General features: G+C 44.8%; 1 protein-coding gene and 1 pseudogene across 1 annotated transcript; one reads left to right on the top strand and one right to left on the bottom strand.

Annotated features, from left to right (window-relative positions):
- The first annotated feature begins 26427 nt into the window (after window positions 1-26427).
- On the top strand, window positions 26428-140788 carry LOC124742164 (astakine-like). The gene is made up of 3 exons (XM_047248755.1): window positions 26428-26542; window positions 128344-128466; window positions 138877-140788. The coding sequence occupies exons 2-3, from the start codon at window positions 128352-128354 to the stop codon at window positions 139068-139070; spliced, it is 309 nt and encodes a 102-aa protein (XP_047104711.1). The 5' UTR covers window positions 26428-26542; window positions 128344-128351; the 3' UTR covers window positions 139071-140788.
- Window positions 51281-51398, bottom strand: LOC124742168 (annotated as a pseudogene).
- Window positions 140789-144179: the final 3391 nt, after the last annotated feature.

Below are 144179 nucleotides of genomic sequence, written 5' to 3'. Positions count from 1 at the left end.
CCAAAGCAATCACACGATCATCGAAATATTCATTCAGGAAATTAAAGACGTCGGCCGTGCGATGTGGCCGGGCACCATCTTGCATAAACCACGAGGTGTTCGCAGTGTCGTCTAAGGCAGTTTGTACCGCCACAAATGCACAAAGAATGTCCAGATAGCGTGATGCAGTAATCGTTTCGGATCTGAAAAATGGGCCAATGATTCCTTTGGAAGAAATGGCGGCCCAGACCAGTACTTTTTGAGGATGCAGGGACGATGGGACTGCAACATGGGGCTTTTCGGTTCCCCATTGCGCCAGTTCTGTTTATTGACGAAACAGTCCAGGTAAAAATAAGCTCCGTCAGTAAACCAAATGCTGCCCACATGCATATCGCCGTCATCAATCCTGTGCACTGTCTCTCGTGCAGCAATGGTAGCGGCGCTGAGGGGTTGCCGCATTTGAATTTTGTATGGATAGAGGTGTAAACTCTGGCGCATGAGACGATACGTGGACGTTGGCGTCATTTGGACCGCAGCTGCAACACAGCGAACGGAAACCCGAGGCCGCTGTTGGATCACCTGCTGCACTAGCTGCGCGTTGCCCTCTGTGGTTGCCGTATGCGGTCGCCCTACCTTTCCAGCACGTTCATCCGTCACGTTCCCAGTCCGTTGAAATTTTTCAAACAGATCCTTTATTGTATCGCTTTTCGGTCCTTTGGTTACATTAAACCTCCGTTGAAAACTTCGTCTTGTTGCAACAACACAAGTTCTAGGCGGTGGAATTCCAACACCAGAAAAATCCTCTGTTCTAAGGAATAAACCATGTTGTCCACAGCACACTTGCACGTTGTGAACAGCACACGCTTACAGCAGAAAGACGACGTACAGAATGGCGCACCCACAGACTGCGTTGTCTTCTATATCTGTCACATCACTTGCAGCGCCATCTGTTGTTGAAAATTGTAACTACTGTAATTTCGAAAGTTTGTCCGCCTGAAAATGTACTGTTGTCCCAAGCATATTGCAACAAACGGTGTATTTCTATCGCTGCTCGTTTAGTTTTTATTGCCGTTTCAAATATACCGGTCATTTTTGAAACACCCTGTATATTTAACATGTGGCGCATGGCTACGTAATTTCTGACGATGCTCGCGGCTGTCGAGTGAAACATGTAAACGAAAGAAAGTTACATGTGACTTATTGCTGCCTACAAGTCAAATATAGATCACGTTCAACCAATGAAAACACGCAGCTACTCATTTCCGTAGTCATGCTCTCATCAACTTAGTCCATTACTAAATCATTAACAGTAGTTTTTCGTTGCGGCGATATCTTTTAACGAAATTTCAATCTCTCAGCTACACAGGGCGAGACAGGCTCTCACGATGTCTTTCATAAACGCTACTATGATGTAGCATTGCGTTGGTAAAAGGGGACCTGTCATAGTGTATAAGACATCTACTTTCTCTTGAATTATAGCTTCTTGTTGTCAAACGTAAAATGAACGTGTTTCTTTTTTTCCGACATGTGAGCCAATGGTGTAAAAGACTGTATGAAATGTTTTTAATACCCACTTGAATTACAGTTTATTTACAAACATTGAACGTGAGAGACGCTCTCAGGTCGTGTAATTTACTCAACAAGCTGAAAGAAATTGCTTAATGTAGATTTTTTTTTCTTTAGAGTTGATATTCTTGCTTTTTCGTTAGTCCGATGACTGTTTCGAGATGACGTGGACATTCTGTGGTGATCGGTAAATGAAGATCCGTTCCTCACTTACGGTGAATCAAATAAAGCTTTAAAGCCTCTAAGACGAATACAGTCAACGGGACTAGAAGAACAAGTGTAGATCCCAGAGAGCTGAACAGCTAGAAACATGCAGATAAACATTCGTCTGGAAGACTTTGTGACTTGGAGGAATCTGTCAAACGATTACATTGTAGGCCGATGTTAGTTTTAATACTGCAGCTAGGACATCATTTCTGTGCTCACCTTGAAATTTATTGTTAGAAATGGCACCTCATGGTATAGTTACTGAGTATGAAACATTAAGTGTATAGTTTGTTCAACGAATTGAGAACTTTCCCATCAGGGACGTGCGATATTATTTTGTAGTGTCGTTCTAAACTGTGCTGGTCTGTAGCGCAAACGAGTACTTGGAAGCTGTGAATATAATTAGGATTAAAAATTTCTCGTGCCCACGGGCGCGTTGCAGTTAAACGTGGATCTGTTAGCATTCGTCTACAGCGTACAACTGCCCTTAGCAATACCGCTGGAATGTTAGCCTGTCGCAAGGTGACAGTTACATCTACTGCAGACACGAGAACGCGCGGTAAGTGCGCGAACACGGTACACTCACTTCGGGAGAATGCCTACCAAGTGCACGTGACCTTATATAGGTTCACATCAATTCTGAGTCATGTGTAGCATCGGACTGCCTTCCCGTCGAATGCAGGCAAGCTAGCATCCCATTTGAAACTACAAGCGTTATGCAGAAAGTAAGTTTTCTAGTCAGATAAGGAAATACAAAAAGTAAACGCTGTACCGCCGAATGAACAGGCATTTGGTGTAGACGTAACTGAAATTCATGTTGGAACTCTGATCATATCCTCATGTCGAAGAACTGTTTCCTGTAATGATAACGAAGTGATAACACTTCATTTGAGAGCATCCTGGAATTTAAATCTAATGTCTTATCGGCAGCCGGCCGTTGTGGCCGAGCGGTTCTAGGCGCTTCAGTCCGGAACCGCGCTGCGCTGCTACGGTCGTAGGTTCGAATCCTGCCTCGGTTGTGGACATGTGTGATGTCCTTAGGTTAGTTAGGTTTAAGTAGTTCTAAGTCTAGGGGACTGATGACCTTAGATGTTAAGTCCCATAGTGCTCAGAGCCATTTGAACCATCTTATCGGCAAGGAAAGCCTTCAGGTGCAAAACTAAAGGGGAATTTGGATTCAATGTCCCGTCAACGAGTTCAGTGGAGAAGGAGCGAAAGCTCGGATAGATAGATAAGCAGATGCACTTTTCGCTCGAAAGAAGCTAGTGAACAAATCCTCAAGTATGTAGAACGTCTACAAGTATTAGGTGGGTAGTAATTTTCTTCCCACATTTTCTAAATGAAATGGTCTTCAGAGGTACAGAATAGCTCAAAAATCTGAAACAACTAAACTTATTACAAGCATGAAAACGTATATACATTGAAGTTTATAAGAAGCTATGTGTCATCAAACAGGGGTAAGTCAGCTACACTACAGTGATCACAATACTGTACTGAAGATGTGCCGATGTCAGGTTTTACACGAGACTCTCCTTAAACTAGTTCCAGTAAAAAAAATTCGTCTATGACCACCAATAAAATATTTAAGCGCCTCTTAAACTGCCTTTTATTAGAAGCGAAACTTTTTATAGCTGCTGCCATTTTATTGTGCCCTCCTGAATAATGGACATCTTCCTGGGCCAAAGTCAGTTATTTTCTTCTAGTTTGGGTTCCATCAAATGAGCTGTTGGTTTAAAAAAGTGTTACGTGTGTATAATTTATGATAAATTTCATTAAGGAATAAATATATTCGAAAGCAGTGGTCGCTGTTCGTTCAACATGTCCCTGCAGGACGTTTCTGAATTCAAACCAGAAATAATACGTATTACACGCTTTTGGACTCAGAAAACTTCAGATTAGATTTATGGGTCACCAAAAACATTGTCCCGTATGCCACTATGGAATTGAAGCAAGCGAAGTAAACCAGCTTTCTGATTTTGATGTCACCCACTTCAGAATTATGGAAGCATGGAAAAAGGAATCGATACTGTCCTTTTCGGTCAAATCTTTGAGCGGAGCGAAAACAAGACTCCCTAGAAATTACACAGTGGATTTTTGGCCTAATTTTTATGGCGAAAAGAGTGGAAAAATGGGCAAATGTGGCATCAAATTGACCAGCATGAGGTCTAGTTCTTCAGAGAAACATTCAATTGCCTGAAAGAAGTGGAGGTAATTCATAACAAGAAGTTGAAATTAAAAAATAAAATAAAACATCTGAGAAAGACGGTCAAACGTTTTGTGAAATTATTTGCGTGAAAGTAAGAAATAAAATAGATTAGACCAGTGGTCGTCAAACTGCGGCCCGAATCAAGAGGAGGAGGAGATTAGTGTTTAACGTCCCGTGGACAACGAGGTCATTAGAGACGGAGCGCAAGCTCGGGAGAGGGAAGGATGGGGAAGGAAATCGGCCGTGCCCTTTCAAAGGAACCATCCCGGCATTTGCCTGAAGCGATTTAGGGAAATCACGGAAAACCTAAATCAGGATGGCCGGAGCCGGGATTGAACCGTCGTCCTCCCGAATGCGGCCCGAATCAAGTACTCAACTGTACCTTTTTCTTTTTTTTTGTTTGTAATATGTACCTAGACATTAACAGGAACATTTAAAATCGTAAAACTAGCGTTAAAAGATTCTTAAAGGTGTAGTTTATCTGCTCAGTAATAAACAAAAATGCTTACAGAAATAGTAATATTCTAAGATGTCCTTAGTTTCAATTGACGTTTGATTAATTCGGCCGAGCTAAATAAAGAGGCCGCTTATCACAGAGACCTAAAAGTAGTGGTTAGTCCATGTGTTTTACTGTTTGTCTTCCAAAACTGACATCTTAAGGGCGTGCGCGAGTCGTACAAATTTAAATTTTCACACAGAAATAACACGGATGCGTGAATGTGCATTGGAGAGACGGTCATCTTCAAACGTGATGTTTATGTGTAGCAATGGTCTCTAATTAAGGCTGTTATAATGGAACGCATTGTCTAGAAGAAAACTGACATTTAGATTATTTATAAAACCTTTTATGTTGCATTGAAACGTAAGTGCAAATACTATTCTTAATTAAACCCATTCTTAAACATAGCAAAACCAACAACACATCACCAAGCAACTACAGGGTAAGGCAGCCCAGATATATCCAGAATGAATAAATATATCGAGGTGCGGTTTTCGTCAAGCTATGGTGGAATATATGGTGAATTTCCTGACGTTTGCAGGTAATTTTTATCGTTTATAGTCGCCAAATTACGACAGCGATTTCGCTTTTTCTAATGGAGATTTATACTTTTTTTCTGTAACAGTTGAAAAAAGGTTCTAGGAGTACTAGCACGACATAACATGTACGGGGCTTGATCAAATAGCATCGAGATAACAGCGCCGTAAACCAGTGCCCTGCCTTCAGGGGAAGAGGTCCCACCAACGTCTGTCCTATTACACCAAACTGAGTGTCCGCTGCTTCACTCGCGTAGACTGTTTGGTCTGCACAATTTTTTTTTAATTTTTCTTTAAACAAATTTTTATGTTGTTCATAAATAGCAGCACCTTCTAAAATTTTCACGCTTATTAAGCATGGTCTTTTCTGAAGGAACTTCTAATTAAAAAAACAGTTCTGGTAGCTGGAGTTCAGAGTTTTTGTTAATCGTCCTTTTGTGTTCTTGTGGTGGTATTTCAATAGGATCTTTCATCCCCTATCACATATTTCTTTATATCTAAACGAGAAGTGTTATACCAGTTTTCATAGATACAACTTTAAACCTTTTTAATATAATGAAATATTTTCTTAATTTTCATCAACTATTATATCCCGTAGGGGTTGAATTTGCTAAAACCGAAGCACGTTTTTTGTTTATTTCTAACAGAGAAGACAAATCCAAATTTTCATAGATTTAACTTTGAAAGTACTTTCATAATTGTTTCATAAAACTTCTCATTCCCTAGTTCACTCCCGTAGGAGACTGAATTTCCAAAAACACTGAAACAGGTATTTTTTATTTGTAACCGAAAGAAAATACCAATTTTCATAGATGTAGCTTTAAAAATACTTTATTAGTTCCTTAACAATGATTTATTTACAAAAAATTCTTCACCCACTATTTCACTCCCACGGGGGTTAAATTTCTAAAAATGCTGCAACTCTTATTTCTTCATTTCTGACCGAGATACCAAATATAAGTTTTCGTAGGTCTAACTTCAAAATTGCGTTGATGGTAACATATTTTCAAAATCCTTTCGTAAGAGGATGGAATTTCGAAAACTCCCTTATTAAACGACGTCTACAGTATAAGATTAACACCCTCTGCAAATTTCAAGTTTCTGCCCTTGGTGGTTTAGCCTGGACGATGAGTCAGTCAGGACATTGAGAAGTGCTAAGTTTGGTAAGTGTGCAGACCATTTTGTGTTTGCTGTACGACTGTTCAAATACTGTAAAAATATTCTCTGAAGAGGGTCTGTAATTACTTGTGGAAAATGGGAGGAACATCCGTCATGTTGGTACCATACTGATTGCCTTATATCCAGTAGGATGCCTTGCGATAACTGTGGCAGCGGCACACCTTAGGAACTCGATATACTGCATGGGGGCTTAATTAAATTTTTGATTATGCAAATATTTTTACTGTCTGCCCGATTACGCAGCCTCGTAACCGGTTGGCCCTGACCAGTATTTGTACGCAATCTGACTGCATAGAATAACAACAAGAAATGAAAGAAAACTTCCGTTAACTCCCCAGCAACTATAAAAGCTACTAAACAACAAATCACAAGTGTAACTGTTCTGTGTGTGGAAGTGTGATTCAACGTACACATCTGGCACGGTTCTTCCTCAATAACACAAGATATTTTAAATACCATGTATACTGAAGTAATTAAATAAAACTGAAATACTATAATTGCACATAGAAACCCGAATTACAGTCTAATACAAGAACACGAGCCAGATGCTTGTTGACTGAACCTGTTACCAAGAGGCATTATTGTTTAACACATTGAAATAATAAAAAAAGGAATTTTTTACCTTCATATATATTGACGAAAAGTACACTCTAGTCCATCAAAGCAATATGACAATATCTGAACAAGCACTCTCCATGGGATATCCTCAACAACGACACGCTAGTGCAACATCTCTACAAGCACTCTCTACCACCGCTTCTCGACAAGACAGCCTACCACCGCTTCTCGACAACTACTCTCCTGTGGAGGCGGCTGAATAATACTCTTTGGCGCAATCTCTGGCGCTGTGACTCAGTGTAGCCACCTTTCAATAGTTTAGTGTATTTAGATTCCCATCAGTAAAACAGATACCATAAATGCGGGTCTTTTAAAACACGCACCAAACGTTGATAGACGAAGAGCTTGTTTTATCCACTTCTTTGAGTCAGCGTGGATTTTTAACTGACGATTAGTGCATATGACGTAGATTGACTTGGCCACGGTCTGTAAACGATGCTTCTTCCTCAAATAAAGTTTTGCATACATATGCCGCATTATTTTGCACATTTGGTGGATCACCTTCGGGGAACTGTAACTATTTTTGAAAGTTACTGCTATGAAGCTATGATGCAGCGAAATTCTACGGAATGTAGGGATGTGATGTCGTATGTGAATGTCTCAGTAGCTGTGCGAGGAATTTATCTGATTGCTAAGGGCCCGGGTTCGATTCCCGTCTGGGTCGGAGTTTCCTCCGCTCAGAGACTGGGTGTTGTGTTTTCCTAATCATCATCATTTCATCCCCATCGACCCGCAAGTCACCGAAGTGGTGTCAAATAGAAAATCTTGCACCCGGCGAACGGTTTACCCGTCGGGAGGCCCTAGTCACACGACGTTTATTTATTATCTGATTGCTACAACAGCAGAACCTAGACTGATGGGCTTTAAGCGCATGCACTAAGCACAATAAACACATTTGTGGTGCGTGTTTGCTTGTACCTGCTGTAATAGGGCTGACGTTTGAGTAACGTCTTCTCCTGACGGCGGGAAACTGGTTTGCAGCGCCGTTATCCTGATACTATTTGGTCAAGTCCAAGGGCGGCAAAGGTTTCGGCTCGCGGTCCATGCCCTGGCTCAAGTGCCATTGTGCTCAGCTTCACTTCACGTTTTTTCACTCCCCCCCACCCCCCCCTCACAACTACGCTATTCCCATGCCGCAGTGTCTGAGGTAGGGGGGGGGGGCAGGTGGCAACTACGAACACGCCGCTTTTAAATGGTGGCAGTGCAGTCTCACTGCATACGACTTGCGACTTGGTTTTATATTTCACATTTCTCAGCAACATAGACAAAAAACAAAACAAGTTTTCAGTATTATTCAGTTATTTGTGGCTCGTTGAGCACATAATTTTTATCTGAAACAAGCTGTCGGCATACGGACAGACGCAAACATTATCACAAATTTTCGCACTCAAGTTGCCAACTAATCATGGCTTATTTAGTTTCATAATCGAAAAAAGGTCTTTCACACAAATATGTCTATCGAAATATTGCAGTACTTTAGAACCTCTGCCTGAGGAAAGCAACGTAGACATCTTGGACAATTTTAGAGTGAAAGGATTTGTCATTAAATGGGGATTCCCCTGCAGGCCGATCAATTATATCTGCACATCCACAAGGGCGCTTTCAACTGAAACGGCGAACGGTCTCGAATAAAGCTCGAAAACAGATGTAAGCCGTAAGACTGGCACTATCCTCAAAACGGTTAGGAAACTATCTTCGTAATTCTTTCAAGGTCATAATGAATTCTTCAAAGCTAGCGTTTTCCTTAACGGCAGTGAGCTTAGGGAACTATACTGTGTTTCTCAAAATGCGTCCCTGCTATAAAGTGTTTGTCTTCTTTTTTTTTTCTGACCTTGCAATATCTTACTGTGGGCAGTGTGCAGTCAACTCCACTTAACATTTCTGATGTTCTAACTTTCGTTCCTGCCCTCCTTTCTCCTTCATAAATTCAACAATAGCGACTTCTAAATGGAAAAAAACATTCCAGGCTCGCCCCTTGATTTAACCAGCGTACTTTGCAGTCTCCATACTCCTCGTTCAGTTCACTCGAAAACAGTTTCGATTGGCTGGAATAATGTGTGTAACTTTAGAAATTTTAATGTTCCTACCACCAATATGTTCACGTGCTGCATGACTGCATCTACATCTACATAAACAGTGAACAGTGAATCCCATATGTCGATGGTTGATATTCTTTGTTCTTCCACTGTCAAAATCTTTAAATTCTTTCTGCACAGTATTATAATACCATTTCCTAGCAAATATGCAGTACCCATCGCTTTTGTGACTGCATGATAGGTATTGAGAATTCACATCCCTCTCTTCTGCCATTTCCATTCATTTTTAAGAGCTCGTGAAGATCGATCGCTAGACTGCCTCTTTTCGGTGCAAACATCCAGATAACGCGTGAACTTCCCTCATACTACGACCAAATAGCGAAGAGTAAACACCACTGACAACACGATTCTGCCGAACTGAAGAGAGGTGCACCGATCGGAAACTGCCACACTGCAATACTATATGAAATGTCGCGCTGCATCGGGTACTTCCGGGAATGAACGAGCAATGCCGAGACAGGCGGAGCCTTGATCCACCCGTGGTGTATTGTAGCCCGGAAATGGAAAAAGTACTAAAGAAATATTTTCTTCCTTGTGAAAAGACACGAGGTGACAAAAGCACAGAATCCATTAAACTAAGGTAATAGCCGTATCCGTGATGCAACAAAATCAAAGAACATTCAGTTTCATTGTTATATATATACTAAGATGGTATCTGTTCTTTCGGACATGTCCGAAAGAACAGATACCGTCTTAGTATATATATAGTTAAGGCTCACCGGCCACTTGACCATCTTCTTCTTCTGTGCGAATGCACAAACAGTGCCCAAACTCTTACGGGAATCGGCAACGCGCCGGGAGTAATGAGTATAATGGGCGGGGGCACTACGAATGTAGTGCGGGACAATACGTTGAGAATGTGAGTTTCGCGGGAGGCGTGCCAGAGATAAATCCCTGCAGTGGCGTTATCCTCTGTGTCCTCGGTGGCTCAGATGGATAGAGCGTCGTCTGCCTTCGGCAGGGCAACAGAGCGGACGCGTACGTGTTGACTTCGTGCGGCGCACGAGCTCGCCTTTTTTACTTTCTGACGGCCGTTGCTTAAGCGCCGGCTTACTTTGTACGATCCATGGCGAACCGTTACCGTAAATCAACACTCCGATTTACTTTCTGCAACGATTATGCCCGACCCAAAGCACTCGAGGTGGAGCGTTTTCTGCGAGAGGAAGTGAAGATCCCGGCGACCGATATTATCGGCATACATTTGTCCACGGTCTATGTGAAAATCATTAACGACGCGGCGTGCGACCGCATACTACGTGAGACCAAACAGGGGCTCCGCTTCTGTCACGCTGATGGCAATGTGGGGGAGGTACCCGTCGGCCACGCAGGCTTGGGTATGCGAACGATACGCATTTTCGAATTGCCATTCGAACTTCCAGCTGAGGAAGTCGTCGCGGCACTACGCCCATACGGCAAGGTCCACGGCCACACTGCGGAGAAGTGGACACAGTTTCGGACGTATCCTGTCCTAAACGGGGTCCGACAGGTCACCATAGATCTCCGAAGCCACGTCCCGTCCTACTTACCGATCGGCGGATTCCGTGCCATAATTATATACGATGGCCAGCCTCGGACCTGTTCCGGGTGCGGCAAAGAAGGCCACCTTAGATACGAATGCCTACAACGGCGTATTACGCAACTTCCAGCTGCCGAAAAACCACCCACGTCGCAACCTACAGTGCTACCGGTGACCTATGCCGCTGCTCTGGCTTCTCCTACCACTTTGCAACGTCGCCCGGTCACCACAAACGACGCCACCAACGAGCCCGACCAGACACCGACGGAGAGCGCCTCGGGCGACCCGCCGCCTCGGCCGGCCATTGACGCCGCTCCGAAGAAGCCGGCGCAACCAGACGCTGACCCTGACCTCGGAAACACGATGGAGATCGACTCGCTCATCGTTCCTACAGCAGCCTTTCTGCCAGAACGACGCGACTCCCTTCCGTCGTCGGACACGGAGGGTCGCACAAGGAAACAATGTTCTCCGAAACGTCGCAAGCGAAGACGTTTCCGGCCAAGAGGAGACGTTACAAGTCGAGGAGGAAGTAACCGTCGACCAACACGAGGCCTCGGAACCCGCTACTGTTGACGAAGACGTAATGAGCGCGGAGACATCTATCGGTGTGCCTGCGCCCCGTGCTGACGCTGAACTAAATCATGAACGTCTCACAGGCGACACTACACCACGCTCAATTACAACATCTTCTGCAGACAAAATGGACGATACACCAGTTTCCGCTTCCACGGCGTGGCACGAGGAGGAGGTCACGGAGCAGGAGCCGTTACGGGACCCTGCGCCGTCACGGCCGCACCACTAATCATACTCTCCCCAGACTCCCCTGCGGGCCAGCGGGATAACGTTCCGAAGCGACGCCCACACCCTTGCGCGGACGGCGGAGTGGACCAGCCTCCAGCAATCCGACACCAGGCCTACCGGATAGCAACCATCAACACCAACAACATCCGTTCCAGGGTGAAAATCCGCCTTATGCAGGAGATGTTCTGGGCTTCGGATATTGATTTCGCCCTTCTGCAGGAAGTTCACTTGGCTAGTCTACCGGATATCAATGGCTATACCGCCCACGCCTCCGCGAGTGATCCTATGGGCCGCGGGGTGGCCATCTACGTCCGCCACGGGATTTCTGTGACCGATGTCGCCTTCCTTCCATCAGCTCGGGGCATGGCACTCACTGCCATGGGGACACGCATCATTAATGTCTACGCTCCCTCAGGCACCGACCGACGGCATGAAAGAGCCCAGTTTTATTCCGAGGAAATCGCTCCCCTGTTTTTAGGGCGTTATGACCATTGCCTACTAGGAGGTGACTTTAACTGCGTTCTGCATCCTAAAGATCAGATTCCCCACTATACTACATGCCAGGAGCTACGTATAGTGGTGCGAGACCTCCTGCTTCACGATACCTGGGAAGTACAACACGGCGACCTTTCTGGCCATACCTTTCTTACAAGTCATTCCGCAAGCCGACTAGATAGGATATATGTAGTGGACTGACAAGACAGCCAGTCCACAATTACGGGTAACCGAAAGGCACGCGTACACACACGCCGACTGGCGTGAATTCTGGAACAGGAAACGTAATTAATGCTATAAGAAAAGTACGTAGCTGATGTGATACTTAACTTGTATTTCCATCATTGTGGTACATCGCTATTGACGATACAAGGGAGACTATCTCCAGGTATGGTTAATGGCGCCTTGCTAGGTCGTAGCCATGGACTTAGCTGAAGGCTATTCTAACTGTCTCTCGGCAAATGAGAGAAAGGCTTCGTCAGTGTAGTCGCTAGCAAAGTCGTCGTACAACTGGGGCGAGTGCTAGTCCGCCTCTCTAGACCTGCTATGTGGTGGCGCTAGGTCTGCAAATACTGACAGTGGCGACACGCGGGTCCGACATGTACTAATGGACTGCGGCCGATTTAAAGCTACCACCTAGCAAGTGTGGTGTCTGGCGGTGACACCACAATATATGTCTCACAAACTCTTAGATCTGCGATACGGGGTGCCGAACGCTGGCCGCTGGCCTTTTCCGACCATTGCGCTTTCATCTGTACGGTCCTCCTTCCGCCGCAATCAGTATGGCGCAGCCGTGTGCCATGGAAACTCAATACCTCACACTTGCATGACCTGGCGTGTCGCCAACAAGTCACTGAAACGTGGACAGCCTGCGAACGACGCCTTCCCCGCTACCACTCGACATTGACATGGTGGTTGGACTGCGCCAAGCCGGCGATCCGGAGGACACTGATGAGATACGGGAAGGACATGGCCGACTGGCATCGCACCACTGTTGACTTCTATTACGCGATTCTCCGAGATCTGGATGCTCAACCGCCAACCCTGGACAACCAGTTGGAACGGCAAAGAACTAAGGCGAAGATAATTGCGCTGGCACGCCGGAAACTGCAAGGGCTCGTGATACGGACGCGGCGCCACGATCGCGCGGATTTAGAAATTCCATCCATGCATGATATAGTGTCCGACAAACGAAGGCGTCGTCGGCAGATCATCAGCACTCTGACCACGCCTCATGGAACGCAGGTGACCACTCAGAATGACATCGTCCAGGCATTCGTCGAGCACTACCGTCGTACTTATAGTGATGAAGACGCTGAAACTGCAGCAGACGACTCCATTTTTGCATTACGTCACGCGCACCTTCCCCCACACGGAGGCGGATGCTTTGACAGTGGCGGTCACGCTAGACGAAGTCAACAACGCAATCGCCAAGGGTGCAGTCAACAGATCGCCCGGCATTGACGGCTTACCGATTGAGTTTTACCGTACCTTTCGGGATCTCATGGCACCGCGGTGGACGACTATGTATCAAGAACTGATGACATCTGACCAAGCAATCCCACCCGCCTTTGCTGAGGGCATCATTATACCGGTCCACAAACCAGCCCGTGGTTCGATGGTCACGAGTTACAGACCGCTCACCCTCCTCAATGCCGATTACAAGATTTTCGCGCGTTTACTGGCAATGCGGCTCCGAACTACACTCCCTCATATCCTCTCGCCAGAGCAAACGACGCCTGGCGGACAGATTAACATACACACTGCCACAGGGGAATGCCGCGACTTAATTGCAATAGCGGCGGCCTGCAGGCTCCGGGCAGCGGTCGTCGCTATAGACTTCGACAGCGCCTTCGATAAAGTGCGTCATCGTTTCCTGTTTTCGGTGGCAGCCCGAATGGGCATCCCCCCTCCGTTTCTCGACGTCATCCGGCGTCTTTACGACAGTGCCAGTTCACGTGTCCAAGTCAATGGACGTATAGCAGGGCTGGTACCTATCTGCCGTTCGATACGGCAGGGGTGCCCCCTCTCTACCCTCCTGTATGCTATTGCCCTTGAGCCCCTTATTGGGGGCTTGACGACCAAGCTCTCTGGCCTCACCCTACGCCAACACACTTTTCGCTGTCGGGCATATCCTGATGACCTCCTCCTCCTCATTCGCTCCGGCTCTGAGATGCGGGATGTCCTCGAATTGATTACCCGTTATGGGGCTGCCGCTGGCAGTGCCATGAATGTCGCCAAATCTTCTGCAATGCACATTGGACGAGGCCTCCAGGAGGGTGAAGTGGCACAACTGCCGCTTGTGTGGACTTTCCGGTACCTGGGCATTACCTTTACCCCCACGGTCACACGCACGGCGGCAACGAATTTCCGTCGCCTGTTACACGTCATCCGCAACGACGTCCGCCAGAACCTCTTGCGCCGCCAGGACACACTTCAACGGGTTGCGTTTATTAATCTTTATGTGGCGTCAAAATTGGTTCACATCGCGCAAGTTCTCCCTCTGCCAACTGCAATTGGGCGCAACCTTCAGGCGGCTTTTGGCTATTATCTCACGGCTGGTTCAATGTTTAAAGTCCGTTATGAGACACTTATCCTGCCCTCACGGTATGGTGGCGTCGGGCTCGTCAATGTCCGTATGCGGGCTGCAGCCTTGTACATGAGTACCATGAGAAAACAGTGGATGGGCCAGGGTACATCTCTAACACGCAGCTTGCTTGAGGTCCTCCTACCTGCTTCCACCTCACCATCGGTGTCTGTCGGCCATATCGTGCCTCATTTGTCCCATATTTCGACCTTTTTCGTCGACGACAGTTACATACATACCAGTCTCCCAGATACACGCCCACCTAGGACTAAGGATTTTTACAGCCTGTTGCTGCGCTGTGTTCCCCGGAATGTGATGGAGACCAAACACCCCTCCATCCAGTGGCCCATAGTGTGGACTACCGTCCACCAGCCCTTCCTCCCTACGAACGTCCGGGCACTGTGGAATCACATAGTCAACAGGAAATTTGCCACGAAGCAGCGCCTGCACAACATTGGCTTGTCAGAATCCCCTCTTTGTCTCCTTTGCCAGCAACTGGACACTGAAGAACACCGTCTGACATGCGCCTCATCGCGAGATGTATGGCGCTTCGTGCAGCAAATCATTGCCTGCTATCTCCGGGTGCCACCAGACACAGTCGAGCCTTGAATGTTTCTATACCCGGAGGACCGACATTTTCCCGCCGCCAAATGTCATGCTATTACGTGGGTCAAAGGGTGGGCGGTCGCTTATCTCTTTCATGAGGGATCTAAATCCCGCCTCGACTTCTGGACCTATTTACGAACAGCCCATGCAGCTCTCGAAAACACGCCACGTTACCGAACATTATTTGCTAACTATCTTCGAGCGGTCTTTGTTAGACCTCCACTGAGTTGGGGGGTGCCTGGCACAGAGGGCACCCACCCCTCCTCCCCCGGCGGTGTCTGAGTTTCAACCGCCAACGATCTATTCTACTTCTGACCTCCGCGGATGGGAGAGCGCGTCGCAGATTGCGCGGATTTTATTTCTTTTTGCTTTTCCTTTTTCCTTTCTTTTTCTTTACCCAGAATTTATATTTCATTTTCTCTTTCGCATATGTGTTCCTATAATTTCATGCTATTAGTGAATATTACAAAATAAAAAAGTTGGTAAAAAAAAAGGATGGATAGGGCGTCTGCCCTGTAAGCAGGAGATCCCGCGTTCGAGTCCCGGTCGGGGCACACATTTTCATCTGTGCCTATTGACGTATGTCAACGCCTGTAAGCAGCCAGGGTAGTTTCATTGTTAACATTAATTCTGTAAAGACTGTGATACTTTTAACACTTACTTATGTTAGAGTCCTTGGAAGAATAAGACGCAAACTTGTACGTTAACATTGAATTACGTGAATGGAAAGGTTTGTGAAGTGATAATTTCAGTTTGTATTAGTACAATCATTGTTCAGTAACATAAAATAACTGATTTCATTTAATGTTCATCTGTGTGTAAACCACATTTCTTCCGAGTTCTTGTCACTTTCATTGTAGGAGATGTATGTTAACTGTTTGTAGCCATTGCTGCAACATTCTTTAAATTCACCTAAAGCTGGGCGTGACGCTCACATCTTCGCTAAAAACTAGTTTCATTGATCAAGAGAAGTAAAATCTGCAAGCAATAGAAGCACATATGGTCAGAATTTTAAATTGTTTCCGGTACACCAGGACGCAGGCAGCCGCGTGTCTTAAACGAAGCAGCTCATTTTCTTTTGCTGTTTTCAGCTGTTTGTAAATGTTGTCTAGGGCATTAGCAGCTGTACATGCAGAAACCACATTTACCCTGAAAATAAGGTAGCTCATGTTTTCCTACTTAATCTGCTGTTTATGAGAATAGTCGTCGTCAAACTCTTATGAAGCTAGCCACATCTTTAAGCAAATAGTAATTGTTATGAGACGTTCGACTTTAACTACGTGTACTATTACGTGAAATGGAGGTCATTATCTTAACAATGTTGTATTAACCAGATTATATGAACATATTAAACTTAAGGAACTTTCAAAACAAAGTTATAAAGAATAACAATAACCATTCTCCTTTTATATTTTTCATCAGGTTTACGGAAATTAAAGTGAAAAATTTTTCCCTTTATTCATCGCATACATTTTTAATAAGTTGCGATTTATTACAGTGGCCCACACACATGGCCCGCGTGAAGTTTGGCAGCCGACCGCTGTGGCCGAGCGGATCTAGGCGCTTCAGTCCGGAACCGAGCTGCTGCTACGGTTGCAGGTTCCCGAATCCTGCCTCGGGCATGTATGTGTGTGATGTCCTTAGGTTAGTTAGGTTTAAGTAGTTTTAAGTCTAGGGGACTGATGACCTCAGATGTTAAGTCCCATAGTGCTTAGAGCCATTTGAACCATTATGAAGTTTGGCACGCCGTGATCAGCCCTAAACAAGTCCCATACGGTTATGTCGTACAGATTCTCTTAAAAGCTTCTTTCAAATTCCACAGAAGAATGTATACAGTTGCATTAGGAAAAGCCAAATCGGTGTCGTAATTCGACGATTGAAAACGATATAAGTTACTTGCGAACGTCAGGAAATTTACCGTATTGTCCACTATAATTTGGCCAAAACCACACCTCAATATATTTATTCATTCTGGATATACTTGGGGTGCCCTGTCTTAGCCGCGTAATCCTGTATAGTACCACAACTGTTACATACCCCAAGTTGGCAGCAGTATTTAACAGATCACAATCAACAAGAAATGTTTCAGATGGCGCCAACTTAAAGAAGAAAAAAAAAAGTCCGCGTAATCTCCTGTTGTGTGGCCGAGACATATTTCTATCTTTATTCTCAATCGGCAATTGGTTTGCTGTACATGGTTTCTAGCATCATTCAAAGGCAGGTAAAATGTTTCTCTAATCTAATTTATTTCTTATTTTTAGACTAATCATTTCACAAAATTTTTACTGAATTTGAACTTTTTTTCTAAATGAGTCATCGTAGTATTTGCCTTAAGCTACTTTGGGAAATTAATGGAACCTGAGTGTGAATGGTCTGACGAAGATCCGAATCGCTGTTCTCCGGAATACATATCGGTTTTCTTACCACTGCGGCACATCATTCGGTGGCTGCGGAAAGAGGAGGTTAGGTCGGTAATGTAAAGGAGAATCAAGAACTAGTTCCCAACCGAAATTGTGAACGAGTCGCTGTATTGTAGTCGGCTGCAAGGATGGGCTTTGTCGTGGATAAAGACAAAACTCCGTTTCGACATAACGTCGCTTGTTTTGTATTGAGCGACGCGGTTTACGTAAAGTGTCGCTACTAGTAGTATTGGTGACGGATTTCCATACGACAAAACATCTGTCATCTGTAGGTCGAATCTGTCTCTAAAAGCCGTGCACGAGTGCTTCCAACTGGCCAGAATCGCTCTCACTTTGGTCTTCGGTATCACGGATGCGTGGTTACATCCTGTCTGTGGTCTGTAGTTTTGTTTCCACTCACGGAGCGATTCGGAAAAAAAAAGCTACAAGCGGTAACGTACTCCTATGAGGAGTTTCCTACATTGTTGATTATATGTATCGCATCGACTCAAAGCTCCAACTTGCAATTAATGCCACGGGGAAAATGGCCATGACAGGAAATACGTCTTCCTCATAGTGGCGTTGTACTAATGAGAAAGAATTCCTTTCTTTCTTTGTGGAGTATAATCCTGGTTGATCGTTAAGTGAGAACACGGAACTCTAAGCCAAAGGGGGTCTGAAACAGAGGTACTTGTTTATCTCAGACAATGCCCTACCAAAATGGTTCAAATGGCTCTGAGCACTATGGGACTCAACATCTTAGGTCATAAGTCCCCTAGAACTTAGAACTACTTAAGCCTAACTAACCTAAGGACATCACACACACTCATGCCCGAGGCAGGATTCGAACCTGCGACCGTAACAGTCCCGCGGTTCCGGACTACAGCGCCAGAACCGCACGGCCACCGCGGCCGGCACAATGCCCTACCAAAATCGCTACTCCGTCAACTACTCAAAGCTACGATTTATCACAGGCAGTGCGCTATCTATCAGCGGATGGTGTTCTGTTTTGGAACACTGTTCAGAGTTTCGTCTCTAGCCAGTTCTGTAGTAGAAGTTCAATATATTTCCTTATTCCATTCTGAAATGACAGCGTTCAGTTTGTATGTGCCGCAGCGTTTTCCTGAAATCACAAAAATTACTCCGGATAAATAAGTTTTTTCCAAATGTGAAAATCTGTTCCAAGGTACAACGTGATCATGTACCTACAAACGAATGTTCTATTCAAATTCAGCAGTGTTGCAGTCTAGAAAATCTCGTTAATACTGTATCCAATGGTCTGTGTATTACATTACTACTCTACTATACACAAATAACCTGTAAGTGAAATCATGTCAGTGACAGGCATCATTAAAAACCTGTTACAAATTGAAAACATTCCGAAACATAAGGTGTCGACAACTAAGAAATTACTATTTTCAAGATAAGGGAAACTGTTAAAACATAAAATAAATTCACTTAATTTGCAAATATCATGTGTGCCATAGAAGACTTCCAAGGTCAAGACGGTTTATGACCGACGGTGTATGGCTTAAACGTCGCCATGTTGTGAAGCTAGTTCTAAAAATACACAGAATTTGGCTCACCATAAAACTCTGTAAATGAAGAACTAACAATTTGTCCAAATAACTTTAATATGCTATACACTACTTAAATATGTAGAGCTGCTAATATTTACAAACGCTGCAAAAATACAATCTCATATCACACAACAACCAAAACAGTATAAAACGCCGGAAACTGTTTGTGACAATGTGTAGCGCTCATTCCTGCGTCACCAGATTGAAACGTCGACCAGAAAACATCATGTGTTCCTGGGTACACTATTCTCCAAGTACAACAAACACTCTTCCATACATACTTTGTTGATTTTCGTTAGCGAACGTGGGATCTAAGAAGCAAATAGAATGCGAAAGTACACTCAAATCGCATTCTGCACCCCTCAGTGAAATTGTGCAAAAAAAAAAAAAAAGTTGTCACTGTGAATCGTAAGGTATTTTTAATTTTCACTGCGACCATCGAGTCTGTCACCGCTGACCACTGCAAATTGTGTTCCTTAGCATGCACATTTCTCAGCTCCTGGTATCCTCGTAAGTTCCGTACATACGAGGTGTGGCTAGAAGAAAACCGGACTAGTACTGGTGAAACAATAAAACGAATGCAATAAGGCTGACAGTCGCGTGGCCTGTCACGTGACTCTCGCTCCGCCTACTGCTCGAGTTTCATCTGCCTCCTGCACTCAGTCTGCCCGTGGCGTCTGTTTTAAGTAGTTGACGTTTTGTCTGTGCGTCGGAAAATGTTGAGTGTACAGAAAGAACAGCGTGTTAACATCAAATTTTGTTTCAAACTAGGAAAATCTGCAAGTGAAACGTTTGTAATGTTACAACAAGTGTACGGCGATGATTGTTTATCGCGAACACAAGTGTTTGAGTGGTTTAAACGATTTAAAGATGGCCGCGAAGACACCAGTGATGACACTCGCACTGGCAGACCATTGTCAGCAAAAACTGATGCAAACATTGAAAAAATCGGTAAACTTGTTCGACAAGATCGCCGTTTAACAATCAGAGCAGAGCAGCGATCTTGTCGAACAAGTTTACCGATTTTTTCAATGTTTGCATCAGTTTTTGCTGACAATGGTCTGCCAGTGCGAGTGTCATCACTGGTGTCTTCGCGGCCATCTTTAAATCGTTTAAACCACTCAAACACTTGTGTTCGCGATAAACAATCATCGCCGTACACTTGTTGTAACATTACAAACGTTTCACTTGCAGATTTTCCTAGTTTGAAACAAAATTTGATGTTAACACGCTGTTCTTTCTGTACACTCAACATTTTCCGACGCACAGACAAAACGTCAACTACTTAAAACAGACGCCACGGGCAGACTGAGTGCAGGAGGCAGATGAAAGTCGAGCAGTAGGCGGAGCGAAAGTCACGTGACAGGCCACGCGACTTTCAGCCTTACTGCATTCGTTTTATTGTTTCACCAGTACTAGTCCGGTTTTTTTCTAGCCACACCTCGTAATTTCAACAAAGTTCACGACGAAAGTCGGTGGCTGACGGATTCCATGCATCCTAAAATCATGATACTGAATCTCATATCAAAGCACACATCCTTTTTTCAAAAATGCAGTTTAATACTGAACACTTTAAACTAAAGTAAACTAAACTCCGTCCGGACAGGCCTTGGAAGGCCCAACGGTACCCACCGGACGCCGTTTCATCCTCAGCCCACAGGAATCAGTGGATGCGGATATGGAAGGGCATGTGGTCAACACACCTGTCCCGGCCGTATGTCAGTTTACGAGAGTGGAGCCGCTACTTCTCAGTCAAGTAGCTCCTCAGTTTGCCTCACAAGGGCTGAGTGCACCCCGCTTGCCAACAGCGCTCGGCAGACGGGATGGTCACCCATCCAAGTGCTAGCCCAGCCCGACAGCGCTTAACTTCGATGATCCAATGGTAAACGGTGTTACCACTGCGGCAAGTCCGTTGGCAATGAACACTTTGGAGTGATGCGCAAACTTTATAGTGATGTTCTTTCAGAAAAGATGTGTGCAATACAGAAGCATCTGTGCATTGTGAATAATAGTAATAATAATAATTTTTGAGTCATCAGTCTTGTGCTTGGTTTGATGTCTCCCACAACCAAATTCTCTCCTGTGCCAACGTTTTCATCTCAAAGCTGCCCTTGTAACGTACGTCCTCAATTATTTGCTGGATTATCCCAATCTCTATCTCCCACTTCAGTTTTTACCCTCTGCAACTGCCTGTAGCACCGTGTAATTTATTCCCTGGTGACTTAACAGATGTCCTACCATCCTGTCCCTTAGTCTTGTCAGTGTTTTGCATATTTATGTCCCATAATTATATCTCTTTCCTCGACGATTCTGTGGAAAATCTCCTCATTCCTTAAGAATCCACTTAATTTTTAAGGTTCTTCTGTAGCACAGCGTCTCAAATGCTTCCACTCTCTTCTGTTCCGGTTTTTCCACAGTCTACGTGTCACTACCATGAAATGCTGTCCTCCATACGTACATTGTCAGAAATTTCTTCATAAAATTAAGGCCTATGTTTGATACTATTAGTAGCAGTCTTCTCTTGGCCAGGAATGCCCTTCTTGCCAGTGACGGTCTGCTTCTTATGTCCCCCTTCCTCCGTCAATCATGTGTTACTTTCCTTCCTAGCTAGCAGAATCCCTTAACTTCGTCTACTGTGTTATCAGCGATTATAATGTTAAGTCTTCCCCTATTCTTAGTTCTGCTAGTTCTCATTACCTTCTTTTTCCTTCGATTTACTCTCGATTCATACTCTGTACTCATTAGACTGTCCATTCCATTCATGACATCCTCTAATTCTTCTTCACTTTAACTGACGATAGCAATGTCATCAGCGAATCTCATCGGCATCCTTCCACCTTGAATTTTAATCCCATTCTTGAACTCTTCTTTTATTTCCGTCATTGCTTCTTCGACGTGTAGACAACAACAGGGGCGAAAGACTACATCCCTTTTTGCCTCTAAAGCCATTTCTGTTGTACATCAGACCCTCTGCCCCCCCCCCCCCCCCCCACCACCACCTCCCCTCCCATTCATCTGATCTGTATCATTGTGACTCTTACTCTTTTCCAGAAATTGAAAATATCTTAAAAGAATGTCATTTTGAGACTGGAGAACATGCAAAAGAATATGGTCGACATGTTAGAGGCCCCAACAGTTGAATACCTTCAGCGCTGCTGCTAAGACTGGGAACAAAGACTTCGCCAGAGCATAGCTGCTGAACTTACGATATTGTTGTCTGAAAAAGATAAACACTTTGGTAGATAAAAGAATCAGTTTCTTTGCTTTTCTCACACCCTTTATATACAAGGATGTATCAAAAATTCATGATTATTATTCCACGTCGTTCAGTTCATTTTTAAAGATGTTTTCCCTTCATTCCTACAACTACCTTTATCAAAACTACTATACTTATTCGAAATACTGTCATTATATAAACTATAAAGTGCGGAATGTCTCCTGATTATCTCACACTCGACAAATTTTGAGAAGAAATCATCCATGCTAGATTCAAGTCCTTGTTTTAAACATTTTAGATAGCCATCAAGATTTCAATATAGAATATATTGTTGGGGTACTGTTAGCTGCACATTCATTTTCCTGACCATATCTCCCAGATTCACCTTCCCAATTAGTGCACTACATTTTTCACAGAATTGCATTCAGTGCTAAAGAATGTTATCACAGCAAAAAAGACTCTTATCTACTCTGATAACTAAGTACCCGATAAGAGTTGCAACAAATGTATCGAGCGAATGAAATGAGAGAAACAATACTGGACAAACTGCTCCGTCTTCGACAGTGAGGAAAGCATGTATCATCCCGCTGGATAGCAGGATATGTGGGAGGAAGCAGAGCAGGCAGTCAAGGAGGCCTGCAGGGAATACACGTGCCATTCCCCTGCAGACTGTCACCTCGCAGTTGAGTCAGAGAGCCATGACTGTTGCAGGAGGAGCAACTGGCAGTAAGCAGACAGCTAGCTGCGGTTGGTAAAGCCAGCCGTCCGGCTGTTGCGTACCTCATACCCACCACTCCTATGGCGTAAGGTCATCCTGACTCTCTTCTAAATAGGACAGCGTCCAATAACTCATGCCGTCGTACTCCAGTGATAGGACCCCTAGTCTGTGATGCCTGTGGCATACAGATCACTGTTCAACTGACCGCTTTCCATATTTGATGGGAGGGCAGAAGAAAATTTAAGTTGGCACTCGGCCACAACAAGTAGCTGACAACGAGACACATGTGGTAAAATTTTTAAAATTCTGTGTAGTGTCTGGGCTGTAGCCTACGCTTTTACGCCGGAGTTTCCAGTGAATTGCACACTGGCTGATTCAGCTTTTTTAGCCGAGCGATCAGACAGACATTCATTTGGTACAACCAGAGCAATGAATGTCTCTTTTTTGTTGTTATAAGTTTAAGGACTATGAACATGCTTTTAGTATTTCTGTGATTTCATTTTGTCTGTGTGTGTATGTGTGTGTGAGAGAGAGTGTGTGTGTGCGTGTGTGAGTGAGAGAAAGAGAGAGACATAGAGAGAGAGAGAGACAGAGAGAGAGAGAGAGGGGGAGCGAGCGAGCGAGCTGACGGCTTTGTTAGGTTTTCTAGATTTTCAGCACTTTTAGCGACATTCGAGTCATAAATTTAAGGGGTAGCTGTATGAAAAAGAGGCAGGCTGGAATAAAAGCAAGTAGACTGTTCGTTATTTCAAAAAAATAGTTCTTGCTATTAATATATATATCCCACTGTGAGCCAAGATTGTCAGTGCCTTGATGGAAAAATGTTTGCAGTTGTCAACGGAACCATGATTATATCCTGGAGTGCACCTCTTCATCCGAAACAAATCGACGACAACGAATGTTTTTCTTTAGGACTCGATAAACAGCAAAATCGCATGGGGAGAGGTCGGTACTCTATGGAGTGTAGTCGAAACAACCTTGGCAATATGTAGGTGGGCATTGTCTTCGAACAGAATGATGCCATTCGGCAACATTCCAGGGCGTACCGACTCGAAGGCGTGCTTCGATTTTTGCCAAGTGTCCACGTACCGCTGTGCGTTAAACCGTGGCGCCGAGTAGCAGAAACTCAATAAGCAGCGGGCCCAGGCCGTCAAAGAAAAAGTTCATCGTGACTTTCCCGAAGATGGCGTGCATGTTATACCGACTGCGCTGCGGAAGTTCCGCTAGGAAGCCCTTACACATCCTCCACACAGTCCGATCTCTCCCTGTGCGATTTCCATAGTTTTGGAATCTTCACAAACATTTCTCCATGAAGGCATTCAAATGGTTCAAATGGCTCTGAGCACTATGGGACTCAACTGCTGTGGTCATAAGTCCCCTAGAACTTAGAACTACTTAAACCTAACTAACCTAAGGACAGCACACAACACCCAGCCATCACGAGGCAGAGAAAATCCCTGACCCCGCCGGGAATCGAACCCGGGAACCCGGGCGTGGGAAGCGAGAACGCTACCGCACGACCACGAGATGCGGGCCCATGAAGGCATTAAGGGTCTTGTCTCACAATCGGTTACGTGTATTAACAGTTATGGCGATTCCGTCTGCGGTAGTAAACAGTTTACCACTTCTTTTCCACCTGTCTTGTTTTCGTTTGACTGCTCCATACAACTTCAGTATCGACGCTAAAGGCTTGACTATGGTGTAGAGACGGGCAAACTAGTTCATCCTTGGGAACTAGTTCACTGGTGATCGCTTTTTTTTGTGAACCGTTCATTTTTACTCGTTCACCGTTCATTGTGCTTATTACATGATTCTTATGAAAAACTGAAAATTAGTAGCCTAGGTGACTGAAGATGGAAGGCGCCAAGAGGGGGACTTGCCTCCCCCCTGGAGTACAGAGTTTTTATTCATAACAGAATTCTCACACATTTGCAATTTTCGTGATACTGCAAAACATCTCGTTTAGCCAACTGTGGCGTTATGTGGCTGATTGCAGTGAAATAATATAAGGTGGCGTACGAAAAACCGGTCGCGAGTACAGACTGCTCGCCAATTACTCACGATTTGTTGACCGCTACGAGCAGAATAGACAAACATGTAAGAATTACACAGTGAAGAAATAACAAATAAGCTTATGTAAACAACTTCGAAACAACAGTCCGCAGATCGTGGTCGTGCGGTAGCGTTCTCGCTTCACACGCCCGGGCTCCCGGGTTCGATTCCCGGCGGGGTCAGGGATTTTCTCTGCCTCGCGATGACTGGGTGTTGTGTGATGTCCTTAGGTTAGTTACGTTTAAGTAGTTCTAAGTTCTAGGGGACTGATAACCACAGATGTTAAGTCCCATAGTGCTCAGAGCCATTTTGAACAACAGATGACGATCGGTAAGCGACAATGACCAGTCTAGCACTCGGGGCCGGTTTTTCGTGCGCCACCCTGTGTCATTGAAATAATATTGTAGGAGTTATCGTATTCTTTTTACAAAATGTGACACCATACACTCGATTACGAAGCGCGGGCTTCATTTGGTCAGCCTTCCATAACAATGAATATGCTCTTTCACCTGGGATCAAAAAAAGACGGAAAATGGCCACTCGTGTGTGCCGTGCCGACGTCCTTTGCACGTGTAATAACAAAAAATCTTGCCTTTTTACAAGTATTTCTTCTGCTGTCTATCGAAATAGTGAAGTAAGCTGATACGCCGTTTTGTTACCTGAAAAGATGCATGTATTACATACCACGAAATTTTATGTAGTTTACGTAATTATAAAACACATTTTAGTTACCGGTCGTGGACGCTGAATGGAATACGAAAAGAACCAGAAGTTCAGGGTTCAAAAAAGATTTGAAACAGATCTAGAATGGGCGTGCGAAGCGAACGAACAACTCGATACTGAACTAACTATGAGCAGTCGGCAGTGGAACTGCGACGAATGGCTACGCGAAGAAGGACGAGTCCGGCCGAGCGAGACCGAGACAGACGGGAACGGGACCGAGGCTGGAACGAGATCGGCCGACGTGCCGTTCGTGAACGAGACCGAGCGTTTCACGTTCCCGGGAACTATAAGTAGAAATCCGCGACCGAAGTGAACTATGAAAGACCGTTCCTTAGAATTCGTTCCTCGCTCGTTCCGTTCATCCTGGGGAACCGTTCCTTTGGACCCGTTAGTTCGCGAACGACCCATCACTACTATGGTGCGGCCAAAGGATGTAATCATAATATTTATCATGACAAATGCTTAAGACAGGACCGTAGGTCTGATATCTCGCACCCTGCATACAGCTAGTCAGCCTAGCAGGTAGAATAAAAACGTGATGCACGAAAATAAACGACTACAGTCGCTGAAGAGGACCGTAACACTGGTCCACATCACATGCATTGCTCCTCTATGGTGAATTAAAAGCTCAGTCAGTTTTAAGATTGACTGATTACTACTCGACCCCAGAATTTAAAGAGAAGACAAACACGCTTACAGTTTCAAAACCGCACATTCCGCAGCCGGCTTGCTCTCGAGATAAAGACCGGAGGAAAACACGGGCAAACAAACTAATCCGCCGGAAAACAGGCGCAGTGAGCAGATAGCGCCCTCCTGCAGCCCCCATCCGCCTCGCTACCTTGGCACCGCCCGCATCCTCGCCGGTATATACCCGGAGCGCCGGCCCCACACGCAAAGCAGTACCGTCTGTTCGCGGCCGGAGACCACCGCACACCTCGCCACAGCCACTCGCTCCAACGCAGGTGAGTCGGCCGAGAGAACCTTCGGCAGGTCGCCTCACTTGTCGTTAGGGACAGTTGAGCACGAAACAAGAATAACCAATACCATTTCACGGCATTTGGGTAGGGTCACATGATACCCTTCGCTTCCTACTTTGGAGACTCCGTATCGGATTTCATTGTATTTTGTTGTTGTTGGATTAAAACATGCGCGATATGACAATAGGCCGTTTCAAGGCAATGGTGCACTGAAGATTTATCACAAACGTCACTCTTGGTATTATTTGTTACATCTAAATGTCAATTAACTACAAATCAGCGATAAAAAGCCTCCAGGAGAGCGCTACAGTCTGGAACCACATGACCGCTACGGTCGCAGGTTCGAATCCTTCTCGAGCATAGATGTGTGTGATGTCCTTAGATTAGTTAGGTTTATGTAGTTCTAATTTTTTCCAACATTTTCGTGTTTTCAATAGATTCTGGTCCTTTCTCATTCATTTAATAGAAGTGTGTTTTGCAATTATGTTATTAGGTACAGGGTGTTCGAAAATACCAGTTAAAAACTTATAGGACTTGTAGAGGGAAGCCGGCCGGGGTGGCCGAGCGGTTCTAGGCGCTACAGTCTGGAACCGCATGAATGCTACGGTCGCAGGTTCGAATCCTGTCTCGGGCATAGATGTGTGTGATGACTTAGGTTAGTTAGGTTTCTGTAGTTCTAAGTTCTAAGTTATAAGGTACTGATGACCTCAGACGTTAAGTCCCATAGTGCTCAGAGCCATTTGAACCATTCTTTTTTGTAGATGGGAGTGAGTAGATGAAGTTTTTAATTGGAACCTATGTCCGGAAACATAGCGTTTCCAAGCTATAACCATTTGAAAACATGTGGCAACGCGACCACTTCTACAATAACTGATTAGGCGTGACCCAGAACATCACTTGTTCTACAGTTCCACTCACTAATAACCAAAGAAATTGTTCGTGTACTCATCGAAGAGTTCTCTTCAACGTGATGTAGTACGAGCTCTCCATATTCGGGTGTCCAGCGTCTCCTTGGAGCATCACAGTCATGTCTGCTGATGGTGGAGGTTGCCTTTCTCAAAGCCATTGCATAATTGTGGTAAAAAACACTATGCGATGAAATCGGCTTTGTGGAGAACAATCATGATAAAGGCGACGAGCAACTTCGCCATTCAGAAGGATCATGTCGATGGATTCTGCAAACGCGTACACGACCATGTTCCTCTAATATTCAAGACACGTGAATAAGGCTCGAATCAGGTCAGAAAGGTAGGACAAACGTCAAATGACGTCAGCCCATCCGATGTAAACACCCCCCCTCCATAACTACCCTGTTGCATACCTACAGGGTGACAGTTATTGAACTATATGAAATAAAATCGCCATAATTTCTGAACGGTTTGTTAGGACGTTCAAACTGCACGGTTGGCCACGGGGCACTATGGGAATTAGTATGATTCAAATGGCTCTGAGCACTATGGGACTTAACATCTGAGGTCATCAGTCCCCTAGAACTTAGAACTACTTAAACCTAACTACCCTAAGGACATCACACACATCCATGCCCGAGGCAGGATTCGAACCTGCGACCGTCGCTGGCGCACGGTTCCAGACTGAAGCGCCTAGAACCGCTCGGCAACATCGGCCGGCTGAATTAGTATGCGAATGCATGGTTCGGTTTAGCGACGAAGCCCGCTTTCATTTGGATGGGTTCGTCAATAAGCGAAATTGGCGCATCTCGGGGACTGACGATCCTCATTCCTCGATCGAGAAGTCTCTGCGCCCTCAGCCGGTGACTGTGTGGTGTGCAATGTCCAGTCACGGAATACTCGGTGCGATATTCCTTGATGGCGCGGTGACTACCGCATGGTACGTGAAGGTTTTGGAAGATGATTTCATCCCCGTTATCCAAATTGACCCCGATTTCGACAATAAGTGGTTCATGAAAGACGGAAATAGACCCCATCGGAGCAGGACAGTGTTTGATGTCCTGGAGGAGCACTTTGGGGGCCGCATTCTGGCTCTGGCGTACCTACAGCCCACAGGCATGGGCCTTGATTGGCCTCCATATTCTCCGGATCTGAACACATGCGACTCTTTTTTGTGGGGCTTTCCCTTAAAGACAAGATGTACAGAAGTAACCCGAAAACCATTGCTGAGCTGAAAGCAGCAGTTCAGTATGTCAGCGACTGCACTGATGTTCCGACACTTCAGTGTGTCAAGCAGAATTTCGCTATTAGTCTGTGCATCATCGCCAATGACGGCAGGCATATCGAACATGTCATAACCTAAATCCGAATATCTGTAGTGACGTTTACATGTTGAATTAAGTGTGTGCACGCCGTAGTTTATAACTAATTTACGTTTATTCTCATATAGTTCAATAACTGTCACCATGTTCTAACACTCTGCGTGATGTCTGTTTGTTCTATATCGTGTCTCCCTACCACTTTCGCGCAACGACGCTCTGAGCGTGTTTTTTGGGGAATTGACTAGTTTGAACCTGGGACCTGTTGCCGGTAAGGAGACGCCAGACCACACATGACATGTAGAATTCAGAAGAGTTCAGTGAGACTAACGATGATATAACCAAATACTTAATGATTTCAGCGTCAGCTCCACTGCACTCCCTGTAAAAGAATCTTAATACTAACTAAATTTAGTGGAAGGGGTTCAAGGCTTTCCTATTTTCAGTTAGCTGGTAAAAAAACGTCGGAAAAGCAGTTAAGTTTACCATTGGAAATTTATTCTATTCACAAAACTGTTTATAAATTGCACTATTGATAAAAGGAAATCTTTTAATACAGGATGGTAAAAATCAACTGCGTTCAACAAAAATGTGAACGAATTTTCCCTGAATGGGTTTCCAAGTTCTACAATGGATCGAAGGATGACCTATGCCATATCACATCTATAATCTAGGTTTGAATTAAGTTTCACAAAAGAGAAAACTATCAAAATGGTTTACAGTGACCCTCAATTATCTTTAATTACTTATCTAACTTGTCATAATTTACAGTGACTGGTGTAGCTTCTCAATAACTATATAACAGAAAAATCATCGCGTTTCAGATTTTTACTTCAAGTGGCAAATGTGAACACCATGAGCTTTAATTGACGATCGAAACTAGTATTACGCAAAAAGGGGGTGTAACAGATGAGACTTCTGCAGTTCTGAGTGAAGCTTTATGCGCTGTTATACGGCATCGCGTGTGTTCATCATCTTGTCGGTGTTCGTCAGGGGGCACAGCTCCGCTCACCTCGCCGTCTCGGAAGCAACTCCCCCCTAACTTCTCTTTACTACAATTTACCGAAGTTGGTTTAAAAAAAATTATCTGGCTGTGTTTTAATCTGACCAATCAGGGTCTCAATGTTAACCTTAAGCTCCGCCTACAAAAATTCTGTCTATCCAATGAGAAACGTTATATTTTACATGGTGGGGCAATGTTTTTAAAGTTTGCAACGTAACAGAGACGCGAAAAAGTCTCACGCTAAAACTTGCAGCTGGTGTGGTCCTTTTAGTGTTATCGTAAGATCTCTACTGTTCTTCTGGAGGGCTCTAGCTTTTAACATCGGCTGGGTGGTGGTCCTGACGTAACAGAGATGCGAAAAAGTCTCACGCTAAATCTTGCGGCCGGGGTGGTCCTAGCGGTTAGCTGGCGACGTGGGTGTCCGTCCCTTATCGTGGGGCCTTCCAGCTTAACACGGTTCTGCTCTCGGCTTCTGTTCTCGTTTCTCCCCTCGGAACTGCGTCTGTCTCACGGTGGGAAGGTATCACATGCATTTAGGCATTCTTGTGTTAGTCTGTGGTATTCCATTTGCTCACTCATTACTCGTATTACTTTGGTCAATTTAATGTCACGATTTATTCGGAGCTATGTGTCCAGTAGGTACATTTGTGCCAGGCTATTGAGCCAAAAAGGATAATTATTATTATCGATATTCACTGAAGAGCCAAAGAAACTGGTACACTTGCCTAATATCGTGTAGGGCCTCCGCGAGCACGCAGAAGTGCCGCATCACGACGTGGCAGGGACTCGACTAATGTCTGAAGTACTGCTGGAGAGAACTGACACCATGAATCCTGCAGGGCTGTCCATAAATCCGTAAGAGTACGAGGGGGTGGAGATCTCTTCTGAACAGCACGTTGCAAGGCATCCCAGATATGCTCAACAAAGTTCATGTCTGGGGAGTTTGGTGCCCAGCGGAAGTATTTAAACTCAGAACAGTTTCCCTGTAGCCACTCTGTAGCAATTCTGGACATGTGGGGTATCGCATTGTCCTGCTACAATTTTCCAAGTCTGTGGGAATGGACAATGGATATGAATGGATGCAGGTGATCAGACAGGATGCTTACGTACGTGTCACCTGTCAGAGTCGTATCTAGACGTATGAGGGGCCCCATATCACTCCAACTGCACACACCCCACACCATTGCAGAGTCTCCACCAACTTGAAAATGCATTCATGAGATTATCTCCATACCAGTATCATCCAGTGATCAACAGTCCAATGTCGGTGTTGATGGGCCCAGGCGAGGCGTAAAGATTTGTGGCGTGCAGTCATCAAGGGCACACGAGGGGGCCTTCGGCTACGAAAGCCAATATCAATGATGTTTCGTTGAATGGTTCGCACGCTGTCACTTGCTGATGGCCCAGCATTGAAATCTGCAACAGTTTACGGACTGGTTGCACTTCTGTCACGTTGAACGATTCTCTTCAGTCGTCGTTGGTCCTGTTCTTTTTCCGGTCGCAGCGATGTCGGAGATTCGATGTTTTACCGGATTCCTGATATTCACAGTACACTCGTGAAATGGAAGTACGGGAAAATCCCCACTTCATCGCTACCTCGGAGATGCTGTGTCCCATCGCTCCAGAGCTGACTATAACACCACATTCAAACTCACTTAAATCCTGATAACCTGCCACTGAAGCAGTAGTAACCGATCTAACAACTGCGCCAGACACTTGTTGTCTTACATAGGCGTTGCGGATCGCAGCGTCATATTCTGCCTATTTACATATCTCCATTCTTGAATACGCACACCTATACCAGTTTCTTTGGTCCTTCAGTGAACATACAACAGTTTCTCAGGAACCCTCAGACCGCGAGTCCAAGACGCACTTGCCCGATTATACACTGACGGAAAAAAATCTCAAGACAAAAAATAATTAATGTAGAGTAATGAAACTTCGGGAAAGGTAACATATTTAAGGGATTAACGCTGCAAGATCACAGTTTAATTCAAGCTCAAGGTAATCCATTGTAAATTTGCACGTTAATAACCGGTGTAAGCGCCACAATGTTGAATGCAAGCACGCAAACATGAAGGCTTTGTGTTTTACAGGCGGCGGTTGTCATTTTGTGGGACGGATTCCATGCCTGCTGTACTTGGTCGGTCAATACGGGGACGGTTAATGCTGGTTGCGAATGGCGCTGGAGTTGTTGTCCGATCATGTCCCACATGTGCTCGATTGGAAACAGATCTGGTGATCGAGCAGGCCTGGGCAACGCATCGACACTCTGTAAAGCATGTTAGGTTACAACAGCAGCATGTGGACGAGCGTTATGCTGTTGGGAAACACCCCCTGGGAAAATCACACCCCAAACCGTAACTCGAGGTGTAGGTCCAATGTATCTAGCACACGGACAGGTTGGGTGCATGCTCTCAACTGGTCCTTCTAACCAATACAGGGCCATCACTGGCATCAAGGCAGAACCAGCCTTCATCAGGAAACACGACAGACCTCCATCCTGCTCTCCAATGAGCTCTCGCTTGACACCACTGAAGTCGCAAATCGTTTTGTGGGCGACGTACTGTTATCTCGCTAACTCATATTTATTGCACTGAGAATTGCGGCAACCAGTCCGATTAAAAATTGTTATTGAATGAGGCACTGGAACAAGTTTTCCGGTTAGACATTTAGGCTGCGATATCAGCTTAAGTAACGATAATGACGTACAGAATAGGAGCACTAAATTTCAGCACATATATGGAATTACAAATAATACCTGAAAGATCAAGACGAGGAAAGAAAAAAGTTTTACAAAACAATGGCTGTGCCTGTCTTCCTCTGTGGCAGTGAAACTTATACTGAAAAGATAATAAAGACAAAAGCGCCATGCAAGAAATGAGATTTTTAAGATCTATTGAAGGTTGCTCGAGGAGTTAATTTATAAGAAATGAGAATGTACGATAATACCTAGAAACACAGAACAAATGACAAAGTGGAAGAATAAAGGAGAAATAGAGGCAACATTTTAACACATGGAAGAAGAGAGAATTCCAGTCACTGTAAAGAAGTACAAAAATGGTTCAAATGGCTCTGAGCACTATGGGACTTAACATCTGAGGTCATCAGTCCCCTAGAACTTAGAACTACTTAAACCTAACTAACCTAAGGACATCAAACACATCCATGCCCGAGGCAGGAGTCGAACCTGCGACCGTAGCGGCCGCGCGGTTCCAGACTGACGCGCCTAGATCCGCTCGGCTACATCGTAAAGAACTACAAGCCCCCAGGAAAACGAGAAGAATTGTGGCTTTCTACAGTACTAATATAATAGCTCAAAATGTAAAAGTATTCTTATACCGCAACCTTTTATAAACCTAGGGAGCAACTGTATTACACATCACCTAATATCCGGAACTGTCATTTCGCACCAAATAACAGTATAATTACGTACATCCGCAATGAATTTTCGCACTACAATGGAGTGTGCGTTGAACTGAAACTTCCTGTAAAGTTCACACTGTGTGCCAGACCGACAATAGAAACCAGAACCTTCGCCTTCCAAGGACAACTGCACCACTGAACGTGTCACCAAGACTTCATGATCCACCCTCACAACTTAACTTCCAACAGTACCTCTCGCCCAGTTACTTCTAAATTTCGCATAAGTCACGCCGCATAACTTGTGGGACTGCTACTCATGGAGTTGAGTGCCCATCTGTCACAAAATTTTAGTCAGCAGGAAAATTTCAGTGTCGGCCGGAGTGGCTGAGCGTTTAAAGGCGCTACAGTCTGGAACCGCACGACCGCTACGGTCGCAGGTTCGAATCCTGCCTCGGGCATGGATGTGTGTGATGTCCTTAGGTTAGTTAGGTTTAAGTAGTTCTAAGTTCTAGGGGACTTATGACCACAGCAGTTGAGTCCCATAGTGCTCAGAGCCATTTGAACCATTTGAAAATTTCAGTATAGTTATATTTTGTAAAACAGTTTGTCACTTTGATATCCTTTGTTGATAAGGTTACGAAACTACATCGGTCATAGTTTTACCTGCCACATGTCTTTAACTGAAAAGAGACTACCGTGGCAAAAATGCAAATGGGATGAAAGAAAAAGTAGAATATTCTATATACAAAACTGAAGATGTAGTTTCTAGCATTTACATAGAAATGAATACAGTAGGACAAAGTACACAGAAAAGGAGGGAAACACACAATACATCGAAAGAACTCGTTAAAACCGGTTATCATGGGGTCTGTGTCTTCGCTCGCTGGTCTTAAAGCAGGAAGACGTGTTGTTTGTTTTCCTGCCTGCCAGTCATGAGAAAATACAGTCCCAAGAACGACGCCAGATAAATTGTTTATCACTTCTTCTCCGAACACTACGTCAGAATACGACGTAATAAATATGTGGCAATAGAAAAGCTGATGAGACGCGCCATCACAGCGTACCAATCCAAACAGTTTATAGGTACACCGCAAAGAAAGAAATCTATCAGCTTCTGAAAAAAAAAGGATAATTTCAATCGGAGTGGTGGTGGTGGTGGTGGTTGTTGGGATGTTTAAGGGGGACTAAACAGCGAAGGTCATCAGTCCCCCAAATCGGAGTTCTGCGCAAAATAGTGTTACAACAGCGCGGAGGAAGTAATAGGTAAAGATGCGGTAGAAGAAATCTCCAAACAATGTTCTCAAAACACTAATAGATTGCATTCTGGAGTTCTCCATACACCAACCCGATTTAGAATCTTTTCACGAGCTCAGATCGTTCCTTTGGACGGCTCTGATCACAGCTTGTCTTATAATAATTCAATTTTTCTAGAAAAGTGCATCAAACACGGAAGGCTAGCATCAGATCGCACGTTTCTTTGTGGGCGTGCGGTAAGTGAGAAGACGGGTAATAGGCGTCTACACTGACTGTCCACCAGGTTATCTAAATTCATTGCAGAAAAGTAGAAGCAGATTCACGTTTTCTTGTGTGAATTTAAAATCTTCACTCAAATTGAGAACCATTCTGAATATTTTCGGCAGGGGATATAGCCCCTTTCCTGTTTCATATGTAACCTAACAAAGCTGGCTGTAATGATATAAAGTGTTTATCGATTCTGTAAAGAAATTATCAGTTAACAAATATGGTCCAACAGTACAGTGGTTTTCCAACATTGGTACTACAGAATGTTGCACGCCCTTTTGTTCCACGGACATGATAAAACCGGACAAGGCGGTTAAGGCAGAGGTCTGACACCGGTCTCGGATTCAGGAGGACGTCGGTTTAAGTTTTCATCCGGCCTTCAGTATTTATGATTTTTCTTGTGATTTCTCTAAATCACTTAAGAGCAATTCCAGGCTGGTTCCTTTGAGGGAGTACGGCCTATGTCCTTCCCCAACCTGAGTTTTATGCTCAATCTATATTGACGCCGTCGTCGACGGAATGCCAAACCTTAATCTTTCTTCCCCTCTTCGACTCGAGCGGTTCTAGGCGCTTCAGTCTGGAACCGCGCGACCGCTGCGGTCGCAGGTTCGAATCGTGCCTCGGGCATGGATGTGTGTGATGTCCTTAAGTTAATTAGGTTTCAGTAGTTCTAAGTTCTAGGGTACTTATGACCTCAAATGTTAAGTCCCATAGTGCTCAGAGCCATTTGAACCATTTGAACCCTCTTCGACTGGAGAATATATACTATTTAGTTCACGTACCAAGTTATAAGGACGACCAAAAATTTTACATTGAACCAGTATTATCATTTTTACATGTCCAAAAAAAGCAGTATGATAGAAAATCGGGATTATCAGCCATCTGACTTTCGCTACTGGCTAAGGCTTGCTCTAATCTACTCATTACTGTCTGCACCTGAACACAACCAAGTCGGTCCTGCTTGTTTTCCAATGATATCCAGCCACCATCCCTCGGGTTGTCTCTCCAGACTATCCTTATCGCTTGGAACGCAGCGGAGAATTTCCTTTGCCTGTCTTAATGTGCATGTAGTATTTTCTGGTCCAGTTTCACTTTACCCTTCCTGGAAATTCAGGAATGTAACTCTTAATTGTTCTCTGAAGAGGCGCCACGGCTTTAAGTGTTTTAGCTTTAAAAGTCTACGTCTGTTTGCCATGTGACAATGTGCGCAATACCCTCTGACTGCAACTTTTAATTTTGAGACGCATCGAAAAATTGGCTTTCAAGCTCCTACTTAGGTTAGCAAAAGCAGTCCAACCACTTTAACTCTTCTGTATATTTCTTTTTCTGAGCATTGTCACTGTCGTCATCCGTCCTGAAAACATAAACACATCAGCTGGGTCTTTAACTCCACTGCTACTGTTCTCTCCCAGATATCCCGGCCATACATTACTTTAGTGCCATCGAAACTGATTTTGTGTCTGCTTTCAAACTTGCTTTACCAAGCCGCCCTTTTCATTGTTCCAATCTATCTGCACTAGAGATAAACGGTACTTCCTTTAGGACTGCTGAGAACAGATTTGGTGATATGGAATTACCTTGCCTGATCTCATTCAATTTTGAATTTTCCATACCACGATGAGGTGTAGTGAAAGCCGTGGACTCACATTTACTCATTCACTACACTCAGCATATTCACACTGGATGCTATTTCAACGGAAACTATTGTAATTTCGATTATTGTATTCTTCTTAAGAATCTGAGCGAACGAACCACGTTGGTTACCATGTTCAGGTATTACAAATTTGACATTTCTTTCAAATCAAGCAGAATGGAGTCTCTCCGTATTGAGCTGATCAAGCCACTGCCACCCTTTGAAGGATGTTTCGTCACATGCGTTTTTAAATATTTTTTAGACAGAGACTATATGACACAAGACTAAGGAAACGATTTCCTAACAGGCATCATCCCCCACGATGACTGTTTCTTCCTCTCGATCGACGAATGCGGGAGACTGTTTAATTGGAAAGAAGAAACAAGGGACCTAGTAATATGAGGACCACTCGCACACCCGATTTTGAATAAGAGGTGCTGGGACGGGTTGCAGCGGATCCCACTAGAAGTACTCGTCGTATTACATGAGAAATGGGTGCTGCACATACTAGCGTGAGGCGAATGCTCGATGAACAAAACTTACACCCGTATCATCCAGAACGAGTCCATGTAATACTTGTGACTGACTTGTCACCAAGGATCACACTGTGTTAATGGTTGCTCCAACAATGAATTGATCGACCAGATTTTCTCCAAATAGGACGAGGCCTCATTTGATCGTGCTGGTATTTCGAATAGTAGGAATAGCCATGTGTGGGATGAGGAAAACCCATCACACTGTAGTAGAGTCACACCATCAAGTACGTTTCGCTGCGAATATCTGGCCACAGTAGGTGACAATCTCGCTGGGCCACATCTCCTACCTGACCGTCTGAATGGCCACCTGAACTTGAGATTCGTGCAAAGAGGTCTACCTGAGTTGTTGGAGACCGTTCCATTGGCTGTTCGTGAGACGTTATGGATACACTGCAGCGCCTCACTTCAGTGTGCATGTCCGCAACCATTTCGGTTCTGAATTGGAAGGAGAGGTGCTATTCCATGGCCTACGAGGTCACCTGACCTGAATTCCTTCGATTATTTCCTATGGGGATATTTAAAGTAATTTGTCTATGAGACCCTAATGGCTACAGAGTTGGAATTTGTTGCCAGAATTGTAGCTGCCTGTCATGTGATTCGAAACACACCAGGAATATTTGTTAGGCTGCGTCAGCATCTTGTTCGCCTATGTCACGCTTCCATTGAGGCTGACGGCGGTCAGTTTCAGCACATTTTATAAGACACAGTACAAAAGCTACGTTCAGTGACGGTATTTGCAATTAACAGTAACTAATGTAAATAAAAAAGAACGCAGTAATGCGATTTTATTCCTATTATCTCCTCAAGCCGGCTTATTCGAATCCAGTTTCCCTGCCTCAAATTGTTCAGTGGAGCATCTTCTATGTGCTGTTAAATTTTTGTACATTCTTACGGAACCACTCTGTACATCCTCATACAGCAGCAACGCCATCAAACGCAAACTCTTTGATCGACCCCCTTCGCAATCAGTGCAATTTAGCTAGTGAGAAATGGAAGGTCAGCGGCTATTCTAGGTGAAAAAATACAGCCGAGACAGTACATTATGACCACCTGCTTAAAAGCGTATTTGTCAACCTTTCCAAAGGAACATAATATAGCAGCAATTGAGTGCAGGATATATTCGAAAGGTATGTGTTATACCGGAGCCAAGGTAGCCCCTGAGGGCCGGAAACCCATATTACACCACAGAGGACGAGGTTGTCTATGCCCAAGGCGTACCAAAAGCACCATGGTAAACACCGTCTGTTTACATTCATGATAATGGAAACAGATATTCCGATCACTACTTCCTACAGGGGGAGCTCGAGCCACGGCCTGCAGGAAGTACCACTACGCCAAAACCTGATTGGCTGGAGACAGCTACTTAGGGGCTAGAACCTGCCCCGAAGTTCAGTTCACGCTGGATGCCGACCTCGTGTACTGCGACCATTGGACATTACGTCTCCATCTCTAAATTGGACTGTTACTAGTGTGTGTGTGTGTGTGTGTTTTTTACAACGAACCTTTGTGGAAAATTGGAAGTGAACTTTTGTTTGCGTCAATTATAAGACTTTTACTGGCATCGTTATTGTTACCTTTTGTTGTTCAGTTATCAACCTTGTGAAGTTACACAATAAAAACTGTGTTTGTGAAAAATTGCGAATTGCCAGTCACAACAGTATGCAACAGATGTCTGCGCATGAGTCACACTCCCGTAAATTACGGTGGTTTCTGGGCGCGGAGCTGGAAGCCATTCGAGTTCCAGACATGTTTCACTGCATTCGGATCAGGGGAATTTGGTGGCCAAGACATGCTTGTCAAACCACTGTATGATGACTAAGATCCAGTGTCCACTGCGTTAGTAATTCACGATATCGTTTGGTCAATAGGGGAAGACTGCGCCTGCCGTCCGAGAATAAATAATGGACTTCCTGAAACATTCTGTTTCATCCCACATCATTTGTCAAACTAGCGGCAGCCGGACTAGGGAATTACCGGCCCATGGAAGGGTTGTCATTAACGCCAGAACACAAACAGCTGTTGTAATAGTTGTTATTTTATTGTTATACAATCTAGATTTCGGCCTTAGACCATTTTAAAGGACAAAAACTTATTTATATGTCAAAAGACATTGAACCGGTATGAAGTACAAGACCCTGCCAGAAAAGCGTAGGATCTGTATTTAATACCAGTCTGACGCCTTTTGACATATAGACGTTGGTGCTGTCTGTAGGTTTTGGCCTCTATTGGAGGCCAGAACATAACGTTTAGTTGACATGGTTGCGTTTGTTTATCTTCTTCTTGTGTTGACTGGCGGCACTTGGTTTCGCAAGCGTTGCTTATCTGCTAGTAGCATCAGCGGCGGTTATCGATATGTAGTAACTGCGGCTCTATTTTTGTGGCGACGTCGTTGTTCGTCCGGGTCGTGTCAGTGTGCAGTTTGGTTGGGGACTGAGCAGGAGCGAGGTCCACACAGTGCAAGAACATGCCGGGAACGCTGGCGGCATGCATGGGCTGCTGGATCGAAGGCTGTGGTCACGAGGGTGCACGACCTCGTCGTAAACCGGATCCTGCAAGCTTTAAGTTCAGTGCTTTTTGATTCAAGTAGAGAAACCGCCACCATTGTGAGATCTCGCGATTCTCCAGTGACTTGGGTTCGTGTTGCTGCTCGTAGTGTTGCCGAGGCGAAGAGAAGCGAGTGGAGTGCTTGGGGAAGGCAGATCTTATTAGCTTTCCTGGACTTCTAATTACTATTTATTGCTTTCAGTTTATTACTATTTGTTAAGTTCAACCAGCAGTATTTCTCCTGCCTCGCGACAGCTAACGCCCCATTTACCTGCCCTGGGGGTTAGTGTTATGTAACGGCAGTGTACGTTTCCTCACCGTGCCGCTGCTGTCTGTTAAGGAGTGTAGTTTTGACAGCTTTCTTGATTCTAGGTTGGTTGGCGATTTTTCTACTCTGGTGGTAGTGATTCCTTTATTGTTCCGGGCCCTCTAAGCACAGTATTCTGCGTGCGGAGTTCAGACCGCTGGTTCCGGCTTTGGCGTATTTTTACATCTTTGCATTTGGTTTATTGGACGTCAGGTAGCCTCAGCAAGATTATCATTAGTCATTCGTTAACTGCCACTAGTCTGAGTTACCGTCTTGGAAGTGAATGTAACTCTTGACTGCCTATCTCATCGCTCACAAAAGTGGTTTTTTTTTTTCCGGGACCTACACAGAGGGCGATTCCTGATGCACCGTCTGTGACTGGCCCTTGTGTTTTATTATTGTATCCGCTGTTTTATTGTATGTTTCTACATTTTTATATAATTGCTATTCTTGGCGTTATAGCAGGTTTAAATGATTGTGCTACCAAGTTTATCATCATTTTGTCTCCCATGTTTCGTGATCAGTTGCTTGTCCTTTTAAATTAATCTTTGCTGTTGTATTTGCTGTTTTACTGTATGTTTTTTTAAATTTTTTATATAATTGCCATTCTTGGCGTTACAACAAGTTTAAATGGTTGTGCTACCAAGTTTACCATCGTTTGTCTCACCTGTTTGGTGATCAGTTGCCTGTCTTATTAATTAACCTCTGCTATTGCACTGCTGTTTTACAATATTTGTTAATTTTTTTTATAATTGCCGTTTTTGGCGTTAAAGGCCTTCAGCCGTGACTGTGGTTACTTGCCTTAAAATTCTAACTGAGATCACATTGGCTTGTTTTTAAAACATTATTTGCTTTGTCTGTATTTTATGCTCATTTGGTAAATTGTAACGCACTGAAAGCACTATTAATTACACAGTTGTTTATTCCTTCATTAATAACGTGTGATATGTTTATTTATTGCTGAGTCTAGAATTGCCGTTTTAAAATAAGTGTGTGTAATTGCAAAAGGGAACCAACAGTAACTGATTACGGCCCCGTCCACAAATGTAACGGAATCCTACCTTCCTTGACTACCAGGTTCCAGGCTTATAGCCGAAATCTGGATTGTATAACAATAATTACAGCTGCGGCATCATTCAAAAAAGATTACCATGATTACTGCTCCAGCCAAAATAAAAATTAACAGGCAGCTGTGTTGGGAGTGCTGCCGTGGTCGGGGAGCATGGACTGCTGACGAGCGGCCCCGCATTGTGGTCCGCGACGAGTAGCGGTTCTGCACTACCGTGAATGATCATCATCGACGAGTACCGTGGCGACCTCGGGAGAGGTTATATTTTAATATTATTAATATAACCATCAAACATCAGTAGAAAAAATTCTTAACAGCTTAAGGACTCGACCAAACTGGTCTTCGTCTCCCGGGTTCGTCACGTTACTGTGTAGATATGCCAACTCGACTACAAAACTCAACTGTATGGCTCGACGTCGTGCAGGGTTGCCCCGCATACAGTTCCAGAACCATATATTTTAAGAAGGTCAAAACACCTCTTCGACCTTGATATTTCACCATTTTGTTCTATCATCGAGCTTCATCTATATAGAGAAATCCACCGTATTCTGCATACTTTACTACACTAGCTCCACCGTGTAAAACTTAAAGAAGACTCAGGAACCCATGACAGGTCAAACGCAAACTTACTGTTGAGAGCAAGATATTTGTAAACGGTGGGGTTGTTGAGAATTGACAGCGGATATGGGGCAGGTATAATGCATTCATTTTTACACTGAGGTGAGAAAAGTCGTGGGATGTCCCCTAATAGCGTGGCGGACCTCCTTTTGCCCGACATAGCGTAGCAAATTGACGTGGCACGGACTCAACAAATTGTTCGAAGTCTACTGAGCCATGCCGTCCATAATTGTGAAAACGTTTCGGATGAAGGCTTTTGTGCACGAACTGACCTCTTGATTATGTCCCATAAATGATCGATGCGTTTCCTGTCGGGTGATCTGTACGACTCGCTCGAAATGTCCGGAGTGTTCTTCAAACCAGTCGCCAACAGTTGTAGCCCAGTGACATGACGAATAGTTGTTTGGGAACATCAAGAACATGAACGGCTGCAAATGGTCTCCACGTAGCTGAACATGATCATGCCCAGTCAATAACTGGTTCAGTTGGACCAGAGCACCCAGTCCATTCCGTATAAACACAGCCTGCACAGTGACTTGTTGACAACTTGGATCCTTGGCTTCGTGGTGTCTGCACGGCACTCCAAACCTACCATCAGCTCTTACCAACTGAAATCGGAACTCATCTGACCAGACCACGTTCTCCAGTCGTCTGAAGAGTCCAACCGGTATCGTCACGGGCCCAGAAGAAACGCTGCGGTGTCGTGCCCCTAACAAAGGCACTCGAGTCGGTCGCCTGCTGCCATAGCCCATTAACGTGAAATTTCGCGGCACTGTCCCAACGGATACGATCGTCGTTCTTCCCACATTGATTTCCCCTGTTATTTCACTCAGTGTTGCTTGTCTGTTAGCACTGACAACTGTTTCTGCTGTTATTTCACTCAGTGGAGCTTGTCCATTAGATCTGACAACACTAAGCAAACGCTTTTGCCATTGGCCACTGCGTTGTCAGTGGAAAGAGATAATGCCTGAAAATCGGTATTCTCGGCAGGCTCCTGACGCTGTAGAGCTTGGAATATTGGATTCCCTAACGATTTCCGAAATGGAATGTCCCATGCGTCTATCTCCAACTACTATTTCGTGTTCAAGGTCTGTTAATTCCCGTCGCGAGGCCATAATCACGTCAGAAACTATTTCACATAAATCACCTGAGTACAAATTACATTTCCGTCAGTGGCCTTCCCTTTTACACCTCGTGTACGCGATGCTACCACCGTCTGTAAACGTGTGTATCGGTGACCAATGGCTCTTGTAAAGTGGGTGTATATTGTGCTGGGGGTTGGAGGTGTCCATTTCTGTAGTTCATTAACGGTTGTAAGAGGGGCGTTTCAAAAGTCCGTGCAAAGTCCGAGAGATGGCACCACCGGCGCGTGTCGAGCTCATGTTAGTAGCATCTCTGGAAAGAACGCACTACAACTTTCAGCCATATTGGTCTATTTCTTTGTGTTTGGCATTCGTGTGAATCAAGGAAGTCGAGTGATTGTCAAAAAACGGACGAAAAAGAGTTTCGTGTAGTGATTAAACACTACTTTATGAAAGGCCAAACGCCTCAGGAGACTAAAGAGAAGCTTGATAAACATTATGGTGACTCTGCACCTTCCATTAGAACAGTTTATAAGGGGTTTCAAAATTTTCTGAGTGGCCATATGGACACAAGTGATGCTGAACGTTCTGGACACCCTGTGGAGATTACGACTCCAGAAATCATTGGTAAAATCCATGATATAGTGATGGATGACAGAAGAGTTAAGGTGCGTGAGATTGCTAGTGCTGTGGGCATCTCTAATGAATGAGTACATAATATTTTGCATAAACATTTGGACATGAGAAAGCTATCAGCAAGATGGGTTCCGCGATTGCTCACGCTTGACCAAAATCGGAATCGTGTGAAGTGTTGTAAGGATGGTTTGCAGCTGTTCAGGAAGAATCCGCCGGACTTTAAGCGTCGTTTCGTCACTGTAGATGAAACATGGATACATTACTGTACTCCTGAGAGCAAACAACAATCTAAACATTGGGTTACCAAGGGAGAATCTGCACCAAAAAAGGCGAAGACCATTCCTTCGGCCAGAAAGGTTATGGCGACTGTCTTTTGGGATTCGCAAGAGGTAATCCTCATCGACTATCTGGAAAAGGGTAAAAAGTATTACAGGTGCATATTATTCATCGTTATTGGACCGTTTGAAAACCGGCTGCAAAAAAAAAAAACAAAAAAAAACGCAGGTGATTGGACAGCAAAAATGTCCTTTTCCATCACGACAATGCACCAGCACACACCTCAACAGTTGTGGTCGTAAAATTATTGGAAATAGGATTCCAACTCGTTACACATCCCCCTCCCCCTACTCTCCAGACTTGGCTCCCTCGGACTAGTATTTGTTCCCCAATTTGAAGAAATGGCTAGTGGGACAAAGATTTCATTCAAATGAGGAGGTGAATGCAGCAACTAATAGCTATTTTGCAGACTTGAACAATTCCTGTTATTCGGAAGGGATCAACAAATTAGAACAGTATTGGACAAAGTGTATAAGTCTAAAAGGAGACTATGTCAAAAAATAAAAAAGGTTTACCGCAAATACGTAAGTAGTTTTTATTTTTGCACGGACTTTTCAAACGCCCCTCGTACAAGGAAGCGAAAGAGAAAAGATCGAGTACTCTTTTTCGACAGTGTTCTGTAAAGGTTCACATATCCCAATATTGCAAAACAACGCCGAAAACGCTGCTATGCAACAAATCGGTATGCTTTCCCGTGAACAAGCTGACAACCAAAGAATGTAGTATTTACTGAAGCCGCTGTATTACGCCTTTCATGTGACTGAGCAGAATCAGAGATAGTTATTTTCAAGAAGTACGTGAGCATTTTTAAATTAATAAAAAGTCTACTACGGATACCAGGGAGGGGTCAAGTGTGGGGCTGATTCCCCCCTCCCCGCATCCCTTGCAGACGGCTATGCATGTACATGTTCTACCGATGTGATTCGATTATACAAAAGTGGAAATAAAAGTAGAAATAATGTGTCTGAAGTATCCAGTAAAACAAATTATACTAGCGAAACAACGTGTGCAGTACACGTTTGCACACTCATCGTGTAGTGCCTGGCAGAGTGACGTGCCCGCAGTCAGCGCTAAAGAAGCGTGACAGACGGTGCCACACACACACACACACACACACACACACACACACACACGCACACACACACACACACACACACACACAGCATGTACTGCACTGCTTGAGAAAGCTCTGCTCTTGCGCGTCCGACTCACAGATGACGCCGTTTCCAGGAACGTTAAGACACGCTAGTTACTCGTTGCTCGTGAGGAAGTCGTCGCCTACGGGCTTTATTAGACAACAGCGTGCATAGAACTCTTCAGTCCAGCGCATCGGCCTGTAAGCTACAACACATACCACCAGCGACGTATAGGAGAAACTCCGAGTGTTGTTTTTTCTCTCACCTGCGGGAGCTGGTAAGGTTTAATGCGTTTTCTTCTAGTGGTTTCTGAAGTGCAGTTAGTTATGCACGGTAGTCAGAAACAGTCTGCGAAGCTTCTAATGGTGTTGCAGTGTACGCTGTACTGAGAAATAGACTTGGCCACTGTTTCTATGTTTCGATACAGTGTATCGATACGTGGAACTGTTTCAGTGTTTCGGAACGGCTGTGGTTCACAGTTTCGAAACAGTGGTGTTTCATTCCGCCCCTGTCTCGGATATCCGGACCAGATTCGATCTCGAGCCAGACACAGAAACTGTATCGTTGTTTCAAAATAAGGCTGTTTCAGTCCACCTGTGCTTGGAACGGACTGATTGTTTCGAAGCAATGATGTTTCATTCCGCTCTGTGTCGGACGAGATTCGGGCTCGGCACAGGTACAACATACCACTTCGTGAAACACTTTCAAGAGTGTCGAAATCGTTTTGACAAGCAATAGCATGAAGCTTAAGATATCCGAAAATAAAGCTTCGTTTCTAGATGACTGTCCTATTCCGAAATGGCGTAACATTTGCTTTATAAACATTAACCAAACAATAAAACAACGCATACTATTCACATTCAAAATAATAAATATGTGAAAATCATTCAGTTAAATTACACTTTTTTTTATAACATACGTTTCTCTTTTCAAGTACATTAATCATATTAAGAAACGTAAGTAAGCCTACAACATTTTGAATAAAAAAAGGCGTAGAGTGACAGTTATTAGACATATACATAAATTTGATGTAGATATAATTGCAAGCAATCTGTTTGATATATCACTGATAGTGTAATGGTGAACGGGAAGGACTAGGAAGCTTGGTGAATTTATAGTAACGGTTCGAAACAGCTTGAAAGACAAAATTTTTTTCTGTTATATTTTGTTATTTATTCGAATTATTTGGCGTTATTTGTGAGTCTATAATCACTGTGCCTATTATCCTCAATGTGGGAATCCCAGTAGCATATCCGTTGTTTCTGCAGTTTGCTCCCACCTACAGTTCCGTTCGTGGTGGCTCTTCTGTCTTCTGCCATGGCTGTCCTCAGCCAATTGAAAAGTATCAAAGTCACACGACACGGAAGCAGCGCATTTGCTGCAGAAATACGAAACTGCCAAGACGCCTAAGTGATAATTTCATACTTTCTGCGATATGATTAGCGCTCTCGCACCTCATTTGTGTTTATGTGGACATACTTATACAGTAGACAGTCAAGATGTTAAAATGTGTAGGTTTATTAGATTACAAAACACAAACTGTTTAACTGTTTCGAAACAGCGTATCGAAACATTACATTGTACTGTTTCATTTGTTTCGAAACGCTTACGTGTTTCAGTTTGCCCATCTCTACTGAGAAATAACTGGCAAGGAAAACAGTCAATGCGTTGCGCCGTTTTCGAATTAATTAGCATCGATGTTAGCGAATCGGGCCGTTATGAGCGCAAATTCAAGCGACCCGCCAGAGATGGTGTTGCCGAACATATTCTTCGTTTGTTTTAACAAAACCGAACAAGAGTGCCATACAGAAACTCAACATAGGTCGGTAATAAGAATCTAACCTGAACCAAAGTCTCAACGGTGTCGTGAGAATACCTGACACTAATTGCATCTGGCGGGCTGCCTGATTTTTCGAGCGCAACGGCCATATTGGCCAACTTTGAATACTAATTAACTCGGAAACGGCGCAACGTATCGACTGTTTTTCTTGAGAGTTACTTCGTAGCACAATCTACCCTGCAACACCATTACAAGATTTTCAGACTGTTTCTGACCACCTTATATTTATTTAACATACTAGGATGACGCATAGGTTCAAAGCGTTTTTTTTTTTTTTTGCATGTTGGTAGTCCGGTTGCCGTGGGTTTATTTATCGACTGTCATTTTTTACCTGTAGTTCACTGTTACTACTTTACATATTGTGGTTTGGAGATAATGAGTGGAGCTGTGGACGCTAGAAAATAGAGTGCCAACTGAAGAAATCGGAACATTTCTAACATAAATTTCGGTTAGCATTCAGTAGAGAGATGACAACGAAGGAGGAAGCCAGAAATTGTGGGCGGTATATGAGGATAATGCCATTGGACAGCCGGCCGTTGTGGCCGAGCGGTTCTAGGCGCTTCAGTCGTGAACCTCGCGACCCCTACGGTCGCAGGTTCGAATCCTGCCTCGGGCTTGGAAATGTGTGATGTCCTTAGGTTAGTTAGGTTTAAGTAGTTGTAAGTGTCGGGGACTGATGACCTCTATAGTGCTTAGAGCCATTTGAACCACTTTTGAGCCATTGGACAGAGCACGGCAAGAAAATGGTTTTCTAGTTGTAAAGAGGATCATTTGGACATTAGCGACTACCCAATAATGCCATTGGTCAGAGGACGGCAAGAAAATGGTTTTCTCGTATTAAAGATAGACATAAGTGGCTATCCATGTTCAGAAAGACCATCGGGGTGTAATGATAGTTCAGATGCATTAGTCCACAATGTTCCACTTCAGGGTACTCGAGAAGTGGCAAATGTGATGAACTGCGGTCATTCCACCATCGTGCTACATTTTCGAACAACGGGGAACGTTCAAAAATCAGGCGTATGGGTGCCGCATGCTCTAAGCCAAAATCACTAAAATCATCGGTTGGCCATATGTGCATTTCTGCTTACTCGTCATCAACTGACTCGCGCCAACACCGGCCATTCCTATCCCGTATCGCTACTGGTGACGAGAAATGCTGTCTTTGTGCTAACATAGGAAAAGAAAGAAATGGTTGAGCCGGAACAAAGCAGGAGCTCTCCATTGAAAGGCCTTCGCGTATTCACAAATGGTAATGTTATACATTTGGTGGACTTACCCGAAGTGTACCCATCACTGCTGATATTTACCGTCAACAACTGAGACATCTTGCAGGCACAGTCCAAGAATAACTAAATGGTTCAAATGGCTCTGAGCACTATGGGACTTAACATCTACGGTCATCAGTCCCCTAGAACTTAGAAGTACTTAAACCTAACTAACCCAAGGACATCACACACATCCATGCCCGAGGCAGGATTCGAACCTGCGACCGTAGCAGTCGCGCGGCTCCGGACTGAGCGCCTAGAACCGCTAGACCACCGCGGCCGGCCGAGAATAACTATCAGAAAGATTGCGTGAAGTGATGTTACTCCACGGTAACCACCGCCCGCATACTGCCAGACTGACAAAAAACACTATCTATAACACCCTACAAGGAACTTCCTTCCCGAATGGAAAAGCGCTCCGAACATGGCTTGACGAGTTCTTCGCCTCACAACCACCTCTTTCTTACTGTCGTGGAGTCGAAAAGTTACCCTTCCGCTGGCAGACTGTTGTAAATGGTGAAGGAGAATATATTATTGATGAATACAGTCTGTGTTATGTGTATCTGTTGTGTTTATTAAACGTACGGAAAAACGCTACGAACTTATGCACGAACCTTATGTAACTAATATTCCTGACACACCCAGTTCTTTAAAGAATCGAACTTTCACGTACAAAATAGCTTCTGACGTCTATTTGCTTTACAAATGAATTAATGTGTTTAATAATTGATGTTAAACACGTAACACTCCTTTTAAGAAAAGCACATTTTCCACGCATCCCAAACTAATGTCATTTCTCGTGATCTGTGTCTCGTGTAGTGATATTTCTTGCAGGCATATTCAGTGATATATGTTTATACTGGCCGGCCGGAGTGGTCAAGCGGTTAAAGGCGCTACAGTCTGGAACCGCACGACCGCTACGGTCGCAGGTTCGAATCCTGCCTCGGGCATGGATGTGTGTGATGTCCTTAGGTTAGTTAGGTTTAAGTAGCTCTAAGTTCTAGGGGACTTATGACCACAGCAGTTGAGTCCCATAGTGCTCAGAGCTATTTTTTTTTTGTTTATACTGTTTTCAAAATGTGTTGCGGATGAAGTCAGTAGCAAAGAAGTAATAAATTAAAACGTATGACTGATGTTGAAGTTTTGCGGCAGGAACACCGAAAGTGCAATAAGCGCTAAACTTTTTCCCTTTCATTACTCTGTAGAATGTACCAGCGAGAAAAAGTTTCAAAAAACGTTTGAAATTATGTGTGAAGTTTGTTGCGAGTCTTAAGAGTTCTCGTTCTCAAATTGTGGATGAATATATTCCGGGTAATTTGCGTGTCCTGAGGTACGCTGCCTCATGACGTATAGTAAGAGTCTAACTTCAGTACTAAACTTACTGTGTTCAATGTGTAACGTAAGATTACACCCCTTAAAGAGTAGATTTTGATAGCATTTTAATTTTTTTTAATCCGGTCAATAATTATGTGAATCACGAAAATCAAATTTTCGTTGCCCCTGGAAGCTATTAGATAGGCAACTGGCATCTGCAGCCAGATGACGGGTTGACCGTTTTAGCCGCTTAATAGTACAGATTATTTTTATCTATGGCGACGGCGCTATATACACGCAGACACAGGGTGTTTCAAAAATGACCGGTATATTTGAAACGGCAATAAAAACTAAACGAGCAGCGATAGAAATACACCGTTTGTTGCAATATGCTTGGGACAACAGTACATTTTCAGGCAGACAAACTTTCGAAATTACAGTAGTTACAATTTTCAACAACAGATGGCGCTGCGGTCTGGGAAACTCTATAGTACGATATTTTCCACATATCCACCAAGTGTAGCAATAATATGGCGTAGTCTCTGAATGAAATTACCCGAAACCTTTGACAACGTGTCTAGCGGAATGGCTTCACATGCAGATGAGATGTACTGCTTCAGCTGTTCAATTGTTTCTGGATTCTGGCGGTACACCTGGTCTTTCAAGTGTCCCCACAGAAAGAAGTCACAGGGGTTCATGTCTGGCGAATAGGGAGGCCAATCCACGCCGCCTCCTGTATGTTTCGGATAGCCCAAAGCAATCACACGATCATCGAAATATTCATTCAGGAAATTAAAGACGTCGGCCGTGCGAAGTGGCCGGGCACCTTCTTGCATAAACCACGAGGTGTTCGCAGTGTCGTCTAAGGCAGTTTGTACCGCCACAAATGCACGAAGAATGTCCAGATAGCGTGATGCAGTAATCGTTTCGGATCTGAAAAATGGGCCAATGATTCCTTTGGAAGAAATGGCGGCCCAGACCAGTACTTTTTGAGGATGCATGGACGATGGGACTGCAACATGGGGCTTTTCGGTTCCCCATATGCGCCAGTTCTGTTTATTGACGAAGCCGTCCAGGTAAAAATAAGCTTCCTCAGTAAACCAAATGCTGCCCACATGCATATCGCCGTCATCAATCCTGTGCACTATATCCTGTGCACTATATCGTTAGCGAATGTCTCTCGTGCAGCAATGGTAGCGGCGCTGAGAGGTTGCCGCGTTTGAATTTTGTATGGATAGAGGTGTAAACTCTGGCGCATGAGACGATACGTGGACGTTGGCGTCATTTGGACCGCAGCTGCAACATGGCGAACGGAAACCCGAGGCCGCTGTTCGATCACCTGCTGCACTAGCTGCGCGTTGCCCTCTGTGGTTGCCGTACGCGGTCGCCCTACCTTTCCAGCACGTTCATCCGTCACGTTCCCAGTCCGTTGAAATTTTTCAAACAGATCCTTTACTGTATCGCTTTTCGGTCCTTTGGTTACATTAAACCTCCGTTGAAAACTTCGTCTTGTTGCAACAACACTGTGTTCTAGGTGGTGGAATTCCAACACCAGAAAAATCCTCTGTTCTAAGGAATAAACCATGTTGTCTACAGCACACTTGCACGTTGTGAACAGCACACGCTTACAGCAGAAAGACGACGTACAGAATGGCGCACCCACAGACTGCGTTGTCTTCTATATCTTTCACATCACTTGCAGCGCCATCTGTTGTTGAAAATTGTAACTACTGTAATTTCGAAAGTTTGTCCGCCTGAAAATGTACTGTTGTCCCAAGCATATTGCAACAAACGGTGTATTTCTATCGCTGCTCGTTTAGTTTTTATTGCCGTTTCAAATATACCGGTCATTTTTGAAACACCCTGTATATTTAACATGTGGCGCATGGCTACGTAATTTCTGACGATGCTCGCGGCTGTCGAGTGAAACATGTAAACGAAAGAAAGTTACATGTGACTTATTGCTGCCTACAAGTCAAATATAGATCACGTTCAACCAATGAAAACACGCAGCTACTCATTTCCGTAGTCATGCTCTCATCAACTTAGTCCATTACTAAATCATTAACAGATGCGAAACTCAGTCCGAACAGGTCTTGAAAGGCCTAACGGTACCGACCGACCGCCGTGTCATCCTCAGCCCAAAGGTTTCACTGGATGCTGAAATGGAGGGCATGTGGTCGGCACACCGCTCTCCCTGCCGTATGTCACTTTACGAGACAGGAGCCACTACTTCTCAATCAAGTAGCTCCTCAGTTTGCCTCACAAGGGCTGAGTGCACCCCGCTTGCCAACAGCACTCGGTAGACCGGATGGTCACCCATCCAAGTGCGAGCCCAGCCCGACAGCACTTAACTTCGGTGATCTGACGGGAAGCGGTGTTACCACTGCGGCAAGGCCGTTGGCAACAGATGCGAAACAGTATTCGCTAAACCGCTTGGACAAGAAGCCTTCGTCTCGCATTGCAGTCATAAAGTAGAACGATTAGAACGAAAATTTCTCGTCTTTCATTTATGTTTGTCCTTTGCGTCCCTTCCGGTACGTTACACAACCATTCGATGTCCACAGTGCTAACCGTTATTCTGCAATGGTTCCAACCGGATCTGCTTATCCTTTCAGCAGACTCGGCGGAACAGTTTAATGTAGTGATACAGCAGTGGTACCGACTGAATGCACTGAGAAACTGACAGTCTCGCCCAATACAATGATAGCAGAACATGGGTAATAGTTTTCTATGCTAAATTTCTAGCATGTTGTCTTTACACTTACATCAAAAATGTTCTGTCAAACAAATGAGTAATCTGTTGTGATTGTCTCACTTTTGTACATTAAAAGTCTTTTCAGTTCCGTAGCCGGCCGCGGTGGTCTCGCGGTTCTAGGCGCTCAGTCCGAAACCGCGTGACTGCTGCGGTCGCAGGTTCGAATCCTGCCTCGGGCATGGATGTGTGTGATGTCCTTAGGTTAGTTAGGTTTAAGTAGTTCTAAGTTCTAGGGGACTGATGACCACAGATGTTAAGTCCCATAGTGCTCAGAGCCATTTGAACCATTCTTTTTTTTTTTTTCAGTTCCGTGCCGGTAGACAGCTATTTCGAGCCCTCCCAAGTTTCCTTCTTTTCTTACCTATGCGTAGTACCTCCGCCCCCCTTCGTTCATTTTATGAGATTGTCTCAAAAAACTGTTGGACACCACTGATTTGTCACAGTCGCTTAGCCTAAAATCCCAAGAAAAATACCTATCAAAGTAGAAAGCTAGTCGTATACTAATAAGGAGGAGGAGGATGAGAACAGTGTTAAATGTCCCATCGACAACGAGATAATGAGAAACGAAACACAAGCTCCGATTAGGGTTCACGGAAAGCCTAAATCAGGATGTGCGGACGAGGGTTTGAACCGTCGTCCTCCGGAATGATGTGCTAACCACTGCGCAATCCGCCAGGTGTGTACTATTAAACCAAGATAAATGGGTCCTTAGTAATGCGATATAGTAATCTCGCCCACTATCTGGGTAGTTTCTCGCTTCCATGTCGGAATAATTCTGCTGGATTTAAGTTGAATGAATCAAGAAATCTGAAAGCTTCTTCGGTTTCGAAGAACACCTGCGGAAGAATTTTATAAATACATGCAGCTTTTAGGAGTTCAAGATCTGGAGCAAACAAGGGATACGGTGCAGCTACTAACCAAGGTCTTCAAGAGCTGCTTTCATCACTTGAGCAGCACGCAGTGGTGTATCATAGTGTTGCAGCAACAGCAGATACAGCCTTGTGTTGTTCATTTTTATTTAAGCGCAGCAGCCAGCCGTCTGTGTTGTTATCAATAAAAGTAACCGCTTAGGGTCATGTTTGTACGAAAAGATTTTCCGTATACAACACCTTTTTTAACTCCCTGAATAGTGATTTAAATCATTTTTTATTGGCTTAACTACAGCATTTACCGTCACCAACGACGATCTTGGGTAGCAAAAATTTATGTTATGGCCGGCCGCTGTGACCGAGCGGTTCTAGGCGCTTCAGTTCGGAATCGCCCTGCTCTACGGTCGCAGGTTCGAATCCTGCCTCGGGCATGGATGTGTGTAATGTCCTTAGGTTAATTAGGTTTAAGTCGTTCTAAGTCTAAGGGACTGATGACCTCAGATATTAAATACCATAGTGCTTAGAACCATTTGAATCATTTTTTTATGTTATGAAGCTGGATGAATACAACCAAACCTAAGTATAAAAAAGATCACCTGGAGAGGTTTAGCGTTTCCACTGCATTTTCGAAACTAGTCCATAAAACACCAATCTGTTATGACTGTTGAGTGGTCGTAGCCGATAACAGGCGTTAATTTTCATGTTTAATAACGAGAATCATCATGAACTGACGTGTCAGAAGACCGGTGGTTTTTCTGGAAATGCTGAATTTTTCCCGTGATAAAGGCCTTGTTTCAGCCGAACGAACTTGCCTTGCCACACTCTCTTCGATGGTAGCCTCTCCGCAAAGTGCATAAATATTTTCAGCCGTCTACTTTCTCTCTGCTCTAATACACATATTTGTTCTTTTGTAATTCATTTTTATTTTTACCTTTTTTTAGGGTTACAACTTCAGTCGATAAAAACAGAACCCTTACAGGATCACCTTGTTGTCCATTTGTGTTTCTGCCGGTCCTGCTGTTAAGATCCTTTTTCTCAGAAAAAGGTAGACGTACCAAGCTGTTGTTTATGTCATCTGCTAAGATCTATAGCACCTCGGTGGTGAATAAATAAAAGCTTCTAATCAATGCAAACAAAAGACAGGCCATGGATGCCACATAGTTCGATACTTGAAAACCCTCTCATCAAAATCTGTATGAAGTATCTATACACAAGTCTACCCTGATGGTTTAACGGTAAAGAGCGTGCCTGGAAACCGGGAGGTCGCGGGGTCAAATGTCGCTCGGAACACGGATTTTTTAGTCCTGCTACCCTTGACCTCTCAAAAATGGGAGGAGTTGCCAGAAACAACACGTACTTCGAATTGCACGTTAAACTGTAGGTCCCCTTTCCCCGATTATGTAACTGGGGTAAGTCAGGGAGACGGAAGTCGTAGAGGATTTGCACCACGCAATTCAGTCACACGGAATTATTACGCTACTGGCCATTAAAATTGCTACACCAAGAAGAAATGCAGATGATAAACGGGTACTCATTGGACAAATATATTGTACTAGAACTGACATGTGATTGCATTTTCACGCAATTTGGGTGCACAGATCCTGAGAAATCAGTACCCAGAACAACCACGTCTGGCCGTAATAACGGCCTTGATACGCCTGGGCATTGAGCTTGTATGGCGTGTACAGGTACAGCTGCCCATGCAGCTTCAACACGATACCACAGTTCATCAACAGCAGTGACTGGCTTATTGTGACGAGCCAGTTGCTCGGCCACCATTGACCAGACGTTTTCAGTTGATGAGAGATCTGGAGAATGTGCTGGCCAGGGCAGCAGTCGAACATTTTCTGTATCCACAAAGGTCCGTATAGGACCTGCAACATGCGGTCGTGCATTATCCTGTTGAAATGTAGGGTTTCGCAGGGATTGAATGAAGGGTAGAGCCACGGGTCGTAACATATCTGAAATGTAACGTCCACTGTTCAAAGTGCCCTCAATCCGAACAAGAGGTGACCGAGACGTGTAACCAATGGCACCCGATACCATCACGCTGGGTGATTCGGCAGTATGGCGATGACGAATACATGCTTCCAATGTGCGTTCACCGCGATGTCGCCAATTACAGATGCGACCATCATGATGCTGTAAACAGAACCTGGATTCATCCGAATAAATGACGTTCTGCCATTCGTGCACCCAGGTTCGCCGTTGAGTACGCCATCGCAGGCGCTCCTGTCTGTGATGCAGCGTCAAGGGTAACCGCAGCCATGGTCTCCGAGTTATAGTCCATGCTGCTGCAAACGTCGTCGATCTGTTCGTGTAGATGGTTGTTGTCTTGTAAACGTCACCATCTGTTGACTCAGGGAACGAGACGTGGCTGCACGATCCGTTACGGCCAAGCGGATAAGATGCCTGTCATCTAGACTGCTAGTGACACGAGGCCTTTGGGATCCAGCACGGCGTTCCGTATTACCCTCCTGAACTCACCGATTGCATATTCTGCTAACAGTCATTGGATCTCGACCAACGCGAGCAGCAATGTCGCGATACGATCAACCGCAATCGCGATAGGCTACACTCCGACCTTTATCAAAGTCGGAAACGTGATGGTACGCATTTCTCCTCCTTACACGAGGCATCACAACAACGTTTCACCAGGCAACGGTGGTCAATTGCTGTTTGTGTATAGGAAATCGGTTGGAAACTTTCCTCATGTCAGCACCCTGTAGGTGTCGCCACTGGCGCCAACCTTGTGAGAATGCTGTGAAAAGCTAATCATTTACACATCACAGCATCTTCTTCCTGTCGGTTAAATTTCGCGCCTGTAGCACGTCATCTTCTTTGTGTTGCAACTTTAATGGCCAGTAGTGTATTATCATCTACGTACATAATTAAATTGGAACGGAACCCTCAGAGACCGACTGCTACTCACAATTGTCCTGTTTTTTTATTCTTTTTGTGCTTTACTTCGTACGTGAAAGAAGTTGCCTCAGATCTTGAAAATATACAGGGGTCGGAATAAAATACGGAAACTTCCCGAGAAATGGATTCTTGAACGTAAAGGCAAATGTTAGTGAAGCCTGCATTTTGTGCTGTTTGATCACGAACAGCACTGAGCAATGTCGTAAATATCTACGTCAACATCTACATCCATACTCCGCAAGCCAGCTGACGGTGTGTGACGGAGGGTACTTTGAGTACCTCTGTCAGTTCTTCCTTCTATTCCAGTCTCGTATTGTACGTGGAAAGAAAGATTGTCGGTATGCCTCTGTATGGGCTCTAATCACTCTGATTTTATCCTCATGGTCTCTTCGCGAGATATACGTAGGAGGGAGCAATATATTGCTTGACTCCTCGGTGAAGTTATGTTCTCGAAAGTTCAATAAAAGCCCGTACCCACCTACTGAGCGTCTTTCTTGCAGAGTCTTCCTCTGGGAGTTTATCTATCATCTCCGTAACGCTTTCGCGATTACTAAATGATCCTGCAACGAAGCGCGCTGCTCTCCGTTGGATCTTCTCTACCTCTTCTATCACCCCTATCTGGTACGGATCCCACACCGGTGGGCAGTATTCAAGCAGTAGGCGAACAAGTGTACTGTAACCTACTTCCTTTGTTTTCGGACTGCATTTCTTAGGATTCTTCCAATGAATCGCAGTCTGGCATCTGCTTTACTGACGATCAACTTTGTATGATCATTCCATTTTAAATCACTCCTAATGCGTACTCCCAGATAATTTACGGTATTAACTGCTTCCAGTTGCTGACCTGCTATATTGTAGCTAGGTTCCAAGTGTCAGACGCAGTCAGAGCAGCGTTCTGTGTAAGTCTGAGTGCATTTTGTCGCAGCTAAGTGAATTCGAACGTGGGCGGATTCTTGGTTTTCGTGTGGTGGTCAGAGTCGAACAACGCGCAGATGGCGGGCGGTTCCACTGCCGGCAAGAGTCACCTCGTTTCGCAAATCTCGCCGCGGCGATTCCCACGCTGCGTCTCGCATTCCTACGCGATGTCCGTCCTCCAGACCCGCAATACGAGACTGGAATTCCCTGAAGACGGCAGCACTTTCGCCAGATCGCGATTCCGGTGATGAAGCGCTGTAATAGCTGCCCGCCAAGGTCACAACTAATGTGCGACTCGTCCGTTTCCGGACGTGGACTGCGGCGGAGCAAAACACTCTTCTGCCTGCTGGCGCTGCGGCGATTCAGACTGGAGACAAACTTTGCCTTGTAAAGGGAGGGGATTGAACGCTGATTTGGACTACTATATAGAAGATTATTCTTCTTCTTCTCTTTCGTTTGTCCTTCGACGTTTAGGTTAATGAAATCCTCTTACATAAGTGTTGTGAATTGGCAGGAGCCAATTAACGGAGTTTGGAGGAAGCCGAAAGGCACGCGTTTAAGCTCACGCAGGCTGGCGTGAGGTCTGGAACAGGTCAGAGAAATAAGACTAGCAAAACAGGAGGTAACTGGTAAAATACTTAACTTTAATCCACAATTGGTGAACATCTCTCTTGACTGTACATTAATAACAATCTCAATATAAACTGGTAATGGCGCCTTGCTAGGTCGTAGCGAATGACGAAGCTGAAGGCTATGCTAACTATCGTCTCGGCAAATGAGAGCGTAATTGTCAGTGTAGCTTCGCTTGCAAAGTCGGCTGTACAACTGGGGCGAGTGCTAGGACGTCTCACTAGACCTGCCGTGTGGCGGCGCTCGGTCTGCAATCACTGACAGTGGCGACACGCTGGTCCGACGTATACTAGCGGACCGTGGCCGATTTAAAGGCTACCACCTAGCAAGTGTGGTGTCTGGCGGTGACACCACAATAAGATAAGAAAGGAAATGGACACACAGAAGGGCGGACCGACGTTAATCACATCATTTTTTTTCTTTTGGCAGTTCACATTTATTTACGGAACGTATTACAGTAATGAACGGATTACAATCTTAACCAGTCTTCGTAAAGAAAGTGAAAGTTAAGTGCCAACAGTTACGATCCAGCAAGATACTGTTTTGCATGCATGGAATGAATACAATATTGAAGTTCGAGGGTCGTCTGTGTTTTGAAAGCAATATATGAAGACTTTCCTACTGGCTTGCTAGGTCTAACGCAAGAAAGGATTTTCTGTTGGGGTTGTCTCCCTTAGCATTTGTAGTTACTCCTACACCACAAGGCATTGGTTCCCTTCTCATTTAATCCCCAGAAAGGAGGGTTGCCTTATCTGCCAGCTTCTCCGTTCCGAAGTCTTTCTTCCCCGCCATCGCTACCCTTACCCCACCCCAGCCTTACCCTACCCCAACAGAAAATCCTTTCTTGCGTTAGGCCCAGCAAGCCAGTAGCAAAGTCGTCATATATTGCTGTTGGGGTTGTCTCCCTTAGCATTTGTAGTTTCTCCTACACCACAAGGCATTGGTTCCCTTCTCATTTAATCCCCAGAAAGGAGGGTTGCCTCATCTGCCAGCTTCTCCGTTCCGAAGTCTTTCTTCTCCGCCATCGCTACCCTTACCCCACCCCACCCTTACCCTACCCCAACAGAAAATCCTTTCTTGCGTTAGGCCCAGCAAGCCAGTAGGAAAGTCTTCATATATTGCTTTCAAAACACAGAAGACACGGGTTCACAGGTAGATGCCGTGTTTCTTGACTTCCGCAAGGCGTTCGATACAGTTCCCCACAGTCGTTCAATGAACAAAGTAAGAGCATATGGACTATCAGACCAATTGTGTGATTGGATTGAGGAGTTCCTAGATAACAGGACGCAGCATGTCATTCTCAATGGAGAGAAGTCTTCCGAAGTAAGAGTGATTTCAGGTGTGCCGCAGGGGAGTGTCATAGGACCATTGCTATTCACAATATACATGACCTGGTGGATGACATCGGAAGTTCACTGAGGCTTTTTGCAGATGATGCTGCGGTGTATCGAGAGGTTGTAACAATGGAGAATTGTACTGAAATGCAAGAGGATCTGCAGCGAATTGATGCATGGCGCAGGAAATGGCAATTGAATCTCAATGTAGACAAGTGTAATGTGCTGCGAATACACAGAATGACAGATCCTTTATCATTTAGCTACAAAATAGCAGGTCAGCAACTGGAAGCAGTTAATACCATAAATTATCTGGGAGTACGCATTAGGAGTGATTTAAAATGGAATGATCATATAATGTTGATCGTCGGTAAAGCAGATGCCAGACTGAGATTCATTGGAAGAATCCTAAGGAAATGCAATCCGAAAACAAAGGAAGTAGGTTACATTACGCTTGTTCGCCCACTGCTTGAATACTGCTCAGCAGTGTGGGATCCGTACCAGATAGGGTTGACAGAAGATATAGAGAAGATCCAACGGAGAGCAGCGCGCTTCGTTACAGGATCATTTAGTAATCACGAAAGCGTTACGGAGATGATAGATAAACTCCAGTGGAAGACTCTGCAGGAGAGACGCTCAGTAGCTCGGTACGGGCTTTTGTCAAAGTTTCTAGAACATAACTTCACCGAGGAGTCAAGCAGTATATTGCTCCCTCCTACGTATATCTCGCGAAGAGACCATGAGGTTAAAATCAGAGAGATTAGAGCCCAAACAGAGGCATACCGACAATCCTTCTTTCCACAAACAATAAGAGACTGGAATAGAAGGGAGAACCGATAGAGGTACTCAAGGTACCCTCCGCCACACACCGTCAGGTGGCTTGCGGAGTATGGATGTAGATGTAGATGTAGGTCTTCCTGTAACCCCGGGCATGGGTTCCGTGTTATACTCCACGGGATAGGGTCCCTGCCTGAACTCAGCCATCCTATCACTCAGGCCTACTGCAGCGTAGGATGCCCACCCCCGCGACGTGGACGAGCCAGACAGGAATTACCCCAGTGGAGGAATAAGGACCGCGCGGGATTAGCCGAGAGGTCAGAGGCGCTGCAGTCATGGACTGTGCGGCTGGTTCCGGCGGAGGTTCGAGTCCTATCTCGGGCATGGGTGTGTGTGTTTGTCCTTAGGATAATTTAGGTTAAGTAGTGTGTAAGCTTAGGGACTGATGACATTTGCAGTTAAGTCCCATAAGATTTAACACACATTTGAACATTTTTTTGAGGAATTAGGAAGGGGACCCTGCCTCCCTGAAGCCGGGTTAATGATTGTGTATGGTGCCACAATCAGTGGTGGTAATGGTATTTGGAAGAGGCAATGGGATCAATGGGAATATTACTTTGAATGGAGAACCCCTCAAAGTGGTAGACAGTTTCACTTATTTTGGGAGTGAAATATGTAGTGATGGAAGAATAACCAACGGAATTAATAATAGGTTACAGAATGGAAGCAATTTCTACCAAACAATAAAACACCTGATTTCTAATAAGGGAGTTTCAGAAAAATCAAAACTTTTTATGTATAAAAGTTATTACTTCCCTATTTGCACCTATGGAGGAGAAACATGGACAATGGCAGAAAGGGACTGGAGCTGACTGGAAAAAGACCTAGAGGGCGCCCAAGAACACGGTGGAAAACGGGAGTGAGAGTAACTATGGAAAGGAGAGGTGTGACCTGGCAGCAAGTGGAGGAAGAAAAGTGGTGGGAGGACTGAGCCAAATGGAGAGGACTTGTCAGCACCCAGACCTGGTAGTAGCTGGAGTGGGATCCAGATATAGTATAGACATTAGTTCGACAAATTTCCTGAACTTCATTAAAAGATTAAACAATAAATCCCAGAAAATATCCCAATGCATTAAAAACAACCACTTAATAAACCAGATTTACCACAGAGCTTATGAACAGTTTAACACAGACCAGTTGTGGTTAGCAATAACTAAAATGGGCGAATTCTTTTTTTTTTTTTAATGGATAAAGCGAGAGTCACAGAGGCGGGCACAACTCAGCGCGAGCGATACCAGCCATTGTTACACCAAGAAGTCGTTATTCCATAATATCAATCAAGTGCAGAATTCCAACATCCAAAAGCGCACAGCATGGAGGTAAGGGAAGACAATTCAGCTGAAGCACATTGAAGGGTGTGGTGAGAACTTCGATGCAGCCACTAACGGTACACTCACAACCACCCGATCTCCGTACAAGCAGAGCCAACGGCCCAGCCGGCCGGGGTGATCGAGCGGTTCTAGGCGCTACAGTCTGGAACCGATCAACCGCTACGGTCGCAGGTTCGAATCCTGCCTCGGGCATGGATGTGTGTGATGTCCTTAGGTTATTTAGGTTTAAGTAGTTCTAAGTCTAGGGAACTGATGACTTCAGAAGTTAAGTCCCATAATGCTCAAAGCCATTTGAACCAATGGCACACCCAGCCAACGGGTCGACCAATGTCCGTGTTGCCTTCTCGCCACATATCCAAACACACTCCTCTGGACACGCTCTTACGTATTTTCAAGATAACGCACCGGAAGCTAAGGGTAATTCCTGGCATCTAGCGGGACGCCAGCAAGTGAAGGCGGAAGAAAAGGTGAAATGAAGCCGCCATAGATAAGTCAAGATAAACATTCTCCGGTTTCACCATCTTATACTCGTTCAGACCATGTAACTGAGTTTTATTCATTTCACTGAACGTCCAATTTGCACTTCGATGAGGAATAAGAGAATAACACACAACACGGCAACTTCTGTTTTGGGAAAATAGTATTTTGCAAGTGCTGCGTGTGTTGACAGAATCACACTATCTGATCAGATGTATCCGGGTACCCATACGTAATGTGTAACTGCCCACTAGATGTCATGAGAGGCGAATGCAATATAGGAGGTGGGAACTACCGTGTTGTCTACAGAGAAGCAATAATAAAGGAATGCGTCGATCAGGAGAGTTCAGTGACTTCGAACGAGGACTAGTCACTGGAACGAAGTAATGAAGGAAGGAAGATTAGAGTTTAACGTCTCGCCGATAGCGCGGTCATTAGAGACGGAGCAGTCTCTGACTACGATTGTATGGGGAAGGAAATCGGCAGTGCTCTTTTGATTGGATATCGCCTGAGGAACAAACCCACCAGCGACATTTCATAGCTGTCGACGTGATCGTAAAAAATGTAATCTTGTTTCCCTCTTCAGTCTCAGATGGGACTCCCCCCCACACAGGAGTGACAGACCGAAAAAGACAACACTGATGATGGACGCAATGTCTGTTGAGGGTTCACCGCTATTTGTAAATCATTTTTCACTTTCTTCGCCCTCATTTCTTGAAAATGTGAAGTATGTGCAGCAACGAAGAATGTCGCCAAGACAAGTTACTGATCGAGTCTCAGAAGAGGCGACAGTTTGCGCGCACTTGTGTGGATAATCGGGAACTGAGACAAGGCTAAAGCGTGTGCTGGACGCTCATTGTTATGTGATGAGGACTGCGAGATAACTTCACGGATATCGGCGGAAGGACGAACAAAGAGTGAATCGCTCGCTGGAGTGCGTCCTTTCACGGAAGAGTTGTGTTACAAATCGCGCTGTCCCAGCGCCAGGTGTTTAAAACAAAGGGCGTCGCTATCCGACGTTCGTGAGTGGACTTGCAGAGAAACCACAGAAGCACCTCGCAGCCTTTGTCCTTCTCGCACCGACCGTTGTGGTGGCGTAGTCGATCCGCATCTTCACTTGTAAACGACTATAAGTTGTGTGAAAGAGGCTGCATTGCACTGTGCCATATACGAAAATTTCCTTCCGTTCCAGCAACTGACGGGGTACGGGATTAGTGATTACTTTGTGCCTCCTTGCGTGCAACAATTAGTGCAATCAGTCTATATGACAGCAGTGCACTAATAGGAGAAGAGCATTTAGTAGCTTAAGCACTGGAAACAGATTACTGAATTTTCGCGAGATAACAAGCAGCCACAACTGATTTTTGCAACCTTTCTTTATATTCTCCCAAACAAGGGTTTGGGCATTCATGCCGCCCATATTTATATACGTTTATTGTCACCTGATAATCGGTGGATCTAATGTGATGTCACAGACTTGAGAAGAATTCCAGCTAGGATCATAAACTGATGAGCCGAAACATTATGACCATCTTCTTTGTAGCTTGTTTGTCCGTCTTTGGAACGAAATACGTCACTGATTCTACTTATCAGGGATCCGGCAGTTTGTTGGTAGATTTTTGGAGGTTTGTGCCATTAGATGTATACGCACAGGTCATGTAATTCGCATAAATAACGGCAGGCTAATTTGCGTACGCGGTGATGGCGCCCGGTAACAACCCAGATCGGTTCCTTAGGTTTTACATCAGGCGAATTTCGTGGTCGAGGCATCTACTTCAGTTAACTATAATGCTCCTCAAACCTACCAACTGCAGCATGGTTCTTGCTGCGACATACTGACAATTATACTGATGAAAGAAGACATCGCTGTCGGGGAAGACATCAAGGATGAAAGGATGCAGGTGGTTCACAGCTGTCAGTGTATCTTCTGTTACTGCCACGGGTCCCTTTTAAGCGCAGGAGAATGTCTCTCGTGGCGTGATACTACCCCGACCAGCCTGCATCTGTGGCACACTGCTCGTTCCGAGCCGCCGTTCACCTCGATGATGGCGTTTGCGGAGACGACCAGCAGCAAAAATGCGGTTCACCGAAGAGCCGACACGTTTCCACCGATCGACGGTCAAATCCCGATGATCCCGTGCCCACTGCAATCGCAACTGACGATATCATTGGGTCAACATGTGAACACGTGGGGGTGGTCTGCTGCGGAGCTCCATCTTCAACAATGAACGGTGTTGCTCCGAAATACTTGTGCGTGCACGAGCATTGTGCTCTATCGGCAGAGATGCCACAGGTCACCATCTGTCCTGCTTCACCGAGCAGACAAATCTCCGGAACCCACGTTCTGTGAAGAGTTGTGGACGTCCAACCATTTAGCGCCTAGTGGTTGCTTCACTGTTCTCTAACCTATTTCCGTAGAGGCTCCCGACAGTAGTACGTGAGCATTCGACCAGCTTCGCCGTTTTCGAAATACACATTCATAGGCTCTGCGTAATAATAATCTGCCCTTTCTCAAAGTCGCTTACCTCAGTGGATTTCTTCATTTGCAGCCCTATCTTCCCTAGGGTCATCCCCGTCGGTGTCTGCTCCTGTTATATACCGGGTGATCCAAAAAGTCAGTATAAATTTGAAAACTTAATAGACCACGGAATAATGTAGATAGAGAGGTAAAATTTCACACACATGCTTGGAATGACATGGGGTTTTATTAGAACAAAAAAAAGTTCACAAAATGTCCGACAGATCGCGCTGGACAGCAAAACGTCAGTGACTGCGCATGATAGTCGTGTATAAAAGGAGCTGTAATGAGAGAGAGAGAGAATCAGATGCGCCAGCAGTCGCAGCATGTTGACGTTACCTGAAAAGGCGCTTTTGTCCGCAGCTCGTGGTCGTGCGGTAGCGTTCTCGCTTCCCATGCCCGGGTTCCCGGGTTCGATTCCCGGCGGGGTCAGGGATTTTCTCTGCCTCGTGACGACTGGGTGTTGTGTGATGTCCTTAGGTTAGTTAGGTTTAAGTAGTTCTAAGTTCTATGGGACTGATGACCATAGATGTTAAGTCCCATAGTGCTCAGAGCTATTTGAACCATTTTGAAAAGGCGCTTTTAGTGAAGCTATATTATCAAAATGGGGAATGTGCTAGTTCAGCGTTACGATCCTATCGCCATAGGAAGGGGATTAGAACGGGTAAAGGTCCGTTGACAAATGCAGCTGTGGCGAGAATGATTTCGAAGTTCGAAGCCACGGGTTGTTTAGACGATAGACCGCGTAGTGGCCGACCGAGCACAAGGCGTAATGCTGCTGAGACAGTTACATGTCTGTAGCGGGTTCGTCTATACACGGTGAAGTCAGCGCTCGTGCAGTCGCACGTCGCACCGGCATTCCATACACTACTGTTTGGTTGGCACTTAGGCGTACCCTCCGATGCTATCCGTACAAAATCCATCGGCATCATGAACTGTTACCTGGCGATTTAGTGAAGCGGAGGGCATTTGCGGTGTAGGCGTTTCAGAAGATGGCGGAAGATGACGATTGGTTGAGTAACGCGTTGTGGACCGAAGAAGCTCATTTCACGCCCCGAGGGTCTGTAAACGCCCACAACTGCAGAATTTGGGCTACCGAAAATCCTAGAACTGTGATGGAAACTCCACTGCACGACGAGAAAGTCACGGTATGGGTTGGATTTACCACATCTACCGTTATCGGGCCTTTTTTATTCGAGGAAATGCGTGATTCTGGTTTTGTAACTCATGCCGTAACGGGTGTGAATTACGCCGTTATGTTACAGAATCGCATCATCCCCAACCTGGCTGATAAACACCTGCTGGAACGTACGATGTTTATGCAGGATGGCGCTCCACCCCATATTGCTAGACGCGTGAAAGATCTATCGCGAGCATCGTTTGGTGATGATCGTGTGCTCAGCCGCCACTTTCGTCATGCTTGGCCTCCCAGGTCCCCAGACCTCAGTCCGTGCAATTATTGGCGTTGGGTTTACCTGAAGTCGCAAATGTATCGTGATTGACCGACATCTCTAGGGATGCTCAAACACAACATCCAACGCCAATGCCTCACCATAACTGCGTACATGCTTTACAGTGCTGTTCACAATATTATTTCTCGACTACAGCTATTGTTGAGGAATGATGGTGAACATATTGAGCATTTCCTGGAAAGAACATCATCTTTGCTTTGTCTTACTTTGTTATGCTAATTATTGCTATTCTGATCAGATGAAGCGCCATCTCTACGACATTTTTTGAACTTCTGTATTTTTTGGTTCTAATAAAACCCCATGTCATTCCAAACATGTGTGTCAATTTGTACCTCTCTATCTACATTATTCCGTGATTTATTCAATTTTCAAATTTATACTGACTTTTTGATCACCCAGTACTTTTGTAACCGTGTCACATGTAACGTCGCGATAGGTAGTGGGCATAATGTTTTGGCTCATCATTATATAAGTGGTACGTACTGTCCATTCGTAAACAGACTGCTATTTTCCCGAATCCTGTCAATATATTGAAGCGTTTTATTTTCCATATAACATCTGTTATGAACATGTAGCTATACGCAAATTATGATTCATCCCCACAGACCTATCGTATGATACCGAGGAAATGTTAGGTATTTATAGACTTTTTTTTTAACTGTCAATGATGAGAGCGATTTAAGTGACGGAGGAACAGAAGGACGCCCATTAGTCGAACAGGTGGCGTTTGGTTGCGTGTCAGGGTAATTTTGCAAAATGCCGCGACTTCTTGGAACAGCAAATCAGAGCGAGGCAGTTGAATTCAGACTCGGTGGAGAAGACTGAGATATTGCCAGTCTCAGGCCTCGTGCGAAATCGATCTTCCCAAGAAAACTTTGACAAATTCTTCTGTCCTTCCTGTCGGAGAAAGGTACCTATGGGATTAATGGGGGTTGCAACATGGGAGGACCAATCGCTGAAGAAAGGCCAGCGGTTTCCAGGCTGCCACCAGATCCCACCTATAGACGAGACAGTGCTAGAGACACGGCGTGTCATGCCGCGGTCTCCGTGACGAACGAACCTTTGTTTCCGGCGGGGCTCCTTGCGCCATTGAGGTCACTGACGTTGTAGCAAATCGCGTTGCAGTGTGCACGTAAGCTCTCCGTGTATAACAAAACACTGGCACAATTGTGTCTCTGTTTCCTCCCCTGTCCATAGGATTTCTCTGCGTTTTTATCATTACGACTTGTGCACTGAAATTCATTAAAAATAATCGCAGTTTTTACAACGAGTCCTGTCTTTATAAGTTCTTTTACATGACCAGTCCAAGTATTGGATTGTGTGTTTCTACGCTCATTCGTTTTGCAGCTCTCGAATCAATCCAAGGTCACAGTATTGCTGTCCAGCTATGAAAAGTGGGACTGAGCCGATGTGCCCTTTGATCCAGAGCACTTCTATATCGGTTAATGCGTGCGGTTAGCCCTTCAGAAGACTCAAGTCACGTTAAACTTGTTACTGTTTCAGCTAACCTTACAGGTGCAGTCGGTGTCATGATTCGTTGACTGATCCAAAGGTGCAGACCGACAGAGTGGCTCGTAACATTAATGCTCATGGAAGAGCCACGCGCTATTACAACCAAAGCTACTAGTATTTTGTGCAACGAGCTTGTTTAATTCATTATTACCATAGTATGGTTACCTTAAAATTAGCTGACGTTACAAAGGTACCAGTAAACCCTTATTTCTTAAAGAACCGAGCTCCTACGTTATAAAACAGCTTGAAACTTCTGATTACAAATCAGTTAATGCATTAAATACACTGAAGAACCAAAGAAACTGCTACACCTGCGTAATATCGTGCAGGGCCCCCGCGATAACTCAGAAGTACCTCATGACGATGTGGCATGGACTCGACTAATGTCTGAAATAGTGCTGGAGGTAATTAACACCATGGATCCAGCAGGGCTGTCCATAAATAAGTAAGAGTACGAGGAACAGCACACTGCAAGGCATCCCAGATATGCCCAATAATGTTCATGTCCGGGCAGTTTGGTGGCCACCGGACTATTTAAACTCAGAAGAATGTTCCTGGAGCCACACTGTACCAATTCTGAAGGTGTGGGGTGTCGCATTGTCCTGCTGGAATTGCCCACGCCCGTCGGAACGCACAATGGGCATGAATGAATGCAGGTGATCAGACAGGATGCTTAGGTACGTGTCACCTGCCGCAGTTGTATCTAGTATCAGGCGTCCAATATCACTCCAACTGCACACGCCCCACACTATTACAGAGCCTCCACCAGCCTGAACAGTCCCCTGCTGACTGGCAGGGTCCCTGGATTCTTAAGGCTGTCTCCACACTCATACACGTCCATCCGCTCGATACAATTTGAAACGAGACGTCCGACCGGGCAACATGCTTCCTCTCATCAACAGTCCAATGTCGGTGGACAGCTTTGTGTCGTGCAGTCAAGACTTCGGCAGCGGAAGCCGATATCGATGATGTTTCGTTGAATGGTTCGCACGCTGACACTTGCTGATGGCCCGGCATTGAAATCTGCAGCAATTTGCGGAAGGGCTGGAAAAATTTGGAAATTTGTGGTAAGGTCTTATGGGACCAAACTGCTGAGGTCATCTGTCCTTAAGCCTACACAATACTCAAACTAACTTACGCTATGGACACCACACCACCACAGGGAGGACTCGAACCTCCGCCGGGAGGAGCCGCACGGACCATGACAGGACGCCTAATACCGCGCGGCAGGGAAGGGTTGCATTCTTGTCACGTTGAACGATTATCCTCAGTTGTCGTTGGTCTCGCTCTGGCAGGCTCTTTTTCCGCCGCAGTGACGTTGGAAATTTGGCGTTTTGCCGGATGCCTGATATTCACGGAACCTCGGAGATGCTGTGTCCCATCGGTCGTGAGACGACTATAACACCACGTTCTTGATAACCTACCACTGTAGCATCAGTAACCAGTCTAACAAGTGCTCAAGACACTTGTTGTCTTATATAGGCACCGGCCGTTATGGACGAGCGGTTCTAGGCGCTTCGGTCTGGAACCGCACGACCGCTACAGTCGCAGGTTCGAATCCAGCCTCGGGCATGGATGTGTGTGATGTCCTTAGGTTAGTTACGTTTAAGTAGTTCTAAGTTCTAGGGGACTGATGAGCTCAGATGTTAAGTCACATAGTGCTCAGAGCCATTTGAACCATTTTTGAAAACGTTTTATTTGCAACAGTTGGCCACACCTTCCATTTACTTCTCTACGTAGTCGCCGCTCCGACTTAGATATTTGCCTTAGCGTTGTAGCAACTTTCCAGTACCTCGCCTGTGCTTTTCCCAATTCTCTACGCTAGTCTGTGCCAAAATGCCTTCATATCCAGCGGTTAATGTGAGCAGAGATGAATCCCAGGGGAACCCAATTACGGGCTGTGTTGTGGGTGACCAAACGCTTCCTATCGAAAAAGCTGCAGGAGCATCTTTATTGCCCCTGCACAGTGCGGCCGAGAACTGTTATAAAAAAGGAAATGCATGACAGTTACATTACGCGAGCTACATGACATCGGGCGAAATCTGTCTCCAGGCCCTCATACTTGGCGGTAGACACAGTCAAGCTGTCTTTACGTGCTCACTGTGTGCTCCGAACTGAAAAGAGCGACATGACGTGTTCGCCGGGCATACTATTCTCTGTTCATCATAAGAATAAACCTGATGTGAACAAACACAAACCCGATAATTGGTCAGAAGCTGTAGCACATACAATGCCGTTGCCACGCTCTTGGAAGTAGATCCTACTTGAAACTTCCTGGCAGATTAAAACTGTGTGCCCGAGACTCGAACTCGGGACCTTTGCCTGTCGCGGGCAAGTGCTCTACCACTGAACTACCGAAGCACGACTCACGCCCGCTACCCACAGCTTTACTTCTGCCAGTATCTCGTCTCCTACCTTCCAAACTTTACAGAAGCTCTCCTGCGTACCTTGTCACAGTTTCCGTACTGTTATGCTCTGATTGTTGCGCTGTTAATACGACGTATGAAAATGGCTGAGGCTGCTTCCTGTTCCGTAGTGTAGCATGCGTGTGAAACAAGAGTGTGGAATACGGTTAAAAAGTGCCGAGAAATAGGTTGCTCTTAAAGTTTGTCATCAATTTAGAGAGATACTCGGCTTTGAAGGTTTTCGAGGAACGGAATTAATGCAGTTGAGAAACAAACATTGTTATGTACAGTGGTATCGGTAGCGTGGTATAATGATAATTTACTGTACTTCATGGTTCCCTGGTTCAAGTGTTGCCTCAGTCATTCTTTTTTTCTCGTTCAATTTGAAATACCTACATCTCGTAATTGTAAAATTCATCATCATTTTTATGAATACTGCACGTCTTCTTATTTCTAATTACATGTTGCTCGCGAAACTCCTGTTTTCATTTCAAATATAAATTCTTCATTACTGTTATGAAAGATTGTTGATATAGGTTGCTTAAATTAAGAAAACATAATAGTTTAATTTTTAGGGCTAAATAAAAAACCTTTTACTCTATATTTGGACTAAGTCCATTGTTTTATATCATAGGTGTAGTCTCACACGAACCAGAGTGATAAGTGTACAGAAACATGAAAAACAATCATCTTCACAGCATCGAGTACGCCATGCAAATGCTGCATTTTTACATTTCCCACTGTAACATTACAATATGAAACCGACAGAACTGATCTGGAGCCAAGTTAAGGGATTTCTCCAGAGAAATGATAAGACTGTTAAGCTGCCAGATGTATTGGAACTAAAGCACGCAGCTCTTTCACATCTCACTGCCGAACGCTGGAGGGATATAGAACGGCACGTCATAAAAGAAGAGGAGAAAATGCGGCGGCTGGTGGCTTCGTGGATTCTGTTGTTGATCGACTCGTTATCAAAAGCAGCAAATGACAGTTCCAGAACTGAAATGTGTTTCTCGGATTCGAGTAAGGAAGGAGCTAAGAGACTACCAGACGACTGACTGTAATTAATACCTTCAGTGGCTTCGGTATTAAACAACACGTTCAAATCCCTACAGTATGCTTTTGCATCACACGTAGCTCTCTCAAAAAAATTATACTGTGTTTAAATTAGGAATTTACATCAATCTTGTTTGTAATTAGAATACTATGTTAGGCGAGAACGAGAGCCTTTTATGCTTTCCGTCTGAACCCCTAAGAAGCGGGCGATATTGCTGGAGTTTTGGCGATTATTGTTTCATTATCTTTAAGAAGCAAAGGACGTTCCAAGCCATATTGATTCTTTGCTCGTCTCCTTTAACGCCTCAACTGCAACTGCTGACATTGCAGGTTACTTGGATCAAGTGGCTGGCCAGAGCTGTCCAAGTTTAATCCACCGTTGAAATTGTTCATCTACATCTACATGGATACTCAGCAAATCACATTTAAGTGCGTGGCAGAGGGTTCATCGAAACACCTTCACAATTCTCTATTGTTCCAATCACGTATACAGTTCAAAATGGTTCAAATGGCTCTGAGCACTATGCGACTTAACTTCTGAGGTCATCAGTCGCCTAGAACTTAGAACTGATTAAACCTAACTAGCCTAAGGACATCACACACATCCATGCCCGAGGCAGGATTCGAACCTGCGACCGTAGCGGTCGCTCGGCTCCAGACTGTAGCGCCTAGAACCGCACGGCCACTGCGGCCGGCACTTATAAAGTGCTGAAAGAATGAACACCTATATCTTTCCATACGAGCTCTGATTTCCCTTATTTTATCGAGGTGATCGGTCCTTCCTATGTAGGTAGGTATCAACAAAATATTTTCGCATTCGGAGGAGAAAGTTGGTGATTGGAAGTTCGTGAGAAGATTCCGTCGCAACGAAAAACTCCTTTCTTTTAACGATTTCCAGCCCAAATCCTGTATCATTTCTGTGACACTCTCTCCCATATTTCGCGATAATACAAAACGTACTGCTTTTCTTTGAACTTTTTCGATGTACTCCGTCAGTCCTATCTGGAAAGGATCCCACACCGCACAGCAGTATTCTAAAAGACGACAGACAAACGTAGTGTAGGTAGCCTCCATAGTAGGTCTGTTACATTTTCTAAGTGTCCTACTAATAAAACGCAGTCTTTGGTTAGCCTTCCCCGCAACATTTTCTATGTGTTACTTCCTGTTGTCACGCATTATCGTCCAGTCTCCGAGCGTGTAACACATCATAAGACATATTCTTACGATCGTATTTGACTGTACTGGGCGCAGCTTGGCTTCCGGTCCACGTGAAACGAAATCGAATGAGATTCAAGCAAACGGGGAGGAATGTATGGCGCAATGTTTGCACCAGGTTTAGTCGTATTATGAACAGAGTGCAGAAACACTGCACAACATATCTGCGCAAAACTTCATCGGATTTTCACTGTGAAACGCGTATGTTCTGTAGCAGCGATGGCGAGCCATGACAATCTCTGACCAGAGAGCTGTAGCGCGAGAGTTCAGTTGCATGTAGGGAGTCAGCAGTAGTAGTTGCTAGTCGCGCTCTGTCAGTGCTTGTGGCGCGCGGGAGATGGCCGGAGTTGTGTGTGAGGAGTCGGCGGGTGTCGATATGGGTCTCTGGTCGAGATTCAGGACAAGGTATATTGTTAAATAAGGTAATGAAGCAGCATTGCGCGCAGCTAATAATGTATGGTAATTGTAATTAATTTGTTCAAGAAATGCCCCAATAATAATTTTGTTATCAAAGCAATTTTTTTTTAAGAAAACAATCATTTGAATTGAAAGAAAGTTTCACATGCATTTCCCTAAAGAAAAGTTTCACTTAAATTCAAAGTTGCATTTCGGTCTATTTGCGTTTTCATTGTCACTGAGATTTCATTATCATTGAATTGTCTTGCATTTTTGTGGGCAGCTTACATTTGGCTCAGATTGCTAGTTCTTGTTTATTGTCATTTGTCTTTAAATTTAATTGCTGGGAAGTTACACTTGGTTCTATTCTCGTTAACATTTAAATATTCTCTTTCAAAATTTCTCTGGGGAGGTTACAACTGTGGTTCCCATTTCGCGCCCGATCGGACCTTACTTTTTCGAATATCCCTCCTACGAAGAGGTTGTTCGCGGTGCCGGATTCCCCACGTTACGTAGAGAAGACACGCAGCCAGCTGCTGCGCAATGGGCTGGTGACGTAACGCGCGAGGGAAGCACGCTGCGTCGTTCGCGGGCAGGCACCGGACATGACGCTGAGCCCCTGCAATGCCGCGACCCCCACGCTGCAGCCAGTAGGCCATTCCCACACAGGGAGGCTCGTTTGCGAGGCCGGTGGTTAGCTAGAGAGGAGGGGGCCAGCTGACAGCTGCTGTAGCTGCTGGCTGCCGGCGCCCGCGTGACGTAGCGAGACCTTGCCCGCGCCGCCGGGCGGCTAGTTCCGCGGGAAATCCTCGCGACCGGGTGCGCATGCGCCCTCTCGTCTCCTCGGGCCGCCAGTTCACCACTTGCCGCCGGCGGCTCTAGCGCGCGTGGCCACGGCTGATGCTCGCAGCCCAGGTACGTAAAGCGCCAGCGGATCGTCTTCTACGTGCATTCTACACCAGAGACTTTCTGGCCAAATTCGACAAATAGTCATCGGTGCACGTCACGTGACTGCGTGTAAATCAGCCGTCAACCACATCGCGAGTGGATCAGTGACGTCAGTGATCAATCTGTTCCGATATGTGGAGTTCTAAAATCTTTAATACAAGGTGACACCAAAACCGACTCAAAGGAAGGCCTCGGCGCTTGTTCGTGACGTCACGTCAGCTAGGCGCGGCGAAAGCCAGGTCTGTCGCAGGCACACTCATAATGGTGGTGTCTTCCTCTCTGACGCAGGAAAATGGGAAACTATTGGCGGTAGTTGACCAACACACATTGTTCTGAGAGATTTCTGCAATCAATTAATTGTGCAATTCATTACACTTCTTAGCAAATGGTGTACTCCTGAACTTAAATTTCCACCTGTTTTCAGGACTGACATACAAAAACAACTTCATGGTCCAGCAGCAACAGAATTCGTGCTTCTTTACCTGATTTGTAAATCTGAGGAAGTTGCGTTTGTACTGGGTTGCCTTTACAAGAAACTGTGAACATATTGGTGCTCTTCTTTAGGGTTCATGGTTGACTATGGGGTGAGGAGCACTGAATGTTAATGAAATATCTTGCGATTGTACACGTTGGGGGAGGGGGTGGGGGCAGAAGAAGAGGCAAAAGAGAGATACTTGTTTTATCAAATAAAATTTTTTTATCTTGTAAAGTTTCTCCTTTCAGTTACAAGAGGGTAATATTTATCTTTTCTAATGTGCATGTTTAAAAAAGTTTAAGCTCAGCAGTATTTTCGATGTATGAAGCTATTTTGTTTCCTCTTTAGAATTCCTTTTGTTGAAAACGACTGTAATCTAATGACTGGCAACAGTTGGACATTTACACATGTAAATTAGTTCACATTTCCAGTGACGATGTCAAACGAAAATAAATAAATAAATAAAAGAAAAGAGTTAATTGTAAGGGGGTTGGGGTAAGTTTCGATAACAAAATGGATCAAGTAAATATAGTTACTTGAATGTAAAATTTCCGAAGCTTGCAATGGGGCAAAGCATCTTCTCATATTGATCTACGTTTGTTTCGACAGGATTCAGTAATACAGAACTATGATCTTCATTTGTAGCTTTACGACAGTAAGAAAATCTTTCATCGAAATAAAACTGCAGAATCCAAAACAATACCAAACATTTTGTTCAAAAATAAGAGATTTATAGTGAGTGATAAGCACACCCAGGCGTTTCTACCTGCAACAGACCCGGCGTTCGCCGTGCCTAGCTGACGTGACGTCACCAACATGCGCCGAGGCCTTCCTTTGAGTCGGTGTTGATGACACTCGGGAGATGGACGGTTTTTAATGAAATAATACTCAGCCAACTTTAAAATTAATGCATGTTTATTTACAGAAAATCAAAGCTCATTATTTGCCATTTTAGTTAACCAAGTTATATCTGAAAAATAATGTCGTCAAGATGATGTCCATCATTTCGAATGCAGGACTCAAGTCTCTTCTCAAAATCCTCCATCACACGGACTACAATCTCTGCAGGAATGGCAGCAATTTCTTGAGTGATTGCATTCTTCAACTCGTCCAAATTTCGTGGTTTGTGGTTATACAGGGTGAAAAGTATTTAAACCGACAAACTCTGGGAGGTTGTAGGGGACATCAAAACAAATATTTTTCCCTAATGTCATTTTTTCCCATGAGGAGTATTTAAACCGGTAGAGGAAGATTTCTCTGGCGGCAAATTAATTAAACCAACAAACACTTTTCCATTTTTTTATGACCAAGAGATAACACATTAACACAACCCAATTTCAATTACAGTAGATTTTCAGAAATGCCTCCATTGACATGTAAACAAAGTTTACACCGTTGGATCACGGTCTGTCTGACACGGGCAAAAACCCCAAATTGTTCCTGCTGCTGCTACTATCTGGGCATCCAGATCCTCTTCTGATGCAACAGGAGTTTTGTAAACAAGGTTGTGCATCTATCCCCACATAAAAAAGTCCAGAGGGGACATATCTGGGGATCGAGCAGGTCATGGTACACGACCACCTCTGCCAATCCACGTTTTTGGGAACCGTCGGTCCAGGAATCGACGCACACGACGACTGAAATGTGCTGGCGCCCCATCGTGTTGGAACCACATGCGTTGTCTTGTAGGGAGCGCGACGTCTTCCAGCAAGTCTGGAAATGCTCTGGCCAGAAAATTGTAATAGCGCTCCATTTAATGGCCTAGGTAGCAGATACGGCCCAATAAAACAGTCCCCAACAACATTAACGAAGAACCGCACTTGTTGTTGATCAATCCACTGTGCGGCTCGTCCATTGCGGTGCGCTACGTAGTACGCACCAACCGCATCAGTGCACTTACTCCAGGTATATCGCTCCATTAGTAAACAGAGACAGTGCACTACTACACTGTAGAGATGGGCAAAACTGTCCTTTTCAGAGATCGGATCAGAACTGTTTACTCCCTGAAATGAATTAGCTCTTTTTCATGACTCACCACTCATTTACAATAGAAAATAAGTGGAAGGCACATTGCCCTTTAAACTTGGTTTATTCCAGTACTATACCTGTATTTGATCTTATTTGATCCTATTTTGAAGTAATACAGATAATGAATAAGAATTTGGTATTGTTTATTGAAATTTCCACGATATGACAAAGTTTTTGATTATTGATTTATTTTGCACTATCGTGGTTTTTTGGGTGATCGGAAAATGTTGTAACTTGAGATTTACATTAACAATATATTTGGCTATAATGTATTAAAATTTCATTAACCTCATACAAATACATCGCAAGCCATATATTTTTAAAGTGAACGTTTCCTTCCAAAGATGCCTAAAATCGCAAAATCCGTATCAGAATAAGAAAAAAAAATATAAATTTGACTGTAAAACGAAAGTGCTGCATATAGCCTTACGCAGAATAAAACAAGGAAAATATTGGTGTATCACATTTTGCGATACGTTTATCGGTTCGCTCGTAATTAAAGCGTAAATTCGAGTGTCCATAATAAAAATCCTATAGTAAGAGGAGTCGTCAGGAACCTAATCTGATCAGTTTAAACAAATAAAAATAAAATAAAAACAAATGATGTATACATAACATAATAATGTAATATACATAGCGGTATTACTACGAAGAACAATATCCAGTAGAGACGAACTCCGATGCAGGTCGAGCCGCGAGCTATATTACTGCGTGAGCTAAGACCGCAGAAAGCAGAGTGACACCTGAGTTGCTTTGCTCAACGCTCTGGCTAGAGTCGAGAACAGTGGGGTGAGCGTTGAGCGGGCGAGTTCCGAGGGTGGGGGGAGCGGTGAACGGCCACCACTCACCGCTCCGAGACAAATCGTCCGTTCCCTTGCGAGCAGGTTGTTGCAAGTAGTTCCTATGTTATCCGCTAGGTGGCTCTCTGTCCTGTTGCTCGCATCAACTGCCCAGAGGGCAGGACGTGCGACTGAAACGATCGCCGACAGAATGCGATGCGAAGTTAAGCTGCGCCAGACATGCATGCGGCAGACGACGTACAGAGGTGGCACAGCATATGTGAAACACAAAATCCAATGGGGCACTGCACAACGCAGGCAGCCAAGGTAGAAGCAGGGCAGAGGCCGGCGCTGGATGTGTTGTGTGGCGTGCACTGTGCTGTGACCAGCTGAGGTGCTGCTGATATGCTCCATCTCTCTCTCTCTCTCTCTCTCTCTCTCTCTCTCTCTCTCTGCCGTGGGAAACGTTTGGAGCTACCGTTCTTTTTTTCTGAATTACTGATTGTTCACTCCTTTGAAAGATTCAACTCTATGAATCAGTTCAAGAGCGCATCCCCCATCTCTACTACACTGGTGGACAGTAGTTGCCTTCAACTGAAGAGCATAATACGCCCTCTAACAACTAAAGATCGTAATACGGCCTCTAACAACTGAAGAGCGTAATACGGCCTCCACCGGTTTAAATAATCCTCATAGGAAGAAATGACATTAGGAAAAAATATTTGTTTTGATGTCCCCTACAACCTCCCAGAGTTTGTCGGTTTAAATACTTTTCACCCTGTAGACACAGTTCTTAAGGTACCCTCACAGAAAAAAGTCACATACTGACAAGTCGGGAGACCTGGGAGGCCAAGGAACATTGACAAAACGTGAGATAATCCGGCCAGGAAACATGCGTCTAAGAACTGTCATTGAAGTGTTTGCGGTGTGCGATGTTGCCCCATCCCGCTGGAACCAAAAGCGTTTTAAAGGGATTCGTCGTCTTCTTAGTTCTGGTTTCAAGAATGTTTCAACCATACGAATGTAACGAACCGAATTAACAGTAACTGTGGCCCTGTTATCTTAAAAAAAAAAAAAATAAGGTCCAAAAATGCCAACAGAGCCGAGAGCACACCAAACTGGTACTTTTTCTGAGTGTAGAGGACGCTGGTGGATAAGGTGTAGATGCTCTGGAGCACAGTAACGTAGGTTTTGCTTATTCACGGTCCCGTTTAAATGAAAATGAGCTTCATCGCTCGTCAAAAAAATTTCGTTTTCATTCGATCCCAAAACCACTTGCATTCTGTAAGCGAAGTCTTCTCGTACAGCAAAATTAGTTTCCTTAAGTTGTCGGACAGTGAGCATTTTGTAGGGATGGAATTTTAATTCTTGATGCAAAATACGTCCAACCGATTCACGATTGATTCGTAACTCACTAGCATGACGTCTAGCTGACGGTCCTGGGCTTCTGACTGCCGCTTGCCTTACCCTATCAACATTTTCTGGTGTCATTACTCTGCGTCTCCGCCAGGATGCGTCTTATCCAGTATGTTTCCAGTTCATCCAAAGTTTTTCACCCATCTGAGGATTTTGTTATGGCTCGGAACAGCTCCATGTCGACCGACATTAAACCGCGCACGAAACGATCGCTGCATAGCAATAATAGACTCACCACTTTTCACGAAACTGTCAAACACTCGACGCTGCAAGTCCCACTGCTCCATAGTGACTGAGTAAATGAAATGGCGTCTTGTGTGGATCAGAACTATCCCCACCACGACCACCTCCCACCACCGCGCCCTCAGTACTACGCAGTTCAAAACCGTCCATCTCCTGTGTGTCACCCTGTATGACACGGGCTGGGCATGTACAGGAATAGGAGCTTCGTTTGCCAACACATGGAGTTAATCTATCATCTTCGAACTCACTCCTGCCCCAGTAATGGATTTTCTGTCTTCTTAATCTCTATCTTGTTGTTCGCTTTGTTTTCCTAACACGTTGCTGAGGTTGCTCGATGCCCTTGTATTTTAACATTTTGTATTACTTCTTTATTACACAGAGTTGACCAAAGTCACGTGATACATCCTACAATCATGTCAGATCTTCTTTTGCCTGGTGTAGTGCAGTAACTCAACATGGTATGGACTCAACAAGTCGTTGGATGTCCCCTGCAGAAATACTGAACCATTCGTCTGTATAAGCATCCATAATTGCGAAAATGTTGCCGGTGCAGAATTTTCTGCGCGAACTGACCTCTCGATTATGTCCCATTAATGTTCGATGGGATCCACGCTGGGCGACCTGGAAGGCCAAATCATTCACACGAACTGTCCAGAATGCACCTCATACCAATAGCGGACAATTTTGGTCCAGTGATATGACGCATTGTGATCCATAAAAATTTCATTATTGTTTTGGAACATGAAGTAGATGAATGGCTGCAAGTGGGCTCCAAGTAGCCGAACATAACCTCTTCCAGTGATCAGTTTAGTTTGAGCAGAGGATCCAGTCCATTCCATGTAAACAGAGCCCACACCAAGCTGGAGCCACCACCCACTTGTTGACAACTTGGATCCATGGCTTCGTGGGGTCTGCGCCACACTAGAACCTTACCATCAGCTCTTACCAACTGAAATCGGGACTCGTCTGAGCAGGCCACCGTTTGTCAGTCAACTAGGGTCCAACTGACATGGTCACGAGCCCAGGAGAGGCACTGCAGGTGATGTCATGCTGTGTCGGGTGTCTGCTGCCAAAGCCCCATAGTGCCAAATTTTGTCCCACTGTCCTAACAGATACATTCGTCGTGTCTCCCACCTTGATTTCTTCGGTATTCCACGCAGTGTTGCTTGTCTGTTAGCACTGACAATTACACAGACGCCGGTACTCTACATCTACATCTACATGGATACTCTGCAAATCACATTTAAGTACCTGGTAGAGGGTTCATCGAACCAGCTTCACAATTCTCTACGTCGTTAAGTGAAGGCTGTTGGCCACTGTGTCGTCCTTGGTGAGGGGCAACACCTGAATTTGATGTTCTTGGCACACGGAATGTCTCATGCGTATAGCTCCAAATCGCTGTAAGCAGCATGGGACTTAACATCTGAGGTCATCAGTCCCCTGCACTTAGAACTGCTTAAACCTAACTAACCTAAGGACATCACACACATCCATGCCCGAGGCAGGATTCGAACCTGCGACCGTAGCAGCAGTGCGGTTCCAGACTGAAGCGCCTAGGACTCCTCGGCCACAGCGGCTGGCTGTCTAGCTCCAACTACTGTTCCACGTTCAAAGTCTGTTAATTCTCATCGTTCCATCACGTTGGAAACCTCTTCACATAAATCACCAGAGAACAAATGACAGCTCCGCCAATACACTGCCCCTCATATACCTTGTGTACGCTATACTACCGCCATCTGTACATGTACATATCGCTCTGCCATGACTTGTCACCTCACTGTAAGTCGCTTTCTTGTCTGTCTGTTCGGTACAATTATGAAATTGATTTTCAACTAATTTCCCAGCGGGGCTACAGAATTGAAATTTTAAATGGCTCAGAACTGGATGTCAATGCAATACTAGCATGCTTTCTTGTCTGATCCACCTAGCTCCCATAGAGTGAGAGTGGGGTGAAAAGGGTTGGTAACGCCTGACATCTCAGCTGCCCTGTAGGACTGGTGCGTTGTGCACATAGTATCGGAACGCGATCCAGGTAGTATGGCAGGAACTCGATGACAGCTGCTACACGGCACTGCTACATCTGTGAGCACTAGTGTCGCCTCTGCAGCAGTAGACTCGCGGCACCACACGGCCACGCCCACCTCGCCAGCCAATTAGTGCTCGCAGTCACGTTCTAAAGTTAGCCGTCAGTTTTGTTCTCGCTACACTCTAGTTTCGTTGTCATTACACATCTCAGGTTTGGTCTCTGATTTCACTATGCCTTAGGTTTCCACACTTGACTCATTTTATTCTGCAGTATTGTCCATTTTCCTCTTGTCGTCGTCCTGCTGTTCACAGTCAGCTAACTCCTGTCTACAATTCCTGGCCATTCAGCCGGTCTATGCTTGCTGTTTGAGTGATCGGGAATTTGCCTGGAGCCATTTAGGGAATTCACGTAAACGTTAATCTGCGTTGTCGGACGTGGATTTGAAGTGTCGTCCTCCCGAACGCAAGTTCTATGTGCCAACCACTGTGCCACCTCGTTCGCTGACCCTGTAAGAGTAGTATCTGTTTACTATAATTATCAATAGTCTCCTCTTTGGAAATTAAATAATGTTCTTTTCTTTCCTTTTCTACTGTAAATTAACGTCTTAATTATCTCATTTGTCATTCCACTCCATTCTCAAATTCTGTGGCACGTGTACAGCAACCGTGGTAATGTTATAGAGAGAATTCAGTCGTGGTTGCAATAAAGATGGACCTGTCCTCTACTAAAATTACATATGCTGCATGGCCTGTCACCTCAAATATTAAGGAACCTAGTAACTGTAAATTCTTTAGCTACCCTGCTTCCTAGAAAAGAATTTATATAAAATAGTCGGCTGTACTATCAGTACAGATTCCTTCTCCGCAAGAGAGTACAGGCACACCTGTAACACATCCGCTCTGGGAACCAACAGTGACTATACGTGTCTTAACAACACTGTTTTAAAAATTACAATTCCTTTTCTTTCTTCTTCACCGTTCGATGCGAGATTGTTCCCGTGGTATTATCTTGCACGTCAGCACAATCGCCCGGCAACCAGCTTAGGTCGTGACATTATCTTTGGCGGCCAGAATACATGAATACGAGAGTATTCGCGTTGCAGGCCTGCAGGAACAGGGATTAACCTTCCGAAGAATTGCGCTATACAGCAAACATAAGCTGTCATCTTTGTGCCAGTGCCTGTGCTAGTGGTATAGGGACATTGTGAAGTGTCACACACCGGATGTAGGTTTTAATACAAATTTATGGCCGAAGTGCAGGGACACGCAACTGAATTGAAGCGTAAAATTTTGTTTAGCAGCCGCGCAGGTTAGCTGCGCAGTCTAAAGGACCTTTTCACGGTCCGTATGCCTACCCCCGTCGGAGGTTCGAGTCCTCCCTCGGGCATGGGTGTGTGTGTTGTCCATAGCGTAAGTTAGTTGAAGTTAGATTACGTAGTGCGTAGGCTTAGGGACCGATGACCTCAGCAGTTTGGTCCCATAAGACCTTACCACAAATTTCCAAATTTTTGCTTTGCGAGTTATTGTTTAATTACAATGTTGATATTTTAATGACGATATTCTGTGTGTTCCCGTGAGAAGAGAGAAACGGAAACTATTTAATGTTATTCGTTAAGTGCCGAAGTATTTTAGGGATGATTTCAATTTTGATGTACTGTTACTTCACAATTTTTCACCAAGATGGCGATGACCGTTGGACACGTTCCTCTGTATGAAGGAGGACGCCGTCAGCAGAGGGATATCCATAATACAGGGTGTCCGAAAAGTCTTTCGCTGATTACATAAATTGATAACTCAGGCTAGAAGTAAGATACAAACCTGAAACTGGTGTCTAATTGTTTACAAACTATGGTTCAAATGGCTCTGAGCACTATGGGACTTAACTTCTGAGGTCATTAGTCCCCTAGAACTTAGAACTACTTAAACCTAACTAACCTAAGGACATCACACACATCCATGCCCGAGGCAGGATTCGAACCTGCGACCGTAGCGGTCGCGCGGTTCCAGACTGTAGCGCCTAGAACCGCTCGGCCACCCCGGCCGGCTTACAAACTATCAAAGATTTTTATTTTTCACACATCAGTAAACTTCCACATGAGCACCCTTGGTAGCACTAGCACATCTAGGCGATATTCAATTTCCGTCCACATATTAGCCAACATCACTGGAGGGAGCGATTCAACGACTGTGGTTATCCATTGCCGCAGGGTTTCAAGATCTGGTAAACGTGTTCGGTAGACCTCGTCCTTGACATAACCTCATAAAAAGAAGTCTAATGGGGTTATGTCAGGAGAGCTTGGAGGCCAAACACTTGGCTCATCACGACCAATTCCCCCCCCCCCCCCCCCCCCTGCGGGTTCGGGGGTTAGAATAGGCCCGCGGTATTCCTGCCTGTCGTACGAGGCGACTAAAAGGAGTCTCAAACGTTTCGGCCTTATGTGATGGTCCCCTATCGGGTTTCACCTCCATATCTCAAAATTTTTCCGAAGAGCGAGCTGATTGGGGAAGGGCGCCTTACTTGGTGCATTGTGTCCATGTTGTGTTGAGAACTTTCGCCATCTTATTCGTCGTTGCATTGCAGTCCTGCCTGCTCTCCATCGCTTGGGCATGGATACGCTCCTGCGTACACTTTCTGCCAAACACTGTGCAGGGCCCTTTTCTGCACTGACAGCGACCATGGATCACATGTCACCTAACATCCAGCACGGTAGCCAGTCCGTTGTGGTGGGGCCGCCATGTACCCTCTTGGTTGTAGCCCCTGACAACACAGGGATCGCTCTACTGATGCCTGCGCCGTTAACTCCCCACGTATGCCAAGGAGTAGATGCCCGTCTCCCTGGGGCATCGGGACTCCCGGCAATGGCCCTCCTGCCAGGTGGCTATTGCTGCGGCTGGGTGGCTCCCGTGGGAAGGGCCCTTGGTCGGAGTAGGTGGCATCAGGGCGGATGACCCGCAATGAAGCGTGGTACATCATCTATCGCTGGTGGGCCTCCACCAGCAGTCTCTAAGCGATCGAGGTCTAACCTCAACGGGAAGAAATTTGATCAGAGATCGTTTCCCTCCCTAGCTACTCCATGGGAGGAACGTCTTGCTAAAGAAGGCAGTGGAGAATATTCACCCCGGTACCTCGTGTGTACGCGGGTTGATGGAGAATCGTTCATGTCGACCAAGCCCCAGTTTTTTGTGGAGCATTTAGAGGACAAGTTCGGGGAGGTGGAGGGCTTGTCCAAGATGCGCTCTGGTTCTGTGCTCATCAAAACGGCATCCTCTGCCCAGTCACGGAGGTTGCTCAATTGTGACAAGTTGGGGGATGTTTCCGTTAGCATCACGCCGCATAAGACTCTCAACATGGTCCAGGGTATTATATTCCACAGGGATCTTCTTCTGCAGTCCGACGATGAATTACGCGCCATCCTCGAACGACGATGGCGCGTCCATCGGGGTCCGAGGGATAATCAGGTAGCCACCGGTGCCTTCATCTTGGCCTTCGAAGGTGATGTATTACCCGAAAAGGTCAAGGTGATGGTTTACCGTTGTGATGTGAAGCCATATATCCCTCCTCCGATGCGGTGTTTTAAATGCTGGAAGTTCGGGCACATGTCATCTCGCTGTACTTCCAGCATCTTTGTGTCGGGATTGTGGACGTCCTTCGCATCCCGATACTCCATGTGCCCCGCCTCCTATCTGTGTTAACTGCGGAGAACACCATTCCCCCTGCTCGCCGGACTGTAGGATATTGCAGAAAGAAAGGAAGATAATGGAATATAAGACCCTGGACCGCCTGACCTACCCCGAGGCTAGATGGAAATATGAGAGGCTCCATCCTGTGGCGATGGCGTCAACCTACGCCGCTGCTGCATCACTAGTTCTCCCGTCCTCACGAATCGGCTCTAAGATCGGTCAGCATCCACCAGCCCCCTTGCTTGTGGGGGGCACTTCACAACCTGTTGCTCCTGCTCCATCTACTTCGGGAGCAACAGCCCCCCACCAATCGGGGACTTCAGTTCCCCCTTCCCAGCCGCAGAAGAGTAAGACTTCTTCGGCTACTCTCGCAAGGAAGGGGTCCCTTGGGGACCTCCCCTCTCAAGTTCCGACTGGTACCAAGGCCGACAGCCGCAAGTGGCTTAAACAACCGCCGGTCCCTGGTCGTCGGGACACACGGTCGTCGTCTGTCCCTGCGACTGACCCAGTGCCGCCCTCCCAGCCTGAACCATCAAAGGCACAGCGCGAGAAGCAGAAGAAGAAGAAACTCCCCAAGGCTACCGACATTGCGGTGGAACCCATCCCACCGCTTCCTACAAGCTCTGCGTCTGAGAATGAGGTGGAGATCCTGGCGTCCGCTGAGGACATGGATCTCGCCAGTCCCTCGGACGCAATAGATGGCTGTTGTCCAGGTGGTGACTCTGTAGCAGCAGGGGCCTCGGAGGCGTAATCTGCCTCCCCAGTCCCTTCACGCCTTTCCCATCCATGGCTAATACCATCCTCCAGTGGAACTGCAGCGGTTTCTTCCACCATCTAGCTGAGCTCCGCCAACTTATCAGCCTTCATCCTTTCCTTTGCATTGCTCTGCAGGAAACTTGGTTTCCAGCAATGCGAACCCCTGCCCTCCGTGGCTATAGGGGTTATTTTAAGAACCGGGCAGCTTATGAAAGGGTGTCTGGTGGCGTCTGCATTTATGTACTTAACTCTCTTCACAGCGAGCTTGTACCTCTACAAACAGCTTTAGAGGCTGTTGCTGTTCGGGTGTGGACGCCACAGGCTATTACCGTCTGCAGTATTTACCTTCCACTGGATGGTGAGGTCTCGCAGCATGTCCTGGCTGCACTGGTAGCTCAATTGCCGCCACTTTTCTTGCTATTGGGTGACTTCAACGCCCATAACCCTCTGTGGGGTGGGTCAGTGGCAACAGGTCGAGGCGCCATCGTTGAGCATTTATTGTCGCAGCTCGATCTCTCGCTGTTAAATGATGGTGCCTTCACACACTTCAGTGTGGCGCATGGCACCTACTCCGCCATTGACCTTCCCATCTGTACCCATAGCCTCTTACCGTCTGTCCAATGGAGTGTGCATGACGACCTGTGTGGTAGTGACCACTTTCCGCTCTTTTTGTCACTACCACAGCGTCACTCTTCTGGGCGCCCTAGCAGATGGGCTATGAATAAGGCTGACTGGGACTTGTTCTCCTCCACTGCCGCTTTTGAGCCTCTCTCTACTGATGACATTGATGCGGTGGTTCAATCGGTCACCACCGGCATCGTTACTGCCGCCGAATCTGCCATTCCCCGTTCTTCTGGGTCCCCTCGGCGGAAGGCTGTGCCTTGGTGGTCGCCTGAGATCGCTGAAGAGATTAAAGATCGCCGACGGGCGCTCCAGCGTCACAAACGACATCCCTCCGTAGACCACCTTATCGCCTTCAAACGGCTGCGTGCGCGGGCCCGCCTCCTTATCCGCCAAGGCAAGAAGGAGTGCTGGGAGCGGTATGTGTCCACCATTGGCCTCCATGTCACTCCTTCGCAGGTCTGGGCCAAGATTCGACGCGTCTACGGCTATCGGACCACTGCCAGCGTCCCTGCGCTCTCACTGAATGGAGCAGTTTATACTGACTCCGACGTCATTGCCAATCGCTTAGCAGAGCATTTCGCTCTGAGTTACGCTTCTGCGAATTACCCCCAGGCCTTCCGCTCCATTAAAGAGCGGATGGAACGTCGGAGCTTTTCGTTTCGCGCCAACCACCAAGAATCTTACAATGCTCCATTCAGTGAGTGGGAGTTTCGCAGTGCCCTAGCTGCTTGCCCTGATACCGCTGCTGGGCCAGATGGCATCCACTGTCAGATGCTGAAACACCTTTCAGTGGACTGCCAGCGGCGCCTTCTCGATATTTACAACCGTCTTTGGGTCGAGGGGGAGTTTCCGTCGCAATGGCGGGAAGGCGTTGTCATCCCCGTTTTGAAACCTGGAAAGACCCCTCTGGAGGTGGACAGCTACCGTCCCATTAGCCTCACCAACGTTCTTTGCAAGTTGCTTGAACGGATGGTGAGCTGGCGCTTGCAATGGGTACTGGAGTCTCGGGGCCTTCTGGCTCCGTCTCAGGGTGGGTTCCGTAAAGGCCGCTTCACCACCGACAATCTGGTGAGCCTGGAGTCGGCCATCCGTACTGCCTTTGCCCGCCGTCAGCACCTGGTCGCTGTCTTTTTCGACGTGCGGAAGGCGTACGATACGACGTGGCGTCATCACATCTTTTCTACGCTTCATGACTGGGGTCTTCGGGGCCCTCTGCCGATCTTTATCAGAAATTTTCTGTCGTATCGTACCTTCCGCGTGCAAGTCGCAGCCTCCTATAGTTCTACCCACGTCCAGGAGAACAGTGTGCCAGAGGGTTCTGTTTTAAGTGTCTGCCTGTTTTTAATAGCCATTAACGGGCTCGCTGCGGCCATGGGAAATTCTGTCTCTGCTTCCCTGTATGCTGACGACTTCTGCCTTTATTACACCTCTACTGGCATTGCAGCTGTCGAACGTCAGCTACAGGGCGCTATCCGTAAGGCGCAGTCTTGGGCTGTGGCGCATGGGTTTCAGTTTTCGGCAGCCAAGACCCGCGTTATGCATTTCTGCCGGCGCCGAACAGTCCACCCGGAGCCGCGGCTTTATCTAGCCAGCGACCTTCTTTCAGTGGTGGAATCACACAGGTTTTTGGGGGTGGTTTTCGATGCCCGGTTGACTTGGCTGCCTCATATCCCGCAGCTCAAACAGGCGTGTTGGCGGCATCTCAATGCTCTGCGATGTTTGAGCCACACCCGCTGGGGCGCCGACCGATCTACCCTGTTGCAGCTCTACCAGGCGTTAATCCAGTCTCGCCTGGATTATGGGAGCCTAGCCTATGGCTCAGCATCCCCATCTGCGTTGCGGGTGCTGGACCCAATTCTCCATAGCGGGATATGCCTTGCCATTGGTGCTTTCCGGACCAGCCCTGTGGACAGCATACTGGTGGAGGCGGGTGTCCCTCCACTGCGGTTACGACGCCAACAATTACTGGCCGCTTATGCTGCCCATGTTTTTAGCTTGCCCGGGCATCCAAATTACCGTGTCCTGTTCCCGCAGTCTGTCGTCAATCTGCCAGACCGTCGGCCCCGGTCGGATTGTCCGATCGCCGTACGCCTCAAGGAGCTTCTCTGCGGGCTTGGGTTTTTCCCTGTTCCACCTCCTTTCCGGGCGCCTCCGCGTACACCCCCGTGGTGTGTTCCTCGCCCTTGCCTTCGGCTCGACTTGGCACAGGGCTCAAAGGACTCGATCCCTCCAGAGGCCTTCCGCTGCCGCTTTTATTCCATCCTGGCCACGTATCAGGGCTCTGGAATTGTTTACACCGACGGTTCGATGGTTGCTGGTCGTGTCGGGTATGCGCTAATTCTAGGGGACCATTCCGAACAACGGTCCTTGGCGGCTGGCTGCAGCGTTTCTACTGCTGAGCTGGTCGCCATCTTTCGAGCCCTAGAGTATATCCGCTCCTGCTCAGGTGAGTCCTTCGTTATCTGTAGTGATTCCCTGAGCGGTTTACGAGCTCTCAACAAGTGTTTTCCTCGTTCTCGTCTGGTGATGGCTATCCATGAGTCCCTGTATACTCTTGCGCGTTGCGGCCGCTCTGTGGTCTTTGTGTGGACCCCGGTCATGTCGGTATCCCGGGCAATGAACATGTTGACCACCTGGCGAAAGAGGCCACGAGTAAACAGTCTCTGGATGTTGGCCTCCCAGAGACTGATTTGCGGGCAGTCCTCCGCCGAAAAGTTTTTGCGCTTTGGGACGCTGAATGGCGCGATCGGATCACGGCCAATAAACTCCATGCCATTAAGGAGATGACGACTGTGTGGCGGTCATCCAAGCGAGCCAACCGCAGGGACTCAGTCGTCCTTTGTCGGCTCCGCATTGGCCACTCCCGGCTGACACACAGTTATTTACTGCGCCGGGAGGACCCTCCTGTATGTCGCTGCGGGTCGGCTTTGACAGTGGCCCACATTTTGTTGGCCTGCCCCCTTTTAGCTGTGGTCAGGCAGACATTTGCGCTGCCTGATACGCTCCCTGCCCTTTTAACAGACGACTCCACTATGGCTGACTTAGTTTTACGTTTTATTCGGGCAGGGGGGTTTTACCATTTAATCTGAGTGTTTCTGTTTTATTTTATTGTTTTGTGCTGATTCTGGCATTTGGCCTATGATTTTAAACTGATTTTTCAATGTGTTTCTAAGTGGTTGGCTTTTCCTTTTTTATTTCTATGATCGGCCACCCACTGTCACACTCTGTGTGGTTTTAGTTCGTTTTGTCTTGTCTTTGTCTCAGTTTCTCTTGTTCTGTATCATCTGTGATCTATTCTGTTCCTCGTTTTTTATTCTCTGAGGGTGTTCTTTGTCTATGGAAAAAGGGACCGATGACCGTAGCAGTCTGGTCCCTTTCATCCCCCAAACCAACCAACCAACCAACGACCAATCCATCGCCCAGGAAAGGTCATTTCGAGATAGGCACGGACGTCCAAACCCCAATGAGGCAGTGCACCGTCTTGCTGAAACAAGACATCGGGGTGAAACTGAAGCAGCTGAGGAACAGCATACAGTTGCAACATGTCCAGATACACTGCAGATGTGATGGTAGCCTCAGCGAAGAAGAATGGCCCGATAATTCGATCGTGCAATACCGCGCACCAAACATTCACCTTTGAGCTGCCTCTGGTGCACTCCATGACCTCGCCAGGGGGTTGTGAACCCCAAATGCGCACATTATGGCGATTCGCTACTCCACTGACAAAAAAGGTCGCTTCGTCGGAAAAGGCAATTCGTCTGAGATAACCATCATCGCCCTCAATACGCATTTCGACCGCAAAGTCATATCGACGTGTACTGTCATTGGGCAACAAGGCCTGAACGAATTGCACTTTGTATGCACGAAACAATAAACGTTTGTGTAAAATGTCATGGAGAGAGCTTTTTGGCATCTGTAATTCACGTGGGGCCCTGCGCACCGGTTTCTTCGGACTTCGCAGAAAAGACTGCCTTACAGCTTCCACCCTGTCTGCAGAGGTCCTTGGTTGACGAGACCTCGGAAGGTCAGCAACCGATCCTGTGTTCTTGAACTTCTCATACCAGGCTTTAATGCTCTTGACATCAGGTGGATTCCTTCCAAATGTTGTCTGGAAGTGTCTCTGCACTATGGTTGGTTATCGTGTCTCATGGTACCACAGGACACACTGTGCCTTCTCCTGATTGGTTAACATGGCTTCTTGGGCACTGCACCTCATACACTACTTAGGTACTGCGAACCTAAAACAGGAAAAAAAACTTTGATAGTTGTAAACAATTCGACACAAGTTTCATATTTGTATCTCAGTTCTAGCCTGAGTTATCAATTTATGTAATCAGGGAAAGTCTTTTCGGACACCCTGTACATGGGTTGCATAAAAATGTGGAAACACATCGATAAATGCTTCCTTGAGAATAAATACAGATGCTAGTGAAGTCTAGAGGCCGATCTATTGTATCTGGCCACGAACGCGACCTGTGCAATGTCCTCAGTACGTTTCACGTGTCAGTAGTGGCCAGAAAAGTGTTTTGTTTATGCATTATGACGACGTTAAGTCTAGAAGATATCAGATAGATTATATAATGGTAAGACAGAGATTTAGGAACCAGGTTTTAAATTGTAAGACATTTCCAGGGGCAGATGTGGACTCTGACCACAATCTATTGGTTATGAACTGTAGATTAAAACTGAAGAAACTGCAAAAAGGTGGGAATTTGAGGAGATGGGACCTGGATAAACTGAAAGAACCAGAGGTTGTACAGAGTTTCAGGAAGAGCATAAAGGAACAATTGACAAGCATGGGGGAAAGAAATACAGTAGAAGAAGAATGGATAGCTTTGAGGGATGAAGTGGTGAAGGCAGCAGAGGATCAAGTAGGTAAAAAGACGAGGGCTAGTAGAAATCCTTGGGTGACAGAAGAAATACTGAATTTAATTGATGAAAGGAGAAAATATAAAAATGCAGTAAATGAAGCAGGCAAAAAGGAATACAAACGTCTCAAAAATGAGATTGACAGGAAGTGCAAAATGGCTAAGCAGGCATGGCTAGAGGGCAAATGTAAGGATGCAGAGGCTTACCTCACTAGGGGTAAGATAGATACTGCCTACAGGAAAATTAAAGAGACGTTTGGAGAAAAGAGAACCACTTGTATGAATATCAAGGGCTCAGATGGAAACCCAGTTCTAAGCAAAGAAGGGAAAGCAGAAAGGTGGACGGAGTATTTAGAGGGTCTATACAAGGGCGATGTACTTGAGGACAATATTATGGAAATGGAAGAGGATGTAGATGAAGATGAAATGGGAGATATGATATTGCGTGAAGAGTTTGACAGAGCACTGAAAGACCTGAGTCGAAACAAGGCCCCCGGAGTAGGCAACGTTCCATTAGAACTACTGACGGCCTTGGGAGAGCCAGTCCTGACAAAACTCTGCCATCTGGTGAGCAAGATGTATGAGACAGGCGAAATACCCTCAGACTTCAAGAAGAATATAATATTTATAATCCCAAAGAAAGCAGGTGTTCACAGATGTAAAAATTACCGAACTATCAGTTTAATAAGTCACAGCTGCAAAATACTAACGAGAATTCTTTACAGACGAATGGAAAAACTCGTAGAGGCCGACCTCGGGGAAGATCAGTTTGGATTCCGCAGAAATATTGGAACACGTGAGGCAATACTGACCCTACGACTTATTTTAGAAGGTAGATTAAGAAAAGGTAAACCTACGTTTCTAGCATTTGTAGACTTGGAGGAAGCTTTTGACAATGTTGACTGGAATAATGTCTTTCAAATTCTGAAGGTGGCAGGGGTAAAATATAGGGAGCGAAAGGCTATTTACAATTTGTACAGAAACCAAATAGCAGTTATAAGAGTCGAGGGACATGAAAGGGAAGTAGTGGTTGGGAAGGGAGTGAGACAGGGTTGTAGCCTCTCCCCAATGTTATTCAATCTGTATATTGAGCAAGCAGTAAAGGAAACAAAAGAAAAATTCGGAGTAGGTATTAAAATCCATGGAGAAGAAATAAAAACTTTGAGGTTCGCCGATGACAGCAAAGGACTTGGAAGAGCGGTTGAACGGAATGGACAGTGTCTTGAAGGGAGGATATAAGATGAACATCAACAAAAGCAAAACAAGGATAATGGAATGTAGTCGAATTAAGTCGGGTGATGCTGAGGGAATTAGATTAGAAAATGAAACACTTAAAGTAGTAAAGGAGTTTTGCTATTTGGGGAGCAAAATAACTGATGATGGTCGAAGTAGAGAGGATATAAAATGTAGACTGGCAATGGCAAGGAAAGCGTTTCTGAAGAAGAGAAATTTGTTAACATCGAATATAGATTTAAATGTCAGGAAGTCGTTTCTGAAAGTATTTGTATGGAGTGTAGCCATGTATGGAAGTGAAACATGGACAATAAATGGTTTGGACAAGAAGAGAATAGAGGCCTTTGAAATGTGGTGCTACAGAAGAATGCTGAAGATTAGATGGGTAGGTCACATAACTAATGAGGAAGTATTGAATGGGATTGGGGAGAAGAGGAGTTTGTGGCACAACTTGACAAGAAGAAGGGATCGGTTGGTAGGACATGTTCTGAGGCATCAAGGGATCACCAATTTAGTATTGGAGGGCAGCGTGGAGGGTAAAAATCGTAGAGGGAGACCAAGAGATGAATACACTAAACAGATTCAGAAGGATGTAGGCTGCAGTACATATTGGGAGATGAAGAAGCTTGCACAGGATAGAGTAGCAAGGAGAGCTGCATCAAACCAGTCTCAGGACTGAAGACCACAACAACAACAACAACAAGTCTATTAGAACGTCGTACATTGCTGGTGATCGTATGGTTGACGCACCCGTAACCAGGACATATAGCACAAGTGTTTGGTGTTCAATGTGGCTCCGTTTCGAAGATATACACAGCATAGAGGGAAACGAAAGATATTGTCCGGCAACTGACAACGCGGACGAAAGTGTATATCGGGTGATCGTGACAAACGGTCACTGAATTCGGTTGTGACAAGAAATAAGAGGAAGGCAGCAGGAAAGGTCGCTGCAGTGAACCCTGTGAGCACCAAAACAACACTAAGGGAGCTCCATAAGCAGAGACTGGAATTCCAAAACGATTCATAAGTGACGCAAATGCCCTCAACAGGAAAACCTGTTGTCGAAGCCATAAAACTAGGAATATGAAGCAATGGAAGAAAGTCGTTTGGTCCGGTGAGTCTTATTTCACACTGTTCCCAACCTCTGGCCGTGTTTACGTCCCAAGAGTGAAACGTGGCAGTGGTTCTGTGACGATTTTGGCAGCCATATCGTGTTATTACAGGGGCACCGCTGATAGACTGCAGATCGCATTACTGCCAAGGATTTTGTGACCAATTTGGGTGATCAATTCCATCCCATGTTACAATGTTCGATCCCCAATGGTGATACTGTGTCCCAAGTCACCAGACCACAATATCCTTTGTCGTCTGCTTGGATCGCCATCCACCACCGTCACCTGAACTTGATCCACTATTGCGCAGGAAAAATGGTATAAGATTCCCTGGAAAAAACTCAGGACCAGTATTTATCCTTCTGAGAAAACTGGAAGCTGTTTTCCTACACCGCGTTGGACATGGTAACGTATTGTGTTTGTAGTGCTTCCAATTTCTATCCACCCGCTGTGTGAGGTTGTTGGCGGTACGAGAAGTCAGATAAAAAATCTACAAGGTTCCCTCAGAATGCGCTTGTAAGAGTGACCTAGATTGTTTGTAGGATCGTACATTGGGGGTAGTAATAGGAAATAGTGCCAAACACAACAGTACGTCGATTTCTTGCTGGGACCGAATGTTTAAACATGATTCGACAGGATCACTCGGCCTCATCCTCGTCAATTATCTGTGTGCCGAGCCAACACGCAACGTCTGTGTCGCGTACATAATGGAGCTCGTGCTGGCCGCCTTACTGTCGGAAATCTAGTAGCATCCGCAGCTCAGAATAATGCATGCGATGTAAAAGCAGCTGCAGACCGACTACGTGCTCTGGGCAAAACAGTAGGCTCCATTCTAGAAAACATATTCAGGAAAGGAAATTACGCAACATTGTAACTGTGAACGGTTTCGAGCGATGTCAATATACACTACTGGCCATTGAAATTGCTACACCACAAAGATGACGTGCTACAGGCACGAAATTTAACCGACAGGAAGAAGATGCTGTGATATGCAAATGATTAGCTTTTCAGGGCATTCATACAAGGTTGCCGCCGGTGGCGACACCTACAATGTGCTGACATGAGGAACGTTTCCAACCGATTTCTCATACACAAACAGCAGTTGGCCGGCGTTGCCTGGTGAAACGTTGTTGTGATGCCTCGTGTAAGGAGGAGAAACGAGTACCATGACGTTTCCGACTTTGATATAGGTCGAATTGTAGCCTATCACGACTGCGGTTTATCGTATAGCGACATTGCTGCTCGCGTTGGTCCAGATCCAATGACTGTTAGCAGAATATGGAATCGGTAGGTTCCGGAGGGTAATACGGAACGCCGTGCTGGATCCCAACGGCTTCGTATCCCTAGAAGTGGAGATGACAGGCATCTTATCCGCATGGCTGTAACGGATCGTGCAGCCACGTCTCGATCCCTGAGTCAACAGATGGGGTCGTTTGCAAGACAACAACCATGTGTACGAACAGTTCGACGACGTTTGCAGCAGCATGGACTATCAACTTGGAGACCATGGCTGCGGTTACTCTTGACGCTGCATCACAGACAGGAGCGCCTGCGTGGGTATACTCAATGACGAACCTGGGTGCACGAATGGCAAAACGTCATTTTTTCGGATGAATCCAGGTTCTGTTTGCAGCAGCATGATGGTCGCATCCGTGTTTGGCGACATCGTGGTGAACTAATATTGGAAGCGTGTATTCGTCATCCCCATACTGTTGTATCACCCGGCGTGATAGTATGGGGTGCCATTGGTTACACGTCTCGGTCACCTCTTGTTCGCATTGACAGCGCTTTGAACAGTGGACGCTACATTTTAGATGTGTTACGACCCGTGTCTCTACCCTTCATTCGATCCCTGCGAAACCCTACATTTCAGCAGGATAATTCACGACCGCATGTTGAAGGTCCTGTACTGGCCTTTCTGGATATAGAAAATGTTCGAATGCTGCCCTGGCCAGCACCTTCTCCAGATCTCTCACCAATTGAAAACGTCTGGTCTATGGTGGCCGAGCAACTGGCCCGTCACAATACGCCAGTCGCTACACTTGATGAACTGTGGTATCATGTTGAAGCTGCATGGCAGCTGTACTTGTACACGCAATCCAAGCTCTGTTTGACTCAATGCCCAGGCGTATCAAGGCCGTTATTACGGCCAGAGGTGGTTCTAGTATAATATATTTGTCCAATGAATACCCGTTTATCATTTGCGTTTCTTCTTGGTGTAGCTTCTTTAATGGCCAGTAGTGTATTATTTAGTGCCATATCTTCAGTGTACTGACAGATCCAAAATAATCACTCAAATTCTCGACCTGTGTCTAGGTACACTGCCGGAAATAAAATGCGACAACCTCAAGGACAACATCATTTTATCGACGAATGAAGTGCCACATAGTTCATCATCGTAGGAGTATATTGCAACAAATTCAGACCAAATGAAACAAGTCACAGTAAACTGTGCCGAAACAGTTGCATCAATACACAGTGTACACTATTCACCTCTAAACTCAGCACAGTCAATGCCTGCAGAATGAAAACACGGTGCAAAGACAAGATTCCTGAGCGCTACCTGCTCGCCGATGATCACAACAACTGCATCACTAACGCTACGTCCGCAGCTGGTGGTTTAGTGGCTAGCGTGGCTGTCTCTCGATCACGGGGTCGTGGGTTTGATTCCCGTCCGGGTTGGGGATTTTCTCTGCCCGGTGTCTGGGTGTTTATGTTGGCCTCATCATTTCATCATCATCATCATTCATGACGGTGGCTAGATTGGATTGTGTACAAATTGGACTGTGTTAAAACTGGGACTTCGTACGGGCGCTGGGGACCGCGCAGTTGAGCGCCCCACAAACCAAACATCATCATCATCAACATAACAATCCCTCAGTACACACATATTTCACCTTGGGTCCTTAAGTGTGTTCCATATTCTCTTTTTTTGTGTGGCAGTGTAGCGTCACTAGCTGCTGAATCAATAACTTATCAATACTGATACCATTTATGTAACTACTGAAATGTGTCTTTTCGTCATGATAAAGGTTTCGTTGTATTCTGTTAAAACATCGCCACTAGTTCTTAGCTTCCTACTACACTGAGAAAACATGCGCTCAAATGAGTGATAAGAGTTCCAAGTACACACGATGACGTAGCAGTTCGCAAAGCGTTAACTGCCTTCGCAGTTCACGCTATCAGATGAACCGCCGGTCCACAGTGTACATCCTGCTGCCTGTAGGCAAAACGACACCCTCCTCTCTCTATGTTCCACTGTCACTTCTCGATGTTTACAGTTCTCTTTCCAGCTTGTCTCAATAGCTTGGTTCCTTTCCAAACGTTACGGGATACCCTTTTTTGTAATGTTTTCTAGATTGCCATCTTCGTCATCCTGTGAAATCTTATGATCGGTGCTAGTGCACTATTTTTTCCTCTGATTTATATGCGAAATATTTGTTTTCCTTAAGTACGTGTAAATCTTTGGTGTACAATTTATTTAAATTACACAGGTCTACAAATTTATATTTCGCAGTTTTTTTCTCAATTATTTAACATAATTCTAATGTTTTTTGTTATGCGAAATTCAGAAATGCTAAAGGGCTTTCCTCTATGACATAAGGGAGTGTTTTTCACAAGAAATGATGAAGATTCAGAAAATTCTTACGAAACCCATACATTCCAAAAAACCTGTATTAAAAAACGCGATAAAGTAAGGTACTCCGAACATTATAATGAAGTATTATGTTCTTCAGGACTAATACAAAGGTATAAATCTTAATTGTCTTCTTGTTTCCCCACGTATATCCGTTGCGTTTTCTTCTGTGCACTGACTAAGGACACATCGGGCAGTTGTCAGCTGTCTGTCCTGCTGACGTCCTATCGGCATTGGTAGCCCCCATTCCATTTCTCCCTATTCCTCCCGCACAGTACGCAGATATTCTAGGAAATAGCTCACGCCGGATTTCAGAATGTGCAGCTGCAAGCTCATTGATGTATCCAGCGCTTTGAAAAAGAGCTGTGCTCAACCGAACCTAAGGCTCGGTCGTTTTGGTATCGACGATACATGACGTGGTAAACGGTGGGATTACTGATATACTGATAGCATTGGTAGGGAAAGGAATATCAATGATTGTGTGAGAGAGAACCTGGGAGCCGATGACTTCTTTGTTTTGTTTGTTTGTTTGTTTTGTAATTAGAAACAGTACATAGTTCAGTGTTAGTCCACTGCGCATTTGTAATCCTTACAAAATACAGGTTGTTCGGAAATTTCAAACTTCTAGGACTTGTAGAGGGGAGCGAGTACATAATATTTTGAACAGGAATACATGCGCGTATCTCACAGAAATTCTAAATCTGAGGCAAAACTGCATGTGATTTAACATCTTTAAGATCTTTACGTGAGCCGGCCGCTGTGACCGAGCGGTTCTAGGCGCTTCAGTCCGGAACGGCGCTGCTGCTACGGTCGCATGTTCGAATCCTGCCTCGGGCAGGGATGTGTGTGTTGTCCTTAGGTTACTTAGGTTTAAGTAGTTCTAAGGCTAGGGGATTGATGACCTCAGATGTTAAGTCCCATAGTGCTTAGAGCCATTTGAACATTTTTTTCTTTACGTGAAATTACACCCAAAGATACACCACAAAAACCTTGACTATTAAGAAAAAAAATGACGTTGGCAATCAGTGTTATTATGTCAAATATGGTGTATCCCTGGAGTTCAACGATTGTGGTATGGCTCTTCCTTACCACCTATATCCTCATCATTGGTCTTGTTTAATCAACGTACAAATTCTCAACTTGATTCACGCCTGTAAGTAGGGTCGAGTATGACCTTTCACAGACTACACTGAACGGAAGCCCTTTCCTTAGGTTTCTCCATTTACACCGAGGCGAATGGAAGCGAACACAAGCGAATGCGCGTTCGCAGACAATTCGTCTGTGCTCACTACCATTCACTGGTATCTGTGAAAAAGCGTTTACCCTAGAGGGGACAGAAAAGAACACGAGAACATTGCTTTATTGTTTTTTGATGCTATTAATCGAAACACATTGTACAACGCTATATATACAATAATTAGAGCCACGATGCAACACTTTGATTTTCAGAGAACATTAGATTTCATGGTGAGTGCACAGTTTTTGACGACTTAAGCAAAATGGCGAAGAAATGAACAATTTAGGATTCTCAGTTGGTACTCTGGTTATTAGCAACTGGAGACATTTACGTTAGTTATGGTTTCGCGTTTCAATAGCTACTATTTGTTTTTTATGTCTGCCCTGACAGATGCGAAGCACTTTTAGGATTTTATTAAAGTATTTATAAAGAAGATAATGCCAATAGAATATGATTAATTAAATGGGAAATGTACTTACAACCTGTCACGTAGGCTACTTGATAAAATGTGATACATAATTTGTTAGAGGGCAGACAGCATGATCCTGTGTAAACAACTTTTACTTGCCATCAAAAAATCTGTAACATAACAGATACGATGAACGTAAGCTATGAGAATAGTCAGGTCATTAGTATGTTTTTAATTTTACCAATCATAATAGATACACATTAGCACTTGTTCACTTTAAGGAAATTTGTTGTGCTGCGTCCTTTTAATAAAACGAATTACAAAGTTTGTGCTTATTCACTCTGTTCCCTCCTGCTGCAAGCACCTAATGAATTTCTCGTTTTCACGTCCCCATTAGGACGTTTGAGTGCTTCGGCAGTTTTTACTAATCATGTTTCCTTTTCTTCTACATTTTTTTCTGTGGCTCTCTTAAATCCCAGAAACAACGTAACCATGTACTGTTCTTTCAGCAACATTACATTCTCTTTGGACCTCTCCATCGCTCACGCAACTCATGTCAAGAACAACAACAACAAATTGTCAGTAGACAAGATAGCAGGGGACAGGTTTCTTTACTGCTGGTACGGAAGCGGAGGGAACGCGAACTTCAATTAACGGTTCGCCAAACGACCGACAACCTGGGGAACAAGATTGAACAGAAGCAAATGAGAAACGAACATGCCGTTTCTTCATGCGCGCCTATCGTTTACACCAGAGAGTTTTCTCGTTCGCTATTGCACGTTCGCTTCTGTTCGCTTCGGTGAAAATGAGACATTAGAGGGACTGGTGGGTAGATTAATTGCACCACCACAAGGAGGAAACAGCCTAACAGGAGACCACGTGAAAACTTAGCTTCTGAACAACATGTATGACACACTTACGCGTAATCTAATCGTAGAATATCGTAATAGTAACAACTTAAGTAAGTATAAAATATGGTTCTCCATTAGTTAGTAAACGTATCCTGTACTGGATACAGGCAACACAACTTCTGGAAGAAGGAATCCAGCGTTGGAAATCGGCGTTCGCTGACGAGTTTACATGTTAAGGCGTAAACCACCCCGTCAGATAACTGGAGTCAGTAAGCTGTTCCGATTCAATCAGAACCCATGGCTGCTTCTCTTCATTTAAATACACGTAGGAAACTTGCTGAACAGTGCAGTATTTCTTCTTCTCTTCCACCACACCAGACGTCGTTTTTAAAGCAAGTACGAATCTGAAAACACAAGCACGTTTGAACTGATCAAGCGTTTACGTGGGAACGATTGTCGATTTCGGAAGAGGAAATCCCAATATAACCAAGCAGAAGCGGCATTAGGAAATAACAAATCCGGCTTTGGTAGACCCAAGTAAATTTAGTGCTTACCTACTGAAACAGCCAAAGTAGCTGGTACACCTGCCTTATACCGTGTACGCCAACCGCGAGCAAGCAGAAGTGCCGCAACACGTCGTGGCATGGACTCTTCTAATGTCTGAAGTAGTGCTGGAGGGAACTCACGCTATGAATCCTGCAGGGATGTCCATAAATCCGTAAGAGTACGACGCGGTGGAGATCTATTCTGAACGGAGCGTTGCAAGACAGCACGGACATGCTCAATAATGTGCATGTCTGGGGAGTTTGGTGGCCAGCGGAAGTGTTTAAACTCAGAAGAATGTTCCTGGAGCCACTCTGTAGCAATTTTGGACATGGGGGGGGGGGGTGTCGCATTGTCCTGCTGGAATTGCTCAAGTCCGTCGGAATGCATAATGGACATGAATGGATGCAGGTGATCAGACAGGATGGTCATGCTCGTATCTAGGCGTATCAGGGGTCCCACATCACTCCAACTGCACAATCTCCACACCATTACGGAGCCCCCACCAGTTTGAACAGGGTTCATGTCATGAGGTTGTCTCCATACTCGCTCGATACAATTTGAAACGAGACTCGTCCGACCAGGCAACATGTTCCCAGCCATCAACAGTCCAATGTCGGTGTTGACAGGTCCAGGTGAGGCGTAAAGCTTTGTATCGTGCAGTCATCAAGGGTACAAGAGTGGGACTTCGGTTACGAAAGCCCATCTCGATGATGTTTCATTGAATGGTTCGCATGCTGACACTTGTTGATGGCCCAGACATTGAAATCTGCAGCATTTTGTGGAACGGTTGCACTTCTGTCACTTTGAACGATTCTCTTCAGTCGTCGTTGATCACGTTCTTGCAGGATCTCTTTCCGACCGCACCGATGTCGGAGATTTAATGTTTTACCGGATTTCTGATATTCAAGGTACACTCGTGAAATAGTCTTAGGGGAAATTCCCCATTTCTTCGCTACCTCGGAGATGCTGTGTCCCATCGCACGTTCAAACTCACCCTACAGCAGCAGTAACCGATCTATCAACTGCACGAGACACTTGTCTTATATAGGCGTTGCCGACCTCAGTGCTGTATTCTGCCACTTTGCGTATCTCTGCATTTGAATACGCTATACCTGTTTGGCGCTTCAGTGTAGTATGTGCTGCGTCAGCGTGAACACATGACGGTGCGTAGTTTATGAACAGCAATAAGCAGTTAAAGTTTCTCCAGCAGCGGGAGAACAAGGTTGGGCAAAATGTTTCACACAGCCCCTCTAATTTACTCTTCGGTAGACAATATAAATGCGACTGTCTACGGAATCCGTCACCTGATTACACTTAAAAAATAAAACAATGTGTGAATAATTGAAAAGCTCATAGACATTCACATTTCACCAAAGCTCATAGACATTCACATTTCACCAAAGCTCATAGACATTCACATTTCACCATTTTAAGTGCTTTCCTGTTAGCCAGAAAAGATGGTCATCGCCGCACCGTCTGTAACTGCTCATCGCTATTAACAAAGGATATAAATTTCCCGTATGAGTCCGCGATCATTGTGAACATTTTGCGAATAAAACTGTCAACATCGATTAATAAAATTTCTTTATTTATTACGCCGTTTCGGCCACTGCCATCATCAGATACCAAAACTCTTACAACATGTTAAAGAAAGTTTAGTATTAGTATTGAAGCCTATGCCTAATCAGGGCCTTCAATATAATCTCGATTCATACTTATGACAGCTTGCCATCGTTTCGGCAACTTCTGTATTTCGGATAGGGCACCTTCATTGTTGAGCTGTCTTATTTCTCGGGTCACCTCACTGGAAGCTCCATCAGTTGTATCAAAACATTTTTCACGAAGTTGTTCCTTCCGTTTAGGAAACAGATCAAACTCTGATGGGTTCATATCAGGACTGTGTGGTGGGTGGGGGAGTATTTCCCATCCATATTTGCCGAGCGTTTCTCTTACTGGTGGGGCAACATGCAGGCTTCCATTTTCGTGCAAAATGAGTACGCCAGTTGCAAGCATGTCAGGCCTTTTTTGACGAATTTTCGGGTGCAAAACATTTTGCAGTAACAGCTTGTGGTATGCGCCTGTTATTGAGGTCATCTGGGGCACTCTATAGCTACGACTCCATTCGTGTTACATGTCAAGATAATGCTCAGTTTCACCTTTGATTGTTGGCGGCGGAATTTTTGCGTGCATGGAAAGTCGGAACTTTTCCATTACGACGTCTGAGACTTTAGTTCTGGCTCAAAATTTCGTACCCATGTCTCATCAAGTGCAACAGTTGTTATCAGAAACGTTTCTCCTTCTGTTTGATAACGCCGAAGCAATTCTTCTGCGATATTTTCGCGGTCTGGTTTCCACTCTTCAGTTACATCATGCGGAACCCATATGGCGGCAGCTTTTCTCATCTTTATCTTTTCCGTTATGATTCTGTGAACTAAAGTTGTTCCTTCCGTTGTTGTTGTTGTGGTCTTCACTCCTGAGACTGGTTTGATGCAGCTCTCCATGCTGCTCTGTCCTGTGCAAGTTTCTTCATCTCCCAGTACTTACTGCAACCTACATCCTTCTGAATCTGTTTAGTGTATTCATCTTTTGGTCTTCCTCTATGATTTTTACCTTCCACGCTGCCCTCCAATGCTAAATTTGTGATCCTTTGATGCCTCAGAACATGTCCTATCAACCGGTCCCTTCTTCTTGTCAAGTTGTGCCACAAACTCCTCCCCAATTCTATTCAAGACCTCCTCATTAGTTATGTGATCTACCTATCCAATCTTCAGCATTCTTCTGTAGCACCACATTTCGAAAGCTTCTATTCTCTTCTTTTTCAAACTGTTTATCGTCCATGTTTCACTTCCATACATGGCTACACTCCATACAGATACTTTCAGAAACAACTTCCTGACACTTAAATCTATACTCGATGTTAACAAATTTCTCTTCTTCAGAAACGCTTTCCTAGCCATTGCCAGTCTACATTTTATATCCTCTCTACTTCGACCATCATCAGTTATTTTGCTCCCCAAATAGCAAAACTCCTTTACTACTTTAAGTGCCTCATTTCCTAATCTAATTCCCTCAGCATCACCCGACTTGATTCGACTACATTCCATTATCCTCGTATTGCTTTTGTTGATGTTCATCTTATATCCTCCTTTCAAGACACTGTCCTTCCGTTAGGAAGCAAATAAAATTCTAGTGGGTTCATATTAGGACGTGCGGCTGGTCCCGGCGGAGGTTCGAGTCCTCCCTCGGGCATGGGTGTGTGTGTTTGTTCTTGGGATAATTTAGGTTCAGTAGTGTGTAAGCTTAGGGCTGATGACCTTAGCAGTTAAGTCCCATAAGATTTCACACACATTTTTTTTGGTATCAGGACTGTGTGGTGGGTGGGGAAGTATTTCCCATCCATATTTGCCGAGCGTTTCTCTCTCTGGCCTCATATGCAATCTCCTCGCACGTTTTTCGTCTACCCTCTCTCAAAATGTCATTAACAATAACCTGAGAGCTCTAGCATTTTGATGTTTATGGCCTTCCACTTTTTGCATTGTTACCAGTGCTTACCCGATCTTCAAGGAAACTAGCAGACCACCATGGAACACTACGATCTACTACACTATTCGCACACACCTCTCTCAAAGCGTTGTAAATTTCCGTTGGATACTTTCCACCTGCTGTCCGTGTGTAGAATGGGCGAGGCACGCGAACTATCAGCGTTTCACCGAGGGCATAGTGTGATGGTGCGAAGGCTCGGCACGAGCATTTCGGAAACCGCACGTCTTGTCGGATATTCGAAGAGTGCTGTGGTAAGCGTCTTCAACAAGCGGCGAAACCAAGGTGAAATCACGTCCAGACGTCGTGGGATTGGGTGGCCACCCTTCATTACAGATTTCGGACGTCATAGACTGGGCAGACTGGTAAAACAGGACAGGCGGCGAATTGTGGCGGAACTAACATCAGACTTTAATACCAGGCAGAGTACACAACACTCCCAACAAATGGGCCTACGCAGCCGACGACCCATGCATGTGCCAATGTTACCACCACGACATCGGGAACTGTGACTGAAATGGGCACGTGACCATCGGCACTGGGTATTGGCGCAATGGTAGAGCGTTGCATGGTCTGAACAATCCCGATACCTTCTTCATCATGCCAAGGGGGGGGTGCGGAGCGAACGCATCCGTCTTCTTCCAGGGGAACAGCTACTTGACAACTATACTGCGGAACGGAGACAATCTGGAGGCTGCTCCTTTATGTTCGGGGAACATTCATGTGGACATCCATGGGTCCTGTGGAGCTCGTACAAGGCACCACGACGGCCAAGCAGTATCGTACACTGGTTGAAGACCACGTACAGCCGTTCATGACGATCGTGTTTCCCAACGGCAGTGAAATTTTTCAGCAAGATAATGAGCCGAGTCACGAGGCCAGGAGAGTGATGGAGAAGTTGGAAGAACAGAGCGCCGAGTTCCAATTGATGTGCTGGCCTGCCAGTTCGCCAGATCTGAAGCCGATCGAACACATCTGCGATTTAACTGAACGTCTCGTCAGATCTTACCGGCTCACTCCCTGGATTTTACAGGAGTTAGATGACTCGTGCGTGCAGATGTGGGTGTCAACTCCCTCCAGCGACCTACCAAGGCTTCATTGCTTCCGTGCCACGTCGTATCGGCGCTGTTCCGTGCCAAATGTGGACATCTCTGCAATTAGGTAGGTGATCATAATTTTCCGGCTGATCAGTGTACGATCGTCACGCCTAAAGTCGCGCTCACATCTTGATCATCCACCGCAGTGCTTGCACATACGCTGTGTGCAGGACTTTTGAAATAACCTTCGTAATCGGATTTTGAATTCGTTTCTTTTATAGGATACTAGTAGCAGATATCACCATAGTTCCACTAAGCGAAATTCATACCGAATCTCCGTAATTGATATAGGTATGGAAAGAGAATTATACGTCACTTCGTAAGGATTTTTTCTCAGTTCGTTTGAGTGAAAACAGAATCAGGTTATCTTAAACCTATGTCGAAGAACAGAGTTTCTAAACACAGCCTTCCCAAATTCCTCCACCAGAGGAGACGAAGTAACTATTCCAGAATTTGAATCAGCGACTGCTGCCAACATGAGTAACTTAGAAGGGGATATCCTCGGAGTAGTGAAGCGAATTAAATCGCTTAATAAAAGCAAGTCTTTCGGTCTACACTGTATGCCAGTTAGGTTCATCTCAGAGTATTCTGATGCAATAGCTCCATACTTAACAATCATATACAACCGATCTCGCGATGAAAAATCCCTACCCGAAGACTGGAATGTTGCACATGTCCCACTACTATTCAAGAAAGGTAGCATGAGTAATCAACTAAATTAGAGGCCCATATCATTAACGTCGATAAGCAGCAGGATTTTGGAGCGTATATTGTGTTCGGACATTATGAATTACCTCAAAGAGAACGATCTACTGACACACAGTCAACACGAATTTAGAAAACATCGTTCTTGTGAAACTAGCTCTTTACGGACACGGAGTGTTGAGTAGTATTGACAAGGGATTACAAATTGATTCCGAATTTCTGAATTACCAGAAGGCTTTTGACAGTGTTCCACACAAGCGGCTGGTAGTGAAACTGTATGCTTATCGAATTTTGTCTGAGTAATGTTTGTAATTTCTTATCTGAGAAGTCACAGTTCGTAGTAATTGGCCGAAAGTCATCGAGCAAAACAAAAGTGATTTCTGGCGTTCCCCAGGTTAGTGTTATAGGCCCTCTGCTGTTACTTACCTATATAAACGATTTAGGAGACAATCTCAGCATCCGTCTTATGTTGTTTGCAGATGATGCTGTCGTTTATCGTCTAGTAAAGTCATCAGAAGATCAAAACAAATTGCAAAACGATTTAGAAAAGACATAGGTTTAGTGCGAAAATTGGCAATTGACCGTAAATAATGAAAAGCTTGAGGTCATCCACATGAGTACTAAAAGGAATCCGTTAAACTTCGGTTACATGATAAATTAGTCAAATCTAAAGGCCGTAAATTCAACTAAATACCTGGGAATTAGAATTACAAAAACTTAAATTGGATTGAACACATAGAAAATGTTGTTGGGATGGTAAACCAAAGACTTCTGCGTTTTATCGCCAGAACACTTAGAAAATGCAATGGATGTGCTGCAGAGACTGCCTACACTACGCCTGCCCATCTTCTTTTGGATAACTGCTGCGCGGTCTGAGGTCCTTACTGGATAGGATTAACGGAGTACATCGAGGAAATGCAAACAAGAGCAGGACAGTTTGTATTATCGCAAGATAGGGAAGAGAGTATCGCCGACATGATACAGGATTTGGGGCGGACATAATTAAAACTAAGGCGTTTTTTGCTGCGGCGATATCTTCTCACGAAATTTCAACCACCATGTTTCTCCTCTGACTGCAAAAAAATTTGGTGATGCTAACGTACATCGGGAGAAACGATCATCATTATAAGATAAGGGAAATCAGAACTCGCACGGAAAGATATACACTACTGGCCATTAAAATTGCTGCACCACGAAGATGACGTCCTACAGATGCGAAGTTTAACCGACAGGAATAAGATGCTGTGATATGCCAATCATTAGCTTTTCAGATCATTCACGAAGGTTGGCGCCGGTGGCGACACCTACAACGTGCTGACATGAGGAAAGTTTCCAACTGATTTCTCAAACAGCAGTCGACCGGCGTTGCCTGGTGAAACGTTGTTGTGATGCCTCGTGTACGGAGGAGAAATGCGTACCATCACGTTTCAGACTTTGATAAAGGTCGGATTCTAGCGTATCGCGATTGCGGTTTGTCGTATCGCGACATTGCTGCTCGCGTTGATCGAGATCCTACGATTTTAGCAGATTATGGAATCGGTGGGTTCAGGAGGGTAATACGGAACGCCGTGCTGGATACCAACGGCCTCGTATCACTAGCAGTCGAGATGACAGGTATCTTATCCGCATGGCTGTAACGGATCGTGCAGCCACGCCTCGATCCCTGAGTCAACAGATGGGATCGTTTGCAAGACAACAACCATCTGTACGAACAGTTCGACGTTTGCAGCAGCATGGACTATAAACTCGGAGACCATGGCTGGGGTTAGCCTTGACGCTATATCACAGACAGGAGCGCCTACGATGGTGTACTCAACGACGAACCTGGATACACGAATGGCAAAACGTCATTTTTTCGGATGAATCCAGCTTCTGTTTACAGCATCATGATGGTCGCATCCGCAATTGGCGACATCGCGGTGAACGCACATTGGAAGTGTGTATTCGTCATCGCCATTCTGGCGTACCATCCGGCGTGATCGTATGGGGTGCCATTGTTTACACGGTTCGGTCACGTCTTGTTCGCATTGACGGCACTTTGAACAGTGGACGTTACATTTCAGATGTGTTACGACCCGTGGCTCTACCCTTCATTCGACCCCTGCGAAACCCTACATTTCAGCAGGATAATGCACGACCGCATGTTGCAGGTCCTGTACGGGCCTTTCTGGATACAGAAAATGTTCGACTGCTGCCCCGGCCATCACATTCCCCAGATCTCTCACCAATTGAAAACGTCTGGTCAATGGTGGTCGAGCAACTCTCTCGTCACAATACGGCAGTCATTTCTATTGATGAACTGTGGTATCGTGTTGAAGCTGCATGGGCACCTGTACCTGTACACGCCATCCAAGCTCTGTCTGACTCAATGCCCAGGCGTATCAAGGCCGTTATTACGCCCGGAGGTGGTTGTTCTGGGTACTGATTTCTCAGGATCTATGCACCCAAATTGCGTGAAAATGTAATCACAAGTCAGTTCTAGTATAATATACTTGTCCAATGAATACCCGTTTGTCATCTGCATTTGTTCTTGGTGTAGCAATTTTAATGGCCAATAGTGTAGGTTAGGTGTTCGTTTTTTCCGCGCGCTATTCGAGACTGAAATAATAGAGAATTATTGTGAAGGTGGTTCGATGAGCCCTCTGCCAGGCACTTAAGTGTCATTTGCGGAGTATCCATGTAGATGTAGTTAAATCATGCTGTACTTTGCAAGCTGCTGTTGGGTGACTCCGACGAATATTGTTTTTTCAAATGAACACCTTGTAGGGTGAGATATTAGTCGACATCGCTCGACAGCACACCGCAAGACGAATTTTTGCATCCAGATGGGGATGAGAATGTATTCAAACCAGGTTAGCATTTCAGTGGAAGTATACCTCAAGTAGATGTTTATAGTGCGACCATGACCTCTAACATTTATGATTCTACAATGTAGGCTTTCACGGCCGGTGTTGTCTTCAGTTGAAACTTCCGGGCTGAGAGGCCGTGGTCGATGTATAAAATTTCTACCTGACATTTGTCTCCATCTGCGGGAGACATCTTCTGAGGTCGTCCGGCTGCTGCCACTGAGGCTGCTGGTACTCTCGCATTTATAGAGCGCATAGAGGGCACCACCATTCGTCACGTGATGCCGACAGTATGCCTATCTTTGGAAGGCGTCATCATTCTCGATTAAGAGTAATCGATTGTCATTCTGCTGGCGCAACGTCGACATCCATATTTTGTACAACTTTAAAACTTCCTCTTTTCTATTAAAATTGTTATGGTGTTTGTGAATTTCTATTGCTTCTCTATACATCCGCGCATGATGATGGGATGTTCGTGCTAGAACGCTTGTCTCATTAAATTTAATTTCGTGATTCCCGTCTCGAAAAACGTGCTCAGCTACGGCCGATTTTTCGATGTGTCCTAAGCGACAGTTTCTTTTATGTACGGCTAAGTTTACACATATTTTCGTTGTTCCACGATATACTTGTCCGCAACTGCATGGAATTTTGTACATCCCAGGTGTTGCTAGGGGATGTCGGGCGTTTTTTGCAGTTCTTAAATATTCCTTAATCTTTTTGGTGGGTCTGAAGATTCTTTCGATCCCAAACTTGGACAGAACTTTCCCGATACAGTCCGTGACCTTATTAATGAACGGTAGGAAAACTTTTCCCGTAGGTGACTGTTATTGCTCTGGACTTCTGGCTCCTTTTCTTCTTTGATGGAGGGCTCGATCGATTTCCTTGCTGGTATATCCGTTTTTCATAAAGGCTGACCGTAGGTGATTCAGTTCATCTTGTAAGCAAGCCGGCTTGCAGATTTTGTTGGCTCTGGTTTTCATGACACCTCTTTTTTGCCTAGGACGATGGTTAGATTCCTTGTGGAGGTATCGATCCGTGTGAGTGTTCCTTCTATATACCTTGTGGCCCAGCGTCCCATCCACCCGTTTAATTACCGACACATCCAGGACATTGAGTTGACCGTTGCTCTCTTTCTCCATCGTAAACTGTATCTTCGGGTTAATGCTGTTCAGACGCACCAAGAAGACATCCAACTCTTCGTCACCATGAGTCCACACTACAAATGTGTCATCATCATAGCGGTACCATTTAGTAGGCTTTTTACTGGCAGTCTGCAGCGCTCGTTGTTCAAAGATCTCCATAAATAAATTGGCAACAGCTGGGCTGAGAGGGCTTCCCATCGCCACCCCGTCGATCTGTTCGTAAAACTCGTTGTTATACTGGAAATAAGTTGTCGTCAGGCAGTGTTTAAATAAAGCCACTATGTCAGTCGTAAAAATATCTGCTATATACGAAATAGCTTCGTTTACAGGTACGATGGTGAACAAAGACACTACATCGAAGCTAACAAGAATATCACTTGGGCTGACGTTAATCTCCCGCAGTTTTTCAATAAAATGCGCCGAGTTTTTAATGTAACAGATGGAGACGAAACGTCAGGTAGAAATTTTATACATCGCCCACGGCCTCTCAGCCGGGAAGTTTCAACTGAAGATTTATGATTCTCTCTTAAAGAGCGGGATATGCGGAACGTTCGAGTCAGAAAACTGATGCAGCTGAGCCGGAGAACAGTTCAGCTGGTGCACAACGAAGTGGGCGGGGCAAGGCCACGAAGCGCAGCTCGAGGTCAAGACGCAGCCGCCACAGCGAGCAGGCAGCACGACAGCAGGCGTCGCAGGCACGTTCTCGCGACCTCGGCGGGACGGGTCGAGTGCGCGGCGCAGCCAGCGGAAGAATAACGCTGCCCGTTTACAAGTGCTGACGTTCCCGGGCCATGTACTCCACAAGTTTATCACCGCTCCACTGTTTGTTCACACGTCGTGAGATGCAGGTGGTCTTTTCAACTGACACGCGAGCCGCTGCGACAGACAGTGCGTCTGTCTCCTTCTTTCCTTGATCATAAGTGCTAATCTGTAATTAGCTAAAATGGTCAAACGGTTACCGGATCCCAGGTGAAAAAAATGGCTCAAATGGCTCTAAGCACTATGGGACTTAACATTTGAGGTCATCAGTCCCCTAGACTTACAACTACTTAAACCTAACTATGTAATGTTGATGCATGGGGTTCTGAAAGCGGTGCTGATGTTCAAGACAATAAAAGCGGGTTAAAAGCTGTGAGCTATCTGGGGAAGTTAACCTTGCATTACTGAGCAACTGTTTCACCAGGTATCCAGTCTAGCTTACCAAATTCCCAACCAGACTAACATTAATTATAATCTTTTAATAGTCATCTTACAACAAGCGGTGATATATATATATATATATATATATATATATATATATATATATATATATAAAAAGAATTTAAATAAAAAGAAATAAATCAGTTTATATTTGGACATTTATTTTAACATTGATCATTGTTGCGTTAAAATTTCAGCATATTAAACTTGATTCATAACTAAACTGGTGCCTTATTTAGGATTGTGAAAATGTGAGTTTGTAATCTTACGGAACACATCAAATACGGAGCCAAGATTGGGAGACTGCATACAACACTTCATTCATAAAATAACACACGAAGAACGTGGAAACATACGCAAGAGGAAATTAACCACAACCAACCGATTCAATTTTCACCCAAAGAAGTTACGTTCGTAGCGCAATCCTGTCTGTGAAATCTTCCCGAAAAGAATAGCTGAGGGCTACTTTGATGATTACACCACATGCTTCACGTGGACAACTTGGTTTACACAAAGAGTGTAACTCCACAATAATTTTGATAGTTAAAATAAATTTCATCGAAACGCAATTTACAAAAGAAACACCTCGAACTGGTTACTATTGTCTTACTATTAACCTGATGGGTCAAACAATTGTATAAGCACGTGGTACTGGTCTCACAAAGTACACCCCACGTGGGTTGAACATAAAGAAAAGTTGCTATATTGAAAAATATTGCCGAGACGAGACGTTATAATCTCACGCACATTCGCATTTAAGATTGATGATCTTAGAGTTACTGATCAACACGTGGTTCCACTTTACTCACAAAGTAGTGACAAAGCAACTACCGGAAGATATTCTGAACTTCACACTCGAATTACACTGCGTTGCAATTTAAGATAACATTAGATATTTTAGATCTGGACATGAAATAAAGGTGATTAAATTTTCAGTTAGGCTGAACTTAAGAAATCCATTGTCTTACAGACTTAGCAGAGGTGCGCTTAGCCGGAGATCTTGCCACTTCAGACGCTCGCTGCGGACAGACTGGCCTGGGCCCCTAACGAGGGTGCTTCACAGATACAAACGGAAGTGACCAGAGAGGCAGCTTCCTATACCAACATGACAAGGGACGGACAGGACCATACTAACAAGGGAACCTCCCCGTCGCACCCCCATGAGATTTAGTTGGCACAGTGGATAGGCCTTGAAAAACTGAACACAGATCAATCGAGAAAACAGGAAAAATATGTGTGGAACTATGAAAAAAATTAGTAAAATATACAAACTGAGTAGTCCATGCGAAGATACGCAACATCAGGGACAGTAGGAATCAAGGAGCGTTGTGGTCCCGTGGTTAGCGTGAGCAGCTAGGGAACGAGAGATCCTAGGTTCAAGTCTTCCATCGAGTGAAAAGTTTAGTTTTTTATTTTCAGTTTATGTGGCAAACAATTATGTTTTCATCACTTTCTTGGGAGTGATTATCACATCCACAAGAAAACCTAAATCGGGCAAGGTAGAAGAATCTTTTTACCCATTCGCTAAGTGTACAAGTTAGGTGGGTCGACAACATATTCCTGTCATGTGATGCACATGCCGTCACCAGTGTCGTATAGAATATATCAGATGTGTTTTCCTGTGGAGGAATCGGTTGACCTATGACCTTGCGATCAAATGTTTTCGGTTCCCATTGGAGAGACACGTCCTTTCGTCTACTAATCGCACGGTTTTGCGGTGCGGTCGCAAAACACAGACACTAAACTTATTACAGTGAACAGAGACGTAAATGAACGAACGGACAGATCACAACTTTGCGAAAATAAATAAATTAAACTTTTCAGTCGAGGGAAGACTTGAACCAAGGACCTCTCGTTGCACAGCTACTCACGCTAACCACGGGACCATGGCGCTCCTTGATTCCCACTGTCCTTTATGTTGCCTGTCTTCGCATGAACTACTCAGTTTGTATATTTTAGTAATTTTTTTAATAGTTCCACACAACTTTTTCCTGTTTTTTCGATTGATCTGTGTTCGGTTTTTCAAGGCCTATCCACTGTGCCAACTTATAACTAAATCTGAGGGGGGTGCGATGGGGAGGTTCCCTTGTAAGAATAAAAACCTCTTTGCTTTTAGAAAGCGTAGCTACCTGTCCTGACGTTCTCTAGCAGACAGGCTTATCTGCTACCATCAAGCATGCAACTAGAAATACATTTGCTCATTCATCCCTTCACACAGAAGGGAAGAGGGATGACAGTATCTTATTATATACACTATATTAAAAAAGCGCATGTAGGTTCCATATGAGACTGTGTGACATGAATTACATATAAACTGTGTTTTAAAGTGTAGTAGTGTGACAGATCGTTCTTGTTTATGTGTAAAAGTAACACGTTCCACTGCTCAGTCTCCTCCCAGATGGAGTCAGAAACACCACAAATGTATAGTAGTCAATGATAATACTCGAAGACTCTGCTGTAATTTGAAAGTACCGATACAAACTAAATTTCTTGTTTGAAAGTTTTTGTCATAATTCTGATAAACACAGTTCACAATGGAGTCAAACGAACTGGTCATTTTTGAAAACTGACTACAAAATGCAAGATGTCGGGAATCCGAGCTTGGCAACAGTTGAGCAGTCTCCTCCCAGATGGAGTCAGAAACACCACAGTTAATTCAGAAGTGGAATGTATGCCGTAAATGACAACAGATTTAAGAAATTAACATGAAAGGAATCCAACAGAGCTTTCAACTAACCTAAGGACATCACACACATCTATGCCCGAGGCAGGATTCGAACCTGCGACTGTAGCAGCAGCGCGGTTCCGGACTGATGCGCCTAGAACCGCTCGGCCACAGCGGCCAGCGATCCCAGATGCAGTTGTAGTTACTGATCGTATTTAAAAGTGTAAAATGCTGTGCCAACTACTCGTTAAAACATACACTGAAAAGTCAAAGAAACAGGTACAACTGCCTAATATCGTGTAAGGGCCCCCGCGAGCACGCAGAACTGCCGCAACACGACGTGGCATGGACTCGACCAACGTCTGAAGTAGTGCTGGAGGGAACTGACACCGTGAATCCTGCAGGGATGTCCGTAAATGCGTAAGGGCACGAGGGGGTGGAGATCTCTTCTGAACAGCACGTTGCAAGGCATCCCAGATGTGTAGCAATTCTGGACATATGGGGTGTCGCATTGTCGTGCTGGAATTGCCCAAGTCCGTCGGAATGCACAATGGACATGAATGGATGCAGGTGATCAGACAGAATGCTGACGTACGTGTCACCTGTCAAAGTCGGATCTAGATGTGTCAGGGGTCCCATCTGCACACAACCCACACCATTACAGAGCATATACCTGCGTGAACAGTCCCCTGCTGACATGCAGGGTCCATGGATTTATAAGGTTGTGCCCGTGCCCGTATACGTCCATCCTCTCGATACAATTTGAAACGAGACTCGTCCGACCAGGCAACATGTTTCCTGTCATCAACAGTCCAATGTCAGTGTTGACGGGCCCAGGCGAGGCGTAAAGATTTGTGGCGTGCAGTCATCAAGGGTACACGAGTGGGCCTTCGGCTCCGAAACCCTATATCGATGATGTTTCGTTGATGGTTCGCACGCTGACCTTGTTGCTGGCACAGCATTGAAATCTGCACAATTTGTGAAACGGTTGCACTTCTGTCACGATTCTCTTCAGTCGTCGTTGGCCCCGTTCTTGCAGAATCTCTTTCCGGCAGGAGCGATGTCGGAGAGTTCTTACCTGATTCCTAGTATTCATGGTACACTCATGAAATGGTCGTAGGGGAAAATCCCCACTTCATAGCTACCTCGGAGACGCCGTGTCCCATCGCTCGTGCGCCGACTGTAACACCACGTTCAAACTCACTGAAATCTTGATAACCTGCCATTACAGCAGCAGTAATAGATCTAGCAACTGCGCCAGATACTTGTCTCATATAGGAGCTGTCGACCGCAGCGCCGTATTCTGCCTGATTACGTGTCTCTGTATTTGAATACGCTTGCCTATATCAGTTTCTTTGGCGCTTCAGTGTATAATCTATCGTGAACGTTTCAACACAGGAAGTCAAGTATTACAGTTAAAAACTGTACGTACACGAGGTAAACATCAGAATAAAATTAAAAAAATGTTGCTGCAATGATATTGTCTTTCATAGGAATAAGCACTAACGATTGTACTTGTATAGAAAAATAGGAGGATTCAGATCCTGCATAAGATCTTGAGCGTGATACTTTCAATAAAATCTTCACAAGTTGCTATTCCAGGATATAGGTTAAGACCAGCATTGACGTTAGTGGGAACACCGACAAGGGGACAAAGAAGGACGAACACGACACTCCAGTTGTTCCTGTGTGAGTTTGTGAATATGCCACCAGCATCGCAACGGCATGACAACCGTCCAGTGATAATACGTTCTGGACAACACTTTCGTTTAAGCCCTAAATACCAGTGACAGTTGGGGTTGGGAGGAGGAGTGTGGCTGGGTCGACGCTCCCTGCTATTATTCAGAGACTCTCTGACTAACAAATTTCATCCGTGTTAAATTAAATGTAACAGTGATGTTCCTTCTTTGGTTGTATTCATCATCATCGGTTCACCACTTTATTTGCCCGGATCTGAATTACGAGCGCTCTCCACTTCCGACTGTCCATATACTTGTACAATAATCTTCTCTCGGGACTGTATCCCAACTGACTCCTCCTTTTCCTGTATGTCCCATCACTTGCTTTAGCCATCTGCTCCATAGTCTTCTAATCACATCTGAGTACAGCTATTATTTTGTTCTCCTTCCCTCGTCCATTCATTTGTCTTGCCATATCCATATCTAATGGAACCCTGTGACTTACTTTCAAGAATATGTACGATGTATCTTCTTCCCTTATTTTTTTATTTCTAACCATATCCTTCCTAGCTTTATGGAGCATAGTTCGTAAGGAGTTCATTTTTGCAGCTTGTACTTTGTTGTCGACCTGTTTGGTTGTTGTGTAGATTTCTCGAGACGTGTTGTTGAGTGTTTGGGAGAGGTAGTACCTTTCGAGCTTGTCTGAACATGTCTTAACCTAAGGCAAACCTGGCAGACTGGTACACACCAGACATCCAACCCTCACTTGTTATCTCCTAGAGCTGTCACCTGGACAGTGATGCTGGTCAACTATACGAACGGTGTGAGGGGAACCTGATGCCTTGCAGGTTTGACAAGGTAGGGTACTACCAAAAGCTATTGAAGAAAACCTCAACCGATAACGTCCAGCAGTGTTAGACCTCGCAGGCCAACTGAAGGACAAACATTGACTGCCTTCGACTGCAAAACGAGCCCCTTTTGCTTTTGGTGGTACCTGTAATTTCCGCAGTTAAATGGTAAACTCAACACCAGTACTTAAGAATGGCGGGTGAGAGGGTGTTTTCCCTGGCTGAGCAGTGTTGTCGGTAGGTGCCTCGCGCCTTGTCTGTGGGTACGAGGGTGGCGACAGCAGCGCCAGTGGTAGGCGGCGGTAGTAGGCGGAGCAACGGCCCATTATTCCGCTACAGGCCCTCCATCTGCATGCGGGAAACTGCGCCCACCTTGGATGCCAGGTCGGTTTAGTCCCGCTCTATTGTGCGCTTTGAGGACTCGAAAATTGTAGCAGGTTGGAAAACAGAATTCTGGACAAGTGGGGCACATCTGTTCTTGGTTACTGGTTCGATGACTGGAACTATCATGGATTTGAAACTTCCTGGCGCATTAAAACTGTTTGTCGGACGGAGATTCGAACTCGGGACCTTTGCCTTTCGCAGGAAAGTGCTCTACCATCTGAGTGAGCTACCCAAGCACGACTCGTGACCCATCTTCACACCAGTACCTCGTCTCCTACCTTCCAGACTTCACAGAAGCTCTCTTGCAGACTGGCTTGGTGATTGGAAGTACCACTCAGTCAGCCTGATGGAAGAGATGAAACTAATTTAGAGGGTTGCTGTGTACCGTCATTAAGACAACTTGACGTGTTTGTTAGGTTTGTGACTGATCATCAGGAACCCTGCTGAATACTACATAGATTTGTTGCATATATTCCAATCTCTGTCTTTGCCCTCTATAGCTCCCTCTAGAATCACGGAAGTTATTCTCTGATGTCTTAACACATGTCTAATCATCCTGTTAGAAGAGTAATACTGTTGCTCGTATGCAGACTCGCCAAATATTCTTCTTGTTCAAACCTTGTTTGTATCGTACTTTAGTCTTGATTTCTTGTTACACCTGAAGTCTTGTCCCAAATTAGTGTACATGCTTGGGGGTATGTACCGTCTATCCAACCAACGGAAGGCAGTCTGTTTGTTGCCGTACGCGTTTCGCTTCATTTATTTGGAAACCATCATCAGTGGCCTATAATACATGTTTTCTTTTTTACCTACCATAAACGTATTATGTGTTAGATATAATATGCTGCTATATTACATTTTTTAGTGTCTTTCTCTTGTCTTTTAGGTTAAAATCAACGTTTTCAGAACAAAGTTCGTAATCTGAACTTATCGTTCGGTGTTCCTTACGATTTCCAGAGCTGTTTACTCATGTGTATGGTTCTAGAATGTATTCGTTAGTTTCCATACTCCAGCTGGCCGATTTCTGGCATTACGAACTTTGTGCTACAAAAGTTGATTTTAACCTAAAAAACAAGAGAAAGACACGACAAAATGTAATACAGCTGCATATTATATCTACCACATAATACATGTGTTGTATGTAAAAAAGGAAAATGTATTACAGGCCACTGATAATGCTTCCCAGATAAATGAAGCGAAACACGTATGGCAACATAAAAACTGCCTTCAATTGTTTGCATAGACGGTACATACCACCAAGAATTTAAAGCAGCCAAGGGAAAGTCGGGAAACAGAAAAAAAATGACGATAGTGTCCTTGCGTTGCTGTGTAAGCTTTTGTTGTTACCGTAATATGCACACGAACAGGGATGATGTTGAGTTTGAAACATCGCTTAATTTTATGTTACAGTGACTTTACTCAGTTTTACTTTTAAGCGAATTAATCGCAGGAACATCCCTTTTTCTTTGTATGAAGATATTGCCATAAGTTTCTTTATTGTGGGACCTGCAGCATTTATTGTCACAGTTTTGATGTTAAGTTTATTTATGTTTACGTGCTACCGACTCGCTTCATATCTCGCTTACTACTGACTTCCTACGAACGCTAAAGTGCGGTCTCACCCGCCAACAATTCTTTCTGGTGCAGACAATCCCTGCTACCACAGTTATTTCCAAAATGACAAATATTAATTATTCCTACTTAATCCTATTAATAAAATATAAACATCTTTCATAAATTGTAGTTTGACAATAGACAATAGAAAGATAGAGTCTTACACGCCGGTGGCCAGAATCGTGTTGCAGTGGTTTGAGGAGCATGATAATGAAGTCACGTAGATCTTTTGACCCTCAAGTTTGCCTGGACTAAAACTTATGGAACTCATCTGGGACACTATAGGACTTCATCTCCGCACCCACAAGTCCCTGGGCCACAATTAACGGGACATTTGGTGCCACATGCCTTCGTAAACCTATCGAGGGCTTGTCGAATCAATGTCGTGCAGAATCGCTGCACTATTGCGCTTCAGAGGTGTATTAACTCATCAATGTGCATAGCATGTGGAGGAAAAATGCCATATTTCAGTGCTGCCACCATTACTAGAGATTAACAACATGTTGGGATGTGAGGAGGGTCTGCAACTGTGTTCCATGCTGTGAGCGGTTGCGCACTAGGCGCTCGTTAAGTCACGGAGCATTACGCTATCACGGCAGGACGGGAAAACGACGGTAGACACAATGAAGGAATAGCTTCGAGACAAAAACAAGCAGCAGGGCACGATAAGACACGAGGCGGTATTCCCTTGGGCGTAGGCGACTGCTCTTGCTGCTTCTCGGAGACACTCACGAGCCGCCGGTCGTGATGTGTTAAGGCAGTGTGTCAAGAGTGTGACCTTGTCCCTCGCATGCTAAGTAGCTATGCGGCGGAGAACTTGCTCCCATCGCTTTCAAGTGGGCCGCGACTCAACGACGAAAAAAAGAGTGGGTGCCAACAGCGAGGACGAAATGGTACACGGCCAGTGGCTTCTACTGACACCTTTGCTTGACGTTGTTGTGTACAGAGAGAATTGCTGGGAAATAAAGGAAGATCTTCAGATACAGGACGAACATTCTGGTGCGCCGGCTGACAGCTGACGCTCAACATACACTACTGTCCATTAAAATTGCTACACCAAGAAGAAATGAAGATGATAAACGGGTATTCATTGGACAAATATATTATACTAGAACTGACATGTGCTTACATTTTCACGCAGTTTGGGTGCATAGATCCTGAGAAATCAGTACCCAGAACAACCACCTCTTGCCGAAATAACGGCCTTGATACGCCTGGGCATTGCGTCAAACAGCTTGGATGGCGTGTACAGGTACAGCTGCCCATGCAGCTTCAACATGATACCACAGTTCATCAAGAGTAGTGACTGGCGTATTGTAACGAGCCAGTTGCTCGGGCACCATTGACCATATGTTTTCAATTGGTGAGAGATCTGGAGAATGTGCTGTCCAGGGCAGCAGTCGAACATTTTATGTATCCAGAAAGGCCCGTACAGGACCTTCAACATGCGGTCGTGCATTATAGTGCTGAAATGTAGGGTTTCGCAGGGATCGAATGAAGGGTAGTGCCACGGGTCGTAACACATCTGAAATGTAACGCCCACTGTTCAGAGAGCCGTCAATGCGAACAAGAGGTGGCCGAGACGTGTAACCAATGGCACCCCATACCATCACGCCGGGTGATACGCCAGTATGACGATGACGAATACACGCTTCCAATGTTCGTTCACCGCGATGTCACCAAACACGGATATGACCATCATGATGCTGTAAACAGAACCTGGATTCATCCGAAAAAATGACGTTTTGTCTTGCGTGCAGCCAGGTTCGTCGTTGAGTACACCATCGCAGACGCTACTGTCTGTGATGCAGCGTCAAGGGTAACCGCAGCCGTGGTCTCCGAGCTGATAGTTCGTGCTGCTGCAAATGTCGTCGAACTGTTCGTGCAGATGGTTGTTGTCTTGCAAACGTCCCCATCTGTTGACTCCGGGATCGAGACGTGGCTGCACGATCCGTTACAACCATCCGGATAAGCTGCCTGTCATCTCGACTGCTAGTGATACGAGGCCGTTGGCATCCAGCATGGCGTTCCGTATTACCCTCCTGAACCCACCGATTCCATATTCTGCTAACAGTCATTGGATCTCGACCAACGCGAGCAGAAATGTCGCGATACCAAAAACCGCAGTCGCGATAGGCTACAATCCGACCTTTATCAAAGTCGGAAACTTGTTGGTACGCATTTCTCCTCCTTACACGAGGCATCACAACAACGTTTCACCAGGCAACGCCGGTCAACTCCTGTCTGTGTATGAGGAATCGGTTGGAAACTTTCCTCATGTCAGCACGTTGTAGGTGTCGCCACCGGCGCCAACCTTGTGTGAATGCTCTGAGAAGCTAATCATTTGCATATCACAGCATCTTCTTCCTGTCGGTTAAATTTCGCGTCTGTAGCACGCCATCTTCGTGGTGTAGCAATTTTAATGGCCAGTAGTGTAAATAAAGTCTTAAGGCTTACAGCTGACGATTTCATTTTTGCCAACAATATTACTACGAAAGACATAATCAGCTTCATCCTTATGTAGCGCACATAACAACTTCAGCTCCATTTATAGCTCTTGTTTTATTTGCAATCAATTTCGGTGTCTCATTACAGCATCTTTGGCTGTTCTATGATACCAGCTGATCGTGTGGATATCGGGCGTGAATGGCAGCTGTACATCGATTAGCATAAGGAGGAAAGTAGATTCAGCATTGCCGACATCGACTTTTGTACCCTGTATCAAGTCATAATGATGGATACTCGTCCACATGACCATCTGATATCTAGAGGGGCGAGGCGACCAATGATCTCTCCAGTGCAGATGCACGACAGGCTCGAAGTCTTACGGGAATCGGCGAAATGCCGCCCGTAATGAGGATAATGGGCTTAGGGGCACTACATTAGCATCGTGTGGATAAGTTGAGAATCTGAGTGTGACGGGAGGCGTACTCGGGTAGACCGTGCATTTGCAATGATCACTGTGTCCAGATAGCTCAGTGCTTAGAGCATCTGCTTAGTAAAAAGGAGACCAGGCTTCGAATCCCAGGCAGGCAAAAATTTCCAACTTTCCCCATTTATTTCAATTAATGCCTGCTCGCAGCCAGTGTCTGTAATTCCTTTGTGTCTTAAAATAAGATCTGTAAATATGGCAGAAGGTGTGATCCTTAAGGACCCCTTACAGCACTGAATAATAATAGGTATTGTGCGATAATACTGACCATCTAAGAACGGTATCGACTGTTTGCCAATATGTTAAAGAAGATTGAAAAGGTTTAAAAATATTGACGCTCTTTCAACAAATATTGTACCTTGTAAGGGTGGTATTGCTCGTACTCATCAGTTCATGCCGGGACCGACAGAAACTCATTCTCTTCGGAACTAATTTCCGGGAATAACTTAAAAAACAGTACATTGCAAAAGATCAGAAAGTGGACTGGTAGATGTGCATGAAATGATCATGTACTACTTTAACCGTTGAATTCATAAAAGAATAAGACCCTGGTTTTTTACTGCCCTGAAACACTACCCCTTTGTATGAAATCTGAGCTACGTGTGAATAAAGATACAAAGGAATTATGACATTTAGTTGCTAGTGGGTATTGATTTACATGAATAGGGAAAGTTGATAATTTGTGCCAGACAGGGAAACGAATCCCTTCCGTCAGGCGCAAAGTCTCAAATTATCAACACGTTACTGACGTAATGCCTCTGCCCATTATCTCCATTATTCGCGGCGTTTCGCCGATTCCCGATGTCCGAAAGAACAGGCACCATATATACAAGTGAATAAACTACAGTCTCACAAAGTTCGTTGTTAATTTCTCAAACGTTCAAATGTGTGTGAAATCTTATGGGACTTAACTGCTAAGGTCATCAGTCCCTAAGCTTACAAACTACTTAACCTAAATTATCCTAAGGACAAACACACACACCCATGCCCGAGGGAGGACGCGAACCTCCGCCGGCTCCTGGCTCTGAGCACTATGGGACTTAACAACTATGGTCATCAGTCCCCTAGAACTTAGAACTACTTAAACCTGACTAACCTAAGGACAGCACACAACACCCAGTCATCACGAGGCAGAGAAAATCCCTGACCCCGCCGGGAACCCGGGAACCCGGGCGCGGGAAGCGAGAACGCTACCGCACGACCACGAGCTGCGGACGAACCTCCGCCGGGACCAGCCGCACAGTCCATGACTGAAGCTCCTGAGACCGCTCGGCTAATCCCGCGCGGCCAACTTTCTCAAATGGGTGTTTAAAAACAAGAGTTAAACCAAGAGAAAGGTGAAAGCAATCCCGACAAAAGGACTCTTGCATCTACTAACTATACGTGTGTTTGAATTACACTTTGTAGGTATAATTCGTGCTATGCAAATGTGTTTGCACTTTGTTTTCCACAAAACCTATCAAATTGAAAAGATCGCATCCAGTGTGATAGCAAAATTTTAACGTCTCCTCTGCAACCACATGTCTAGAAACTTGATGGTGATCCATTGTGGATGTGGGACAGCGGCTGGTCAATATTTAACAAGTAAAATCGCCAAACAGTAACGCAGTTTGAGAAGTATTTTATTTTAGTTTCACAACCAGGTTCGGCAGTTCAATACGCCATCTTCAGTCCCCATGTGCATCTCATGTACAAGCATTCAAATGAGTCGTTATCAGCATAATGGATCCATCGGTATCTGGTTTATGTGAACCGGTATTTCAAGTGCTTCCTTCGAAGTTGTTCTCAAGTCTTCGAAGGAAGCCTCAAAACCACGTGATTTCTACAGTCAAGGAATCGAAAAGTTACCCAGCGGTGACAGATAGTTCTAAATAGTGAAGGAGAATGTATTATTGGTGACTAAAGTCTCTATTACGTGTATCGATTGTGTTTATTAAACATATGGAAAAACGCTACGAATTTGTGCACCGACCCAATTCTTTGCAAGTCACCGCACGGTGCATCACAACTATTACACTCGCAAATGGTGCAACCCCTAATTTCTCTTATATTCAAGGTTCTTTAGCGAAATGTACGTTGGTGGCAGCAGAATCGTTCTGCATTCAGCCTCAAATGCGAGTTCGATAAAATTTTGTCAACAGTATCACGCGAAAAAGAATGTCACCTTTCCTCCAGGGATTCTCATTTTATGTCGTGTGGCATCTCTGTAATGCTGGCATGCTGATCGAACCTACTGTAAGTAGGCTGTTTATGTTTTCTTATTGGCAACGTTACGTAGCGCTCTATATGAAAATCACTGGCTGTGCTGTGTGCAGTCTGTGGCTAGTTTGCATTGTTGTCTGCCATTGTAGTGTTGGGCAGCGGCAGCTGGATGTGAACAGCGCGTAGCGTTGCGCAGTTGGAGGTGAGCCGCCAGCAGTGGTGGATGTGGGGAGAGAGATGGCAGAGTTTTGTAATTTGTCATGAACTGCTATATATATTATGACTATTAAGGTAAATACATTGTTTGTTCTCTATTAATATCTTTCATTTGCTAACTATCCCTATCAGTAGTTAGTGCCTTCCGTAGTTTGAATCTTTTATTTAGCTGGCAGTAGTGGCGCTCGCTGTATTGCAGTAGTTCGAGTAACGAAGATTTTTGGTGAGGTAAGTGATTTGTGAAAGGTACAGGTTAATGTTAGTCAGGGCCATTCCTTTGTAGGGATTTTTGATAGATTGCGTTGCGCTAAATATATTGTATGTCAGTTTAAGCACTGTCATATAAAATGTTCAAAGGGGACGTTACACTACCAGTAACAAATGTAGCACCACGCCTTTGAATTGCTTCGATCTCTTCCTTGAATCTGACCAGGTGGGCTCCAAAAAACTCGAGCAGTACTCAAGAATGGGTCGCACTAGTGTCCCATACGCTGTCTGCTTTACAGATGAGCTCCAGTTTCCTAAAATTCTCCCAGTAAAACGAAGTTGACCATTCACCCTCCCTACTACTGTCCTTACATGCTCATTCTATTTCATGTTGCTATTGCTCTGCAACGTTACGCCTAGATATTTAATCGATGAGACTGTGTCAAGCTGCACACTACTAACGCTGTATTCTAACGTTACGGGATCGTTTCTCCTACTCATCTGCATTAATTTACATTTTTTCTATGTTTAGACCAAGCTGCTACTCATCACAGCACGTAGCAATTTTTGTCTAAGTCGTCATGCATCCTCCTATAGTCACTCCTGTTCACCACAGCATCATCAGCAAGCAGTCGCAGACTGCTACTCATCCTGTCCGACAGATAAGTTACGTATACAGAAAATGATAGCGGTCCTGACACACTTTCCTGGGACATTACCGGCCGTACCTTTGTTTCTGATGAATACTCACCGTCGAGGAAAACGTATTGAGTTGTGTTACAGAAGAAGTCTTCGTCACGTTGTAACTAACCTGTTTCTACGGGTTATTACGTTATTATTGGGAATGTAAATACTTATTGCTTGGGAAGTTAACGTGAGAAGATTAGGGTCGTCACCGACTCTAACCATACAACTAATCGAAAGTTTGGTCGAGTCGGAAAATAAATTAATTTGATCACAGACCAAAAACTCACAAAAATGCATACGTGGTGATGTCGCTCATAGCGGATACAATGTAATTAATAGTATTGCCCGTGCACTGTTCACGACAATCAAACATTTAAAATAAAATAGAACATGCATGAACACTGCATAATATCAGCTCCCAGCAACACACCTGAAAATAAGACTTAATCTAAAACACTTGTTTTAAAATAAAAGAGGAAACTAATCACTGGACCTGTGCGTAAGGAAACGCGTTGGATGTGCTAAAGGGAAAGCTATGAGGTGAGTGGCTTAGGTGCAAAAACGTAACCTCGGAACACAAAGGAAAATTGTGAATAAAATCATTTATTCCTAAGACATTAAAGAAAAGCATCGATACATTCACCGTTATAATCTACACCTAAAATCATTGGTGTGAATCATTCATACCACTGCTGTTGCCTGATCGCAATAACTCGTAAAGCGGTACACGTTGCGCAGTGCACCCGCGTGCCCACGTGGTTTGTGGAGACGCACTTCGTAGGTATCGTGTCCAAGTTGCAACAATATCACATCACAATCATGAGCGGTTAACGTTCTTTAAAACAAACATGAGACGGGACAGTTAGTAATGACGGTAGCCCAACAAAACTTTAATGTTCAACCACGTGGTCGGCTCCACACGGACGAAAGACACACGAAAACCTCTTTGCCTACTTGACCACTACGAGAGTTGGCTATTCTGTACACTCCTGCTGAATCTGTAAGACTATCGCAGACTTTCTGCAGCAGACTAAGCCACCGCCTAGCAACGTGACACACAACCACATTCATTCAATCACGCCACTGTGAGAGTAAAGAGAAAAGAGAAACAAGGAAAAGAAAGAGAAATGGTAATGAAAATGGGAACCAAATCCGTGTGCTCAGACCTTCATTAACAGTCTGGAATGGGATACCGCGTTAAGAGCTTTCTGGAAATCTAGAATATGGAATCTTCCTGTTGACCTTCATGGTTTGCAGGATATCGCACGAGAAGAGGGCAAGCTGAATTTCGCAAGATGGTTCAAATGGCTCTGAGCACTATGGGACTTAACATCTGAGGTCATCAGTCCCCTAGAACTTAGAACTACTTAAACCTAACTAACCTAAGGACATCACACACATCCATGCCCGAGGCAGAATTCGAACCTGCGACCGGTTCCGGACTGAGCGCCTAGAACCGCTAGACCAGTTTCGCAAGAGTCATGCTTTATAAATCCGTGCTGATTTATGGGCTAAAGCATTTCTGTCTCACGGAAAATTCTTATATTCAGATCCAGAATATGTTCAAGAATTCTGCAGCAAACCGATGTTAAGGATTTCGGTCTGTAATTTTGCGGCTCCATTCTTTTACCACCTGCCTTTTTTCCAGTCCCTTAGGACTTTGCACTGGCATAAATGCAAGCTAAGTTATGGACCAAACCGAACTGGCAGCCTGCTCCATCCAGACCAGGCGACTTACTTGTTTTCAACTTTTTCAGCTGTTTCTCTACGCCAGGGATGCCTCCATGGGGAGCCTGTGCAACAAGCGATGGCATGTTTGTATGGTCCTTCTTCGTGAATCAATTCTTATACGTGGAATTTAAAACTTCAGCTTGCCTTTTGCTGCCCTTTGCTGCCATCCAAGACTGGTCGATGAGTGACTGGATAGAAGCCTTCCAACGGCTTAGGGGTTTTACGGATGACCAGAATTTTCTCAGGTTATTGGCAAGATATTTCGTTAAAATATGACAGTAGAAGTGCTTGCATGCTTCACGCATCCATCTTCTTACAAACGCACGAATTTCTACTAACTTTCGCCTGTCGACATTAGTGTGTTCGTTGTTGAAACGAGAGTGCAACAGTCTCTGCTTCCTCAGCATTTCCCGAATTTTTTTATTAAACGGGCCAAGAGAAATCTACTAGTATCAGACACAGCCTCTATTTGAGGAAGAAATTTCCGAGAATGTACATTTGGAGCACAACATTGGGTGGTAGTGAAACATAGACTATGGGGAAACCGGAACAGAAGAGAATCGAAGCATTTGAGATGCTGTGCTACAAACAAATGTTTAAAATTAGATGGACTGATAAGGTAAGAAATGAGGAAATTCTCCGCAGATCAGCGAGGAGGGGAATATATGGAGCCGGCCGGTGTGGCCGAGCGGTTCTAGGCGCTTCAGCCTGGAACCGCGCTGCTGCTACAGTCGCAGGTTCGAATCCTGCCTCGCTCATGGATGTGTGTGATGTCCTTAGGTTAGTTAGGTTTAAGTAGTTCTACGTCTAGGGGAGTGATGACCTCAGATGTTAAGTCCCATAGTGCTTAGAAAACATTGACAAGAAGAAGGGACAGGATGATATGACGTTTGTTAAGAGATCAGGGAATAACTTCCATGGTACTACAGGGAGCTGTAGACGGTAAAAACTGTAGAAGAAGTCAGTGACTGGAATAAATCCAGCAAATAACTGAGGATGTAGGTTGCAAGATGTACTCTGAGATGATGAGGTTGGCACAGGAGAGGAATTTGTAATTCACTTGTGTTCAAAATTAAAGCAACAAACGGAAATTTTGCAGCATTACGTTTATTTTGCCACAAAACGGTATTAATAGGTGATAGTAAAGTAGAAACAATGTAAAGAATACAGAACGTAAACAGCTGAAACATGCATAGAGGTTCGTGGTTTTTTCCAGTTTGTCGGATTTTTCACACACATTCTGACAACTGGTTACTTTGCTTGGTATGGGGTATGACCACCGTCAGGTGGCTTGCGGAGTATGGATGTAGATGTAGATGTAGACCACCTCTGGCAGCAGTGCGGGCCTGATATCGACGGGGAACTCTGTAAATGATGTCTGATGTTGCGGCAATAACGCCCGTTCGTCCTACAGACCCGCTCGCAAATCTTGGAGAGTGGTTGGTGGATGCAGGTGTGATGCGACGCGTCTCCATAGTGCATCCCAGAGAGCGGGCAGGTCACACCGTGCATGCAATATCTTCAGTTTCCAAGGAAACATCAACCACGTGTGCTCTAAGAGATTGAGTACTGTCGCCTATCAGTATGAAATCTGAGTGCACAGCTCCTCGCAACAACCACTCGTTGAGGTCCCAAGGTTTCGTCACAATATCTAACACTAGTAAAACCTTGCTGATTCCCCCATACAATTTCGTGGTGTTCAGCAAGTCAATATAAAACCCTGCTCGCATCATTAGGGATACTCCTCGATATCGGTCTGTTTCCACAATGTCTGGATGCCGAAATCGTGTTGCACGTTCACTGCAGATGCGAATCCGTCGAGTCCGCAGCTCGTGGTCGTGCGGTAGCGTTCTCGCTTCCCATGCCCGGGTTCCCTGGTTCGATTCCCGGCGGGGTCAGGGATTTTCTCTGCCTCATGATGACTGGGTGTTGTGTGCAGCCCTTAGGTTAGTTAGGTTTAAGTAGTTCTAAGTTCTATGGGACTGATGACCATAGATGTTAAGTCCCATAGTGCTCAGAGCCATTTGAACCTTTTTTTTTTTCGAATCCGTCGAGAATCACTCTCCAGACAAAATCAGGACTCATCTTGACAAGAACATTGGCCCACTGTTCGACCGTCCAGATGGCATGTTGTCGACTGCGCTCTAGACGCTCTCCTCAGTGAAGACGCGTCGGAGGTACACATACATCAGATCTCCTACAGTAAACACTACTCTCTTAAAGCCTTCTGTACACCGTTTGGCTTGACATAACACGTCCATTGGATGCTGCGAGATCAGATGCCAGTTGCAGTGCAGTAGGTAAGCGGTACTGTCGTGCCCCTACAGCCAAAACTGGTCCTCTCTCTCTCTGATGTCAGACGTGGTGGGACCTGTCCTCGTCTTCGGGATAGAGTTTCGGTCTCTGTAAACTGTCGCCACGTCCGAGAAATGACAGAACGATTCACATTAAGCCGTCGGGCCACATCAGTTTGCGACTGTCCCGCTCCCATTCTTCCTACAACTCTCCTCCACAGAGAGTCTAGTAGGCGTCTTCTGTGTGCCTAGTGCACCGTCTGTGGCTGTGCGCACGCTGATTGCGGATATGGGAGTACGTGGCAAACAGTATGCCATTTGAGAGGAGCCCTGACGCCACGGTTGGAGTGGTTGCCCATTGACCGAGTGCCATCTACCGTGCAGAACACATTCTTACGGACATCTGTTGACAGTTTGTATCATAATATCGAGAATTAAACAGAGGACGGGGAAATAGAGGTTTATTGCTTTAATTTGGGACACCAGTGTTTTAAAACCACGGCAGGTCTTTTCTGTCCTTAATCCTCAGTACATACACTACTGGCCATTAAAATTGCTACACCACGAAGATGACGTGCTACAGGCGCGAAATTTAACCGACAGGAAGAAGATGCTGTGATATGAAAATGATTAGCTTTTCAGAGCACTCACACAAAGTTGGCGCCGGTGGCGACACCTACAACGTGCTGACATGAGGAAAGTTTCCAACCGATTTCTCATACACAAACAGCAGTTGACCGGCGTTGTTTGGTGAAACGTTGTTGTGATGCCTCGTGTAAGGAGGAGAAATGCGTACCATCACGTTTCCGACTTTGATAAAGGACCGATTGTAGCCTATCGCGATTGCGGTTTATCGTATCCCGACATTTCTGCTCGCGTTGGTCGAGATCCCAATGACTGTTAGCAGAATATGGAATCGGTGGGTTCCGGAAGCTAATACGGAACGCCGTGCTGGATCCCAACGGCCTTGTATCACTAGCAGTCGAGATGACAGGCATCTTATCCGCATTGCTGTAACGGATGGTGCAGCCACGTCTCGATCCCTGAGTCAACAGACGGGGACGTTTGCAAGACAACAACCATCTGCACCAACAGTTCGACGACGTTTGCAGCAGCATGGACTATCAGCTCGGAGACCATAGCTGCGGTTACCCTTGACGCTGCATCACAGACAGGAGCACCTGTCGCATTGACGGCACTTTGAACAGTGGACGTTACATTTCAGATGTGTTACGAGTAGTGGCTCTACCCTTCATTCGATCCCTGCGAAACTCTACATTTCAGCAGGCCTTTCTGGATACAGAAAATGTTCGAATGCTGCCCTGGCCAGCACATTCTCCAGATCTCTCACCAATTGAAAACGTCTGGTCAATTGTGGCCGAGAAACGGGCTCGTCACAAGACGCCGGTCACTATTCTTGATGACTGTGGTATCGTGTTGAAGCTGCCTGGGCAGCTGTACCTGTACACGATATCCAATCTCTGTTTGGCTCAATGCCCAGGTGTATCAAGGCCGTTATTACGGCCAGAGTTGGTTGTTCTGGGTACTGATTTCTCAGGATCTGTGCACCCAATTTGGGTGAAAATGCAATCACATGTCAGTTCTAGAATAATATATTTGTCCAATGAATACTCGTTTATCATCTGCATTTCTTCTTGGTGTAGCAGTTTAAATGGCCAGTAGTGTATTTGTCCATGTCGCGATTTATAATCAGTTTAAACTTTGCCCATAATTCCTTTACGTCCGTCATATTGGAAGTAAACGATGTCAATTCATTGTCCAAGTGGGAAACTAACACTTGCAAGTGCATAACTCTTGAAGAATGTCTCCACTGGTGTTGTTGCAGGTGCCACCATGAGGACCGCTGTAGTCGCCATCTTTGCTGTTGCCATCGTGCTGAGCGCGCAAGCGCAGTACGAGCCCTGCGGCAAGGGCGAGCCGTGTCCCGAGGGCGAGTGCTGCATGATCAGTAAGTACTCCAGACGACCCTTCCTGGTACAACCTCGCTCACGTTTCGCAGCTACCGGAACCACGAGCAGCGTCTTTGTTACATTTTTCGGCACAAAACTGTCTGTAATCCATGTTAGGGCTTGAACGGTGGCATAGCTATGTTAGAGTCGGCGAATGAAGATCAATGCAGTGGGGTCGTCGGAGATGATTCGCACGTATACCTCAACCAATCACATGATGTAACCTTTTTTTTACTTCTCTATGACAGCGCCTCAGTGTTGTCACAGCTCTGCAAAAGACTGTTGTCTTCCCTACAGCCGTTTGGCCTGTATTATGCTGTAAAATATATTTTCAAATGCACACATATTCAAATGAACCTATATAGTTCCAGAGACCTTGAACGGTGGCATAGCTATGTTAAAGTCGGCGAATGAAGATCAATGCAGTGGGGTCGTCGGAGATGATTCGCACGTATACCTCAACCAATCGCATGATGTAACCTTTTTTTTACTTCTCTATGACAGCGCCTCAGTGTTGTCACAGCTCTGCAAAAGACTGTTGTCTTCCCTACAGCCGTTTGGCCTGTATTATGCTGTAAAATATATTTTCAAATGCACACATATTCAAATGAACCTATATGGTTCCAGAGACCTTGAACCGTGGCATAGCTATGTTAAAGTCGGCGAATGAAGATCAATGCAGTGGGGTCGTCGGAGATGATTCGCACGTATACCTCAACCAATCACATGATGTAACCTTTTTTTTACTTCTCTATGACAGCGCCTCAGTGTTGTCACAGCTCTGCAAAAGACTGTTGTCTTCCCTACAGCCGTTTGGCCTGTATTATGCTGTAAAATATATTTTCAAATGCACACATATTCAAATGAACCTATATGGTTCCAGAGACCTTGAACCGTGGCATAGCTATGTTAAAGTCGGCGAATGAAGATCAATGCAGTGGGGTCGTCGGAGATGATTCGCACGTATACCTCAACCAATCGCATTATGTAACCTTTTTTTTACTTCTCTATGACAGAGCCTCAGTGTTGTCACAGCTCTGCAAAAGACTGTTGTCTTCCCTACAGCCGTTTGGCCTGTATTATGCTGTAAAATATATTTTCAAATGCACACATATTCAAATGAACCTATATGGTTCCAGAGACCTTGAACCGTGGCATAGCTATGTTAAAGTCGGCGAATGAAGATCAATGCAGTGGGGTCGTCGGAGATGATTCGCACGTATACCTTAACCAATCACATGATGTAACCTTTTTTTTACTTCTCTATGACAGCGCCTCAGTGTTGTCACAGCTCTGCAAAAAGACTGTTGTCTTCCCTACAGCCGTTTGGCCTGTATTATGCTGTAAAATATATTTTCAAATGCACACATATTCAAATGAACCTATATGGTTCCAGAGACCTTGAACGGTGGCATAGCTATGTTAAAGTCGGCGAATGAAGATCAATGCAGTGGGGTCGTCGGAGATGATTCGCACGTATACCTCAACCAATCACATGATGTAACCTTTTATTTACTTCTCTATGACAGCGCCTCAGTGTTGTCACAGCTCTGCAAAAGACTGTTGTCTTCCCTACAGCCGTTTGGCCTGTATTATGCTGTAAAATATATTTTCAAATGCACACATATTCAAATGAACCTATATGGTTCCAGAGACCTTGAACCGTGGCATAGCTATGTTAAAGTCGGCGAATGAAGATCAATGCAGTGGGGTCGTCGGAGATGATTCGCACGTATACCTCAACCAATCACATGATGTAACCTTTTTTTTACTTCTCTATGACAGCGCCTCAGTGTTGTCACAGCTCTGCAAAAGACTGTTGTCTTCCCTACAGCCGTTTGGCCTGTATTATGCTGTAAAATATATTTTCAAATGCACACATATTCAAATGAACCTATATGGTTCCAGAGACCTTGTCAAGTCTCCGACATCTGTGATGTATACATGCAGACTGAAGTTGCGAATGAAAATTTGTACCACGGTCGGCATTCGAACCCGAGTGTCCTGCTCAGTAGGCAGGTGTGTTAACTAGTATGCCTCCCCTGCACACTGGCTTTGCACAATTTTTGGATTGAGGAAGGAGGCATGCTAGGGTAGTCGATGAAGTTGTGCAAAGTCACTGGGCCAGGATGGTGTAGTGATTAGTGCATCTAGTGAGCAGGAGACCTGTCTACGAATCCCGGTCTTCGTACAAATTTTAATTCATCACTTCGGTCTCCAGATATACATCGTAGACATTTGAGACATGGAAAGGTCTCTGGAACCATATAGTTTCCTTTGCTTAAAGTATCTGTGCCTGGGTTTCAGGCAGGATCTCCCATTTCATTCGATGCTGAGGTGCTGTTCTAATATTGTTGGAGAGCCTCTGCAGTGCCGTTTGAGTTTAGAGGGAATACCAAATGGTCTGAGGCATGAATAGGAATTAGGATGGAGGAGGGAGGTAGGCTACAGTAGTCTGTGCAGTTGTACAGTCGTGGACAAAACGAGCGAGACCTCTCGCCTTTTCATTATGCTGAACCGCACGGCTTTAAAGTCTGCTACACAGCATAACAGGCAAGGCGACGAAGTGCTACCAACATACTATGCACAGGCGTGAAATTGACGAACTATCCGAACTTTGTCAGGCTGTTTTCAATCATATGTAAGACTATACGAGGGTTGGAACTTAAATAGTGGCAACTATTTATTCACAACCGATACAAAAGAGTTTCATGTTTCCACCTGTTACTGTCCTTCAAAGTAGTCACCAGCGTTGTATAGAACCCGTTGCCGTTACTCGCTAATAACAGTATTTTGTTATTTCGATAAACATCCCGAATGATTGTCACATAAGCGGTGACATAAAGGTAGAAAATTCATGTTTTAGAGTCCAGAAAGCTCTATGCAACAGAAACTGCAGATCATTTTGCCATTTTAATTGCGAAATCGCCGGCTTACTCATGTCTGGGGTAATAATAGAGGACTGTTTGCCTGGGTTGTCTGCTGTCATCGTGAAAGGTGTTTGCTACTGCAAGGGGGATCTGGTTTGTTTTCGGTTCTAATCTCGTTGGAGGCAGATAGACTATCAGTAAAGCAATTTTAAGAAATTCTCGCGCCCCCAATACTTTTTATATCTACATTTATTCTGTACTAGTGCCCTGTGGATGTCAATATGAAACTCTTGTAGAATTTCATACTTGCTCTTGCCTTCCTTTTTCCGATTCTGTCAATAAATGAATTGACTTACGTGTGGCACTGAATGATTTTTAACTGAATTTCGTTATGAATCTTCACGCATAGGTAAATTTGCACACTTTCTTGGTAGGTCAGCAACGGTAATCCACTATGTCTGGTCTGAAAGTTGATACAAACCGTTTCTCGGCCGAATCCGCACAATATTTTGCTAATTCGTAACTATCTGAGGTACTTTGTCTTACTAGAACAGTTGTGGGGGGAGGAGGAGATTAGTGTTTAACGTCCCGTCGACAACGAGGTCATTAGAGACGGAGCGCAAGCTCGGGTGAGGGAAGGATGGGGAAGGAAATCGGCCGTGCCCTTTCAAAGGAACCATCCCGGCATTTGCCTGAAGCGATTTAGGGAAATCACGGAAAACCTAAATCAGGATGGCCGGAGACGGGATTGAACCGTCGTCCTCCCGAATGCGAGTCCAGTGTGCTAAACACTGCGCCACCTCGCTCGGTGCTAGAACAGTTGTGTTATCTCGATAAGCTGAAATTCATTTTTATTAGTACAGTTCATACTAATTAGCGTTTCTTCTTTCATTTATATATTATATTTACGTGTTGTGTTTAACACACTAATCATCATTAATATAGTCCTACACATGAATGGAAACAGTCTGACAAAGTTCGGATAGTGTGTCAATTTCACGCCTATGCATAATATGTTGGTAGCACTTCGTCGCCTTGCCTGTTATGCTGTGTAGCAGACTTCAAAGGTGTGCGGATCAGCATAACGAAAAGGCGAAGGGTCTCTCTCGTTTTGTCCACGACTGTACAAAGGCACTGTGCCAGGGTGGTGTAGTGATTAGCAGATCTACCTTGAGCGCAGGAGATCCCGGTTCGAATCCTGGTCCTGGTACAAATTTTCATTCGTCGCTTCAGTCTGCATATATGCAGCCACACATGTTATAAAAATGTATGTATGCTATTCCACATCTCCTCGTAAGCCACTGAACCATTCAATCAAACTTGTCACGTATCACTTACTGTCTGAAAAGAAAGGGGAAGCGGTGGGGGTGAAAAAGAAGAATAACCCACTACGTGCGAATACCCACTCTTTAGTCAGGCAGTTTTTGGGAATGAGAGCGCTTAGCGACTTGCGACAGGCTTTACACACAATTTTAAACCATTACTAAGCTTTTCCTGGCTGACAACCTCCACAAAATGACAAGGCAAAAAAGTTCGTCTCTTACTACCTTGTTGCTGCTGAGCCACAAAAACTGCCCCATCAGGCATGACGTTTCAATTTATTACTTCTTTGCTATTAACAGTATTCGCAGAACATTTCGCAGACAGAGGCAAATGTACCAGCAAAATTATAACATTGTATGACACAATGTTCAGGAGACATGACGTCATAAAGATTGAGCTGCGTGAATACGAAACTGCAGGCCGAAATTCGCTACAGATAGGGCTAAAATACGTGTAGAAATATGTATGAAATGTAATAAATATATGTGATAAGTGCATACTCTGGCAAAGATGCTAGTAAAAAGCTACATCTAAAACCTTGGATGGATTTCAATCAAAACCTGGTATCCATGTTAGTTATTATCTCGAAAGGAATACTGTGGAAGTAAGAACCACCAGCCTGTTGTTGTGATGGGTATGCTAACTTGGTGATGGAAGAAGAAGGTGGACAGGAGGAGATGGGCAGAGAGGGTGAAGGAGTAGATGCGACATAGTTAGGGGGAGGAACAGGTGGACAGAGAGAGGGGATGAGGAATTGGGCAGAGAAAGGGAAGAGAATGCTATGGAAGGAGAGAGGGGAGGAGAAGGGGATGGTAAGAGAGAGGGGGGAGAAGATGGTCAGAGAGAGGGGGATGAGTGACAAAGAGAGAGAGAAGGGGGAGGAGATGGGCAGAAGGAGGAGGGAGAAGACTTAGAGGGTGTGAGGCGATAGAAGGAGAAGATGAGTGGACTTAGATGGGGACAGGAGGTTATCAACAGAGTGAAAGAGAGGAGCGGATGGACAGGGAGGTCAGAGGGAGGTGATGGATAGAGGATTTGGGGGGGGGGGGGGCGGAAGACAGGAGGACTAACGGAAGACTGGAATAAATAGATACCCAGGCAACCACAGGTACTCAGCCAAGATCTTTCACAAGCGACCTTTCGTAAAATCTTTAGGTGTGCATTATGGTACTTTTATTGTATTTTTTATAAAAGTTAGAGCTGGTCCATAACGAACATGTCAAGCAACTTTGACCACGAAAAGCAGATACTCGCATTTTACTGAAGGGTACGGCAACTAGGGCGTCTTTGTAATAAGCAAAAATACGTTGAGGAACAGCAAAATAAAATAAGAACTATGAGGAAGAAGGAGAAGTAGGAATAGAAGAAAGAGAAGAAGGGAAAGGATTGTAGGGAACTAAAATGGGCAGGTGGCAGATGTATGTGAAAGGAAACCACGAGCTAATTCAAAATGGAATGTGTTAAGCCAGGGGTCTCCAAACTTTTTAGTCCGCGGGCCTCATTGACTCCTCCACGAAGTCATAAGGGCCATGATCTACCTAGTGGGATTAAAGCACTCTAGCACTCCATGATCACCGTAATGTAAGGCTAAAGGAAAGATGAAATCGCAAAAATCTAAGGTTCTAACTAACACTGAAAGGAACTACGATTTTTATTTAATTACATAATTTTGATTGGTGGACGTACCTGACCGAAATTCTGGCGAATTTCACCGACAAAAAAGTATGTCACTGCACATTCTTCACGAAAGCGTCCTGCAAAGTTAACGAAATCTCAAAGTCATTGTTAGCAACACTATTACTGCAAGAAGAAGAGGTAGAGACTGTCAACGCGTTGTTATTTCAAGCGGCGCAACTATAGGTTTAGTTATGTAGTCTTGTAGCGAGTAGCAGAGCCAGTGCATATATTTGATAGTTCTGTTGCGTGATTGTGTCCGACAATGTCGCGGTGTATTGGTCGCGATAGGCCTCGAAACTCAATTGTTGGCAGTATAGGCACCACCTCAAATACTTGGCGGGCCGGATACCGGGGATGGCCGGCCAGCTAACGCGGGCCGGTTTGCCGGAGTTTGGAGACCCCTGTGTTAAGTAACAGTGTGATTTCAGCAGGAGGGCCGGGGCGGGGGAGGGGGAGGAGGGGGTTCTGGGAATTTCCCTTTCGCTCAAGTTATCCTACTTCAATCACTGGATTTGAATAACTAATTTGGCAGCAATGTATCCTTCTATTGTCAGTCGCATAGCCGGCTGGCTAGGGTGGCCGAGCGGTTCTAGGCGCTACAGTCTGATGTCCTTAAGTTAGTTAGGTTTAAGTAGTTCTAAGTTCTAGGGGACTGATGACCTTAGAATTTAAGTCCCATAGTGCTGAGAGCCATTTTTTTTCGCATAGCTGGTCGTCCGGAGAAGTGCTGACCCCTGTGATGTTGTAGCTGTTCAGGATTCCAAGATTTTAGGTTGGACATGATGCCATGTGATACCGTCCAAATTTGAAAATGAGACGAATTAGCTGAAGGGTCTCGTGATGTGCAATTTCTGTATTTTGCAGCGTAGTAGCCTGCTGCAAACTTCTTGTTGAATGGTTAGTAGACTGAGCTTCAGCATTACTTTTGGATCTAGAGATAGCTGTAAATAGCTTTTTCTGTCGGTCATAGCTTCTTTCAGCCCTAGCAAAGTCGGGCCTCGTGGTCCAATACGAAAGCGCACGCCTGGCTACTGAGGGGTTGTGGGACTGCTGTACATTTCTGTCTGCCTTTAACCTGGCCTCAACCTTACAGTGATGTGAAGATTCGCCAAAAACGACTCGCGGTTTGGATTCAACTGCAAACTGTACGTCTCATTTCCCCAGCAGCATTACTAGGGTCGGTTAGCGACAAGCAAATCGCCATCGTCACCCGTCTGATTCACTTGCACCAGACCGTTGAGCAACGCGGGTTTATTATCCTTACACGTCTGACGGCGATTTATTAATGTGAAAAATGCTAGCTTGTAAGTTTCACTGTAGTACACAGGCCACGTTAAACTGTAAATCTGGCTGCTGCTGACTGAATTAATAAAAAAATACATTGCCCGTTGTATGCTGTATTGTGCTTTATTGAAGTCGTGCTACTAGCTAATTTCGGCCGTGAGACATTATCAAGCACATTTGCTATGTCATGTATTATATATCGTGCTCATGACATTCTTTTATGTCACATACATAAAACAAAAGGTAGTACTCCATCGTAACATACTCTAAGTGCTGCAGCCTGACAACTAAAACACCTGTTACGATGTTGTCAAAGATGCACTTACTTCCGATATTGTAAAGCTACCGACAACTGTGTCCAACTTAAATTTATATTAGATGTTCATAGATTTCTCTTTTTTAAAAAAGCCAGTCTTTATTTTACTCCTCTTTACTTCTGCGACAGTCAGTCATTTTTGCAGCTCAAGTAGAAAACTCTTTACCACTTTCAGAGTTTCGTTTCCTAGTTTAATTCCCTCAGCGTAATCTGAACTGATGCGAATTTATATACCAGTGCAACCAAATTTGGCATCAATATTTTATTTTATTTAACTGCAAGAAAATGGACTAATAATGGTGTGCAACTAATTTCTGGTGCGAATGAATTTTTGCTAGAATTTAAAAATTATGCTGTGCTGATGGGAGACATGCAGAAAAAGTATCAAGCGTAGGGAGGGGGGAGTACTTTGTACCCACCTTTAAAAAATATTGTAATCTAGTCGTTAATTTATATTTTAAAATTTTGAAAAAATATATTTATTAGTTTTAACGATTTCTTATAGCATATCCTGTAGTTTTTTTAAATTTTTCAATAAAACGTAACCCAAAAAATTAAGTCCTAGTAGTGAATGTGACTTTTCGCAACAAATGTCACATTCATATTTTCAAGTTCAGGATTCTTCGTACACATCAATATAGCTTTAAAAAGTTTAATTTGCATTAAATTCTACGACAATTAACGATATTTGTATTTTTTAAAACCTTTTGTAGTGGTCATAAAGCACCATTACTCTCTGTGCACTCGTTACAGAAAATGCTTTGGTGTTGCTAAGAATGTCCTGAAAGATATTTTCAGATTTTCGACCATATTTATACATCAATGCCCATTTAAAAATTCTGTTAAAAACATAACGATAATTAACGAAAATTGTATTTGTTTAATTTCATTTTATTTTTTGTGATCGGCGTAAGGTATACTCCCCCCGCCCTTGCTATTACGCATTGTGGAAAATACATTGGTATTGCTAGCGTTAAGTAGCTGTTCCGTATGCTTTTGAAAAAGTCCCAGGGTTTTTAGTTTTTCGCCTTTTTAATTTTCTCCCCTCATTTGCTCCATTTTTTCGCTGTTTAATTTGAAATTAATTTTTTCAGCACTTTGCCGTCCCTAAAATTTTGGTGCCCTAGGTGGCACCCTAGTGTTGCCTAATGATAGAAACGGTCCTGGTGAGACAGATATTTTTCGACAGGTTATGAGTACTTTTTTTGTTGTTGAGGATTCGAGACGTTCAGCTCCAAGCTGAGCTCTACCTTAGCAGCACACAAGGTAACTCAGCTCGCTTTTTTCTTTTTTCTTTATTGAATTTCGACTCCCCCCGAAGGGGGCGGGCTGGCAGCAGCTTAGTATGCCGCTCTTCAGCCTACAGACTTTTTAAAAACGTAAGAAGAAAAAGAAACAAGAAAAACAGGCGATAAAACGGTGACTTAAATTGTAAAACGGTGGAAAGTTAAAACATAAAGCAAAGGGGTTGGCAATGTTAATAAAATACACAGGAATCAGACAAGTAATTTAGTAGACACACAATTAAAAAAACATGGCGACAGTCTGGTTTCTGTTCACAAGAGATAAAAAAGCACACCCAGCGACAGTATGATGGCCGTTCGCAACACTTCCCAAAAGACACACAACACTGAACGCTTACTGTAAAACACTCACTGTAAAACACTGCACGAAAATGTCGGCACAAAGATGACACTCCCTAGCCAAGGGCAGATGGGGGGGGGGGGGGAACCTGGATGAGGGGGAAAAACAAGGAGGGAGGAGAGGAAAATAACGAAAGGGGGGGAACCAAAGGAGGGAGAGGACTCATAAGGGGGGAGAGGGGCAGCGCAGACGCGAGAGGGAATGGGAAAAGGCAAAGGAGGGAAATGCAAAAGGACTCGGGGGAGAGAAGGGGGGCAGAGAGAGGGTAGGTGGGGAAAAGAAAAAAAGAGGATGGAAGGGGGGGAGAGGGAGCCCAGGAAAAGGACAGAGGGAAGGAGGGGGAGTGAGGATCAGAGTTGATCGGAGGGATAAATGGAATGGAGGGAGAGAGAGGGCATCATCCGGGAGGGGGAGTTGTTGGAAGCCACCTTGGGAAAGGAGATGAAGGATGTAGAGATGGAGGGCAGGGGGGACACAACAGTGAAGGCGTGGCAGGGGGCGGAGACTGGAGAGGAAAGGAGAAACTAGGGGGTGAGGGGGATCGAGGCAGTGGGAGGTGTAGAGTCTGCGGATATGGAGCAGATGGGGGAAAGGTATGAAGTCGTAGAGGATCCGCGCGGGGGAAGGGAGGTGTAAACGGAAGGTGAAGTGGAATGCATCACACTCAAGGATTAAGGATTTGCAGGTGTGGAGGATGGTAGAGGGGTGCAACCCCCATGTCCAGCCAGAGAGAGTGTGAGGACTTGGAGGCATTTGTGGGCTTTGGACTGGACGGAGCAGAGATGAGGGATCCAGGTGAGGTGACGGTCAATGGTGAGGCCAAGGTAGGTGAGGGGATAGGACGGGCGCAGATGGTAAGGGAGAAATCCAGGAGCTGGAAGGAGCGAGTGGTACGACCTACGATGATTGCCTGGGTCTTGGAAGGATTGATTTTCAGGAGCCACTGGTTACACCATGCGGTAAAAAGGTCAAGGTGCTTCTGGAGAAGGCGTTGGGATCGTTGGAGGGTAGGAGCGAGGGCGAGGAATGCGGTGTCATCAGCATATTGCAAGAGGTGTACTGGAGGGAGGGGGGGGGGGGGGGCTCGCCTCGCTTCTGTACTAGAAATAGTTAAATACTGTATACCGTTGCAGACGACCTATGAGCAGCAGCGCGATATGTCCAAAGCGGCGGCCGCCGGCCATATATTCCTTATACAAGCCTTTAATTAATATAAACATGTTCTTCCCCTGCTGCTGGGTGGCGCAGCTATGAATCCGGACTGCTATCTTGACGACTACTCCTTGCTGTTGCAGCCGGCGTCAGGTACGGCACGCCTTCTTGTCATCCTCTGCGCGCCAGTGGTGACTCCTGCCGGCCACACTCGAAACCGCAGAACTTCACGCTGTCTGCCGGCCCGTTCGAAGCGGCTACTCTGTTCACGGACGTCTACTGGGCCGTCTGTCCCTGCCAGTCGGGCCTGGAGTGCGCCGGTGGAACCTGCGTCTAGCTGCCTCAGCCGCTCGCCCGCCGACTCCCCGCGACAACTTCATCAGCATCAGCACGACGAAGCGAACTCGAAGATTCATATTTTGGAATATTCAGAGAGTGGAAAACCGATACAGCGTACAATACGCCACGCCAATCAAGTGGACGTCACAGGTTTCATCTGATATCACCGTTGCCACCATCCCTTCCGTCTGTCGTCAATCATGAAGTCACTTTAAGGGAATTGTAGTTGCCAGATTGTGGACACTTCCAACTGAAAAACGTATCTCACCTTAATACATTAATACACACGCCGCGCTTACAATGTAGACTGTTACTGTTAATCGACTATCATCTCTCTGCACCGTCCCCACCTAGTCTTAACCTCATCATGTCTCATATCGCGCTCAGTCGCTGAGTTTTTCATCCAAGCACTGTAGTTATTACATATTAAACCCATTTATTGTATTCGGAGCATTATTCACGCTTAAATTATACATCGAGATATGCTTCAGGAACACTTTAGATGTTCTAAGGGCACTTCCCATTAAGGAAATCTCAAGATATTAATCGAAATGAGTACTCTACCTATTATCATCACCTCCAAAACGAAACACTTCAAGCATTATCTGTCAATCTCAAATCACCTGTTTAGTTACGAGATCCATTTGGCACACAAATGCCTAGAGACCGCTCCCTTTTTCTGGTGCACTCTGTTGCCCCAGACTCGGCCGTAGTGTGAGAAGACAGTATCTGTCGTTTTACACATAAACAGTATACGACTGGAATACTTAATGTAGAATGTATCGATTGAGGCTACGCTGCGGTGGAGGGACTTCGGATTCGCATTCCAGGCGAATGTCGTTCAAATTAAACCTCTGTCCATCTCAATTAAGATGGTCTTTGGTCTCCCTGAATCACCCACGTCAAATGCCGAGATAGTTCTCTTCAGGAATAAAAGAGAAAACTTTGGTCGATTTCCTGCCACATTCTTGATCCTTGTACAGTCAGAGTTTGTACTCCGATCCCCTAGCCAGCATTACATCCCTCTATGGATTCGCGTTAACAAATCCAGAAATCGAAGTACGTAGGGCGGTATTGGCCTCTAGAAAGAAAACAACTACATTACTTGTCAATAAATTCCCTTTTAATACGGTCATACAGTCAAATGTGTATCTGCGATGTTGAACATGTAGTGTCTCTTATGTTGAAAATGTAGAGCCTCTCGTGATTTGGAGTGACGTCCAAAATGCCAGTATTTTCCACTGATTTTATCAGTGAGATCCCGTGTCCGATAAAATTTTTTGCAGAAAATGGTTGATTTTTGAAACTTACGCACCTGTTACAGCTATTTATAGAATGCATCGTGACACTTCTTTCCGTGGATTCCTTGTACTTTTGCCCCTTATTGTCTGGAAATGGTCAAATGCTTAGCATGATAAAGTTCATAAAAATTTCTGCTTGCGTTTCCATCCCATCATTCACCTTTACTAAGTGCGCATTCTTCGCCAATAAATTACATGAATGGGAAATTAAATAAAAATATTGCTTATTTATGCAATGAGATTATTTATCACTTTGACCATGCTGTTAACTTACTTTACGTCTGGCTTACTTTTAAGTTGCTGTATAGTAATTTGACTCTTCTGCACACAGAAGCGAAGGATGAGCTCCACTATTATATTTGCTTGTGTACAGTGTTTGTAAGACATGGCACCAATCAAGAATAAATAAAATTGTATATGGTTTCACAAAATTGGTTATTTCTCATTCTTTCGCAAAAAAAATGACTATTGACTGGATTGATACATTTCATTCGAGTTCATTCTTTTGAAGATTAGAATCCTGTGCATGCTGTATTACGGTATATTCAGTTATTTTGGCACTCAATTTACACATATTGTCAGGATATGTTCAAAAATGTCGACCTTCACCGCCTGCACCGTCCACGCTGCCCGTGAAAATAGAGCAAACATGGGACAGTGTTTAAGAATAACGGTAACATGCACACAGGAAAGGGAAATTGTTGGGAACTTACGAGTTTCAGTAATCGCCCCGTTTCCATATCTGTTAATTACGTACGTGAAATAAGTCTCCCTAACGTATTTAGATGTGTTTGCTTTGCTAACGCTCGTAATCATATCATATATATCATTTCTCAATGGTTTTTCTTGGCGGTACGCCATACCTCGCGTATTTCGTAATCACAGTTAATGACTGAAACATCATTTTCGAATTTCGTTCACCACTAATGACGAAAAGTACACAGTTAGCTTAAAGTTATTGTTTTCGTTAAAATACTTTATTATGAAGACTTTTTATAAAGCCAATGTAGAAGATGCCATCTATTGATAGTCTATTTAACTAAAATGCGTGACAGCTATTGCTGTAGTTTCGATTCGTTATGCAAGCGTAGTCTATGACGTGATTTCGGTTACAAATGTGGATGTAATGAATTTAGAAGGCGCCATCTATCGACAATCTAATTTTACCATTATACACTACAGCAGTTGGTGTTGTTTTTTTTTTAAAAAAAGCGTTGTGTACTGCGCAAATAAACTGAATTATACCAACGTTCATCATCACAGGAAAGCACGTTTACTTACTTTATTTAACTATTAATTACTCATTACTTCACAGGTTTTGTAATGTTACGTTACATTTCTGATAACCTCAGTACCATTAATCCACATATTTACTTTTATAACTTAATTCTTCGTTACTTAACAGCGTTTACAAAAGGATCATTACACTTCTACTAACTTCAGTACCATCAAAATTTCTAAACGCTGTTATATTTTATTTACGATAGTTTTATTACCACCATATTCAATGCCACAGAAGTGAATGAACAAAATGTTTCGCGGTTCTGTCCAACGGCGATTCTATGCCGAAAAAATTATGATTGTACAACAGTTAATGAACACATCATCTCCAATTCGTTACCAGGAGATGCAGTGACTTACTTATGTTCTGATTCTGTCCAACTAGAAGAGAAAAAGAAATGTTCAGGAATACCACAAAGATTTTTATAACTCCTTCAGTCCGATCAGTTTACCGCCTCATCAATTGCTTTTAAAGAAAAATGATGTTATATTAATATAATAATCCTAACGCTTAACAGTCAATTAACGTTGTGATTAGTGGTAACTCACTTAAGCGAGTACATCATTGCTAAATTCACTGACTACGATAAAACTGTGCTCATACGCTGCACTAATCTCACACCTTCTAAGTCAATAATGCCTTTCCAAATAAGACAATTCCCAATAAAACTAGGCTTCGCTATGACTATTAAAGAAGCACAAGTTCAAACGCTTCAAAGGGCGGGTTTGTATTTAGCAGAACCTGGTTTGTCGCGTGGACAGTTATACGTGGGTTTCTCACGAGATGGCACAGCCAGTTTATTTGCGCAGTATTTTGTGCTAAAGACACATATAGCCAAAACGACTAAACGATGATCACACTATAACTGCTACCATTCTTCTCAAAGAAGTTACATACAGAAGTTTTAAAAAATTAGATTTATGTGACAACGCCAGTATCTGCTTTTTATGTTTTACAGTTGACCATACTCTACGCAATGATGACGATTTTTACAGTGAGACTATAATTTGTTACTGCTATTAGTGACTGATCAGGATAGAATGTATGTTATTTGCACAGGTAAACTAATATGAATTAAACACTAGATTGTATCGACCCATCCTCGGGAATATTAATAAAGAAGATAATATTTTTCATTTTATTTTTGCCCATACTCACATACGTAACTGCGTGCCAAGAGCTAAATAACCGTTTCATATTCACACAGGGAGCTGAGTGCGCATTTGCTTATGTTATGGTTGAACTCACAAAGAACAAAGTTTAATTATGGCAGGGCTGAACTTCATTTTTCTTTTTACAATTCAGTATTCACTGTTGTACTGTTTGGTTTTTCATTGGGGTTAGCCTTCGCTGCACACAACTCCCCATCCTGCAGTATTGCCACTCCACGTATATTGTTAGATTTTCCCATGTACGATAAGGCACACGACTTCATCGCAGCGGGTAATTCGTTAATTTGTCATCAAGAGCACACTGTAGTCACTTGCCAGTCGATGTTATCACAACTTTATATGGCGACAGAAAAATAAAGGGAGAGAAATTTAAATTCATTAAACATTCAATGAATATGAAACTCGAAATGTTTAATCAATGTCACTTGAATCTAAAGTTAAATATTAATGTGCTTCACAAAGATTTTCACCTTAATTAAGAGTGCCTTTGAATGGATCTAAGCTTTAAGGATTTTGCAGCTGTGCCTATGTTTAATAATTTTGCTTGTATGATGTAGGTTCGTACAATCGCCTTGATCAAATGGCTGCGCGCCGCTCTTCTGAAAAACTTATTTATTTCTCACGTTAGACTTGCATGACCATCTGCACTCTTAGCACACTATGGGATGTATGATTGTAGTCGGCTCATTTTCGGGGGGAGAAAATATTAGTAAATTACAGTTCCAGTGCGAAGATGGCCTATTGAGACGGAACTGGACCGCACTCAGGCTCGAACTGACACTCACAAAGCCGCAGAAATGAATTTCTTATCGTGCTTATATGTAAACTAAAAGCACAAATTTCCAAAGTTCTTAAAATGATGAAATTGCTCACATTTGAATAAACATTTATTTATACGATAGTTCTCTTTAACAAAACAACCGCTCTCGTATTTCTGTTCACAAGATACTGAGTCTCAGTTCTCAAATAAACTTAATTCTCTAACTAAAATGGCTTCGTGCAGCAATACGTTTAGATCCGCTTCCACAACCCGTCTTTCTATTCCAGTATCTCAAGCCATAGTAAAAATTATTATTAATCCAGTGTCAAGGATGCTATTTCAACAAAGAGTATCATCACCTACACAGAGTGTATTCTAGCAGCTACTTTCTTTTGCAGCTGCAAATACATTAATTCTCAAGCGCGAGGAGTGCGGTGAATTGTATGTGCCAAACACACAGTGAACACAGCTGATATACACAATCCCTCTCGAACTTAGCACGCTTTTTATCTCTCAAGTCGTGTCATTACAATAAAGTGTGCTTAATGCCTACATAACGTGTTACTTTCATAGCAAGATACTAGACTTTTAG

This window comes from Schistocerca piceifrons, unplaced genomic scaffold (assembly GCF_021461385.2).
Source record: "Schistocerca piceifrons isolate TAMUIC-IGC-003096 unplaced genomic scaffold, iqSchPice1.1 HiC_scaffold_2166, whole genome shotgun sequence".
In the NCBI taxonomy this organism is placed as follows: Eukaryota; Metazoa; Arthropoda; class Insecta; order Orthoptera; family Acrididae; genus Schistocerca; species Schistocerca piceifrons.
Note: the sequence above shows the minus strand (reverse complement) of the source record. Positions and strands in the feature narration are given on the sequence as shown.

What these genes read in the sequence shown, in the direction of transcription:
- LOC124742164 (XM_047248755.1), top strand. Translation starts at nt 128,352, where the DNA reads ATGAGGACCGCTGTAGTCGCCATCTTTGCTGTTGCCATCGTGCTGAGC. An exon ending in GGGCGAGTGCTGCATGATCA is followed by an intron (nt 128,467 to 138,876) that starts GTAAGTACTCCA and finishes TTGCTGTTGCAG; the next exon opens with CCGGCGTCAGGTACGGCACG.